This window comes from Podarcis pityusensis (genome assembly GCF_964106645.2).
Source record: "Podarcis pityusensis genome assembly, chromosome: 13".
Classification (NCBI taxonomy): Eukaryota; Metazoa; Chordata; class Lepidosauria; order Squamata; family Lacertidae; genus Podarcis; species Podarcis pityusensis.
In genome coordinates, this window is record NC_138038.1 from 11,897,274 (window position 1) to 12,039,724 (window position 142,451).

At 47.0% G+C, this 142,451-nt stretch overlaps 2 protein-coding genes and 1 long non-coding RNA gene across 15 annotated transcripts; 2 read left to right on the top strand and 1 right to left on the bottom strand.

Moving 5' to 3' along the window:
* The first annotated feature begins 9,742 nt into the window (after positions 1 to 9,742).
* On the top strand, positions 9,743 to 25,561 carry LOC308460611. Of its 7 annotated transcripts, none has more exons than XR_013978614.1 (3): positions 9,743 to 9,841; positions 23,598 to 23,734; positions 24,622 to 25,561. It is a non-coding gene; the product is annotated as an uncharacterized lncRNA (long non-coding RNA). The 7 variants fall into 7 exon arrangements; XR_013978615.1 differs by lacking the exon at positions 9,743 to 9,841 and adding an exon at positions 22,413 to 23,093 and having other exon boundaries at positions 23,241 to 23,734; XR_013978616.1 differs by lacking the exon at positions 9,743 to 9,841 and adding an exon at positions 22,429 to 23,093.
* Positions 25,562 to 31,265: 5,704 nt separating this feature from the next.
* Positions 31,266 to 83,347, top strand: LOC308460298 (transcription initiation factor TFIID subunit 1). 6 transcript variants are annotated; one of them, XM_080976444.1, is made up of 40 exons: positions 31,267 to 31,473; positions 33,152 to 33,269; positions 34,274 to 34,390; positions 35,287 to 35,406; positions 36,850 to 37,091; positions 40,143 to 40,361; positions 41,229 to 41,438; positions 42,216 to 42,411; positions 45,171 to 45,287; positions 47,566 to 47,733; positions 48,987 to 49,114; positions 49,210 to 49,317; positions 50,551 to 50,724; positions 50,884 to 51,057; positions 51,152 to 51,256; positions 52,683 to 52,883; positions 53,351 to 53,492; positions 53,786 to 53,916; positions 56,003 to 56,083; positions 56,235 to 56,384; positions 57,250 to 57,372; positions 57,452 to 57,627; positions 59,085 to 59,326; positions 60,516 to 60,729; positions 61,327 to 61,492; positions 62,707 to 62,918; positions 65,293 to 65,401; positions 65,651 to 65,749; positions 66,396 to 66,573; positions 68,885 to 68,952; positions 69,193 to 69,315; positions 70,971 to 71,063; positions 72,429 to 72,513; positions 74,173 to 74,240; positions 74,333 to 74,449; positions 77,739 to 77,864; positions 79,002 to 79,100; positions 79,375 to 79,522; positions 81,532 to 81,709; positions 82,940 to 83,347. In XM_080976444.1, the coding sequence occupies exons 1-40, from the start codon at positions 31,345 to 31,347 to the stop codon at positions 83,157 to 83,159; spliced, it is 5,874 nt and encodes a 1,957-aa protein (XP_080832570.1). In that variant the 5' UTR covers positions 31,267 to 31,344; the 3' UTR covers positions 83,160 to 83,347. The 6 variants fall into 6 exon arrangements, with proteins under 6 accessions (XP_080832575.1, XP_080832570.1, XP_080832572.1 ...); XM_080976446.1 differs by having other exon boundaries at positions 57,253 to 57,372; XM_080976445.1 differs by having other exon boundaries at positions 41,229 to 41,435.
* A 1,332-nt stretch (positions 83,348 to 84,679) lies between these two features.
* LOC308460414 (zinc finger matrin-type protein 1-like) lies at positions 84,680 to 110,947 on the bottom strand. Of its 2 annotated transcripts, none has more exons than XM_080976790.1 (7): positions 110,793 to 110,947; positions 97,579 to 97,685; positions 94,067 to 94,171; positions 92,831 to 92,999; positions 90,378 to 90,644; positions 89,964 to 90,063; positions 84,680 to 86,570 (listed from the first exon to the last, which is right to left on the bottom strand). In XM_080976790.1, the coding sequence occupies exons 1-7, from the start codon at positions 110,905 to 110,907 to the stop codon at positions 85,751 to 85,753; spliced, it is 1,683 nt and encodes a 560-aa protein (XP_080832916.1). In that variant the 5' UTR covers positions 110,908 to 110,947; the 3' UTR covers positions 84,680 to 85,750. The 2 variants fall into 2 exon arrangements, with proteins under 2 accessions (XP_080832916.1, XP_080832917.1); XM_080976791.1 differs by lacking the exon at positions 110,793 to 110,947 and adding an exon at positions 108,268 to 108,376.
* Between the last annotated feature and the right edge of the window lie 31,504 nt (positions 110,948 to 142,451).

Below are 142,451 nucleotides of genomic sequence, written 5' to 3' on the forward strand. Positions count from 1 at the left end.
CATACTTTTTATAGACACCCCCTCCCTGTTGGAATTCTGCCTGGGTCAGAGGAATGTGCCACAACGTAGGCACCGGCAGATATTCCTGTCGACCTCCCCGCGTCTCCCAACCTCTGCTGATAAGCAGGCGAGGTCCGGCGATTCTTCTCAGATGTATGAGAGGAACACACCGTTCTTCTTCTCTCCCCTTTGGTGTCCCCAGGGAGGGGAAAGAAGCAGACAGAAAACTATTTACATCATTTATTTCTGTCTCTTACATCAGTACAGAGAATCATGTCTGCACTCAACAACAGCAAGAAGAAACTCCTCCCAAGTACATCCAGTACGGGTCATATGACACACACACACACTGAGCTAACATCCGGTGCTCAGTACAGAATGGACTGCCCCTTTGTTCCCATGGCAACAGTCACAAACATCCTGTCTGGCTTTCCAGCCACAAGCAGCTGGCTGAGCTGCTAGAGCCTTTGCTTGCTGCAGCATTGGTGCTTTATGGTAACATACTCCCCCTAAAGTATCAATGTGTGCTGCGAGCAAAGCGTCATCCAGAGAAGAAAACAAACAGTTGTTATATTTATAACATTCCCCTGTTGTTTCAGTTCCACCCTTGGAACTACCCGCCACTGGTTTAACCAATGTACCTCTCTGGTTGTGTGACTTCGCATTACCTCGGTTAACAACTCTCTGTTGTGCCTTTGTCTCTGACTCAGACACAGCTTCAATCTGTCCTTGGTCGTTTACAATAGCAACATATGCAAGGTTAGCAAACTCCTTTGAATACCTCTTGGGTGGTACACCCTTCGTTGCTCTCTCAGACCTGCGTAAAAGTTGCTGCTCTTCTCTGCTTTCTGGTTCAGCCTCTGAACTCTCTGGAGAACCAGTACTAAGCTTAATCAATGGTTCATCCTCCTCTTCTGAGGGTCTAGTCATTATGTGAGATTTCCTCTCAATGACTGTGACAACTGAGCTGTCTGAGCTATCGCTGTCATCATCAGTACTACTGAACTCAATAAGATCAAACTCATCATCATCATCATCATCAGAATCGTTTCCTGTGGGAAATGTCTGTACTATCCGCTCTTGCTTTGGAGCACTCTCTAGGAACTTTGTGAGAATCGCCTGACCAGATTCAGACAAAATTACTCTGTAGAGACCTTTTTCATAACCCACAAAAATGCCTCTGGCATTCTTTACACCACCTGGAGCTTCTGTTCTCACTTGAGACCCGAAAACCTTGAAATAGGCAACAGAAGGTTTTCTATTGAACAGCTTCTCAAAAGGAGAACATCCCAACTCTGTTGAAACCTTTCTCAACCACACATGAAGATAGGACGCTAGCGATTCGGCCCAATATACATGTGGCAAATGTGAACTCAGCAATTGCGCATTCATCCCCTTTTGCAATTCTTTGTTCACTTTCACACAGACCCCCCTGTTCCACGCTTCTTGCGAAACTGCCACTTTGTGGTCTATCCCTTTTCCATCCAGGAACTTCTGAAACTTCTGTAACAGAAAAACTTGTTTGTCATCTGTGAAAAGACAATCAATGTTAGCATCATGCATACTTTTAACCTTGTCACAAAACTCCTGAAACTTTTCTAAAGTTTCTTGCGGTTTCTCCATCATATAAACCCAAGAATAATTTGTGAAACAATCCACACACAAAAGGTAAAATCGTGCACCGCCTCTAGATGGTTCTAGAGGACCAATCACATCAGCATACACCCGCTGAAATGCTCTGTCGACCTTCTTGGTCTTAGTCACCTTCCTGGTGCTCACACTGGTCTTGGTCACCCCTGCAAGAGAGATTTCGTTAGAAACAGAAGAATTACATTTCATGTAATCACTTTGATCAAAAGTCAACAAATACAGTCCATCTTTCTCTTTGGCAGTAAGAAACAGTTCTCCATCTTTGTAGATCTTGCAGCTTTTAGCATCATAGGACAGTTTCAGTCCTTTCTTTGCAATCTGCGACACGCTCAGCAGATTAAATCTCAGTTCTGGAACCAGGTAAACATTACTTATAGTCAAGTTCAGACTCTCAAGATACACAGTCCCAATTCCAGTCGCTTCCAACTCCTGACCGTTGGCCTGTTTCACAGTGAAGCTTTGCTTCTTCAACGTCGAAAACAGTCCTCTGTGCGGGCACAAATGTTTTGTACAGCCCGTGTCGATTATGAATGCGTTCCCAACATCTGGCGTGGTTCCTTTCGCCATCATAGCCTTTGCAGGTTTCACCTGGCACTTGGTACGGCTTTTGCCTGACGCCTGAGGCTTCGTAGAGCTGCTCTTTGCTCCTCTTGACTGGCGCGGCTTCTTACAGTTTCGCTGTAGATGCCCAGTCTGTCCACAATTGTAGCATCGGACAGCACTCAATGCTACACCATGCTCTCCAGTAGCATCAGCAGCGGGGGAATTAGAACTCTGTTCTTCCCTCCCCCTGTCTTTTTCTTCCAGCGCAGCAAGTCTGTCGTGTTCATTCAGGACCACAGCACAAACTCTCTCCGCGGTCAGCTGCGCGGCCGGTAGGGAACCAAGCTGACTGGCAACAACCTTGTAGGTGCGGCTAAGGCTGTTTATCATCATGAAGCAAAACACTTCCTCCTGAAGACGAAAATTGCGTTCCACCATCTGTTGACGCAGAAACTTCATTTCTGTCAGGTGCGCTTGAACATCTCCATCAGGCGCAAGTCTCAGATTGGTCAATTTCTCAAAATACAGCAACGCTGAAGAACCAGCATCTCTCTGATGCGTTGTACGCAGCGTGTCCCATACCTCTTTCGCATTTTCTAAATGCTGAACATGCACCAACTGATCATCTGAGACACACAGAATTATAGCAGTCCTGGCCCTTACATTCTGTGACTCCCAACCTCTGGTTGGTGCTGCAGGGATGGGGTTTTCAATTACATCAAAAAGCCTCTGATTCTGCAGCAGGGCCTTCATCTTTACAGACCAAGATGAATAATTGTCAATGGTCAAGGGAGGTGGGCAAGTCAAACCTCCCCCTTTCTTGGCATCCATCTTGAAGCCAAGCCTCCAGCTCACACTGTCAAACAAACTGGAAAATCCAACAGTTGTTTTTTCCTTTCTCACGCAGCAAACTGCAAATTGTTTACGCTCTTTGCACCTGGCAGCTAAACTCAGGCTGCTATTGAAAAGTCCCTTCCAAGAGCTCGTAAACCTTGTAGCCAAAACATTCTCTGATTTTGTTTCGCTTTCCCAGGCTCACTCTCAGAGTCCAGCCCCTTTGCCAGTAACTTTCCAGGACCGTTACCTAGCAACAATGCATTTCAATAGGACATCTTATCTACCACAAAAATTTGTGGAATGCAGGCTTCAGCCTTCAAGCTGCAGGCCTCTTCCTCCGGAGCTTTTGTTTTCTTTGAAACGCAGCTCCGTGAACCAGGGAATTAATCTTCCTGCGTTCACACTTTTAGCCCGAAATGCAGCATACCTTGAACTTTGTTGCTCTGGAAAAACACCTCTTCTTTCCACCAGCCGTCTGTGGAGCCTCTGGCTGTTCTCAGATGCTTCTCTTCCTCCTTGGAGCAGAGGAGGACAATCCATCAGCCTCTCATGCAGATGTCCGATGAATCGCAACCATCCGAAGGCTGCCACTGTTGGAATTCTGCCTGGGTCAGAGGAATGTGCCACAACGTAGGCACCGGCAGATATTCCTGTCGACCTCCCCGCGTCTCCCAACCTCTGCTGATAAGCAGGCGAGGTCCGGCGATTCTTCTCAGATGTATGAGAGGAACACACCGTTCTTCTTCTCTCCCCTTTGGTGTCCCCAGGGAGGGGAAAGAAGCAGACAGAAAACTATTTACATCATTTATTTCTGTCTCTTACATCAGTACAGAGAATCATGTCTGCACTCAACAACAGCAAGAAGAAACTCCTCCCAAGTACATCCAGTACGGGTCATATGACACACACACACACTGAGCTAACATCCGGTGCTCAGTACAGAATGGACTGCCCCTTTGTTCCCATGGCAACAGTCACAAACATCCTGTCTGGCTTTCCAGCCACAAGCAGCTGGCTGAGCTGCTAGAGCCTTTGCTTGCTGCAGCATTGGTGCTTTATGGTAACACTCCCTTCCGAGGTTCCTTGCACTGGTCTAAACAGGGCTCCCTGCCTGGAGACCTTGAAGGGGAGAGTTGCCTGCCAGAGGGAGGTTTTCCTGAAAATCACCTAGCGACGTTATCTGGTCTTCACATATTTGTGGTGTTGCAGGAATTAACGTATAGGTTGGGGGGGGGGGTGCCCCTCCAGTAGGTATGCACATACTTTTTTTTTTTAAATAATCTTTATTACTTTTCCAAAAAATTTAAACACTAAAAAACAACAATACAATACAATACATTAAACTAACCAAACAAAACAAAAACAATAAAATAAATCAGACAATTTCATTATCCCATCTTTCATTCACTTATTTCCACGACCTCCTCACACCTCCCTTTTTGTATTCCACTTCTATTAATTATTTCAGCAATTCCTTTCCATCTTCCTCTGTTTACTATCCTATAATTATCTTAACTCATTCTAACCTTATTTTTTCCTTTAATACTCTATTAATCTATTTATACTTAATTCATTATAACATTTCTACTAAAGCCATGTAACTTCATTCCAACATTTTTCTAACATTCATTGATTTTACAGTATTTCTGTAAATAGTCTTTAAATTTTTTCCAATCTTCTTCCACCGACTCTTCTCCCTGGTCTCGGATTCTGCCAGTCATTTCCGCCAATTCCATATAGTCCATCAACTTCATCTGCCATTCTTCCCGGGTGGCAGTAGATATGCACATACAGCCCACTACCAAAACCAGCACAATCACTTTTGCGGCTTTTTTGATTTGTTCCCACAAAACACTTCATCACAGTTTCTTCCTATCTATTCAAAGGGCCTTTGCTGCACGATACCAAATGTAACAATTCACTGATAAATGTATCTATATACTGGCTCACTGGAAAACTTCAGAAATTCATATAGACATGTGAGCTCAGCTACTCAGCAGCCCCTCTGCCCAAGTGATAATTCCTGGCATCCTGATACCTGAGTGCCAGACAGGTAGCCATTCCAGAAATAACAAACCCAGATGAAGACAAAAGGGTGTGATTAACTTGGCTGGGAAACAGGGAAATGTAAAGATCTACGGTATTTTGTTACACTTGATGGGTTTGGTGGAGGGCAAGGAGAACCATGGGGCAGGGTCCAGGATGCTCAGATTACTGCCACCAGACCTCCCCTTTCACGATGTAACCGTGATGTATGAGTGATGCAGTTTTGGGGGGGGTGTAACATGGGGATTGGCGGCTAATAAAAGTTTGGGGGCTTTTTTGTTCATGGCTTCCATCTTGTTCCACCTTGTGGCAGGTGGCAGTCCTGTCACAACAGTCTTCAATAAAGACCAAGCCTACTGGCTGCTGTTTTGCTCTGGTATTCCTGGCTGGTGTCCTTGTTTTTTGTCCAAGGGAGCCCTCAGTCTTCTCCATTAACAGTGGTTCACAAATTATAAAGCAGGCAGTTTTTTTACAGAAGCAAAATGGCATCAGTTAGGCTAACCAAAAGACAGCACTATTGCCTCGTTACGTGAAGCATCTTCTGAACACCACAACACCCACGCAACTAGCTGTAAAGTAACACAACATGATATGTCATAAAAATTTAATTTTAATCGTCTTATCAAAAAGCACAGTTCCTGATGGCAACATATCATATCTTCTATATGTATTGGTATCGTAACATCCAAGGATTGTCAAGTCCAAAGATTACAATGCACAGTTCGTGTTGGCAACGCCATTTCATGCTGATCTCTTCCTTCTCCATCGTCCTACGTCTTAAACGTGTAACAAGCGAAACTACCTTCTGCATCGTCCTATGTCTGAAAGTGTGACAAAGCGAGTTCTCCTTCATGGAGAGCACGTGTTGCGGTAGGAGCAACCATGACATTCCCTGTTGCTGGGCGGGTTAGTTTGGATGACCACGGATTTGACTGGGCACCTCCAATGTTGCTGGGGAAAATTGATTGTTGCAATTTTTTTTGATTGAGGGGAGTGCTATATATGTTCCCTGTGCGCAGCGTTGAGCTTCTTCTTTTCGCTGCGCACATCGGATCACCCGCCCACCCTCCATTTATTTAGGGTTTGTTTGCGCTGACCTTGCTATGCCTGTCATGGGCTTGTTTGCTTTGGAGCAGGGACCTGGTAGGAATTTTACCATTTGACTGATTGGCTGGTGCCATTTGGGTTTTGCCTACTGCGTAGCAAATCGTCACAACTTGTAAGTGGCGGTTAGGCATTGGTTTTTTGGTTGGTGGAGGGAATGAGGCTCGCTGTACCTGCCCCTCCAATGCTATGGCTGCAAGGGTATTCCGTTAAAGGAATCCAGGGGCTCTCCATGCTTTTGTCCATATCCCTGACAAATGGCTAGGGCCATGCAAGAGCCCCAGGGAGCATTTGGGGAGCGGTGTGAGGCTGGCACCCAGCTTTTTCTCTCCCCAAAATTGCTTACCCTTACTGACTTCCGCACGGGTGTGGTTGTCAGTTCTGTTCCTACCTCCAAGTGGGAACAGATAGTCGCTAACCAATGCCTAAGCAACCACTCATTTACTGTAATTCTTTTTTTTTTTAATGATATTTATTAAAGTTTCAAAAAATACCAGAAAATACAGAATACAGAAAGAAGAAAAAAATATATATAGTTTTTAAGATATAACAAAAAAGTAAAGAATAAAAAGAAACATACAAAATAAAACAGTTAAAAACACGTTAATTTTCCATAACCTATCTTCCTTGCACTTATTTCCCCGGACCTCCTCGTACCTCCCTTTTTTGTATTCCAGTTCAATTTGTTAGTTCAGCAAATCCTTACCATTAAGCTTTTACCCATTTGTAAGCCTTTTTTCATATCTCTTAAAGCATTACAGCTGGAAACCACTTAATTTCTATCCAACATCCTTCTAAAATTCCTTAATTTTACAATATTTCTGTAAATAATCTTTAAATTTCTTCCAGTCTTCTTTCACTGACTCTTCTCCCTGGTCTCGGATTCTGCCAGTCATTTCCGCCAATCATTTACTGTAATTCAATAAAGTTGTGGCCAAAATTATGCCAAAAACCAAAACAAAAATGATGTGTTATTCAGGGGTGTCTTGGGGGTACTTGACACGCAAACGGAACTAATTAGTAACAAAAGGCAGCTAATGGTACAATAGTTCTCAGGATACACCATTGTTTCACCCACCGGGCTTCTTCAGCAACAAGGTTTCCAGGAAATTCCTCAGTGGGGTTTTTCCAGCCGAAAGTAGAAAGTAGTCCTCAGGGATGAAGGTCTCAAAATAAAACATTACAAAGGAGGTCAACTACAGAATACATATTTAACACAGTAGGGCTAGGTAAGTCTGGGTCCTGCCCCCTAGGCCAGGTGGAAAGGGCCTTGCCCCAACGCCTCACAGCCGTTTTAAAAATGTTTTTAAACTGTGAGGAGAGAGTTGTTTTTCCTAATCTCTTGGAGAGACATTTACAGTGGTGCCCCGCAAGACGAATGCCTCGCAAGACGGAAAACCCGCTAGATGAAAAGGTTTTCCGTTTTTGAGTTGCTTCGCAGGACGAATTTCCCTATGGGCTTGCTTCGCAAGACGAAAATGTCTTGCGAGTCTTGAGGTTTTTTTCCCGCTCCCCCCCCTTTTTCTAAGCCGCTAAGCCGCTAAGCCTTTAATAGCCGCTAAACCGCTAATAGCGCTAATCCGTTAAGCCGCTAATAGGGTTGCTTCGCAAGACGAAAAAACCGCTAGACGAAGACACTCGCGGAACGGATTAATTTCGTCTTGCGAGGCACCACTGTACTTTTAAGGGAGTTACAGAAAATAAAGAAGAAAGTGGTTAAAAATTCCTTAGCCACCAGAAGGTTTTCTATTGGGAATAGTACCAGGAAGTCTAAAGGAAGAAGACAAGACATTATATTTATACGCAACAGCAGTATTGGTTGCGAAAAATTGGAAAAGTGGTATTATACCGACAAAAATAGAGTGGCTTGGCAAATTATTGGAGTATTACAATATATCCAAAACAATGGGGGAAATTGGAAGGATCTCAAAAGAGAAGATAGACAGGGACTGGAAGGTGTTTAAAGGATACTTGCAAAACCATATTGAAAAATCAGAACTCCTATTAGAATAAACAAGTTCCGTTTTAAATACTGAAATACTAAATAAGATGGATAACAATGTGTAATAGAAAAAGAAGCATGAAATTAGCTTAAAGGTGTGTGAAAGAAAGTAATAGAAGTGGAAAGAAATTGCAATTGAGTAGACTGGAAGTCTAACACAAAGGTGGGGTGAGGGGTGGTGGATGGTGATGGGAAAAGGAATTATCTGTGGGATTGAGTATGTTTGAACAGTTTTAAGGATTGTATGAAATGTATGTTTGTATGCTTGTATATTTGCAATATGTGTGTATTAATGCTGAATTATTTTAATAATAAAAACTAGAAAAACTACACACATGTAGACTGCACAGGTGCAAGAAAACAGATTAACTCATAATCAATCTGAGTCTGAATTATGACAGTCGTAAGTTTGCTGGGTCAGTGTTTGTTGGGTCAAAGTCAGGGTTTATACATGCTCCATTCAAATTACAAACTGGCTTATTTTTCAGCGGCATCACTACAAATAAATAAAATAAAATAAAATAAAAACACCACTGTGATGGCCTGGGATTCCGAGTCTGAGAGTGAACCGGAGGAATCCCAGCCGGCACAGGAGTCCCCGCCTCCAGGGCCGGCTGAACTGGGGCAAGGCCTAGATGCTGAGGAGCCTGCACCTGTGCCAGATCCTCAGGGGCAGGCATCAGGTGAAACCATTCTGGCCCCAGAAGTGCTGGAGGACTCAGTGGCTACAGGTGAGCCTCCCCCGGGGCCCAGTAACCCTTCGGCCTCTCCTGAACTGCAGAGGCTTAGGGCAGAGAGGCGAAGGGAACTGGTCTCTCCCAGGAGGAGTGCTTGCTTTAAGGCCAGGAGAGGCGGGGCTCCTGGGGGCCGGGACCGCCCCCGGCCTTAGAAGAAGATAAAGGTCAGGCAGCCCGGTCCCAGGTTGCGGGAGCAACGTCGTTGTGGAGTACCTGCGTTTACCCAGACCTAGATCTGCACTCCCAGTGTGCCTGTTCCACGCCCGGCTTCCTGCTTCTACTCTCCGGTGTTCCTGTTCCTCGCCCGGCTGCCCGCTGCTGACCCACCAGTGTTCCTGTTCCCCGCCTGGCTTCCTGCTGCTGCTCTACCAGCGTTCCTGTTCCCCCGCCCGGCTCCCTGTTTCGGACCTTGCGTCTCATCTAGTGATCGTCTACCCTGCTAGTGACTCTGGACTGAACTTCGGCTACGGTATTAGTACCTTTCCCCCCCGGGACCAGCACAACCACCCATTGCATCTCCGCCGAAAACCACAGCCTTTTGAAGTTGCTTTGGAACATTGCTACAAGAGTTGGTGTATAAGTTACAGTCGGCGTGCTCCCCACTTTTCAAAAAACAGTATTGCCACATGAAAGCATTAAACGACAGGTGTGTGCATGAACACGCACTCCTGAAACTGCTATGTATTGCCTTGTCTTGTAAGAACGGTGGAAATGGTCTATTTTGTTTTACTCAGATGTGCCTTTTTTCACAGCATGCATTTGTAGAAGAGTTGTGCATTTGTAAAAGAAAAGAAAAGAAAATGCATCTAAAAACAATTCTGCCTTCTGCAGCTGATCTGGAGGTCCAGCGTGTGACACCGTGGGAGAACCACCTGCTTTGCTGCCTCTGCAATCAACTGCCTGAAAACCCCAAACAAAAGAGGTGGGTGGTTGTGGTTGGGTTGCGGTTCCTTTGTGCTCCTGAGCTCAACAAATATGAGAAAGTGAAACAAATGGAGGACTAGAAAATCCTAGGCCTAATCCACGCAATATGCCTGGGAGCTGAAAACTGGAGGAAGACACAAATCCCATTTGGGAAAGGTATACCAGGATGAGTGAGTCCTTCACTGCGAATCTACACAGAGAGGGTTGGGCGAATCTGTCCATTTCAGTTTCACTCAGTTTTATCATTTCTCCAATTTTAGATTCATCTCTTTACTTTCAACTTTGGTTGCAATTTTTAAAAAAGAAGTCCTCATGAAAATCCACCAGCATTTTCTGCTAATTTCTTCTAATATACAAATTCAATTCCCGTATGCAATTACCAGGAGGATACTTAAAAATACGGAACAAATGTTCTAGCTTTGCTGGGTCAAGCCAGAAATCATTTAGTTGAAGCATTCTGGGTGATATTCAACTTAAGTTTTACTCAGAGCAGACTTACTGAAATTAATGGACCTAACTTAGTCAGGTTCGTTGATTTCATAGTTTGACTATGAGCTGTGTGAAAAGGCACTTTCATTTGTCCATCCCAAATCTTCCAATTTCACTGGATGGCCCTGAGTTCCAGTATTTTGTGAGGGAGAAAAATTTCTTCCTATCTGCTTTCTCAATATTTTGTATAATTTATACACCCTCTTTCATGCCTCCCTTTACTCTTCTCCATATTTAGGGATGCAGATGGTCTAAACCACTGAGCCTTGTGGGCTTGCCAATCAGAAGGTCAGTGGTTCGAATCCCTGTGATGGAGTGAGCTCCCGTTGCTCTGTCCCAGCTCCTGCCAGCCTAGCAGTTCAAAAGCACATCAGTGCAAGTAGATAAATAGGTACCGCTGTGGCGGGAAGGTAAGTGGCGCTTCCATGCGCTCTGGCTTCCGTCACGGTGTCTCGTTGCACCAGAAGTGGTTTAGTCATGCTGGTCACATGACCCGGGAAGCTGTCTGTGGACAAACGCCGGCTTCCTCAGCCTGAAAGCGAGATGAGCGCCGCAACCCCTAGTTGCCTTTGGCTGGACTTAACTGTCCAGGGGACCTTTACCTTACCTTTCCCCCCTCTCTGTTAAAAAGCCCCAACTATTATATCATTGATTGTACAGTGGTACACCGGGTTAAGTACTTAATTCGTTCTGGAGGTCTGTTTTTAACCTGAAACTGTTCTTAACCTGAAGCACCACTTTAGCTAATGGGGCCTCCTGCCGCCGCTGTGCTGCTGCTGCACGATTTCTGTTCTCATCCTGAAGCAAAGTTCTTAACCCGAGGTAATATTTCTGGGTTAGCGGAGTCTGTAACCTGAAGCGTATGTAACCTGAAGCGTATGTAACCCAAGGTACCACTGTACAGTATATTCTATTTCAACCTCCTGGCGGAGGACTGAAACTTCTATAGGGATGGGCCAAGGATTATGGTCTCTCCTCAGGCCACAGCTGGAAGGTCTATGCCCTGTCTGACCCACACTTGGATTCCGCACAGAGACATCCACCTACACCCCTCTAACAGGGTACCCTGAATGTGCCACTGGTTTGGCTCCGCTTGATGACTAGGATTCCACCCAATGTCTTTTGCCACCAAGGTGAAGGTAAAGGGACCCCTGACCATTAGGTCCAGTCGTGGACGGCTCTGGGGTTGCAGCGCTCATCTCGCTTTATTGGCCAAGGGAGCTGAGGTACAGCTTCTGGGTCATGTGGCCAGCATGACTAAGCCACTTCTGGCGAACCAGAGCAGCGCACAGAAACGCCGTTTACCTTCCCGCCGGAGCAGTACCTATTTATCTTACTTGCACTTTGACATGCTTTCGAACTGCTAGGTTGGCAGGAGCAGGGACCAAGCAACGGGAGCTCACCCCGTCGCAGAGATTCGAACCGCCAGCCTTCTGATCGGCAAGCCCTAGGCTCTGTGGTTTAACCCACAGCACCACCTGTGTCCATTTACCACCAAATGTTGTGACATTTGCTATGAGGAAGGCAAAACTTCCAGACTGGCCAATCTGTCTGCAGGCCAATTCCTTTCTGGCTCCAAATATGACAACCGTTAGCAACCATAGCAAGGTCAGATAATACAAAGGAGGAGGAGGAGGAGGAGGACGAGGAGGAGGACGAGGAGGAGGACGAGGACGAGGAGGAGGACGAGGAGGAGGACGAGGACGAGGAGGAGGAGGAGGAGGAGGACGAGGACGAGGACGAGGACGAGGACGAGGACGAGGACGACGAGGAGGACGAGGAGGACGAGGAGGACGAGGAGGACGAGGAGGACGAGGAAAGACAGTTGAACATCCAACCCTGGAAGAAAATATGGTTAAATTTCATAAGAAGCTAATGACCTAAAAGGCAATAAAAGGTTAAACTAAACACTCATAGGAGCATGAAGGGAGGGAAGGTTTGCTCTTCTGCTAACTGCATTGAACTTGCCCAGTGCAGCCAGTTTTTATGCATTGCTGCTGGATAGAAGTGGAAACTTCCAGCCCAGCCCATCTCCAGCATCTTAAGTTTGATATGGGCTCAAATTGAACTAAACCAGACTACTACTACTACTACTACTACTACTACTACTACTAATTTATTATTTATACCCCGCCCATCTGACTGGGTTTCCCCAGCCACTCTGGGCAGCTTCAAACAAAATGTTAAAATACACTGGTCTGTTAAACATTAAATGCTTCCCTAAACAGGGCTGCCTTCAGATGTCTTCTAAAAGTCTGGTAGTTATTCTTCTCTTTGACATCTGACAGGAGGGAGTTCCACAGGGTGGGTGCCACTATCGAGAAGGCCCTGTAACTTGGCTTCTCGCAGTGAGGGAACCACCAGAAGCCCCTTGGCACTGGATCTCAGTGTCCGGGCAGAACGATGGGGGTGGAGACGCTCCTTCAAACTACTGCATAAGACCTGTCAATTAGCATTAGTTTGTCATTGTTTAAAAATGGATGCTAAATATTATGTTAAAGGTAAAGTTAAAGGGACCCCTGACCATTAGGTCCAGCCATGATCGAGCTGGGAACGAGCAACGGGAGCTCACCCCGTTGCGGGGATTCGAACCACCGACCTTCTGATCGGCAAGTCCTAGGCTCTGTGGTTTAACCCAGAGCACCGCACAGGTCCCTAAATATTATGTTACGTGTTACCAAATAAAGCTGTCTAATAGCAGTTGAATGTGTTTCTTAGATGCACAGTCATATTTTTATTAATTAATAGCAATCTATCCTGGACATAATTTAGTCTTGAGTGCAAAGAGTTTTAGTCCTTCACAGCGAGATGTTTAATAGTCCTCAGGGCGTTTGTTTTTTGTAATGTAGATTAGAAGAGGCAGTAAAAGAAAGACAGGAAGTTTTCAGAACAACAGGAAACCTCAGTCACATTTAGGGGGTCTAACGAACCCACCAGCATAGAGAAATGCAGCCAAGTTCTATCTCACGGTAACCAGGTGTTGCTATGTTGGATGTCAGGCCTCACCACAAGCTTTGCAAACCGAGCTGACACAAAAATTCAGAACTTGCTCATTGGTTATGAACAAGAATGTCTCAAACTAGAAAAAAGCAACAAGGGATCCTGTGTTAAAGCTAAAGGCTAAAGATGATGTATGGACCATGGACACTGAGGGCAATGGTTTATTATTTTATGATGCTTACTATACCATCTAAATATGTTTCAGCAACCACGAGCATATATATCACATCACCACCATGACAATATCCTGCTTCCCTCTCTCTGTTCCCTTTTGTATCATGTCTTTTTAGATTGTAAAACTGTGGACAGGGATCGTCTTGTTTTTATTGATAATTAAGACATGCCGGGAGTCTTTTTGGCTGAAGACAGAGTAGGGTACAGATGCCTTGATTTAACACTTAAATGAATAACTATAGGAAAAACAGGGACACGGGTGGTGCTGTGGGTTAAACCACAGAGCCTAGGACTTGCCGATCAGAAGGTCGGTGGTTTGAATCCCTGCGATGGGATGAGCTCCCGTTGCTCGGTCCCTGCTCCTGCCAACCTAGCAGTTCAAAAGCACGTCAAAGTGCAAGTACATAAATACGTACTGCTCCGGCGGGAAGGTAAACAGCGTCTCTGTGCGCTGCTCTGGTTCGCCAGAAGTGGCTTGGTCATGCTGGCCACATGACCCGGAAGCTGTACGCCGGCTCCCTCGGCCAATAAAGCGAGATGAGCACCACAACCCCAGAGTCTGTCACAACTGGACCTAATGGTCAGGGGTCCCTTTACCCTCTACCTTTAGGAAAAACAACAGCTCACATTTTCACAATAGGAGAAAGCAGGCAGCAGAATCATGCACGGCTTATTGGCTTATTCGAAGCAATAACTGTGTATATAGGCAGTGAATGTGATGTCAGTCACAGAAAAAGAGAGCACGAAAAGCTGGATGTGCTGTTAGTACAACATCTGAACTAGCAGGGTCTAGATTAGCATGACTCTGCCTGCCTCCAGAGGGTCTCCCTAGCCACTTTACTCTGTGCCCCTCTCTTTGTAGCTAGCATATCTTCTATACAGTGGTACCTCGGGTTAAGTACTTAATTCATTCCGGAGGTCCGTTCTTAACCTGAAACTGTTCTTAACCGGAAGCACCACTTTAGCTAATGGGGCCTCCCACTGCCGCCGTGCCACCGGAGCATGATTTTTGTTCTCATCCTGAAGCAAAGTTCTTAACCTGAGGTACTATTTCTGGGTTAGCGGAGTCTGTAACCTGAAGCGTATGTAACCTGAAGCGTCTGTAACCCAAGGTACCACTGTATATGGAATCTTCCATTATATGCAGCATCCGCAATTCAATGCAGCTGGTTTGATGAAAGATACATGGCATGACCCATCCCTTCCCAAGTGCCTGGAGTTGGGCATGGAGAAGGGAATTCTCACGGGACTCAATGGAGCCTTTTAATGTGCCCCGTCTTAGCTGGGTGCAGACAGGTGCTGGTAAAGCGTGATGTGCGTCTGATCTTTACTGATAGCAGGTGGTCTGTCAATATATTCCTGGCAAAAAAGCCACTCGTTTTCAGAGCGCAAGCTGGCTAGAGGGGAGGTGTGTTTATACACACACAAAATAAATTGCTTCTCTTTAGTGAAACCATGACTCTTGTGATTCAGAATACCTCCCTTTTCCCCCCTTTCTAGTGTTCAAAAGAAAACCCTTGCAGAAACTGATTCCACAATCCTTTCCATCTTTGAGATTGTAATTATCTGTCTGGGAATAAATGAAATAAATAAGGGCCATAATGAACGTGACATGTGAGACCTGTGGTGGATATTTTGGCTTTAAAAAAGCCAAAACCAAAAACCCTGAACATGTAAAGCAGGGAGAGGAGGGAAGGCTCTCGACTTTCCATGAAAACAGCAGCTTGTGCAAGAGGGTGCTTAATATGATGCCTGCGCCTTTTTTTCCTTTTTTTTTTTTTTTTGAGCCCATCATTCCTTCAAGCTACTGTGTGCCCTGCAGCAGGAAAAAAAGAAATTGTTATTTAGGGGATTTGAATTTAATTCCAAATTATATACCAGAAACGTGGGAGATTACAAGGGGTCAAAAAAGTGGATGTACCGTGCCATAAAAAAATATGTACCGTGCCATATTAGAAGCAAAAAAATTTGTTCTGATGAACTGGAAGAGCCGCAAAAAGATTCCATTGAGCACATGGATTGACAATATGGACAGACTAGCCACATATGAACGAATTGCATGTTGACGCAAATTAAGAATGGATAAATATGAAGAAATCTGGAAGGAATATTTAAGCGATAAGGCGGACGGTGGTGGGAAGTAGGGGGCTGAGAGGTGGGGAAATATTGTTTAAAAGGTGTAGTCATAGGTATATCAGTACTCAAATCTGTAATGTTAAATTGTATTATTAGTGTTACTGTGGTTTTTTTGTATGTGTTTTTTGTGGTTGTTGTTGTTATTGAAAAAAATGATTAAATAAATTTTTAAAAAGGGAAAAAAAGACCCCACACATCACACTCAGGTACCACAATGGTGCCTGTGTCTTTCCACTACCCAATTCATAGCATTGGGTGGAGGTGGTGAATCTAGAAAATGGCATGGACCTAGTGTGGGAAAGGTTATCCTTGCTGTCTGACAACAACGTGTGGGATCCTATCCCCACCCCCCGGCATGGCTGCTTTAACTCCCCTCCTCCAAAGTCAAAGATGGATCTCCTGCATCTCTTATGGACCCAAAGTCCCGTTGAACTCTGCAAGGTTCAATTTTGAGTAAACATGCACAGGATTGAGGGTTATAAAAAGGAGAGTTTACTGCCATCTGTGGGCATGAAGCAGTAGTGCGCAGGACATAAATCACATGTAAGGGGTTCTCAATGTGCTGCCCATTTTGTAGAGGATTATCATGGATCTTGAAGAGGACAGTGCCTCTCTCCCACCCCTGGTCATTAGTGCTATAAAGGGCAGTCCATAGCTTATTTTGCAGTGCAAGGTCATAGAAACTTCAGTTTGTTCTTTATTAATGTTGTTTAGTTGTTTAGTCATGTCCAACTCTTCGTGACCCCGTGGACCAGAGCACGCCAGGCACTCCTGCCTTCCACTGCCTCCCGCAGTTTGGTCAAACTCATGTTCGTAGGTTTGAGAACACTGTCCAACCATCTCATCCCCTCTCGGCCCCTTCCCCTTGTGCCCTCCATCTTTCCCAACATCAGGGTCTTTTCCAGGGAGTCTTCTCATGAGGTGGTCAAAGTATTGGAGCCTCAGCTTCAGGATCTGTCCTTCCAGTGAGCACTCAGGGCTGATTTCCTTCAGAATGGATCGGTTTGATCTTCTTGCAGTCCATGGGACTCTCAAGAGTCTCCTCCAGCATTATTATTATTATTACTATTATTATTATTATTATTATTATTATCATCATCATCATCATCATCTTATTTATGATTTTCAGTTTTATACATTTCAATAATTTTACAATCATTTTAACATTTCAAAACTTGACTTCCTTCCCCCTCTTTCTGCAGTTCCTTAAATTTATTTTTTATATTTTCTGCATATTCCACATTAACTTAATTTACTCATTTATTCATCTACTTTAAATATATACTCTTATAAAACTGCAGGTTATTACAATAATCCTGCCAATGTCCTTATCTGTTTACAGTTTATTTGTAAATATTCAATAAACCATTTCCATTCTTTTATCTTGATTTCTTATTTTTCCGGTAAGTTTCACCATTTCTGCATATTCCATAAGTTTTTGTATCCATTCTTCCTTTGCTGGGACTTTTTCTTCTTTCCATTTTTGGACAAGTAATGCCTAGAAATTTCCGTTTCTTGTTGAGGTTGCTCATTCTGCTGTTTTGAGCTTTCCTGGGAAAGAGGAACTGGGAGCTAACCATTGCCTTCGGGTGCATCTGGGGCATTGATAGTGATGTAAAAATTGGGGTTTGGCTTTTGCTGCCCAACTCCCCATGGGACTCTGAGTCCCCTATGTCCATGACAGGTCAGAGAAAAATGGATGGAGGAAGGTTCCAGTGGAAAGCAAGGCAGATCTTTATTTTTCTGTTGCAACAGAATTCCCTCTCCTCCTTACAAGGAGCGAGAGACCCTGAACCAAAGTGTGCAGGAACCTTTAAAGACTTCTGGCATTGCTCAACCCCCTTAGCCAAAGACCACCCCAAAATCATCATACATACATCATAGGAGGCAATCTACAGCAGAAATCCTGCCTGCCAGGATACCTGATAATAGTTGCTGATTGCATTACCTGGGCAGCCTAGCCATTCTTTTTCTTTTTAAGCGTTTATTAATTTTCCAATAAGAACATCCAATTAACATATCAAATCAAATCCAATAAAAAACTAAAATTAAAAAAGTCCAATTGTCTTCCAAATTGTATTCTTAATTTTTATGACTCCCCACGGTCTGAATTCCAAAGCGTTTTCTACATCATAGTCCTGCGTCTTATCATAGATGTTTTCATAATTCCATATCATGATTTTATCCTCCACGTTTGTCTCTGGCTCTGTGACCCTCAATCATGTCGGAAGGCGAATGCTTTTTTCCCATCTTGCCAGTGTGTTGTACTCTTTCAACTGTTTTTGTTCTTCGATTGCTTCATCTAATTGCCTCCATTCCAGGCTTCTGTCCAGCTCTTTAAAGATTATTATTTTGGCAACTCCCAAATCGTTAGTCTTTCCCATCCAGCTGTTATCAGAGAAACAGAAGAAAACCTTCTTCAAAGCTTGTTGATTTATTCTTAAGCAAACTGCTTGTTATGTAGCCATATATCAGAGATGATGATCAATTAGTCTTTGGAATCCACCGAGTCCCCCCTCCGGGCCCTGGAGGGGAGCTGCCAGACATCCATTTAGCCTTTTCTCTCCCTCATAATGAAAAAATTCTTTTTGCAAGCAGTTGCATATTTAATATTGTCTCCAATCTTTATAACCAGCCATCGGTTAGCTCCTGTTTCTCTTAATCAGGGAGATATTTCAGATATTCCGTAACTGTGTAGTGGGTAGGTATCATTTTGTTCTTTGTTTTCGTCTTTAACAGGCATTTCAAATCTTAAAAGAAAAGCGGCTGCGAATAAGTCCCAATTATATATAAAAGTCCATCTGGGCTCACTTTTTAAAAAGCAATTTGGGTTCTTAATGAGGCTTGGCATGCAAAACCAATTGTTAATGTTAGAAGAAGAAAAAAAACATACAAAGCCCCTCCGGATTCCAAACATCATGATGTGGATCTCTTTGAAGTTCGATCTTTTACACCAAAGACTGTACAACATGTAGGTTTTTCCCCAGCTTCGTCAGTTCAGAGCGTGTCTGTTTGTTTTTCAAATCTTTATATTTTCCCAAACAGATGCGTCCGGCTATGGGGTGGCATCGCAGGAGTGTCAGTCGTCCCTTGCTCTGTGACCCAGTGCCCCTGCCGTCTGCCACATTGGCAATCTGGGGCAAACTGCAGGTCGTCGAGACAGTCCTCCCCTGCCCTGGGGCCTTGCCGTGTTGCTCCAAAGAAACTTGAAGGCTGTATTAAAAAAGGTAAAGGCAAAGGACCCCTGGACGGTTAAGTCCAGTCAAAGGCGACTAAGGGGTTGCGGCGCTCATCTCGCTTTCAGGCTGATGGAGCCGGCGTTCATCCACAGACAGCTTTCCAAGTCATGTGGCCAGCATGACTAAACCGCTTCTGGCTCAACAGGACACCGTGATGGAAACCAGAGTGCACAGAAATGCCATTTACCTACCTGCCGCAGCGGTACCTATTTATCTACTTGCACTGGCATGCTTTCGAACTGCTAGGTTGGCAGGAGCTGGGACAGAGCAACAGGAGCTCATCCCATCACAGGGATTCGAACCGCCGACCTTCCAATTGGCAAGCCCAAGAGGCTCATCGGTTTAGACCACAGCACCACAGTTCAGTCTTCTTCAGACCTTGGCAGCCTGTGGGGCAACACAGAAGCCTTGCACTATGTTGCTCCAATGAAAGTGGTTGGTGTCAGGTGTTCTGTATGTTTGTTCGTTCCTTAGCGTCTCCTGCTCTGAGCTGGAATCTGCAATACAAGGTGGACCAGGCTTCTAAAACCTGCACTGTGATTCGTTGCCTGGCGCAAAGCAGCCAATCGTGCACAAGGTGGGTGTTGCCAGGGGGCTGGCTGAACTGTATATAAACCAGACCCTTTCTCTTGTCTCCGCAGTCTGCTCCAGAGGCCTCCATAAAGCCTTGAAGCTCAATCACTGCCAGGGCTGTCTTTAGCATATGCGCCTCCGGGGTGCAGAGATCTGCCAGTGCCCCCAAATTTAGCGTAGTTGAGTCTGACAAGCGCCGCCATGGATCATCATCTGGGGGGGAAAGCCAGCAGAGGCTGGCTTTGCTCAGCAACGCACCATCGAGGACTGCCAAGAGAAAACACTTGAAAACCAGCCGACTCCACGCATGTTAGGAGTGCAATGCGCTGGTTTTGATTTTGTTAGCGTCCCCTCCCCCTGGAGATCTGAGCCTACAGCGTTCCATTGCTGCGCTCGGAAGGTCCACTGATTATCCTTGAGGAAGAAGAGACCTGTGTGTTATGTACTGAAGTTCTCACCCTGGGCCAGCAGGGGGATACTTTTCACTCAGGTCCACATATGCAAATAAGGGATCAAAAGTGACATTCAGTGATTGGATAGCTACAGAAAATGGTTACTGTTGCATTCTAGTGGAGCTCTATATAAGCAGGCTGGCTGAACCCTTCAGTTCAGTTCTGTTCTGGCCTGTGAATAAACAAGAGCTTTTTGAAGAATCACTGTGTCATCTGATATGTTCACCCACAACTTAACACTGTGGGTGAGGGGAGCCAAGCTGGGCCCCTTTACGGCTGGAGGCGCCACCATGAAGCTGGAGATCTTCGCCTCTTACGAGGACAAGCTCAGTAGTGATCAGGAAAGCAGCAGTGTGTCATCGCTGCTGCCTGGCGACAGTGAACTGGGCTTCAACAGCGATTGCGCCGCCCTCAGTCTGGCCAGTGGCATCGGGGCCTCTCTGCAGCAAGGCTCGGAGCATTCGCCCAGCAACACAAAAACAGCACTGGGGAAGCCTTGCACGCGTCGCCCGAAGCCTCCCTACTTGTACATCGTGCTGATCACCATGGCAATCCGGGACTCCGCCGGGGGGCACCTGACTGGCTGAAATCAACAACTACCTGATGGGCTGCTTCCCCTTCTTCTGCGGCACCTACACAGGCTGGCGCAACTCCAACTCCGTTGCTCAGTCCCTGCTCCTGCCAACCTAGCAGTTCGAAAGCACGTCAAAGTGCAAGTAGATAAATAGGCACCACTCTGCCGGGAAGGTAAACAGCGTTTCCGTGCGCTGCTCTGGTTCGCCAGAAGCGGCTTAGTCATGCTGGCCACATGACCCGGAAGTTGTACGCCAGCTCCCTCGGCCAATAAAGCGAGATGAGCGCCGCAACCCCAGAGTCGGTCACGACTGGACCTAATGGTCAGGGGTCCCTTTACCTTTACCTGGCTTTTGCTCCGACATGGATGTGAGAGGCAGGGAGACGCTGGGTGCAAAAGCACTTCACCTCTCTGTAACCCTCCAATGCCGCCATTAAGAGCAGCGGTTCTTCTGCTCGTTAAGAGATTAATTGGGATTAATGCACAGACACATGCTGTTAATGATGGGACAAGATTAAGGACCGCCAAATCAAAACAGCTACAAGGTCGTACAGATTTAAATTGGAAAGATGACTTCATTCAAGCAACAAGATGGTATGTGTTGGGGGGGGGAGCCAATCACTTCATTATAAATCCTTACTTACATAAATGACTCGGCAAACCCCTCAAGAATGCCAAAAACTTTGTTCTTTAAAGCAAGTGAAGAAGAAAGGAGATGGGAGTACAGATATGGATTATAATGAGAAACTGGACTGTGTGAGGAAAATATTGTTTGGAATAATTATAAAAATGACTTGGAGCCTCTGCGGAGTTAATTTCTCACTTGATTGAGGGGAGGAGGGACTGAACTTTGAAGACATGTCATAGCTCTGGCAGGACACTAGATCATTCTTCTATAGATAATTATAATTGTTTTGATGGGACGTGGAGGGGAGAATTTGGAGGCCTGCCAAGGCTTTGGCAGGTCGTTGGGTGACTCCCTGCCTGAAATCAAAAGTGGAATTTTACAGCTGCAATCAGAAGAGTTGAGAACAAAGACAGAGATTTCTCCAGAGTAACTTCGAGTCAACAAACTGTAAGGCACAAAAGGATCAGGCATAACTAATAGGAACATAATATTTGATAAAGAATTAGAGGAACAATTGGTGGAAATTAAAACCTCACACAGGAAGAAGAAAGGAGAACTTCACTTGCGAATTTACAAATGATTATATGTGTTAATGCGAATTGAAGTTACCGTATTTTTCGCACCATAGGACGCACCGGACAATAGGATGCACTTTGTTTTAGAGGGGGGAGAACAAGAAAAAAAAATTCTCCCCCTCTCTGCCCAGCGCCCCTTCAGCGAAGTGGCAGGAGGCGCTGGGCAGAGAGGGAGAGAACTTTCCCCCTCTTGTTTTCCCGCTCTAAAACAAGGTGCCGTTTAAGGTACGTTCAGGCGGCTACCTTGGAAGCCTGGAGAGCGAGAGGGGTCGGTGTGCACTGACCCCTCTCGCTCTCCAGGCTTCAGGTTCCTTTCGACCTGCTCTTTGGGGCTGGCGGGGGGAAGCAGTGCAAAGGGGCGCAGCAGAGAGGCTGCTGCCATAGCTGCGCGTCACCTCTCCAGCCGGGAGAGGGTCGCGGGGCTATGGCTTCTTTAGCCCCGCGCGCGCTCTCCCGGCTGGAGAAGTGACGCGCGGCTATGGCAGGAGCCTCAATAGCCGCGCGTCACCTCTCCAGCCGAGAGAGGGCTGCGGGGGGCTTCTTTAGCCCCGCGCGCGCTCTCCCGGCTGGAGAGGTGACACGGGGCTGTAGAGGCTCCTGCCATAGCCGCGCGTCACCTCTCCAGCCGGGAGAGGGTCACGGAGGGCTGCTTTAGCCCCACGTGCGCTCTCCCAGCTGGAGAGGTGACACGGGGCTTTAGAGGCTCCTGCCATAGCCGCGCGTCACCTCTCCAGCCGGGAGAGGGTCGCGGGGCTATGGCGTCTTCGCTCCATAGGACGCACACACATTTTCCCTTCATTTTTGAAGGGGAAAAAGTGCGTCCTATAGAGCGAAAAATATGGTAATAATTGTAGCTGTGATATAAGGTATGTAGGGCTGTTGAAGAGGATGCACCTATGGTGGAGGATATTGTGTCTCTGGGAAATTCCATAGGCTTAGAAGTGAGTGGTGATGATAAGGAGTTAGTGGAGGAGCACAAGACTGAGCTCATCACAGAAGAACTTCAAAACTTTCTGATAGAGCAGCGACAGATGGCAACTGAGGAAATATTTTCAAAGGAGGAGAGGAGCAGAGAGAGTGTATCTACTGTAGTGATCAAAGAAATGTTTGCAAATGGGCCGAAGTGCAAACTTTTGTCGAAAAATATCACCCCGATAAAGCTGCTGTAAGTCATGCCACTAACACTTTCAATGATAACGCTATGTCTCACTTCAGACAAATTTTAAAACATTGGCAAAAGCAAGTCTCAATTGAAAAAACTTTGGTGAGGAAAAGATCCAGCGGGTCTGAACCAGGTGTCAGTGGTGTAAAAAAAAAGCAAGAGAAGGAATGGCAGGAGAGGAGTCACCGATTGAGATTTTGGAAGAGGACCCCGACCCCCCATCCAAACAATGACTGTCATCAGTGCAGGTAAGAAAAAGGCACATTTTCAATTTTTTAAATCAACAAAAATACTGTTTTATTGATTTTACAGTACACTACATTGTTCATTGCTTTCATTTTATGGCTCAACGGTCTCGTTAGATGCTAAAATTCATGTTAAATTTCTGTTTTAAGGGTTGTTTTTAATTGTCTGGAACGGATTAATCCATTTTACATTACTTTCTATGGGAAAGTGCACCTTGGTTTTGGAACGCTTTGGTTTTGGAACGTGCTTCTGGAACGGATTGAGTTTGAGAACCAAAGTACCACTGCAATTTTCTTGGCTTACCTATCTTGGGTTACTTGGACTGACCCCGGACTGCGTTTCCTCATCTTTGGACTTAGGACTTCGTTGTGTGGATTGGCTTCTGGACTTGGAGATTTGTCTTGGCACACTATCTACCATGTAGGCCAGTGGAGCAGGGCAGAAGTGTGTGGCATCCTAGTTCAGGGCAAAGAAATGCAGGAAAGTGACTTGCACCTCTCTTCCAGCAACATCTGACCAGCCTGTTGCACACCATCCTTGGGATGGAGGAATACAAGGCAGATGTGCGCCATCACTTCCCACAGCTGCTGATAGCTCTCCTGGAGACGATTTCCAACTTCCTCTACGACCAGGAATTCCTCAAGTGAGTAGTGTGTCACAAAGGGGCCAATGGAATCCTTTCTCCTTCGACCTCTGGGGGTTTCCATTTCAGCCTGGTTTTCCAAAGGAGACTGCCCATCAGGTGGCTACCAGGGAGCAAGGATGGGGATGGAATTTGATCCTGTTTGCATGTCAAGGCAGATCTGCATGATTCACCATTTCTGGAAAAGTTACCGTATTTTTTGCTCTATAAGACGCACCTTTTCCCTCCTAAAAAGTAAGGGAAAATGTGTGTGCATCTTATGGAGCGGCTAAGCCCAAAGCTAGAACAGCGAGATGGAGCGCTGCGCAGTGCTCCCTCTAGCTATTCTGGCTTTTGGATAGCCCCCGCGAAGCCTCCGTAGGGCAGCGGGACGAAGGCTCCTCGCTGCCCTGCGGAGGCTTCGTGCGGCTCTTGTGGGAAGTGGGGGGAAGGGACAGAGGGCAGCTTACCTGCGCGCAGCCTCTTCCAGGCAGGGGGAGCCTTCATCCCGCTGCCCGGGAGAGGCTTCAGCGGCTATCCCAGAAGCCACAACAGCAAGAGGCTATCCCAGAAGCCAGATCCCTCTTGCTGTTCTGGCTTCTGGGATTCAGAATCCCCCCCCCCCTTGTTTCCTCCCCCCCAGACTAGGTGCGTCTTATCGTCTGGTGCGTCCTATAGAGCAAAAAATATGGTAACTTCTGGGGTAGCCTCGTAAATGTGGTTTTCCAGTTTGGTTCTTGGTTCTCTGGCTTACAATAATCAAATACCAAACAGTACAGAAAACAAGGATCTTTTGATGCTATCCTGCTCAGAGCAGCTGTTGGGTCCCCTGCCCCAAAAAAGATCCCTGATCCCCAAAGCCTGTGGCAATGACCTTCCTGGTAATACTGGCCTTGCTTTGGTTACAGAGGGGCTAAGGAGCTTCTCCATCTCCTTCTCGGCACCACTGGAGAGCAACCAGAGATGGCCATTGTAGACCAGCTTTTCAGATGGAGACCTTCAGCCAGGGGTTTTCTGCCATGGTGAAGTAAGAGGAAGAACACCGTGAGCTCCCAATGGTATGGCAAACGGAGCTCAAGGCATGGGATAGGACTGTGCCCCTGTCTGCTTTCTGTGGTGTCTTCCCCTTCCTTAGTAAGATCTAGTTCTCCATTTCCAGGCTCTCGGAAAGTGATGCTGGCTATGGAACCCTCCCATGGTGGAAAACATCACCGCTGCTCTCAACAACAAAGATGTTGCCAGAATGCCACAAGAAGAAGCAGCCATCTGCAGCGAGGTGAGGGGGATTGGCGCAGGATGGGTGGAGCAGGGAGACCCCGGCTTGGTTTCTGCAGAGTGTTTGGCTTTGTGTCCACCCCAGAGGGAAGTGTCCTCCCACTAACAGCAAAGAGTCCCCCAAAGCCAAATTCTGCATCTCTTCTGCCACAGGTTTCCAGACTGCAATCCTGCTTACTATAAGACTTGATTCCCACACATGTAAAATCTAAAATGAGGCTATGCCTTGACAGAAGCCAGGGTAACATATGCCTGTAAACTCCGCTTTTGTGGGTTCCCAGCGACCAATGTTCTCCTCACCTAGTGAAGCTGTATTAAACACCACAATTCATTTGTTTTAGCATTTTATCCTCTGTAGGTTTTTAAGTAGGGACGTGGGTGGCGCTGTGGGTTAAACCACAGAGCCTAGGACTTGCTGATCAGAAGGACAGCAGTTCGAATCCCCGCGATGGGGTGAGCTCCCGTCCTCGGTCCCTGCTCCTGCCAACATAGCAGTTCGAAAGCACATCAAAGTGCAAGTAGATAAATAGGTACTGCTCTGGCAGGAAGGTAAACGGTGTTTCCGTGCACTACAGTGGTGCCCCGCAAGACGAATGCCTCGCAAGACGGAAAACCCGCTAGACGAAAGGGTTTTCCGTTTTGGAGGTGCTTCGCAAAACGAATTTCCTATGTGCCTGCTTCGCAAGACGAAAATGTCTTGCGACTTCCTGCGGGGTTTTTTTCCTTTCCCCCCCCTTTTTCCCAAGCCGCTAAACCGCTTATCAGCTGATGGCTAAGCCGCTTATCAGCTGATCTTTAAGCTGCTTAACAGCTGATGCTAAGCTGCTTATCAGCTGATCGTTAAGCCGCTTAACAGCTGATGCTAAGCCGCTTATCAGCTGATCCTTAAGCCGCTTAACAGCTGATGCTAAGCCGCTTATCAGCTGATCGTTAAGCCGCTTATCAGCTGATCTTTAAGCCGGCTAAGCCGCTAATACTGTAGCGCTAAGCCGCTAAACCTCTAATGGGCTTGCTTCGCAAGACGAAAAAACCCGCAAGACGAAGAGACTCGCGGAACGGATTCTTTTCGTCTTGCGAGGCACCACTGTACTCTGGTTTGCCAGAAGCAGCTTAGTCATGCTGGCCACATGACCCGGAAGCTGTACGCCGGCTCCCTCGGCCAGTAAAGCTAGATGAGCGCCGCAACCCCAGAGTCGGTCACAACTGGACCTAATGGTCAAGGGTCCCTTTACCTTTACCCTTTTACCCAGAGTTGTTGAGCTTTCTTTAGGGGGAACTGTTGCCGAAAATCGCTCACCCACAGGACCAATGAGTGTGTACAACAAGCCAAAAATAACACAGCCAATAGCCACTGACAATCTCCAGCTAGCGGCAGCAACCGATCCCACTACCCATGTATAAGACAACCCCCAGTTTTGAACTATATTTTACAGTAAAGAAAACCTCGTCTAATACACAGGAAAGTACGGTATTATGGGGCAACAAGAGGGTCTAATGCTAATGATATTTAGTACCCTCCTAACAAAGGGACACGGGTGGTGCTGTGGTCTAAACCACAGAGCCTAGGGCTTGCCGATCGGAAGGTCGGCAGTTCGAATCCCCGCAACGTGGTGAGCTCCTGTTGCTTGGTCCCTGCTCCTGCCAACCTGGCAGTTCGAAAGCACGTCAAAGTGCAAGTAGATAAATAGGTACTGCTCCGGCGGGAAGGTAAACGGCGTTTCTGTGCGCTGCTCTTGTTTGCCAGAAGCAGCTTACTCGTGCTGGCCACATGACCCAGAAGCTGTACACCAGCTTCCTCGGCCAATAAAGCGAGATGAGTGCCGCAATCCCAGAGTCGTTTGCGACTGGACCTAAGGTCAGGGGTCCCTTTACCTTTACCCTCCTAACAAAATCTCCTTTCTGTCTTTCCAGCATGAAACGATGAAACCACAATGTAAAATGGCGGCCTATCAGCTGGAGCCTGAGAGGCAGCCTCCGAAAACAGGAAGATGCAAGGAGAATGTCATCTGCTGGGAAAGGAGCCTCACTGACGACGACACCCGCAATATTGACCCACAACATCCCAGTGACTTTGGGGACTGGGAACTTTTAACTAAAACAGCAAGATGAAAATGCGAGCAGGACTTGAAATAAGAGCAACACTGTATAATTATTAAGATAGGTTAAAATGGATGTGTTGAATAGCATAGGAGAAATATGCAGCATTCAAAGTTAAACAATACTCTATAAATTTATGTAGGAATATTTGGGAGTATATTATATTGCATTTTTGTATATGATTTTCTTTCTTTCTTTATATGCATCTTTGTTCTCCCCCCTCACTTCCCCTCTCCCCCCCTTTGCATCACTATATTTCTTTATAATTGCAATTATTTTGATAAAAATATATATTTTTAAAGAGGGTAAATATGGAAACCATAGGAGGGGAGGCCAGGAAGTCAACAGATAAAGTAACTTATGGTTTATGTTACAATTTGTAATTTTTTGTGAAAAATCAATTAATAGGGTTTTGGTGTATTTAAAAAAAAAGAAAGAAAAATAGACCCAAAGTTTAGACTTTGGCATCCCGGGGAAACTAATGGGGAAGCAAGGTTGGTTGGAGGGTTAATGCAGTGAAAGCTTCTATCCTAGTATCTAGGTGCAAACAAAGCCTAATACAGTGGTACCTCGGGTTAAGTACTTAATTCGTTCCGGGGGTCCGTACTTAACCTGAAACTGTTCTTAACCTGAAGCACAACTTTAGCTAATGGGGCCTCCTGCTGCCACCGCGCCGCCGGAGCACGATTTCTGTTCTCATCCTGAAGCAAAGTTCTTAACCTGAAGCACTATTTCTGGGTTAGCAGAGTCTGTAACCTGAAGCGTATGTAACCTGAAGCGTATGTAACCCAAGGTACCACTGTATCCTGAAGACACCAGTCTTCATTCCAAGGAAACTGAACCTGGGGTAAGCACAGGCACCCCTAGAGATTGGGATGTTCACAATAGTCCTTTTTCACCATCCTGCCCCACTTCCTCATGTGAAGAACAGCAGATGCTCCATCAGTTTCTCTCCAAATGGATCTTGCCTGCAACCTCTTATTGTGGGGTCTCAGGAAAAGCCGCAGAGGCCTGTTCTTGTCCTGTTTTTTTGTTAGCCTTGATGCCATTTTGCTTCTGTACAAAAAACTGCCTGCTTTAGAATCTGTGAGCCACAAATATGTGAAGACCAGATAACGTTGCTAGGCGATTTTCAGGGAAACCTCCCTCTGCCAGGCACTCCCCTTCAAGGTCTCCAGGCAGGGTGTCCTGTTTTGATCAGTGCAAGGAACCCTGAAAGGGGGAAAGGGAGGGGGGATGCCTATAAAAAGTATGAAAAAAAGCCCGCTCTATTTTACTCAGTTGAATAAACAAGTGATTATGGGAATCTCTTCTATCTACAGCATTTATTGGCTTTTCAGTGACCAAGGCAGTTTGGGCCCGATTAGCGGACCCCAACACTATGGACAAGACAAGATCCCAGGTAACTGGGACTCATGAGCCAATGTAAATTATAAGAGAGTGGTCTCTGCCAAAGTCTCCCATTCTGTTCACAGTGGGAAGGCGGATTGAAGAGGTTGGATCACCCCATCAGTTTGTATTTCTTAGTGCAGAAGGTATTGATCTGATGTGTAGAGAGCTTTCCTATTCTAATTAATTCAAGGGGGTTCTGGGAGCTTCTCTGTGTTAAGGGAAAAAATTCCGGGGTGAGAGACTACTCAACAGCCCAGCTTGTCAGGGTGGAAGTCCCCTGTAGGTCTATGTGGTCAGTAAAAGAAGGAAGTTCCAGCCAAGTAATTTGGAGCAAAACAATGGTCAGTATATCAGGATCTTTATTGTTGTGCAACAGGTCCCCACAGGAGTAAGAACCCCGAGCTTGGGGTGACATCCTCTTTTAAAACTTCCCTCTTTCCCCCAGAATACGCTTGGAGCAGCATCATTGATACATCATCACTACATAACTAGCATGTCACAAATGGGGAAGGGTATACAAGGGTTAAGGAGGGACGCAGGTGGCACTGTGGGTTAAAGCACAGAGCCTAGGACTTGCCAATCAGAAGGTTGGAGGTTTGAATCCCCACGACGGGGTGAGCTCCCGTTGCTCAGTCCCTGCTCCTGCCAACCTAGCAGTTCGAAAGCACGTCAAAGTGCAAGTAGATAAATAGGTACCGCTCCGGCGAGAAGGTAAACAGCATTTCCGTGCGCTGCTCTTGTTCGCCAGAAGCAGCTTACTCATGCTGGCCACATGACCCGGAAGCTGTACACCAGCTTCCTCGGCCAATAAAGCGAGATGAGTGCCGCAACCCCAGAGTCGTCCGCGACTGGACCTAACGGTCAGGGGTCCCTTTACCTTTATACAAGGGTTACACAAGTTCAACGTTAGGTCACTTTATCAGACACCTTTTCTAACACCTCTTAAGTACCCATCTCCGAAAGAACGATAAAACTCTTTACATATCCTTGCCTTCAGGACTTGTCTGGAGATGGGCTTTCAGAACACCTGACTTGCTAAACTGCCTCTGCGGATGTCTATTCTTGCCCCCTTGGTCACTCCTTGGGTGGGGTGCTGTGTATGTGCTCTCACACTTGGGGAATTATGGTGGGATGCCCTGTTCCTGCTGCCTATGTGACTTCCTGCTTCTTGGTTCATGGAGGGAGATGGAGCCCAAATTCACCTTTCTTTAAGGGTTAAAATGGCATTGGAATGAGGAGAGCCGGTTGGTGGATGGATGGATGAAGTATGGATTTTCTACAAATTTATAAAGCTAGGTATCTTCCCTGAGCTGTCAAGTCGAAAGGATTATTCCTTCAGAGAAGCTGAGTACAGCTGGCTTAAAATGGTTCTCTTATCTCTTCTTCAAGGTTATGCTGACTATACTGTAATAAGAGGCCAGAAGGAGCCTGCGTTTCTCTTTCTATGTCTTTCTCTTTCTTTCTTTTCCTTCTGGTGTAGTGTTCTGTACATTGCATGCTTAGTGTTAAGGTTTAAACTTATTAAAAGTTATTGTAAGTTTAAGTTAAGTCTGCTGCAACTGGATTTCTTATGGGCAGGGCCAATCCTGACTGTATTGGATTTGTGACCATTATGCTCATTTGTCTTCAGTAGCAGTAAAGCTCTGCTGGATGAAATATTAATTGCCTCTGGTCTATTTTTTGGGAATTCTGCAACGTGTTTTTCTCTGCTAACTATACATTGGGATTCTACTCTGGATCACTACTGAGTAGAATTCCATGACACACCCTGCCCCACAAAAAGATATGGCAGAGCTAGGAAGATCATACACAATAACCCCAGTAAGATGTGCACCAGCAGCTAGTACTTGCAGGAGGCTTGGGAAAGAGAAGTACCATCCTTGCCCTCCCTGATAGTCACCTTGTGCTGCTGCCAGCCTCCTCTGGGAGCACTATTTTTAGTGATTGATTGATTGAATTTATATTCCGCCCTATACCCGGAGGCAGTTGAAGACAGGAGTGCCTGGCATTGTCTGGTCCATGGGGTCACAAAGAGTCGGACACGACCAAACGAATAAACAACAACATGCCCAGAGGTCTCAGGCGGTTCACAGAAAAGATCAACATAAAAACCACAACATATATAATCAAAATAAAAAAACCCAATAACAACCCCCCCCCCTCCGTGGGAGCCAGTTGTATGCCGTCTACCACCTCTCCCCTCTGAACTATATTTAAGCCAGGAGCGGAGCAAGGACAATTGCCAGAAACTACATTGGTCCTTGAACTCTTGTTTTGCTATACATATTTAAGTACTTCAGCCTAGATTGTTTGTTTATATTCAGTGCATTTTTTCTAAAAAAAAAATGTTTAGGGGGTACTCTCATTTTGACTCAAGAAAATCACCATTTTATGGTTCAAATCGGGGAAAATAAATATAATAATTGTACAAAAGTACGAAGATTCACAAAATGTTAGGGGTAAAAAGAACACAGTTTATATTCATGCTGCGTTTGCAAAATCGTTAATTTTTGCCGGGTTGTGTGTTGTTGTTGTTTTGGAACTTCATCTTCTGCATGTTGATATATTTCCAACATATTCCAATGTTTTCGGGGCCGTAAACCGCTTTGGCATAGCCGATCGCGGCGAAAGCGGCGGATACGTCAAGCGACCCATCGACAGAGAAGCCGGCCGATGGAATCCTACAGGCGCCGCTGTAGCGGTTGATGCGGAACTCGCCCAGGGGGCCTCCTAGCGCCGCTCTACCCTTCCGGCGTGCTTTTTATGGTCGCGGCGGCTTCCGCTTCCGGCGTAAACACTTAAAGGCAGGCGGCTGAGGCGGCGGCGCTCTTAGGAACGGAGTCGGCTGCTGCTGCTGCGTCGTGGAGATGTCGGACTCGGACAGCGAGGAGGACGAGGGCGGCGAGAGCCGGGCGGCGCCCTTCTCCCTGGCCGGCTTCCTCTTCGGCAACATCAACGAGCAGGGCCAGCTCGAGGGCGAGGGGCTCCTCGACCAGGTGGGCGCTTCTCGGGGGTGGGGGGCTTACTGGTCGGGGGGGGGCAGGGGACGAAGGGAGAGGGGGGGCTGGCTAGCTAGCCGTGTCAAGGTAAAGGGGGCGCGCGGAGTGGGGCGGGGCGCAGGGCAGAGTGGGAGGGGCCGAGTTGAAAGGGGGACACCTGTCGAATTGGGTCGAATTGGAATGGGGGCGGGACAAGGGGGGCACGGGGGAAAGGTAGGGGCGGCGGACTGGCTAGTTGGGTCGAGCTGAACGGGGGAGGGGGGCTGGGAACGGTGGGTGCTGGCCAGCCAGGTGGGGGGGGGTGCAGGACAGCATGCGGGAGGAGAGACGGGAAGGGAGGGGAGCGGGGGGGGGCCGAGGGCTGCCCAGACGGGGGAGCAGGGGGCTGCCAAGCCATGGGAGGGGGCTACAGTTGTGCAGACGGGAGGTGGGGTTGCCCAGCCATGGGGAGGGGGGGGCTAGGGCTGTACAGACGGGGAGTGAGGGGCTGCCCAGCCATGGGGGCTGCCCAGACGGTGGAGCAGGGGGCTGCCAAGCCATGGGGGGGGGCGGGTGAGGGCTGTCCAGACGGGGAGTGAGGGGCTGCCCAGCCATGGGGACGGGGCCTGATTGCTGCCCAGACGGGGGAGCAGGGTGGGGTAGAGCTAGGGCTGTGCAGACGGGTGTGTGTGGGGGGTTGCCCAGCCATGGGAAGGGGGTGAGGGCTGTCCAGACGGGGAGTGAGGGGCTGCCCAGCCATGGGGACAGGGCCCGAGGGCTGCCCAGACGGGGGAGCAGGGGGCTGCCAAGCCATGGGGGGGCCTAGGGCTGTGCAGGCAGGGGGGGTGGGGGTTGCCCAGCCATGGTGAGGGGGGTGAGGGCTGTCCAGATGGGGAGCAAGGGGCTGCCCAGCCATGGGGAGGGGGGGCAAGAGCTGCCCAGACGGGGTAGGGGCTGCCCAGCCATGGGGACGGGGGGCAAGGGCTGCCCAGATGGGGGAGCAGGGGGCTGCCAAACCATGGGGGACGGCTAGGGCTGTGCAGATGGGGTGTGGGGGGGGGGTTGCCCAGCCATGGGGAGGGGGGTGAGCGCTGTCCAGACGGGGAGCGAGGGGCTGCCCAGCCACGCGGGTTGGGGCGAGGGCTGCCCAGGCGGGGTGGGGGCTGCCCAACCATGGGGATAGGGGGCAGGGCTGCCCTGCTGTCGGGACGGGGGAGGGTTCTGGGTCAAGCTGGAGCAGGGAAGAGAAGATGGCGGGAGGGAGGGAGGGAGGAGGGGAACGGAGGCAGCAGGGAAGGGATGGGGGAGTCAGCACACTGGAGCAGAGTGACCTTTAGATAAACTGGTCTCAAACTATTCAGGGCTATATGCCAACAGAGTAACACTTTGAAGCTGTTGGGATGCTTCCAAGGGAACGGGGGCAACTTGCAAGCCCCCAGCTGGCTCCAGCCCACCGGCCAGTAGCCAGGTGATCTCCTGTCCTTGGCTCAGCATGAAACAGCGACCCACAGCTTCAGAAGCCTTCAGAAGCTGGAGCACGCTCGGTAGCAAATGGGCAACTAGTGCATATCTCTGAGCAAGGCACAGCGGTTTGAGTTAGAGCATCTACTTTGTATGAGGAAGGTCACAGTATGGTCTTAAGGTTCTTTCCCTCCGCTTCCAGCCAAATCCTGTTTTCTTTCTGTCCCCTCCCCAGGAGTCAAAAAAACATTTGGCCGGACTTGGGGCATTGGGTCTGGGGAGCCTCATAACAGAAATCACAGCCAGCGAAGATGATGCTTCTGAGTCAGACGGAGCCCAGTTGGATGAGGAAGGTAGGAGAATGTTTTTGTCTTAGGACCGGGACAAAATAGCTTTCTCCAGGCTAGTGCCTTTCATATGTTGTTGGGAGCCCCATCAGCTCCAGCTGGTCAAGGATGATGGTAGTTGTGGTGCAACAGCTTACTGAGGGCACTAGGTTGGGAAAGGCTAGGGTATAAGGGCTTTGCTCTCTCAGGGATCAAGGCTGACTCCTGGTTGTGCATTTAAAAAGAGGTGCAGCTGGTTAATTCAGTGTTCTGGCATTGCTTACTCAGGGTTTGCAAGTAATGGCTGAACTTAGTAGCAAAGCAGTAGCCTCTACAAGCCGCCTGTAAAGTCCAGCACCACCATGATAGCACAATATTTTATTTTAATTTGGATACCACTCTTCATCCATAGATCTCAGGGTGGTTCAAACATTAAAATACAAAATAAAAACACAAAATACATAATAAAACAAGAACAAAAAACCACAAACCAATGAACCCCCCATACCCTCTCTCACAACCTTGTGTAAAAGTGGTATAAGATGTTAATCTGCCAAAGGCCTGGTTGAAGAAGAACGCTTTCACATGGTGCCTAAAGGTGTATCATGAAGGCACCAGGTAAGCCTCCCTGGGGAGAGCATTCTACAGGCAGAGACCCACTGCAGAAAAAAGGCTTGTTCTTGTGTTGCCACCCTCCTGACCTTGTGTGGAGGAGGCATACCTAGAAGGGCCTCCAACAGTCGTCTCAAGGTCTGGGTAGGTTCATATGGAGAGAGGTGGTCCTTGAGGTATTGTGGTCCTGAGCCATTTAAGGCTTTATAGATCAAAACCAGCACTTTGAATTGGACCCGGAAACTAACTGGCAGTCAGTGCAGTGGGGCCAGAATTGGCATTATATGCTGAAACCCGTATTGCCCTGGTGAGCAATATCATCCTTGAAAGTGGGTGTGGAAGCTGGGATAGAAAAATGGTGTGGCCTGTTGGGTCTGTAATTTTTCTGTGTTCTTCTTTGTTCCTCTCCCTGCCGCCAGGCTGGGTTAAGAGCACCGAGGATGCTGTCGATTATTCTGACATCACCGAAGTGGCCGAAGATGAGAGCCGCAGGTACCGGCAGGCAATGGGCAACCTTCAGCCAGTTCAGAGGGCAGGTAGGTGGTGGCAACAGCTGCTTTCCTTTGTCACAACTGATCTTTCACCTCTTCAACTGGTCCTTGCTAACCTGACACTCGCCCTGGCTCCCCGTTGCTCTTCTTGTTTAGCATCCTGTGTATGGGGCGTTAGAGGAAGGGTAGTACCTATGGTAGATGGGCTACCAGGATGACCAGCCCCATCTGCTCTTCACCTCTCTACAGCATATGCAGAAACTATTGGGCCCATATTGTTCTTGTCCTCTCAATCTGCCGGAGCCTGTTTTCGCATGCATGGGAAGTCCCTAACTAACCAGGGGTTTGAGACCTGTCAACTACCCTCGCCTGGTTTAGCTGGCCAGTTGAAGCCAATTCTGGGGTGTGGCTGCTGTCACGTGCTGTCACATTCCCTTTGTTTTTAAATTTACTTTACACCCATTGGGTGTTTTATATTAAAAGAACATAGGAAGCCGCCTTATATTGATCCAGATCCCTGGTATATCTGGTTCAAATAGGACGCGGGTGGCACTGTGATCTAAGCAACCAAGCCTCTTGGGCTTGCTGATCTTAAGGTCAGCAGTTCGAATCCACACGTCAGGGTGAACTCCCGTCACTTTGTCCCAGCTCCTGCTAACCAATCAGTTCAAAAGCAGACCAGCGCAAGTGGCTAAATAGGTACCACTGTGGTGGGAAGGTAAATGGCATTTCCATGCACTCTGGCACTTGTTGCAGTGCCCTGTTGTGCCACAAGCAGTTTAGTCATGCTGGCCACATGACCCAGAAAAACGGTCTGCAGGAGGGTGCCTGGATCTTCTTGGAATGTTTAATCCTGGTGGTTTTTAACAAAGACAATAAACCAAAGTTGTGATGTGATGGAAGGGCTGCCCACCACTCCTTTCTTTTCTTCCTTTCCTGAGATCATGACGATGACGATTATGATGCTGACTCCGAAGATATTGACTCCAAGCTGATGCCTCCCCCGCCACCACCTCCAGGGCCAATGAGAAAAGAGGACGAAAAGGATGCAAGTGCTTCTGGTGAGTATGTACTCCTGGGAAGTGCCTTTGAGCCTTGCAGGGCCCAGGGGTGAGCAGTATCATAGGCTTGTAGAGTTGGAAGGGAACCCGAGGGTCATCTAGTCCAAACCCCTGCAATGCAGAAATCTTTGGCCCAACTCGGGCTCGAACCCTCAACCCTGAGATTAAAGAGTCTCATGCTCTACCCACTGAGCTATCCCAGGTCTGAAAGAAACATAGTGAAAAATAGTGGGTGGAATCCAGTGTAGCAGTACCTATTGTTCTGTTAGCATAGGAATTTTTGCTTGTGCCATGTAACTCCCCCCATGTGCACCCCACACACCCAGTCTGTTCTGGAGGGGCTACATCAGCGGAGGAGAGGGGTAGGATGTTCCGTTGCAGAAGCAGAAATCCTTGTGCTGGCAGAACATTCACACAGTGCCACTTTGGATACAGCCCTAATCTGGGATTTCCCTTTTACGTTGCTGCCTCAGCTAAAATGTGGTTTTATTTTGATGTACTTTTTTCTGGCTTGCGGTTTTTCACTTTAAAGTGCTTTCAGCTTTGTGATAAGGCAGTATGCAAATGTGCTTCATTTATTCAATAACCGTAGAATCTACCGGAAGCAGGAGAATTGGATCTGAGAATTTAAAACTCCCTGAGTGCGGAGTCCATGCAGTTTTTGATGTGTCCAGGAGGATGCTCTTGGCGTCTCTTCCCCTCCCACTCACTTGACCCTTTTTAAAATGCAAGTTGAAAATTTCAAGAAATACTGCACTTTTGTCTTTGATGCCTGGAATAAGGCATGTGACCCAGGGTTAGCTTTCTGTCATGTTGAGGTTAGGAAGTAGAGTCTTTCTTTCTTTCTTTTTTTAAAAAATAATATTTATTACTTTCCAACAAATTAGACATTACATAAAAAAAGAAAATAAACAATACAATACAAAAACAATACCTAACACTAAACTAACAAAAACAATTTAAACTAAAACAAAACAAAAGCAATTTAAAACACATCAAATAGTTTCAATCTTTCATTCACTTGTTTCCATGACCTCCTCACACCTCCCTTTTTGTATTCCACTTCTATTAGTTGTTTCAGCAATTCCTTTCCATCTTCCTCTGCTTTCTATCCTATAATTATCTTAACACATTTTGACCTTATTTTCCCCTTTAATTCTCTATTAATCTATTTATACTTAATTCCTTATAACATTTCTGCTGAAGCCATATAACTTCATTCCAACATTTTTCTAACATTCATTGATTTTACAATATTTCTGTAAATAGTCTTTAAACTTTTTCCAATCTTCTTCCACCGACTCCTCTCCCTGGTCTCGGATTCTGCCAGTCATTTCCGCCAATTCCATATAGTCCATCAACTTCATCTGCCATTCTTCCCGGGTGGGTAAATCTTGTGTCTTCCAATATCTTTTTTTCTTTCTGAGAGGTACTCTCTTCCAGGGTCTGAAGACAACGATGGTATCATCCTTCCATCCATCATTGCACCTTCATCCGCTGCCTTGGAGAAGAATGACTTCAGCAGCTCTTCGGATTCTGAATCGGAGTCGGGGTCCCAGGACTCGCGGAAGGCAGAGTCCAGCGACAGAAGTCTTACGCTGCCACTTGCAGGGATAATGCAGCAGGATACCACCAAGCAGCTGCCAAGTGTCACAGATCTGTTCCCCGAGTTCAGACCAGGCAAGGTAGGGCTTGAAGGTTGGCACTCTGCAGAAAGGGGGGCGGGGAGGACTGAGTGAAAGGCCATGCTTTGTGCTAAAAGGGTGGAGGGCTCCCCCTGTGCTTGATTTCCTTTATGTCATATAAGTTAGCAGAACAGATGGGCTACCTTCTCGGGTTGATGAGCCCCTTGTAGGAGAAAGAAAAGACTGATCCTAAACCTCCACTGCCCTACACAAATCTGGGGTGGATTTGCTAACATGGTTGGCTGGAACGTTGTATGCCTCCTTCCAGCAACACCTGCAGCCAAGCTGGTGCCAAATGTATTGCTCTGCATTCCTTTGGCCCACATCAGCGAGGCTTGTTGTCTGGGCAAAAAGGTAAAACAACGAAATTGAGGAAAAAATCAGAGCCATACTTAAAAGCGTAAAGGTAAAGGGACCCCTGACCATTAGGTCCAGTCGCGGACAATTCTGGGGTTGTGGCGCTCATCTCGCTTTATTGGCCGAGGGAGCCGGCGTACAGCTTCCGGGTCATGTGGCCAGCATGACTAAGCCGCTTCTGGCGAACCAGAGCAGCGCACGGAAACGCCGTTTACCTTTCTGCCGGAGTGGTACCTATTTATATACTCGCACTTTGATGTGCTTTTGAACTGCTAGGTTGGCAGGAGCAGGGACCGAGCAACAGGAGCTCACCCCATCGCGGGGATTCGAACCGCCGACCTTCTGATCGGCAAGTCCTAGACTCTGTGGTTTAACCCACAGCACCACCCGTGTCCCTACTTAAAAACATACAGAGGATAAAATGCTAAAACAGATGAATTGTGATGTTTAATACAGCTTCACTAGGTGAGGACAACATTGGTCGCTGGGAACCCACAAAAGCGGAGTTCACAGGCATATGTTACCCCGGCTTCTGTCGAGGCATAGCCTCATCTGAGATTTTCACATGTGTAGGAATCAAGTCTTATAGTAAGCAGGATTGCAATCTGGAAACCAACCAATGGCCTTATCAGAAGAGCAAACGTAACATCATAGGAACAGGCTTGAATAGCAAATTCAAATATTTATCTGTCAGTTTCAGCAGATTCCTTCATACCTCATTACAGACATTTCTGCTCTTTTACAACACCCTTTCACTCAGTATTTTCTTCGCACTTGCTTTTACTGCCAGTAAGCTATCTTTCAGAAGGTGCATCAATGTATTTATCCACCACAGGGGCACTTTTTTGTTGAGGGGATTGCAGCTCTTCCCACCCCACCAAAAAACTGCCCTTCCCTGCTACTGAAAATGCTGCCCCACTGCAGTTAGGCTTGGAAAAAGCCTCCTATTTTATAGCGGTTTTTCATGCCTGGTTGTGGCGGGGGCAAAGGTTACATTGACAGAATGGATGTTTGTGTCCGTGAGTGTAGAGGAGTTATCTGAATAAATAACTCTGCGTGTGTCCCCCAAGCTGAGGAGGCTCCCCCACTCGTCCTCCTGATCTAGCATCCCCATCTGCAGAGGGCTGCCTCTCCAGTGAGCCAGAGATGTGAACTTGCCTTTGACACAGCTGAGTGACCAGAGGCCAGTCGCTTGCGCCTCCCAACCTTTCCTCCACTCTCTGCCAGTGCGGTGTAGTGGTTAAGAGCGGTGGACTCGTAATCTGGTGAACCGGGTTCGCGTCTCCGCTCCTCCACATGCAGCTGCTGGGTGACCTTGGGCCAGTCACACTTTTTTTTTTATTATCTTTTATATATTTTATTAAGGATTTTCTTGTTTTACAGAAGTGTAGTGCCTCGTATTTATTTATTTTTTCATGTAACATTTTTACAAATCCGTTTCATTTGTTGAGGCATTAGGGGGAGAAGAAAAGAAAAAAGGAAAAAGAAAGGGGGGGGTGGAGAGAGGGAAGATGGATAGGGGTGGGGTCGGGTGGCGGTGTTTCTATTATGTTTAATGTATGTAGAGTTTGGTGTCAGCGTTGCTTGTGTTGTTCACTTGTGTTCCTTTGGTGGTGAGAGAGGTTGGGGTTGGCCTAGGGTGTGATTGTTTGCTTGTGATTGGCTGTGGTGATCTTTGTTTTCGTGTGTGAGTGAGGTGGGTGGGTGTTTTGGATCAGGTTAGCCATATTGATTTGTATGCTGTTGGTGGATTATTGTCATTGTCCTGTTGGGCTGTGTATGTGATAAAGGGGAGCCATACCGGGGTGAAGGCGTCTTCTTCTGTTTGTCCCAGTGTCAGTTTCAGTTTATTAGTTAATTTTTCTAGTAGGGCTGTTTCCCATACTATTTGGTACCATTGGTCCATGCTTACTCCTGACAGGTCTCTCCAGTGTCTGGTTATGGTGTTTCTGGCTGCTGAGAGCAGGTGGGTTATGAGTTCTTTGTGGTGTAAATGGGCATTGTTGTCTTGGAAGATGTTTAGTAGGGCCAATTCTGGGGTGATGTCTATTACTTGCTTAGTTATTTTACATATTTCTTGTATGGCTGTTGTCCAGAATAGTTGGATTTTGGGACACTCCCACCACATGTGGAGGTATGTGCCTGTGGAGGTGCACCCTCTCCAGCATTTTGGTGAGGTTCCTGGGTGTATTAGCGCTAGTTTCCTTGGTGTTGGGTACCACCTGTAGGTGAGTTTCAGTGTGAGTTCTTTTCTTTTCGTTGATATGGATTTAAAGGGGGGTTTAGACCACATTCTGGTCCATTGAGTGGGGTTAATCTCATAGCCTATGTCATTCTCCCATTGTTTTTTGATTGCGTCTAGGGGATTTGCGGGATTTTGGAGTAGTATTTTGTATATTGCGGATACCGTCCCTTTACCGTTTCCCTTTGTTGTTAGGAGGAGGTTTTCGAAGGTTGTCAGGGGCCTAGTTGCTGCTGATTTTACTGTTGGGTTGTTTAAGAGGGCATGTAGAAGTCTCTCAGCCTCATTCACCTCAGAGTGTTTGTTGTGGGGGAGGAAGGGAAAGGAGAATGTTAGCCTCTTTGAGACTCCTTTGGGTAGTGATAAAGCGGGATATCAAATCCAAACTCCTCCTCCTCCTCCTCCTCTTCTTCTTCTTCTTCTTCTTCTTCTTCTTCTGCGTCTCCCCTTAGGTGCTGCGCTTCCTGCGCCTCTTTGGCCCTGGGAAAAACATCCCATCGGTCTGGCGCAGCGCCCGCAGGAAGCGCAAGAAGAAGCACCGGGAAGTCACTCCAGAAGTGCAGATCCTGGATGGAGAAGCTGCGGTCGAGACAATTGTGGAAGAGAAATCTCCCTGGGAGTACGAATATGCCCCGCCGCCTCCTCCGGAGCAGTGCCTTTCAGACGACGAGGTGAGTCTTCAGGAGCAGAGAGGATGATAGAAGTGGGGTGGGGTGTCACGTCACATGGCTTTGTTCCTACTCCAAGAGAGAGGGCGGGGCTTCCTCTCTGCCTTGCAGTAGGACTGTCCCCCTGCCGACAACAGCTGGGTATAGTAACAAGGCAGGCTGGGCAATGGCAGGCTCCGTAAGGCAGATGCCAAGCATGAATCTGCGTGGCTGGAGTCTTTGGTCATGGATTGGCTGGAGGCAGAGGAGCGGTGAGAGGCAACAGCTGGGGGACCCCCAAGGGAAGAAGGCTCAGAGCCAGGGTAGTGGTGTTGGGAAGACAGTGAGTGGTCAGAGGGAGCAGATTGGTAGGAGGAGATGTTGGAAGCTGAAGAGGCAACAGGGTTTAGTGAGCAGGAAGAGTCTGTGGCAGAGAGCAGCCCAGAATCGGAGGCAGAGGTGGAGGCTGGAAAGGAGAGGGCTAAGAGGCAGAGATGAGGCAGGCTGCCGAAGAAGCCAGGGGGGTCTCCCCCTCCTGCTGTGACCAACACCTCTGGTCTCCCAGAACCCAGAGAACTATGAATAGGGCGAAGCAGAGATAAGTTGGATAAGTATCTGGTTGCTTGGAAAGGACCCGGGGTAGGAGGGGCCTTAGAGAGCAGTGGGAAGGCTGGGACCTTCAGTCTTCACAACTGCCTCATGGGGGCAAGACCTACTGGGAAGAGTTGCTGTGCTCACTGGGTCTGAGCTGCTTAGTTTCTTTGAATAGAGTTAACTTCACTGGCACCTTGTTAGTTATTTCTGACTTGCCCCTGATGCCTGCCTTGACATCATCTCAGGATGATCCCAGTTCCGTCTCCCTTGACCCTCCAACACCCTCTTGTCCTCCAGATCACCATGATGGCACCGGTGGAGTCCAAGTTCTCCCAGTCTACAGGAGATGCGGACAAGGTGGCTGACACCAGGCCCAAGGTGGCCGAATGGCGCTACGGGCCTGCCCAGCTCTGGTATGACATGTTGGGCGTTCCTGAGGATGGCAGCGGCTTCGACTATGGCTTCAAGATGAAAGAGCGCAAAGAGGAGGAGGAGAAGGAGGAGGTAGTGAGTTGGGGGAAAGGCTTGAATTTGTCTCTCCTGAGGCAGGAGGACGGGGCCTTCCTGCCAGTGCCTTGGCAGTTTTTAAATTTCTTTCTGTAAAGTTTTATTATTATTTCACGTTATAATGCATATAAAACAGAGAACAATTATAACCATGAAAAAAAATTAAAAGATGGAAAAACAGAACTACAAAACAAACTTACAATGACCACATGAGTTAAAACAACAAAGTTCAAGTAAAGACTTATCAACGGTCTCAGATAATGAAGTTTTGTCAGGCTTATGACAAGGGTCAGCTTGAAAATGACAGTTCCGCTCAGTGCTATTTTTCTGTAAAAAGAGGAGCTGGAACTCATCATTTATACCTCCCTCATTCTCTTTAGAATGGCAATGGCACCCACCTGAGAGGTGCTGGAATTGAGTTGAAAAAAAGATCTGGTTCTGCTCTATATGTCATAAAAGAACGCCAAATATATTAAAAGTGCCTGGAGGTTCTAGGCGTTGTCAGAATCTCAAATTATGTGCAGTTTTCTCCATTACAGCTGTATTCCAGAGTGAGTGGTACCAGGTGTCCAGTGCAAGGTTTGGGGCTGTTTCCCATTGAGTTGCAATTTGTGCTGCTAGGATCATATATAAGACCAATTCTTTTGGCCATATATCTGCATTGGCATTGTCTCAAATATTCAGCGACATTCATTCTGGACAGCAGACGGTAGTTTCCATAGGAGTAATCATTATTTCTGTCAAAACTCTTGATGCTTTTCTGTTCTGCCCTTGCAGAGCGCTGTGGTGGAGAAGGATGCGCTGCTGGCAGACGAGCACTTCCTCATGGTGACCCAGCTGCAGTGGGAGGACGACGTGATCTGGAACGGGGAGGACATCAAGCACAAGGGGACCAAGACGCAGCGGGCTAGTCTGGCTGGCTGGCTGCCCTCCAGCATGACCAGGAATGCTACTGCTTACAACGCCCAGCAAGGTGAGCTCAGCAGGCAGCTGGGCCAACACGGGCCATAGTTCAGTGTCAAAGCACTTGCCTTGCATGCAAAAGGTCCCAGGTTCTGTCCCTGGGCAGGTGTGAAGGACTCCCTGGTCCTGAATGGGACAACTGTGCCCCTGAAGGACCAGGTGTGCAGCCTGGGTCATTTTGGACTCACAGCTGCCCATGGAAGTGCAGGTCAATTCTGTGTCCAGGGCGGCTCTCTACCAGCTCCATCTGGTATACAGGCTGAGACCCTACCTGCCCGCAGACTGGCCAGAGTGGTGCATGCTCTTGTTATCTCCCGCTTGGACTACTGCAATGCGCTCTATGTGGGGCTACCTTTGCAGGTGACCCAGAAACTACAACTAATCCAGAATGTGGCAGCTTGACTGGTGACTGGGAGTGGCCGCCGAGACCATATAACACTGGTCCTGAAAGACCTACCATTGGCTCCCAGTACTCCATCCCCATCGTTCAGCCCGGACACTGAGGTCCAGGTTTGAGGACCTTCTGGCAGTTCCCTCACTGCAAGGTGAAGTTACAGGGAACCAGGCACAGGGCCTTCTCGGTAGTGGCACCCTCCCTTTGGAACGCCCTCCCATCAGAAATAAGCAGCTATCTGATTTTTAGAAGACATCTGAAGGCAACACTGTTTAGGAAAGTGTTTTTAATATTATGTTGCGAGCCGCCCAGAGTGGCTGGGGAAACCCAGCCAGATGGGTGGGGTATAAATATTTTTTATTATCCCTGGCATCTCCAGGTATGGTCAGGAAATGCTGCTGGAAAGTCCAGAAGCTGCTTCCAGTCAGTGTACTCAATACTGAGCTTGATGGACCAATGGTCAGACTCAAGATATGGCAGCTTCCAGATAATTATGTCTTTTCAAAGCTGCTGACTTTCTTTGTTACCCTCTTGATAATGGAATTTTTATTATTACTGTTACTCCTTCTACATACGCCTCAAGGTAATGTGCAGGCATACAATAAGAATGGCTAAAAATGGTTTTAAAAATTCTACAGCTTTAAAACCAATGCCAAATGAATACAGCAGAGACCCTTCATCTCAGTGTGGTGTAGTGGTTAAGAGCGGTAGACTCGTAATCTGGTGAACCAGGTTCGCGTCTCCGCTCCTCCACATGCAGCTGCTGGGTGACTTTGGGCCAGTCACACTTCTCTGAAGTCTCTCAGCCCCACTCACCTCACAGAGTGTTTGTTGTGGGGGAGGAAGGGAAAGGAGAATGTTAGCCGCTTTGAGACTCCTTTGGGTAGTGATAAAGCGGGATATCAAATCCAAACTCTTCTTCTTGCTGCAAAAGTTTATTGAAACAAAAATGTCAACAGTTTGTTTTTAATGCCTGGTTTTATTGGTATATCACCCTGGAACCTTTCTTAGCCAGCTGCTGCCTGGTTTCAGCAGAGGCTCCCTGACATTTTCTTTTTTTTTTTATAAGATATTTATTAAGATTTTTTTAAAATATTACAGTGAAAATGAAAAAGAAAAAAGAAAAATACAAAATAAAAACAGTTAAAAAACACACATATTTTCTATTACTTATTTTCCTTTAGCTTGTTTCCTGGACTTCCTCATACCTCCCTTTTTTGTATTCCACTTCAATTTATTGGTTCAGCAAATCCTTACCATTAGATTTTAACCCATTTATAACCCTTTTTTCATATTCTCTTAGAACATTACAGCTGGAAACCACTTAATTACTATCCAACATCATTCTATCATTCATTAATTTTACAATATTTCTGTAAATAGCCTTTAAATTTCTTCCAATCTTCTTCCACCGACTCTTCTCCCTGGTCTCGGATTCTGCCAGTCATTTCTGCCAATTCCATATAGTCGATCACCTTCATCTGCCATTCTTCCAAAGTGGGTAGATCTTGTGTCTTCCAATACTTTGCAATGAGTATTCTTGCTGCTGTTGTAGCATACATAAAAAAAGTTCTGTCCTTCTTTGGCACCAATTGGCCGACAATGCCCAGAAGAAAGGCCTCTGGTTTCTTCAAGAAGGTATATTTAAATACCTTTTTCAGTTCATTATATATCATTTCCCAGAAAGCCTTAATCCTTGGGCACGTCCACCAAAGGTGAAAGAATGTACCTTCAGTTTCTTTACATTTCCAGCATTTATTGTCGGGCAAATGATAGATTTTTGCAAGCTTGACTGGGGTCATGTACCACCTGTATATCATTTTCATAATATTCTCTCTTAAGGCATTACATGCCGTAAACTTCATACCTGTGGTCCATAACTGTTCCCAGTCAGCAAACATAATATTATGTCCAACATCTTGTGCCCATTTAATCATAGCAGATTTCACCGTTTCATCCTGAGTATTCCATTTCAACAGCAAGTTATACATTCTTGACAAATTCTTAGTTTTGGGTTCTAACAGTTCTGTTTCTAGTTTTGATTTTTCCACCTGGAAGCCAATTTTCTTATCCAAATTATATGCCTCCATTATCTGATAATAATGAAGCCAATCTCTCACTTTATTTTTTAGTTTCTCGAAACTCTGCAATTTCAATTTGTCTCCTTCTTGTTCCAAAATTTCCCAATATTTCGGCCATTTGGCCTCCATATTGAGCCTTTTCAGAGCTTTCGCTTCCATCGGTGACAACCACCTTGGGGTTTTATTTTCCAATAAATCCTTGTATCTTATCCAAACATTAAACAGTGCTTTCCTGACAATATGATTTTTAGAGGCTCCCTGACATTTTCAATGCCCTCTTGCTTCTGTTTCCAGGGCTGAACCGCAGTGGGTCCCTGCTCAATTTGCCTGTCCCTATGATGCAGAAGCCCAGCATGTCAGGAGTCATGGGCCTTGCCAAGTGCAAAGAGAAGCAGCTCCCTGAGCAGCAAGGTAAGGAGGAGCGGAGGCTTGTGGCTCACAGTGAGGAGATGGTATGTGTTGGTCAGCAAAAAGGGAAGTGGTGATAATTACCTGGCAGGCTCTGGGTCTGCAGCCCTGCCCAAACATTAAACTTAAGGTTTCTTCAGAGGAGAAGCAGCACCCCACAACAGATCTCTACACCACCAGTGACCCTGAAGAGTTGTTGAATCCTGGCATCCCTGCCCCAGGACCAGAGATCCCCACACCTGGGTTCCTGGCTGGCTTTCTGATTCCACCCTCGGCCATCTCTCCCAGCAGCACGGGAGAGTAGTGAGCCAGGCAGGAGCTTCAGAGCACACAAGACTACTCAGATGGCTTTAAAAAGGGATGATGATGATGATGAATTTTGTATACTGCCCTTCATATGTCTCAGGGCGGTTCACAATTTAAAACATAAACACAAACGGTGCGAAACATTCTCCGGCCAAATTCAGGAACTTGCTTCTGCTTTCGCTCAGAACATGCAAGTCTTTTGTTAAGTAGGCCCAGAGAAGGTGGGGATGTGACGACCCCAATTCTTAACAGAGATCAATGAAATCCCAAATAATACTGGGAGCCGAGGAACATGCTTTGCAGCAACATAATCCTATGTATGTCTAATTAGCAGCATGTTCTGTTAAATTCTGTGGGACTTAACTCCAAGGTAAGAATGTCTTGCCGTGGCGAAGGGGCTTGAATAACTCAGAGAAGCTATGAGCTGTGCCGTGCAGGGCCATCCAAGATGGACAGGTCATAGTGGAGAGTTTTGACCAAACGTGATCCCCCTGGAGCAGGAACCGGCAAGCCACTCCAGTATCCCTGCCAAGAAAACTCCATGGACAAAGACAAAAGGCATATAAAAGGAAGACAGGAGTGCCTGGCGTGCTGTGGTCCATGGGGTCACGAAGAGTCGGACACGACTAAATGACTAAACAGCAACAAAGAATGTATAGAATCATAACCTCAATCTCTCTAGTTACTGTGTTCACCCACTAGTGGCTGCATGACCTACTTTAATCAATTAGTTGGTTAAGTATAATAATTTTATTGACCATTAAGGTAAATGTGCACAGGATTCGACAAATCTATGGAGGGTTAGATTGTCAAAGGCTCCCAATCTGGATGGCTATGTTCACCATTGGAGGCAGTATTCTTCTGAATATCCGTTGCTGGAAACAGCAGCAGAGGGGCTTGCCACTGTGCTCATGTCCTGCTTGTGGACTTCTCGTTGGCCACTTTGAGAATACAATATGGGACTAGATGAGCCGTTGGCCTGGTCTACAAGGGCTTTTCATAGGAGGCCTTGAGAGAGCAGCGCCTTGGCATTGAGTGGCTTAAAGTCCAGCGTGCCTTAAGTTAGCAGGTGGCACAGTTGGTGCAAATGGGAGCACTTGAGCCCTATGGGTTTCCAGAAAAAAGATGGCAAGGGTGTGCTCTGGTGAGGAACAAGCAGAAGTAGGGAATTCTACTCATATATGGAATTCTATTCATATATTGATCCAGAGTTGAATCCCAATGTATAGTTAACAGAGTAAAAACTTTAACACGTTGCAGGATCCCCACAAAATAGACCAGAGGCAATTGTATTTCATCCAGCAGAGCTTTACTGCTACTGAATGGGGAGGGGTATACAAGGGTTAAGGAGGGATGCGGGTGGCGCTGTGGGTTAAACCACAGAGCCTAGGACTTGCCGATCAGAAGGTTGGCAGTTCGAATCCCTGCAACGGGGTGAGCTCCTGTTGCTCGGTCCCTGCTCCTGCCAACCTAGCAGTTCGAAAGCACATCAAAGTGCAAGTAGATAAATAGGTACTGCTCCAGTGGGAAGGTAAACGGCATTTCCGTGCGCTGCTCTGGTTCGCCAGAAGGGGCTTAGTCATGCTGGCCACATGACCCGGAAGCTGTACGCCGGCTCCCTCGGCCAATAAAGCAAGATGAGCACCGCAACCCCAGAGTCGTCTGCGACTGGACCTACCGGTCAGGGGTCCCTTTACCTTTACCTATGTCTTGCGGACGGTGCAAAAACCTTGTGTTAAACGAGCAGCATTGATTCCACACAAGATCTCCACCTGGAGCCATTCTCCATTGACAATGTGCTCTTCCTCCTTGTCTCGTAATGGCAGAGTCTGGAGTTGGTCTCTTCTGGTGGTATTCTGTGGGGTGGGGTCTGCCTTTTGGAGAGGGTGGCTGGCCTCGTTTGGGGGAAGTGGAACTTGACGGTATCCTAGTATTCCAGAAATAGAGAGATGTGTCGTATGTTGTGTTGCTGCAGCATCTCTGGATGAAGACAAGCCGTGGTATTCTATTTTCCCCATTGACAACGAAGAGCTGGTTTATGGCCGCTGGGAGGACAACATCATCTGGGATGACGAGGCGATGGAGAAAGTATTGACCCCACCCGTTCTGACTCTTGACCCAAATGATGAAAATATAATCCTTGGTATGTCCACAGAACCATTGTGCTTTCCCTTTGGGCCTACTAGTGGTTGGAGAGAAAAGATCTCTGGCTTTCTGAAGCATGGTGATTTTGTAACTGGGCTTCAAGGTGAAAAATTTAGGTGGGCTGAGGGAAATTTTTTCCTCAGCAACCACCTGTCCAAGGGCGGTGAAGCTCGTGCCTTTTCTATCTCCCAGGAAACTACCTCTCCTAATGAATTCTGGCAATTGTAGTTAATATGAGGAGCCTGAGGATCTCTTACAGAACTTTCAGTAAACTGTAATTGCCAAGGTTCTTTTGCAGCAACCATGACAGTTAACTGCCTCCCCCCCCCCTTATTTAAATTTGCACTGTAGCTATTTCTATACTGTAATGAGCAGTGGGGCTTAAATTGCAGAAGTAGGGAGTGAGGTAAGCTGTTATATAAAAGATCCCATAGGGAGGAACCGTTGCCTCAGGCTTAAAAATCCCCATAATCTCTGATAGTTTTAAGTTTAATGGCTATTTTTAAAAAATCAGGCCATTTAAAAAATAATAATTTTGCAAATGTAACAGAATAAAAATACTGTTAAATGGTATTAAAAGAAAGAATATTCCATCAATCCCGGGTTAAAATCATAGGTTACTATAAATAGTTTCATGTCCAAATAGGTACCTAAACGAGATTGATGATTATAAGCCCTGCATTCAAATGGCCTTCTTTTATGTATTTTTTCCCCTGAAATGGAAATATCCTTTTAAATTACATTTGTGGCTAAAAACTCGTTTGCTTTATAAAAACAGGTGCAATACATTCCTTTGACTGTGTTGACATTTATGTCAAAGTGTTACTTAAGGGAAAAATAAGGAGCCTTGCTATCTCTGAGCTAATCAGGTGCTCAAATGAAAGGTTAGATAAGAAGGTCCATAAGAGAATAATACATGGTAAATAAATCTACCACAGAAATTCAAGCCATTGCATGTTGACCATTTGTGTAAGCTTCTAGTCTAGCACTGAGCAGGATATTGACTGCTTAGCACACTCTCAAAGAAGCACAATACTGTCTCCCACTGGTATCAGCTGCCTGCAGAACAGAGGAGCTGACAGACAGCTAAAATGGACAGTACTTTTATCTTCCAGCAGTGAACACTGTCACAGACGTGGAGATGACAAAGACACCTGACCACCACTGGAGTTCTTTTATGTATTTGAAGTGGTGCTGCAGATATCTGCAGGCAAGCATTCAGAATCCATTCTCTTGTATGTTCCTTCCTAGAAATTCCTGATGAGAAGGAAGAGATGACATTGAACTCTCCTTCCAAAGAGAGCAAGAAAGAGTCTTCTCTAAAGAAGAGCCGGATTCTCCTGGGCAAGACGGGAGTCATTAAGGAAGAGACTCAGCAGGTTTGTGGGAATGGCTCAGGTCCCGTCCCCCCCCACATAAGAATGATGAACAGAAGACGAATTCTGACTCTTGCTTCCCTGTGTTGCAACTCTAGAATATGTCTCAGCCGGAGGTGAAGGATCCCTGGAACCTCTCAAATGACGAATTTTACTATCCAAAGCAGCAGGGGCTTCGTGGAACCTTTGGAGGCAACATCATCCAGGTTAGAACCAGTATGGGCAACTCTCTCCATTTCCATGTGTGCATTTAAGTATGCAAAATGCAATCTCTCAGAATTCCATCATTCTGAGAACCATGTGCCATCGAATGGTGTTCCCTGCCTTCGTCGTAGGACAAGGTGCCCTGTGCAGGTATAACTGGTGGCCCAGCTTTCGGTTGGAAGTTTGCAGGGCCTCTTCCCAAAGCTCTGCATGCTATAGAAAGCAGCAGGTCCGTGGTACCTAACACCAAGAAAACTAGCGCTAATATGCCCAGGAACCTCACCAAAATTCTGGAGAGGGTGCACCTCCACAGGCACATACCTCCACATGTGGTGGGAGTGCCCCAAATCCAACGATCTGGACAACAGCCATACAAGAAATAAGTAAAATAACCAAGCAAGTATTAGAAATCACCCCAGAATTGACCTTACTAAACATCTTCCAAGACAATAATGCCCACTTACACCACAAAGAACTCATAACCCACCTACTTTCAGCAGCCATAAGCATCATAGCCAGACACTGGTGAGACCTGTCAGGAGTAAGCATGGACCAATGGTACCAAATAGTATGGGAAACAGCCTTACTAGAAAAATTAACCAATAAACTGAAACTGACATGGGGACAAATAGAAGAAGACGCCGTCACATACACAGCCCAACAAGACAATGACAAAAATCCACCAACAGCATACAGATCAATATGGCTAACCTGATCCAAAACACCTACCCACCCCACTCACACATGAAAACAAAGACCACCGCAGCCAACCACAAATGAACAGCCACACCCTAGGCCAACCCCAACCTCTCTCACCACCAAAGGAACACAAGCGAACAGCAGAGAACCTGCACAATCAACACTGACACCAAACCCTACATATAGTAAGTAAAATAGAAACATCGCCACCCGACCCCACCCCTACCCATCTCCCCCCCCCCCAACCTCTTCCCCCTTTTCTTCCTAATGTCTCAACAAATGAAACTGATTTGTAAAAATGTTACATGGGGAAAAAAATACGAGAGACAGACATTGCAAACACTTTTGTAAATCAAGAAAATCTTTAAGAATAATATAAAAAGATAGCAGCAGGTCCTTTGGGCGGACACATCCCTCAGCCCCTTCTCTTCCTGTGACTCAGGATTTCCCTGTTCTGGGATGGGGAGGTGTCCCTGTAGCTGGCCTGATTTTTGTGCCCCCGAGTGACGGCGCACATGTACTTTTTTTTGGTGCAGCACTCAATCCCTGCGGTGGAGCTCCGGCAGCCCTTCTTCCCCACCCACATGGGCCCCATGAAGTTGCGCCAGGCTCACCGGCCTCCCCTGAAGAAATACTCCTTTGGGACCCTTTCCCAGCCCGGCCCTCATCCGGTGCAGCCGCTGCTGAAGCACATAAAGAAGAAAGCCAAGGTGAGGCCCTCCCACTTCCTGGTTCTACTTTGACAGCTGCCACCTTGGCTGCTCTTCACTTTGAGGGGCTTCCCTGCTCTTCCTGGGATCCCCCGCTTGGCGTGTGGGTTTCCGTTGTCTTTTGGTCCCTTGATAACCTCCTCCTTGCTCCACGCCCAGATGAGAGAACAAGAGCGGCAAGCCTCTGGCGGCGGGGAGATGTTCTTCATGCGCACCCCTGCTGACCTCACTGGCAAGGACGGCGACCTCATCCTGGCCGAGTACAGTGAGGAGAACGCCCCCTTGATGATGCAGGTCGGCATGGCAACCAAGATCAAGAACTACTACAAGCGGGTGAGTGCGCTGGGGTTTGGCTGCCGGGGTTTTCAGCTTCTGCAATTTGAACCTGCCCTTCTGACTTAATCCTGTCTTCCTTCCTTCCTGGCAGAAACCGGGCAAGGATCCTGGTGCCCCAGACTGTAAATACGGAGAGACGGTGTACTGCCACACCTCCCCGTTCTTGGGCTCTCTTCATCCGGGCCAGCTGCTCCAGGTGAGAGATTTGACTTTTACAGGGGGCGCGGGGATCAGGATGGAGTTGGTGTGTGCTTTGAATTACCACCAGCTGCAATTGCTTGAGCAGGTGGCCTTTCTAAGGTCTGCCCATCTCTTTCTCAATGCAGGTATTTCGTGTGCAGCAGCAGTATTAATTCATAGAATCATAGGACTGTAGAGTTGGAAGGGACCACGAGGGTTGTCTAGTCCAAACTCCTACAATGCAGGAATCTCATCGTCATCATCATCATCATAAATTTATACCCCACCTATCTGGCTGGGTTTTCCCAGCCATTTGGGGCAGCTCCCAACAGAATATTAAAAACCCGATAAAACATCAAACATAGAAAACTTCCCTAAACAGGGCTGCCTTCAGATGTCTTCTAAAAGTCAGATAGTTGTTTATTTCCTTGACATCTGATGGGAGGGCATTCCACAGGGCGGGTGCCACCACTGAGAAGGCCCTCTGCCTGGTTCCCTGTAACCTCACTTCTCGCAGTGAGGGAACCGCCAGAGGGCCCTCGGAGCTGGACCTTGGTGAACGATGGGGGTGGAGACGCTCCTTTATACTGGGCTGAGACCGTTCTGCCCAGTGTGGGGCTTGAACCCACAACCCTGCGATTTAAGAGCCTCATGCGGTACCAATGAAGCTATCCAGAATTCATTTGCTTATTATTTATTGCAGTATTAATAATCCACATTTCCTGAAAGTATAACGAGAGCAGTATGCAAAATACAAGATTACAATAAAATCAGGGAAAGTGTCAGGCAAAAACTTCATTTTTTTTTAAAAAAAATAGCAAGTACTGATAGGTTAAAAATAAATAAATGTAAAGTCCTGTCTAAACAATGCAGCTTTTGGAAGACCCCTTAAGGAGGCAGGAGTGTTTACTGCTAAATCGCTCAGATTTACACAAGTAAAGTTGTGATGCAGAACTCAGTCATGGCTAGGGAGTTTGTCTCTTGAGCATGGGTGCTTCTTACCCAAGCTACCAGCAGAGGCTGGAGGCTGGGGGTGGGAAAACAATTTGATTAAGGCATCCCAGTTCATGGCAGACTCGTCCATGGGCTGCATCCAGTACCCCACCTGTTCCGTGGCTTCAGAGAGTATACTTAAAACATATGCAGGCAAGCAACCAGTTCTTCCACTTTCTATTTTTTTTGCACACCAGCCACCTTTGGGGAATGGAAAATGACTTGCTGTGTAGCGAACTTCAGACTCTTATATTCAGAATATAAATATTTTTGTGGTGCTTGCCCATCTTGGAGCCTGTTGTGTTATCTCGACTGTCTCTTGGGTTTGGTGGATAATCCCAGTGCATCTCCAGGACTAAAACTGGCCTGTAAGGTTATGGCAGATTCCTTTTCTTCCTCTGACTGCTTTTGCAGTTGACCAAATGGCGGCCCCTTTTTCTTTTCACCAGGCATTTGAAAACAATCTCTTCCGGGCTCCGATCTACCTTCACAAGATGCCTGAAACAGACTTCTTAGTTATCCGGACGCGACAAGCTTATTACATCCGGGAGCTGGTGGATATATTTGTGGTTGGACAAGAATGTCCTCTCTTTGAAGTTCCTGGACCCAACTCTAAACGGGCCAATACTCACATCCGAGACTTTCTACAGGTTTGTGCAAATTATCTCTGCGGCAAGCTCAGGGAAGAGAAGAAATTTTTTTTTTAGCAAGTTGTTTAGCACATACAACTGGTGTTTTCTCAGCTGTGACACATGGGCCTGTGGAAGAGGGCAGGCAGTTTAAAAAAGGTCTTTATACTTGAGATCAGATTGGCTAGTAACCTCAGAGTACTTGTCCTCTCTTGCAGTTTGGCTCACTTGCTAGAGACTACTGTTGTTGTTGTTGTCTTAAAAAAGTAATTTCCAAAAAAGCAAACAATAAAATTGAGCAAATCAAATCAAAAGGTCATGCACAACATAGAGAAACCCCAGCTGGCCAGTTTGGCCCTTGGTGGGCAGAGAGGAGCACTGGGCTGGGCCTCACTGGGGGGTCGCCTGGTTCACCCCCCCCCTACTTGCACCGCCTCACACTACGCCCCTGCTTGTAACTCATACTGTTCCTTGGGATTCCTTGCCAGGTCTTCATATATCGCCTGTTCTGGAAGAGCAGAGACCGGCCCCGAAGGATCCGCATGGAGGATATTAAGAAGGCCTTTCCTTCCCACTCAGAGAGCAGCATCCGCAAGCGGCTGAAGCTCTGCGCAGACTTCAAGCGCACAGGTAGGCTTTGCTCACTTCGCGGTGTCAGGCAGGTGCCCCGTTCTGCCGAGGTGGCCAGTCGCTGAGCGTAGCATCGTTTTTCTGAGAAGGGGCCACATCTCGGCATTCAAGCGCCTTCATTGCCAGCAGAAGGTCCTGTGTTTTGTCTCTGCCACGAGTGCTGTAACTGCAATGCCTTCCGACACTTCCCACATCTGAAATTTCGTCTGCTTGCTGGTCCTGCTCTTGGGACTATGAGAGGAGGGAGGGAATATTTCCTAGCCTGTCTTATTGGGGACCCCTGCCTTTTTCAGGGATGGACTCGAACTGGTGGGTTCTAAAGCCAGATTTCCGACTCCCCACCGAAGAGGAGATCAGAGCGATGGTGTCTCCAGAGCAGTGCTGTGCCTATTACAGCATGATCTCTGCTGAGCAGCGCTTGAAGGTGAGCCTATGCCTTTTGTGAATTTCCCCAGTCCTTCTTGGTTGCTTGCTTTTGCACTTTGCAAGGTATTTTGAGAACTGCACGGCCATCTTCCTCCTGCCAATCTCCACCAGTGGGAGAATCATAAAGGCAAAGTACCGTACTTTTCTGTGTATGAGACTAGGTTTTTTTTCTTTAAAAAATTATGCTAAAAAGTGGGAGTCGTCTTATACATGGATAGCGCATAGGGTTGACGTTTGATTGGTTGCTGCGTCAAGGGCTGGTGTTTTTTTTTTCTATAATTAATTTTTATTCAGTTTCCAATATACATTCCATCCGTTTTTTACGTCCATTTCTAACATCTACCTCTTTTAGACTTCCCCCAGCCTATCTGACAATTTCCATATTATCACAATTACTCGCATTTCTTAAATTTATATTGCGCTTTAACAATCTTAGTCTTATCATCTCTTTTAAGCAACATTTCTATCAATCATTTTCACAGAGCTTCTTGAAAGCCAACAAGCGTTAATTGGTCCTCACATACATTTTTGATATACTCTGTAAATTTATTCAAGGGCTGGTGTTGATTGGGTGACGCTGTGGCAGTTGGGCAGGCGATTGGCAGGTTCTGTTGGCAAGGGGACAGATGAGAGCTGGATTTTGCGCCGCATGCGGTTGAGTGATTTTTGGCAATCCCCCCTAAAAAAAGCTCAACAACTCAGAGCCATCTCCCCCCATTTTCTTAAATTTGAGTCCCTCAAAATAGGACCGTCTTATTCATGGGGGTGTCTTATACACAGAAAAGTACAGTACATGTTGCAGAACCTGGTCAGTGGTGGTGCAGTGGTCAGAATGTCAGACTAGGACCTGGGAAACGGGTTCAAATCCCCTTCTCAGCCATGCAGCTCATTAGGTGACCTTGGGCCAGTCACTGCCTCTCAACCTAATCTACCTCACAGGGCTGTTGTGAGCTCCTTGGAGAAAAAAAAGGGATATAAATGCAGTAAACAAATAAACCTTAAACGCATCCTAAATAAACAATACCGTATTGGCCTGAATATAAGCTGCACCCGTAAAATTTGGAGGCTTGGGAGCTGCGGGTGGGTGGGCTGGGCGCCGTTGCCTTATGCTCCTGGACTGCTTCCTGGGGGGTGGGAGTCTCGAATATAAGCCGCACTTAAATGTTTCATGATCGGAGTTTGGAAAAAAAGTGTGGCTTATATTCAGGCCAATACGGTAAATAAATTTCTTGTTAAGTAGACTAGCCCAAGGCAGTAGATGATCCTGTGTCCTCAACTGTCTGCCCTGGAGTGTTGTGGACTGACTAGATGCAGGGGGGGGGTGGCACTAGTTTGTGAGCCCCCAAGGGAAAGAAGGCTCAGAACCAGGGGAATGGTGGTGGGGCGACAATGAGTGGTCAGGGAGGAGGTGGTGTTGGAAACTTGAAGAGGCAAGCGAGTTTAGTGAGAAGGAAGGTGGGACAGAGAGCAGGTCAGAGACAGTTTGTTGAGGAGCGGAAAGCAAAGTCGAGGCAAGCTGCTGAAGAAGCCAGGGAGTCTCCCCCTCCTGTTGCAACCAGCTCCTATTCCCCCAGGTTTCCAAAACATGCAGATAAATGAAAAGAACAGAGTAGAAATTGGTTGTATGCAGAGGCAGTTTGGGAAAGACGCTGGAGAGGAGGAGCCTTAGAGTGTGGTGGGAAGGCAGGGACTTTGAAGTTCTTGCGACTGCCTCATTGTATTAAGACCTGGGACTCAGCTAGATTGGCAAAGAAAAAGCGTTCTATATGCATTGTATAAGCGATATAACACTGACACCAGATGGTGTTGTGGAGTCCCGTCTTTCCCCCCCGGATTTCCCTGTATGAATCTACAATGCATTTAACTGAATCGCTTCTTTGATGTGCCTAGATCTAGTCTTACTGGGACCATTAGGCCTGCACTGTTTTGGTTTCTTTGAATGAAGAGTTAACTGCACAGACAGCGTGGTTGTTGTTGTTTTTCATGGCTGACCTACGCTTGACTCCAGCTCCTGACATTCACCTGGCATATGGGGGTGTCCCACATGACTCAGAAAATTGCTTCCTAACCCTCTCTTTCCTCAGGACGCAGGTTATGGAGAGAAATCCTTCTTTGCCCCAGAAGAAGAAAACGAGGAGGACTTCCAGATGAAGATAGATGATGAGGTACAACTGGTGGTATCCAGGGTGCAATAGGGGCCCACGGGTGCTAGGCCACTGGGGAAGTGGTAAATGTTCTCAGGTGGAGATAATATATTCTCACGGCCTCGGCTGCCCAGGCCTGGAGTGACATGGCTTCCCCCCCTCTTTCTCTCAGGTCCGCACAGCTCCCTGGAACACCACACGGGCCTTCATTGCAGCCATGAAGGGGAAATGTCTCTTGGAAGTGACGGGAGTGGCAGACCCTACGGGATGCGGAGAAGGCTTCTCCTACGTGAAGATCCCAAACAAGCCAACGCAGCAGAAAGTAAGTGGAAGGGCCAGGTTAGAAAAGTGTGGAGCAAGGGCCCATGGTTGTGCGGCAGGTGCTTAGGAGCCGCCTCTTTCTCTTGCTTCCTCCTCTGATTTGCCGGCGAGGAAGGGAGAAGAAGATGAGCTTTCCTATTCTGCCCCCTGAGGTAGTTAGGGGTTAGATAATGTTATGAGGGGTGCGGGTGGTGCTGTGGGTTAAACCACAGAGCCTAGGGCTTGCCGATCAGAAGGTCGGCGGTTCGAATCCCCGCGACGGGGTGAGCTCCTGTTGCTCAGTCCCAGCTCCTGCCAACCTAGCAGTTTGAAAGCACGTCAAAGTGCAAGTAGATAAATAGGTACCGCTCCGGTGGGAAGGTAAACGGCGTTTCCGTGCGCTGCTCTGGTTCTCCAGAAGCGGCTTAGTCATGCTGGCCACATGACCCGGAAGCTGTGTGCTGGCTCCCTTGGCCAATAAAGCGAGATGAGCGCCGCAACCCCAGAGTTGGCCATGACTGGACCTAATGGTCAGGGGTCCCTTTACCTTTAAGGTTAAGGAGGTGGCTAGTTTCCTTTGAAGGTGGCTGAGTTTCCATTGAAATGAGGCTGCATTTTAATTTTAATGTTTCAATGTTGTATTTTAATCTTGTTTTTAAGTTCTATTTCAATCAATTCATTTTTATATCGGTTGTTAGTCGCCCTGAGCCTGGTCTTGGCTGGGGAGGGCGGGGTATAAATAAAAATTATTATCATTATTATTATTATTACTATTATCAGTCCTGAAGCATGTTTCCTTCCCCAAGCTCTTTGCCCAGGCCTGGGAAGTGGGAGGGTAACTGGATGGGACTCTGACAGGAAGAGTCCTGCTCTCCTTCTCCTTCAAGCAGGACGACAAGGAGCCCCAGCCGGTGAAGAAGACGGTGACCGGGACGGACGCGGACCTGCGGCGCCTGTCGCTCAAAAACGCCAAGCAGCTTCTGCGCAAGTTTGGCGTTCCCGAGGAGGAGGTGAGTAGGCGCTATCTCAGGCTTGTGCCCGGACCCTCCCCTCAGCGGTCTTTTTCACTCAGCCAATCTCTCTCTGCAGATCAAGAAGCTCTCCCGCTGGGAGGTGATCGACGTCGTGCGCACCATGTCCACGGAGCAGGCTCGCTCGGGTGAAACTCCGATGAGCAAATTTGCCCGCGGGTCTCGCTTCTCCGTGGCGGAGCACCAGGAGAGGTACAAGGAGGAGTGCCAGCGCATCTTTGACCTGCAGAACAAGTGAGTTTCTTTGGCCTGTACCACGGGCATGTGACCTTTTCTGCCATGCTTCCCCTACCCATCCTTCTACCAGTCAGTGTTGTCAGTCCTGAGATAGATGGACCAGTGTCTTGACTATGAACCAGAAAAACCTTTATTTGCACCAGCCACTAGCCACGGCAATAAAAAAAAATGTGCTAAAGACAGAGGTAAAAATTTAACTATGCAAAATACATATTGGAGGTTTACATCAATAATCCAATAATAGATCTTATTCTAATTGCTGCCACTAAAAACCTTGCAGTTTTTGCTGACGCCTGATCATCATCATCATCATCATTATTTTATTTGTATGCCGCCTCTCCACAGTTAAAAACAATGCTCAAGGCGGCTTACAACATGACAAGATTTACTTAATTACAAAGGTCATAATAAATAAATCACATAAAAAAAAATACACAACCAAATGGAAAACAATTTCCACATAAATAAAAATCTAAAACTAAGAATACAGCATTAATAATGACATAGGTAAAAAATAACAGCAATTTAAAACCAAAAAACCAAAAGTATCACAGTTTAAAATGACATAGGTAAAAAATAACAGCAATTTAAAACCAAAAAACCAAAAACGGAGCCCTCCCTGTCCAGCAGCAGCGGCAGCAGTCCTTTATGGAGCCCGTCAGGCCCCGCCCTAGGCCAGGTGGTGAGTGGCAGGACTGGGGCCCCGCTGAGCAGGGTCTTGGTCTTTTAAAAGAAAGGACGCAGTAGCAATGGTTGAATGACCCAGCATGGACAATAATAGAGGGGTGATAACCTCACTCCTCAAATCTTTACGAAGAGTGCCGACCAGAAGCAGGTGAGCCACTGACTCAATCAGTGTCCACATGGACATAACTGTTTTTCCAGTGGAAGTTTTTGAAATCGACCCTCAAGTACAGCCGAAGGCAGTATATTCATTCTTGCAAAAGTGAAGGCGCGTCTGTACAGTGGTGCCCCGCAAGACGAATGCCTCGCAAGACGAAAAACTCGCTAGACAAAAGGGTTTTCCGTTTTTTGAGTCGTTCCGCAAGACGAATTTCCCTATGGGCTTGCTTCGCAAGACGAAACGTCTTGCGAGTTCTAGCAAGTTTGTTTCCTTTTTCTTAAAGCCGCTAAGCCGTTAATAGCCGTGCTTCGCAAGACGAAAAAACCGCAAGACGAAGAGACTCGCGGAACGGATTAATTTCATCTTGCGAGGCACCACTGTATTTTGGAATTGTTAAATTTTGCAAATAGGGTGCCAAAGTGTCTGTTCTGGCTATGCTTTAGGCCGCTTTCGGTGTCCTAGTGTGTGTAGGAGAGTCACCAGGGCTCTGTGGTTGTGACTCCTTGAAAGCCGCTGCGATGCTTGTGTTTCCGCCCTCCTGTTTGCGGCCCAGTGCCTTACATGCTACAAACCCAAAGAGGTTGACCCCGGTGGTGGTTTTCTTCTTCAGGGTCCTAGAGTCTACGGAGATCTTATCCACGGACACCGACAGCAGCTCTGCGGAGGACAGCGACTTTGAGGAGATGGGGAAGAACATTGAGAACATGCTCCAGAACAAGAAGACCAGCTCCCAGCTGTCGCGGGAGAGGGAGGAGCAGGAGCGGAAGGAACTGCAGAGGATGCTGATGGGAGAGGACAGCATCAACGAGAAGGAGAGGGGCAAGAAAGACAGGAAGGACAAGAAAGGGCTCTGTGAGTGCCTGGCAGGGGCAGGAAGGTCCCCAGATAGGGGGCAGCTCTGGGATCCAGCTATAGTCTTAACGCAGCAGCAGCAGCTGTGGCATTCCTGGTGTTCTTGGACTCCAACTCCCAGCATCCTTTGCCAGTATGGCCCAATGCTCAGGGATGATGGGAGTTGTGGTCCAGATATAAAGTAAAGGTAAAGGACCCCTGACAGTTAAGTCCAGTCGCGGACGACTCTGGGGTTGCGGTGCTCATCTTGCTTTACTGGCTGAGGAAGCCGACGTTTGTCCGCAGACAGTTTTTCCAGGTCATGTGGCCAGCATGACTAAGCTGCTTCTGCCGAAACGGAGATGCCGTTTACCTTCCCGTCGCAGTGGCACCTATTTATCTACTTGCACTAGTGTGCTTTTGAACTGCTGGGTTGGCAGGAGCTGGGACCGAGCAACAGGAGCCCACCCCGTTGCGGGGATTCGAACCACCAACCTTCTGATCGGCAACCCCTAGGTTCAGTGGTTTAGACCACAGGGCCACCAACGTCCAGATATAGCTATAGCTATATATAGCGGTACCTCGGGTTAAGTACTTAATTTGTTCCGGAGGTCCGTTCTTAACCTGAAACTGTTCTTAACCTGAAGCACCACTTTAGCTAATGGGGCCTCCTGCTGCCGCGGCGCTGCCGGAGCACGATTTCTGTTCTCATCCTGAAGCAAAGTTCTTAACCCGAGGTACTATTTCTGGGTTAGCGGAGTCTGTAACCTGAAGCATATGTAACCCGAGATACCACTGTATAGCTCTCTCTCTCTTTCTGTTTTGTGCATGTGTGTGTACACAGAGAAACTAAACAAATGCCACATAACACTGGGATAGTCCAGAGGGCTTCTTCAGATGGTGGGCAGTGTATAAGGGACATAGTATTTAGGTCTTTGGGCATTTAAGGCTTATAGAGAAAGGGAACTTGGACAGTGGGAACGAGAGCTTGCTGAAGGTTCTCTCCTAGGGTGCACATTGCTTAAAAGGTGCATGGTTTAATGGGGGGGGGGGCGGTCCCTGTGTGTTCTCTGCTGGACGTCCAGTCCCGAGGTCTGCCTTTGCCCCTTCCCATTGGATACTGGAGACACTAGGCATTTCGGTTTCCGCATGGAGAACTCACCGCCTTGGCTTGTCCCCTCGGCAACGCAGCCCGTGTTTTTCCTTGCAGCCTCCACCCCTGGCAGCCTGGGAGGGTCTCACAAAGATGACGACACAGCTTCTGTGACCAGCCTGAACTCCTCCGCCACAGGCCGCCGCTTGAAAATCTACCGCACTTTCCGCGACGAGGACGGGAAGGAGTACGTGAGGTGCGAGACGGTCCGCAAGCCCGCAGTCATCGATGCCTACAGCAGGATACGGACAACCAAGGACGACGAGTTCATGTAAGGGCATTCCAGAGACGCTGCTTTCCTCTTGGGAGTGACATGTCGGTAGGGTGGGAATCTCCTTGCCAAAGGAGAGCGGCGAGAGGCCAGAAAACGTGCAGTGTGTCAATATTTGTTCCTTTTAAAAAAAGTTGCATCCTGCCTTTGTGCCTTTTTCTACGTGGAAATTTTTTTTAAAAATACACATGGGTGGGATATAGCAAATAAGAAAATATGGAACCAGCACAAGGAGTCAGGCAGAGTGAATCAAATCGGGCAGCAGCCAACATTGTAGTCCAGAGGCGAGGAACCTGTGGCCCCATCAGATGTTGTTGGACTCCAAATCCCATCAGCCCTAGCCGGCATAGCCAGTGGTCAAGGATGATGGGAGCTGTAGTCCAGCAACATCTGAAAAGCCCATATGCCTAGTTTTTGTTTATCTGTGTGCTTTAATGCTTAGTGGCCGGCCCTACTGTTAGGCCAGGGAAACCTGTGGTCATCTGGAAGCTGCTGGCTATACACAGCTCCCATCAGGGCTTGCCAGCAGAGCCAATTGTCTGGATGATGGGAGTTTGAGTCCTGCAACATCAAAGTCCCTCGCCTTTGTGTTTCCAGCCGGAAGTTTGCCCTCTTTGACGAGCAGCACCGGGAGGAGATGCGGAAAGAGAGGCGCCGGATCCAGGAGCAGCTGCGGCGGCTCAAACGAAACCAAGAGAAGGAGAAGCTGAAGGGTCCTCCTGAGAAGAAGCCCAAGAAGATGAAGGAGCGGACAGATCTTAAGGTAAGCTGTCTCTCTTGAAAACTTTGGCTGCCTCTGGGTCCTTCTCTTGTGGTCTTTAAATTTTAAAATAGGGACGCAGGTGGTGCTATGGGTTAAACTACAGAGCCTAGGGCTTGCCAATCAGAAGGTTGGCTGTTCGAATCCCCGCGATGGGGTGAGCTCCCGTTGCTCATTCCCTGCTCCTGCCAACCTAGCAGTTTGAAAGCACATCAAAGGGCAAGTAGATAAATAGGTACTGCTCCGGCGGGAAGGTAAACAGCGTTTCCATGTGCCGCTCTGGTTCACCAGAAGCGGTTTAGTCAGGCTGGCCACATGATCTGGAAGCTGTACGCCAGCTCCCTCGGCCAATAAAGCGAGATGAGCGCCGCAACCCCAGAGTCGTCCGCGACTGGACCTAATGGTCAGGCGTCCCTTTACTTTAACCAGCTGTTGTGTTTGTGGAAGAAAAGTAAGCATGTGTGGCAGCATCTCAGAAACCAGAGTGTGGGCCTTAACAGGTGGTGCTTGGTGGTGCTATCCTGTTCTTGCCCCCTCCTCAAAGTCTTGCAGGAGCAGCATAAATTCTGCAAGGAAGGAAATGTGTAGCCCAGCTTAGTTGAGAGACTTTGTTGAATTTAGATTGCATAGCTGCAGAATTCATATATTTTTTTTTTTAAATCCCAGAATGGTAGCCATGCAGCTAAAATTTTTTTTACTGTGGCACCTTAAGACTAACACATTTTATTAAGGCATAAAATATTGTGGGCACAAACCCCCTTTGTCAAAAGCATTAGGTGAAAGTTGGCAGTAAGAAAGCAGAAATTTTAATAAGTTTCAACTCTAGTTTATCACAGACTAGTTTTTTGCATCTCCTTGCCATTCGGCTCCCACCTTAAAAGTCTCTCCTTTATCTACCTCCCAGCTAAGAACTCCATGCCACTGACAGGGTGATCTTGAATCCACAAAAGATGACAGCATAATAAATTTGTTAGTCTTTAAGTGTGCCGCAGGACTCTTTAATTTTTTTAGCTACATGGCTACCTATCTGGGATTTCCTTCCCCTAAATCTGGATTCTGCAGCTATGCAACTTAGTATGTACACAATTTAGCTTTAAGCTGCTTCTGTGTTACTGGTGGTGCAGTTGATGAAAGCCCTGCCTGTGTCCCTTGAGAAATCTCCCCCCCTTTTTTTTGCTTCTGGAGTCAAGCCGTCACCCCATTGCTTTTGCTTGCAGTTAAAGTGTGGCGCTTGCGGGGCCATTGGCCACATGCGGACCAACAAATTCTGCCCCCTCTACTACCAAACCAACGCTCCGCCCTCCAACCCTGTTGCCATGACGGAGGAGCAGGAGGAGGAGCTGGAGAAGACCGTCATCCCCAACGATAACGAGGAGCTGATCAAAGTGGAGGGGACCAAGATTGTCTTGGGGAAGCAGCTCATCGAGAGGTGAGAGGCGTTTGACATCATCTCACAGATAGGGGAGTCTTCTGGATCAGGGCCATAGCCCATCTAGTCCAAGCATCCTAATCTCACAGTGGGGACCCAAAAGTCTGTGGGAAGCCCCCAAGTGCAAGAGCACTTCTCTCCTCCTCTGATCTTTAGCAACTAGCATTCAGAAGCATAGGGGACGCGGGTGGCACTGTGGGTTAAACCACAGAGCCTAGGACTTGCTGATCAGAAGGTCGGCGGTTCGAATCCCCGTGACGGGGTGAGCTCCCGTTGCTCGGTCCCTGCTCCTGCCAACCTAGCAGTTTGAAAGCACGTCAAAGTGCAAGTAGATAAATTGGTACCGCTCTGGCGGGAAGGTAAATGGCGTTTCCGTGTGCTGCTCTGGTTCGCCAGAAGTGGCTTAGTCATGCTGGCCACATGACCCGGAAGCTGTATGCTGGATCCCTCGGCCAATAAAGCGAGATGAACGCCGCAACCCCAGAGTCGTCTGCGACTGGACCTAATGGTCAGGGATCCCTTTACCTTACCTTTTATTCAGAAGCATTACTGGTCATATCCATTGTGGTTTGTAGCCATTGACAGAGCACCACCGTCATACGGTCTCCTGTGGGAGCAAGTTCCATATTTTAACTATGCGTTGCAGGAATAAATGCCAAATCTCCCACCATTCAGCTTCATTGAATGGCCACAATTTCTACTGTTACCAGAGAGGAGCAAAAACTTTCTCCTATGCCAGTGGTTTTTAACCTTTTTGAGTCCACATCTCCCTTGACCAATCATTCTTTCTGCGGCTCCCCTGCGGAAGCCACTTACCCTGGGGTTCCTTTGCAGTAAGTGGGGATTTCCCCGTTCTGCTTCTGCCCTGCTCCTTTCTGGCACCCTTTTGGGCACGCAGGTAACTGCCCTAAGTAGAATAACAGGGTTGTGTCCTGTGTTCATCATAATCCAGAGCAGACCCAAAGAATGAATATGCCTAATTTAGGCTCATTAATTTTAGTGGATCTGCTCCAAGTAGTACTTAGTCGGAAGAGGTCTTTTAGATCATCCAGCTCAGGCATAGGCAAACTCAGCCCTCCAGATGTTTTGGGACTACAATTCCCATCATTCCTGACCACGGGTCCTGTTAGCTAGGGATCATGGGAGTTGTAGGCCAAAAACACCGGGAGGGTCGAGTTGGCCTATGCCTGATCGAGCTCAAACATTTTGCTCAGCAATGAATCCGTAAACGGTAAAACCATGAAATGGTGTGACCCGCCAGTCAGGAGCGTTGCAGAAAAGAAATGCCGATGCCCAAAGATCATCAGCGAAGATGCCTCATGGGTCTGTTTGGCACGGCTGTTCCCAAAAAGAGAAGGCCATTGGATTATTGAAGAGATGGCTCACATACCACCCATTGCACAGGGTGCAAGGCAGTTAAACAGCAAGGTTAAGTAAAAAGAGTCCAAAACACCCATAAAATAACATACCGTATTTTTCGCTCTATAGGACGCACTTCCCCTCCAAAAATGAAGGGGAAATGTGTGTGCGTCCTATGGCGCGAATGCAGGCTCTTTGGTTTCAGCGAAAGCAACGCGAATCCTCCAAAGCGCAGAGGGAGCGCTCCCTCCGTGCTCCGGAGGCTACGCGTTGCTTTTGCTGAAGCCTGGAGAGCGAGAGGGGTCGATGCACACCGACCCCTCTTGCTCTCCAGGCTTCAGGGATAGCTGCCTGAAGCCTTTGGAGTGCAGCGGGACCTCACGCTGCGCTCCAAAGGCTTTGGGGGTTAGCTGCGCAAAGCCTCTGCAGGGCAGCGGGGTGAAGGCACCCCACTGCCCTGGGGAGGCTTGAAAGGCTGTCCTCGAAGCCAGAACAGGGAGACGGAACGCTGTGCAGCATCTCACTGTTCTAGCTTGGGGATGCCGGGGCTTTATGGGGAAACCCCGGGCTTCCCCCTTCAGCTCCAACACTGATTTGATTCAGAATATTTTTTACTTGTTTTCCTCCTCTAAAAACTAGGTGCGTCCTTTGCTCGGGTGCGTCCTATAGAGCGAAAAATACGGTAATCCTTTAAAAATAACCACGCAACTGCTCATAGCAAGTCACTAAATGTCAATTACTAAGAGCAGCAGGAGCAGCAACTGACTGATGCACAAGGTAGAATTGGTAGCACCTTAAGGATACAGCAGGCTGCTTTGTGAGCTGACCCGTGGTGGGATTACAGATCTTCAATTTACAGCTCCTTTGACCCCAGACTAGACCCACTGAAAGAGTAAACGGGCTTCTTGCTGTGCTCTTTGTGGTCAACTCAGTCCCTTCCAGAGTGGCGGCTAGACGCACCAAAGGAAAAGGGGGTGCAGGCTACAGCTCGCGTCTCTCTCCTCTCTCCCTGCAGCGCGGATGAAGTTCGCAGGAAGTCTTTAGTGCTGAAGTTCCCGAAACAGCAGCTCCCACCGAAGAAGAAACGGCGCGTCGGGACCACAGTTCATTGCGACTACTTGAACGTGAGCCCTTCCCTGATTCTCGTGTTCCTTCCCCCTGCCCACGGTCAGTCTGGGAGACGGTTGCCAGGGACACAAGGACATACTTCAAGCCTCGGTCAGAGGGCCAGTAGGCTGCAAGCTGGCCACAGCTAGGGGGCAATCCCTCCCTTAAAAAGCAGAGACCAGCTGAATGCTTGGCGATGCTCTTTGTCAAGATCTTTGTGCAAACCTTGGAAGGGTCTTTTAATGCATCGCTTCTGTCTCTTTCAGCGGCCTCACAAATCCATCCACCGGCGTCGCACCGACCCCATGGTGACTCTGTCCTCTATCCTGGAAAGCATTATCAATGAGATGCGAGATCTTCCCAATGTAAGACCTCTTTCCCTGCGGGGTTTGATTTTGGCCTCTTCTCGTTGAATGTTGCGTGCAGAGGCAAGGCGGCTCTTTGCTTCCCAGGTATCGGGAGGACCAGCTCCTTGGTTGGATGGGAACAACAGAAAACCTGATTTATGAGATTTTTTGTACAGGGTTTTGTAGGAGATTTTCTATAGGGTGTCCAAACTGCCCTTTGTCCAAAGAATGCAGGGTGGTTCACAATGTAAAAGTAGAAAATGAGAACACGAAATACGTAAGAAAAACAAGGTGAAGAAAAACAAGGTGAAACAAGGTGATTTTCACCTCGAAGGTGAAATGTGTAAAACAAAGCTGTCAACGTTTCCCTTTTTTTAAGGGAAATTCCCTTATTCCAAATAGGATTCCTCACAAGAAAAGGGAAACGTTTACAGCTATGGTGTAAAACGTTTCTCATAGGGAGGATGCCTGCTTGGAATGGCTCTGGTAGCCTTTTGGGGCAGGCGGGCTGTTTTCTGCCCTCTGCCTGGCAAGCAATGCTTTTAATGGGTTTTTAATGCTTTTATGTTGCTGTACGCAGCCCTGATACCTTAAGGGAAAGTGGTGTGCAAAGATGCAAAAGGGAAGCTCACCTTCCTTTCGGGTTTTCCCCTGCTTCTCTCAGACATATCCCTTCCACCAGCCTGTTAACGGGAAGGTCGTCAAAGATTATTACAAGATCATCACGAAGCCAATGGACCTGCAGACCTTGCGAGAAAACGTCCGCAAACGCCTTTACCCATCCCGCGAAGAATTCCGGGAGCAGGTGGAGCTGATCGTGAAGAACAGTGCCACATACAATGGTGATGGTTAATTAGTTTTCTTTTCTTTTTTTAAAAAATGAAATAAACACTTCTCTTCTCCTGAGCTCCTTGCATGAAGTGTCCCAGCCTTAAAACACTAGTCGTGGCAACTGGGGCAGTGACCTGATGCTCTTCCTGAGGAGGCAAAGGGTGGCTTTTAACTATTCATTTGTAAGGCTGCCTGGGACCAAGGAAATTCCTTCTGATGTTCACCTGCTTTACATTGCAACCCATTTTATGCTTTAAAGTGCCGTATTTTTCTCTCTATAAGACGCACTTTTCCCCTCCAAAAATTAAGGGGAAGTGTGTGTGCGTCCTATAGAGCGAATGCAGCCTGCGCAGCTAAGCCCAAAGCCAGAACAGGGAGACGGAGTGCTGCGCAGCGCTCCGTCTCACTGTTCTAGCTTGGGGTTAGCTGCGCAAAGCCTCCGCAGGGCAGCGGGGTGCCTTCACCCCGCTGCCCTGCGGAGGCTACAAACGCTGTCCCCGAAGCCTCAAGCCTTTGGAGCGCAGCAGGACCTCACGCTGCACTCCAAAGGCTTCAGGGATCTTTGAGGCTGGCGGTGGGGGAAAGCAGCGCTTCCCCCCCCCACCAGCCCCACAAGCTCGGGGGGCAATGTTCCCCGACCTGCTCTTTGGGGCTGGCGGTGGGGGAAGCGCTGCCAGCCCCAAAGAGCAGGTTGAAAGGAACCTGAAGCCTCCGGAGCCCAGTGGGAACTCCCGGCCACGCTCCAGAGGCTTTGGGTTGCCTTCACTGAAGCCTGGAGAGCAAGAGGGATCAGTGCGCACCAACCCCTCTTGCTCTCCAGGCTTCCAAGGTAGCCGCCTGAAGCCTCCAGAGCGCAGCGGTAACTCCCGCTGCGCTCAGGAGGCTTTGGGTGAATGCACCTTGAATGCACCTTGTTTTAGAGGGGGAGAACAAGAATTTTTTCCCCCCTGTTCTCCCCCTCCTATGGTCCGGTGCGTCCTACAGAGTGAAAAATATGGTATTTGTCCTATCTTCATTAGGTGTCCAGCTGTTTCCTTGACTGACAGCCTTACATATTTGTAGCTTGCCAGCATATTTCTTTCCTGCAGTTTCCTGGTTTTCCTCTTCTCTCGGTGTGGCTGATTTCCTTTCCTCTCCTTGTCCGATTTATCAGCAGGATCGGCACCTACGTTGCCTCGGGTGATTTTCAGTTAGAACTGAACTAGTCCTTCTGGACTACTTAGGAAGAGCTGTGATACCTCCTCCTTTTCTTTGGTTCTGTGATCTCCCAGCAGCTTGCTTTGCCTGTTGCTTCTCAGTCTCCCTCCCACCAAAGGGCAGCCTTTGCCAATCTGATGCCCTCCCAGATCTTTTGGACTACAACTCCCATCAGTCCCAGACCTTACTGGCTTGGGCTGATGGGAGTTGCAGTTCCAAAACACCTGGGGGACACCAGCTGGTTGCAAAAGGGGAGAGTCTGCTCCCTGAGACTCTTGATGAGTCTGAGTTAGCTCTCCATGCCACTGGGAGATGCGACTAACCTAGCCATATGGAATCTTAAACTTCTAATTCTCCTTTCAACCTAGCAAGGCTCTCAAGGCAGCTCGCAACAGCGGCACCCCACAATAAATGTTTCTGTTGTGTGTGTAATAAACAAAAATCTGCCCTTATTCCCTTATGGGGGACACCAGAGCCCTATTAGAGTCCTTTGCAGGTTCTCCATCGGTCAGAGAAAATAAGTGGCCAACCAGAGAATATTGAGAAGCAAAGCAGCTTGTAAGCCTGATCTTTATTGAGCTGTTGCAACAGGGTGCTCCCCTCACCCGCAGGAGAGAGGAGGAGGACCCACAACCAAGGTGTGCCTGCCCTTATATAGACATTTTAAATTCCCTGCCCTGGAGCTCAAGACCACCCCGCTATACAACATACATACATCACAGAAGGGGGGTAACCCAAGACCACCCCCCACAAACATCATACCTACATCACAGAAAAGGTGGTCTACAACAGAAATTTGAATGTTATTGTTTTTTCCTGCCAGGTTATCTGATAATGCCTTATCTGATTGCCTTTCCTGGTAGTCTGCCCATTCCTTTTAGATGGTGATTACCCAATTCCTGAAACAATGGGAAGGCTCCTCCACCCCCTCCCTCCTTGCAGAGAAAACATTTGGTCAGTTGAGGAGTCAAAATGGTTTCAGGGTGGTCTTCCTGTGCTGCTCCAGACATGTGGTCCACATATCTATGTATGCGCTTGGTTGGTACATTTATGAACATTATATATATATATATACACACACACACACATACAAGACCTTAATTTTTTTATTTCATGTGTTTGCAGGCCCAAAGCACTCTTTGACACAGATCTCTCAAGCAATGCTGGACCTCTGTGACCAAAAATTAAAAGAGGCAAGTCAGGGTGTGGAGGGAGGGAGAGATTGCTTGTGGCTTTGTGACCAACGCAGGACTGCTCACAGTGAAAGCCACTCTCCAGGGGGAGACATACCCAATTCTACCTGGAAATGCCAAGGATTGAACTCTGCCAGTGAGGTTCTCCTTTCTAGTGTACAGCCAATTTTTGGGGGTGTGTGTTATAAAGGAGTATGCTGTGAATCTGTGCGCATTTCTGTACTTTTGTGCCCCTTTCAGAAGGAAGATAAACTGGCTCGTTTGGAAAAGGCAATTAACCCCCTACTGGATGATGACGACCAAGTGGCCTTCTCCTTCATTCTAGACAACATTGTCACCCAGAAGATGATGGCTGTTCCTGATGTAGGTCTGCCCCGGCATATTGTGGTGGTACCCTTCTGTGGTTTCCAGCAACTGGCATTCGGAAACATTGGTGCCTCCATCTCTGGAAGGCAGAGCATAGCCATTCTGGCTAGCGGCCATCAATAGCCCTCTCCCCTATGAATTTGTCTAATTCTTTTTAAAGGCCTGGTGGCCATCTCTGCCTCCTGTGGGAGCAAGTTCCAGTTTAACTACATGCTTCCCATAGAAGTACCGTATTTTTTGCCCTATAGGACGCACTTTTTCCCCTCCAAAAATGAAGGGGAAATGTGTGTGCGTCCTATGGGGCGAATGCAGGCTTTCGCTGAAGCCTGGAGAGCGAGAGGGGTCGGTGCGCACCGACCCCTCTCGCTCTCCAGGCTTTGCGCAGCTCTCCGCAAGCCACGGGAGCCCAGCGCCCGGCTCCCGCTGCTTGCGGAGAGTTGCCTGCATGCTGAAGCCTGCGCGCGCTGAGCTCAGCGCATCCAGGCTTTGCGGACCTCTCCGCAAGCTGGGCTCCCACGGCTTGCAGAGAGCTGCCTGTTTGGGGGCTGGGGTCGGGGGAAGCTCGGGCTTCCCCCGCCCCAGCCCCGCGCCTGGGGGGAAAATAATCCCCCCCTTTATTTCCCCCCCAAAAAACTAGGTGCGCCTTATGGGACGGTGCGTCCTATAGGGCGAAAAATGTGGTACTTTCATCCAACGGCATTTCCATGCGCTCTGGTTTCCGTCACGGTGTTCCGTTGTGCCAGAAGCGGCTTAGTCCTGCTGGCCACTTGACCCGGAAAGCTTCAAACTCCGGCTCCCTTGGCCTGAAAGCGAGACGAGCTCCACACCCCATAGTTGCCTTTGACTGGATTTAACCATTAATGGGTCCTTTACCCTTTGCCTTTTCTTCTAACATTCAGCTTCACTGAATGCCCTAGAGCTATGAGAGAGGGAGAAAGCCCTTTTTCTATCCACATTTCTACACGCTGTGTAAAATTTTATTTCAGGCTTCCTCAACCTCAGCCCTCCAGATGTTTTGAGACTACAGTTCCCATCATCCCTGACCACTGGTCCTGCTAGCTAGGGACCATGGGTGTTGTAGGCCAAAAACAGCTGGAAGGCTGAGGTTGAGGAAGCCTGTTTTATTTCCTTTTATATATATAAAAATTTCTATCATGCTACCTCTTACTTGCCTTTTTTCTAGGCCAAAAAGTCTGGAGTATTCTTATCCCTGTATTTACTTGGGTTTGGCTAAAATGGTGTAGCAGACTGCAAGCAAACCACTAGAGGATTTGGGATTTGCTGGCAGGTGCAGGAAATGGTTTGTTTCCTTTAGGTTCAGCTAGGTGTTCTGCAAAAGCCTTCCAGTGTCTCTAGAAGATGCATGAAGCCCACAGCTTGTGCCCATTTAACTTCTGTGCATTCGGCTGTATGCGCTTGGCAATTAAAAAAAGCACCCATAAAATAAAAGGGGGGTGGGCATGCAGGGGAAAAGGCTTGGGTAGTCCTACCCACCATTGCATCCAATGTGTTCTGACTGTGTGTGATTTTGGCTTTGGGCGTGGTTCCTGTAACACAGATCCCTCGTAAATTGCGGGTTTCCTGAACCGGATGCAGTTCACTCTGCAAGAGCGGCTTGCTCATCATCTCTCTTGCCCTCTTGTCGCTTGCAGTCTTGGCCCTTCCATCATCCTGTAAACAAGAAATTCGTGCCAGATTATTACAAAGTCATTGTCAGCCCGATGGACCTAGAGACAATCCGGAAGGTGCGTACTGTGCTTTTACGTTTTACTGCCTTTTGTAAACCACTTAAGAGGTTCTTTTATGACTGAGCATCAGATAGGTTTTGTCGAATAAGAGAAACAAACCCTTAGCAGCGAAGCAAAGGCCCCGGCTGGCTGGCTGGCTATATTTTAAATCTTGAAGTACCGAGAATAGAAACTCAGTATGGAAATATATGGGCTGAGGGCGAAGTACAGGGGTACCTTGGTTCTCCAACTTAATCCATTCTGGAAGTCCGTTCCAAAACCAAAGCGTTCCAAAACTAAGGCGCGCTTTCCCATAGAAAGTAATGCAAAATTGATTAATCTGTTCCAGATTTTTAAAAACAAACCCGTAAAACAGCAATTTAACATGAATTTTACTATTTAATGGGACCATTGATCCATAAAATGAAAGCAATAAACAATGTACTGCAGTCACACAATCAGTAGCTGAACCGGGTTCCACACAGCCACAAAAACAAAAACGCAAAATAAATACAGTGGTGCCTCGCAAGACGAAATTAATCCGTTCTGCGAGTCTCTCCGTGTAGCGGTTTTTTCGTCTTGCGAAGCAACCCTATTAGCGGCTTACCGGATTAGCGCTATTAGCGGTTTAGCGGCTATTAAAGGCTTAGCGGCTTAGCGGCTAAAAGGCTATTAGCGGCTTAGAAAAAGGGGGAAAGAAGCGAAAAAAATCTCAAGACTCGCAAGACATTTTCGTCTTGCGAAGCAAGCCCATAGGGAAATTCGTCCTGCGAAGCGCATCAAAAAACGGAAAACCCTTTCGTCTAGCGGGTTTTCTGTCTTGCGAGGCATTCGTCTTGCGGGGCACCACTGTAGCAAAAACAGACAGACCCCAGTGTAACTCTCAAAACGGAAGTGCGGTGCTCAAATTGGAAGCATAACACTCAAAACGGAGCACATTCTGCTTCCGAAAAAAGTTTGCAAACTGGAACACTTACTTCCGGGTTTGCAGTGTTTGGGTTCCAGGTTGTTTGAGTACCAAGGCGTTTGAGAACCAAGGTACCACTGTCATTCTGTTTCCTTAGCCTCAGCCACCAGCTGCTGATTTGGGGGCCAAAAAGTCATGAGTAGAAATAAATAACCCAGAGACATGTGCTGCCTTTGGATAACTCTGGCTTGGGTCCTGTTGAGTGTGTGTGTGTGAGAGAGAGAGATGGGGAGCAGCAGCTTCATATTTGAAAGGATCCCCAGAATGCTGAGATCCTACAACGGGGCGTGAGGAAAGAAGTGGCCCCTAGTTGGCCCGGGGGGGTACAGGACATTTTGCAGGCCAAAATCAGAGTCTTCACATGGACTCCTAAAAGTCCTACACCTCCCGCCTTGCCTCCTTTCTGTTCATTCTAGAATATTTCCAAACACAAATACCAGAACCGAGAAGTCTTTCTGGATGACGTGAACCTGATCCTTGCCAACAGCATCAGATACAACGGTGAGCAACCCCTTGGGCTCTGTGCCACATCTGTAGCCCGTTGACGCATGTTTGTGGAGAGTTTTCAGGGCGAGAGCTGAGCCTGACTCCACATCTCATGAAGACATCAATAAGTCTCTTTTCCTAAAACGTGGCTGGGTCCCTTGATGAAAGTTGCTTCTTCCTTCTGGCCGCTCTCCTGTTACGCTTCTTTAGCTCCTGGGGCCCATTCGTACTCTGTGAGTAGGCACAAACAGGACAGAGGGATAACTTATTCCAAAGCCTCGGGGCTCTAATCTGTCTTCCCCCAAAGCAACGTATTTATCGGTCCTCCGAGATCAATTTTGGTGACAGTAGCAAAAGCTGGGGAGGTGGAAAGCTTTAACTCCCCCCACTCAGCCCAGTGCCCTGGTGGGGATGTAACTTACTCTCCCTACCCCCCATCATCAGATTGATAATTTGATGCATGTGAAAGGGGGGGGGACCCCTTTCAGCCAGCTGTTGGGAGGAGCTGCATGTCTGGTGTGTGTGCAAGAATGTGCAAAAGACCACATCCACTACAGGCAAACCATTCCTGGAGGATTAGCAAGAAAACCAAGAAACATGAGCTGCCCCTGGAAGAGGGGACGGGTTTTACTTAAATCTCAAGGGCTATTAGGACCCTCGTACCTACGGGACCGCCTCTCCCGGTATGCCCCACGGAGAGCCTCAAGGTCCATAAATAGCAACACCCTAGAGGTCCCGGGCCCTAAGGAAGTTAGATTGGCTTCAACCAGAGCCAGGGCCTTTTCAACACTGGCTCCGGCCTGGTGGAACGCTCTTCCTCATGAGACCAGGGCCCTGCAGGATCTGATTTCTTTCCGCAGGGCCTGTAAGACAGAGTTGTTCCACCCGGCCTTTGGCTTGGAGCCAGTTTGATTCCCTCCCTCTCTTTTTTCCTTTCCTTCTCCTCCTGCGATGAGGCTACATTTTAATATTTTAATGTTTCAATATTTTAATGTTGTATTTTAATTTTGTTTTTAAGTTGTAATGATTCAACTTGTTTTTATTATTGCTTGTAAGCCGCTCTGAGCCCGGCCTTGGCTGGGGAGGGCGGAGTATAAATAAAAATTATTATTATTATTATTATTATTATTATTTAAGGGTGCTGTGGGGCAGGGCAGATTCAGGAGTCCTACAGGGCAAGAGCTCAAGGAGATCTTGTAAATTTTGGCTGGCTGAGACAAGCAGCTTCCCAGGAAAAGAGTCCTTGAAAGATATCACTCTCAGTTGCCACAGTTGCACACTGGCAAAGCTTTGGAAAGCTCTAGGTGTGTACAGTGAGTGGTACCTCTGGATGTGAACAGGATCCGGCCCTGTTCACATCCTGAAGCGAACGCAACCCGCACCTGCACGTCACGATTCACCGCGTCTGCGCATACGCGTGACGTCATTTTGAGCCTCTGCGCGAGCAGCGAAACCTGGAAGTAATGCGTTCTGTTACTTCCGGGTCGCCGCAGAGCGCAACCCAAAAACGCTCAATCCGAAGCATGACTGTATCGCAAAAGCAGTACTTACCTATATCTCTGCTTCCTTGAAATGAAGAGGGCCACGGGAACTAGTGGTTTTCTCCTGGGCTCAGGTATCAGCGGGCCAGCACTAAGGAGATGTGGTTTTTTCCTTTGTTTTTCCCCATTTCAGGGCCTGACAGCCAATACACAAAAACAGCTCAGGAGATTGTGAACATCTGCTACCAGACGCTGGCAGAGGTAAGTGGCCCAGCAAGCTGAGCCTGCCAAGGACTGCTTTGAATTCTCGACAGCCTCCGCAAACGCTTCTCTCTCTCTGTTCGCTCCTTCAGTATGATGAGCACCTGACCCAGCTGGAGAGGGATATCTGCACTGCCAAAGAAGCGGCCTTAGAGGAGGCAGATCTGGAAAGCCTTGACCCGATGACCCCTGGGCCCTACACTCCCCAGGTGAGGCTCCCTACCAAAGCTTTTTCCCAGGACCCCCTTTTGCTCTCAAATGCTGTGGCCCGAGCATGGGGTGGGGCTGCAGCAGAAGATTGTGCACGCTTGTGGAAAGGGTTTGTTTTATTAGATTTCTGAGCCACAGGCTTGGCCTAGTAGCACCGGGAGGCGTCTGGTTGGGAAGGAGCCTTTGGGAGAGACTGTTGTTCAGCTAAACCAGTTCTCTCCAGCAGCTTAGACAGGGAGGAGATTCTCCTATCACCAGCTCCTTTTTTAAACTGGAGAGGCCAGAGATTGAATCTGGAATTGGTGGCATACAAAGCATGCTAAAGGTAAAGGGACCTCTGACCATTAGGTCCAGTCGTGGCCGACTCTGGGGTTGCGGCACTCATCTCGCTTTATTGGCCGAGGGTGCCGGCGTACAGCTTCTGGGTCATGTGGCCAGCATGACTAAGCCGCTTCTGGCGAACCAGAGCAGCACACGGAAACGCTGTTTACTTTCCCGCCGGAGTGGTACCTATTTATCTACTTGCACTTTGACGTGCTTTCAAACTACTAGGTTGGCAGGAGCAGGGACCAAGCAACGGGAGCTCACCCCATCGCGGGGATTCGAACCGCCGACCTTCTGATCAGCAAGTCCTAGGCTCTGTGGTTTGACCCACAGCGCCACCCGCGTCCCGCAAAGCATGCTAGTGAGCTGCTATCCCTTTCACATTGCTCAATCCCTTTCATATTGTTCAATCCCTGGCACCCCCCATTTTTAAAAAAAGGGGGGGTGGGGCTCAGATAGCAGCTGATGGGAAATATATCGGCAGCAGGCCTGGGCAATATGTTGATATATCACATATACAGTGGTACCTCGGTTTACGAACTTAATCAGTTCCTGAAGTCCGTTCTTAAACCGAAACCTTTCTTAAACTGAGGTGCGCTTTTCCTAATGAGGCCTCCCGCCGCCAGTGCCCTTCCAACGTTCAGATTCCTTTCTTAGGCTGAGGTAAAGTTCTCAAACCGGGACACTATTTCCAGTTTTGAGGAGTTCGTAAACCGAATCGTTCTTAAACAGGACTGTTCTTAAACTGAGGTACCACTGTATTTCCCAGGACCGGAATGAGGGACTAACCACAATGGTGGTTTCACTCAGCGGTAGATCGCTAGTGAAACCGCCACTGCTCCTGAGTCCCTCCAGCGCTCAGCGTGCTGAGGGAGAAACAAGCTGCAGCCGGGCGCAGGAGGCAGAGGGACTCGGGAGCCACGGTGGTTTCACCAGCGATATGCCACTGAGTGAAACCGCCACTGTCAGTCCCTCGTGCCAGCGGAGGGGGAGAAACAAGGCGCCAATACAGCTTGTTTCTCCCTCCACGTCTTTATACTGGCTGAGGAGAGCGCAGCTGGCCTCGCCTCAGCCAAGCTGAGCCGCCACCGGTTCGCACGAGCCATCGGCTGGCGGGGACGGGCACCATTAAACTGCTCTCGCTCCCTCAGCTATGCAAGCAGGAGAAGGACTTTGGCTCCCTCAGCTGGGGAGGGGGGCAAGCAAGCAAGCAAGCGGCTTCTTCAAGAAGGAGGTTGCTTGCTTGCCCCCTTCCTCTTGCCAGTGAAAGAGCTCTGCCGACCGAACCTGTCAGGGCTCCCTCCGTCTTGGGGAGTGGTCTGGCTCGCTCAGCTGTCGGGCGGGAGCCTCCCCTCACAGCTGAGCAGCAGGCTTGGGCCTGCTTCATTGGCCCCAACCTGCAAGGCGTTGAGGTAAAAAAGCCTCAGCTCCTGCAGTGAGAGCTGCAACAGTTTCACTCAGCACCTGAAGGACTGGGGCCAACACAGCTTTTCTCAACACCAGTGTTTGGTTGGTGATACACCACGGTGTTGAAAGCCTATTATCGCCCTGCCCTACTCTGCAACTAAGACCAGCTGGACACAGTGGTCTTGTACAGTGTTTCCCAAAGAGGTCTCCAGTTGTTTTTGGACTACAGTTCCCTCCATCCCTTGCTAGCAAGACCAGTGGTCAGGGATGATGGGAATTGTAGTCTGAAAACAGCTGGACACCCAAGGTTGGGAAACACTTGTCTAGATGGACAAATATTCTGACCTATTATTGTAAGTCAACTGGTGTTATCCCAATGGGACTTTGAAAGTGGCTGGATTTCATGGGCTTGATTCAACTAAACGTGCTTGCAGGAGCTGGCACAGTACTCCCAAGCACCCTTGTACAAGGTCCATTTCTGTATCTTGGCCAAGCACAATAGAGGCACCTGCTCTAATTTGCTTGGACTACTGCAATGCGCTCTACGTGCGGCTACCTTTGAAGGTGACCCGGAAACTACAACTAATCCAGAATGCGGCAGCTAGACTGGTGACTGGGGGCGGCCACCGAGACCATACAACACCGGTCCTGAAAGACCTACATTGGCTCCCAGTACATTTCCGAGCACATGGTGGTGTTGACCTTTAAAGCCCTAAATGGCCTCAGCCCAGTATACCTGAAGGAGCGTCTCCACCCCCATCGTTCTGCCCGGATGCTGAGGTCCAGCGCCGAGGGCCTTCTGGCGGTTCCCTCATTGAGAGAAGCCAAGCTACAGGGAACCAGGCAGTGGGCCTTCTCAGTGGTGGCGCCCGCCCTGTGAAACGCCCTCCCATCAGATGTCAAAGAGATAAACAACTACCTGACATTCAGAAGACGTCTTAAGGCAGCCCTGTTCAGGGAAGTTTTTAATGTGTGACATCTTAGTGTATTTTTTGTCTTTGTGGAAGCTGCCCAGAGTGGCTGGGGAAACCACTCAGTGGGCGAGGTATAAATAATAAATTATTATTATTATATATTATTATAATTTGCAATGGCCTAGCAGTCCTCCTGCTTCCTTGCAGCATGGCCAAACTGGGTGTTGGGTTGACCAACATACAGTGCATTGCAGGTTGAGTCAATTTCCCCATCCTCCTTTTGTCCTCTCTATTCTGCCCTCTTTTCCTCCTGACAAGGGTTGTTGCTGTCTCTTTCCTTCTACTGAACTCCATATAAGCTTTTCGTATCTGAAACCAGATAGCATACAATCCCACAATACCTGCTTCCATAGCAGTAGGCTCCTATTTCATCCCTGCCTGACCTTTGGACACTTCCCCTGTGTGTGTGTTGCATATTGGAATCTGTTACCCGTTTCCCTATTGCTTCTGGGTTTTTCCCATGAGAAAGGGGATGAAATCTCCAGTCATTTACTATAGAGAGAACCACAGTCAGTAAAGGAGGGCAGGAGCCATTACCAAACTGCTAAGAAATTCTGATTTCTTCTTTTCAAACGTACTCCAGCCGCCAGATCTGTATGACACCAACACTTCTCTCAGCATGTCCCACGATGCCTCGGTCTACCAAGATGAGAGCATTCTGTCTGCTTTGGATATTCCCACAACCACCCCTGAGAAGCAGGGAATACAGGTCAGAAAAGTCTGGAAGCAAAGAGGGCAAAAATATCTATTGGGAAAGGCAGCGGAGAGAGGGGTTATAGCTTTCCCTGTGGCCAAAGCCGCACAAAAAGTATGTAACAGGGCATGCGGTATCAATTTGGCATCATTGTTAATTCCTGGTCAAAGACATGGGGACAGAGATGTGGAAGGAGGCTTTGTTGTAAAGGTTTTCAATAAAACCAGAATAGCTGGGACTTGTGGAGGAGGAAGCCCGTTAGCTCCAAGATGCCTTGGGAAAGGGCTTGGTGTTCGTTCTTATTTTATGAATAGAGAGTGGATAAAATAAAAGCCAATGGTTCACATGGCGTAGAAGGGCCACGGTTTAGCCCTTACCCTTTTCAAGCGGAAACTGTGTCAAAGCAGTTCATAAAGCCAACAGCCCTTCTGGGCTGAGCACTAATATGCTACAGCAATACCAGGTAGCCAGTCCTCCTCTGGTTTTAGTGGAGCATGAGAACTTGGCACGCCACAAATCTGGAGGAGAAGTTATATTGTGGAGGTTCCGATCGCACGATGCCTGTATTGTAGGCAAATAGGGGAAGAGGCATTTACTGGAGATAAGGGGTGGGACGCATGCTCTGGGCCATTTAACTGGGGATAAATACGTTTTGTGCAGGTTTTTTATGTGATGGGCCTAAATGTGGCGTGATTTGTAGCAGGAGGGGAAAGAAAAGGGCAAGGGGCTGTGTAAACACGAAGTTGCAGAAAAGTGCCGTGACAGAATTGTCTTCACCCGTTTACCAGAGGATGCGCCGGTATGGCAGAAGCGGGGCATCAAGTTTGCAGCTGTGGGTTTTGAACCCAGGTTGCCCTGCGAAATGGGTTTCTGCCATTGCAGGAAGGTGGCTCTCTGCCCTTGGGGAGAGAGAGGGCAGTGGAGGAAAGGCATCTTAAGAGGCCTTTTGCGCTTGTAGGCTTTTGTGACTTGGCTTGATACCCTGAGCAAGTCCTGGAGGTGCGAAGCCGTGGGGGAAGCGTAGGAAGGCATTTCAGAAGCAAGAGCTTAGGAAAGGGCCGCAAGTCCCGGGCGGGTCTTTCCCCTCCGCTGCGGCCTGCTTCCGAGTGCCTGTTCCCTTCCTCAACCGTGTTGTCTCTGTTCCCCACTCAGATGCGGCAGGGCCGAGGTAGGCTGGGCGAGGAAGACTCTGACGTAGATATTGAAGGGTTTGATGAGGATGAGGATGGGAAACCTAAGACTCCAGCCCCAGTGAGTATCTTTGATCCCATCCCTAGTTTGTGGGTTGAACTTCTGCCCTTGCGGCAGAAGCTGCGGCAGCTCAGGGCCCCTTCTGAGGGACGTCGGTAGCAGTGCCTGGAAACGCAAGCCAGGGCCCATCGTTGTTCTTTAGAAAGAGACGGCCTTGCCGGTGAGGGATGTCCGCGGGTAGAGAGATGCCACACTCGGCAGGCACCGGCAGCTGCCCTCCCGTCTCTCTCTCTCTCTCTATCTTTTTTAACCACCGGCTGTTCTGCCCTGACAGGAAGTGGAAGATGGCGATGGAGACCTGGCCGACGAGGAAGAAGGCTCGGCGCAGCAGCCTCAGGCCAGCGTCCTTTACGAGGACTTGCTCATGTCAGACGGAGAGGACGATGACGGCAGCGACGAGGAAGGCGACAACCCTTTCATGTGTAAGTTGTCCCTCTATACACAGCAGGGCCAAGTCAGGTGATGGGTCCATCTCTCTCTATAAAGGTAAAGGGACCCCTGACCATTAGGTCCAGTTGTGGCCGACTCTGGGGTTGCAGTGCTCATCTCACTTTATTGGCCGAGGGAGCCGGCGTACAGCTTCCGGGTCATGTGGCCAGCATGACTAAGCCGCTTCTGGCGAACCAGAGCAGCGCACGGAAACGCCGTTTACCTTCCCGACGGAGCAGTACCTATTTATCTACTTGCACTTCGATGTGCAGTGGTGCCCCGCAAGACGAACGCCTCGCAAGACGGAAAACCCGCTAGACGAAAGGGTTTTCCGTTTTTCAATGCGCTTCGCAGGACGAATTTCCCTATGGGCTTGCTTCGCAAGACGAAAATGTCTTGCGAGTCTTGAGATTTTTTTTCGCTTCCCCCCCCTTTTTCTAAGCCGCTAAGCCTTTAATAGCCTTTTAGCAGCTAAGCCGCTAAGCCTTTAATAGCCGCTAAACCGCTAATAGCGCTAATCTGCTAAGCCGCTAATAGGATTGCTTCGCAAGACGAAAAAACCGCTAGACGAAGATACTCGCGGAACGGATTCATTTCGTCTTGCGAGGCACCACTGTGCTTTCAAACTGCTAGGTTGGCAGGAGCAGGGACCAAGCAACGGGAGCTCACCACTTTCCTTCACGGGAATATAGCCTTTGTCTTATTATTAAATTTGTATACCACCCTATACCCACATGTCTTGGGGCAACTCACAATATAAAAACGCAAAATACACAATAAAAACAAAACCCACCCCAATAACCCTCCCCTCCCCAACACATTTTAGAAGGGCTTTGGATTTCAATCTGCCAAAGGCCTGGCTAAAGAGGAACGTTTTTGCCAGGCGCCTAAAGGTGTTTAATAAAGCCGTTTCCTTCCCTTCCGAGGAGCCTGCATTTTGGGAAAGCCTTAGGTTGCAAATGACATAACGTGGCAAAAAGTTAGTAGCTCAAAGATTCATGCTGGCACATGGACCCCAGAAGAGTGGTTACGAGTTAGTGTGGCTTCCAGGCCTTGGGGGGGGGGGGGGGAAACTTCGCCACTCCCAGTTTACCATATGACACTAACTCTGCCAGTGGTCGACTTTAGGGCTGGGCGATGTCTGGTTTTCTACATCGTGATATATCACCAGCTAAACATCGCAATATATCATGATATCTGAAATAAGGATGGGAACTATGTAGAGGCGGATGGGGTCATGTCTAGGCAACTGCTTCTACTTAACGTATTGTTACAACTGTTACTTTATAGTACAGATTTTTTTTTAACTGGCACATTTCCCCTAAAATATGGAGGGAAGCTGTTTTGGGGAAGACAACAATGTAAACACTGGAAAGTAAAAATGGAAACACTGACAGTGGTACCTTGGTTTACAAACTTAACCCGTTCCAGAAGTCCATTCTTAAACCAAGGCATGCTTTCCCATAGCAGTGAGGGATTCAATTTACAAATGGAACACACTCAACAGGAAGCAGAACACGTTTTGCTTCCAAGGCAAAGTTCACAAACCAAAACACCTACTTCTAGGTTTGTAGTGTTCTTAATCCAAGTTGTTCATACACTAAGCTTTTCTTAAACCAAGGCACCACTGTATTTTCTTCTGCCAGTGAGCTGGGTGGCAGGGAAGAAAAAGGAAGAAGACACAGACATTTGCATGCACACACACAGAAGGGGAGATGGGGGGAAAGAAACTTCACCGTTTCCCCCACAGTGTGATTCTTCTACATAGCGCAAAGACACTGTGATTTGCGATACGTTGCCATGTCAAATCTTAGGAAACCAGTACGATGTGGACTTTGAACCAGTTTGGGGTGATATATTGATGCCTCCTTGCCCAGCCCTAGTTGCCTTGTTGAGCTGCAGAGTGTTTTTGAACTGCGGCTTAGCCAGAATGCTAAACTACTGAGAAAATCAGGAAATCAGGCTCGGGTAACTGCAATGTGGCTACCCTTTCTCTGCCCAGCTATTCAGCTCAGTGAAAGCGGGAGCGATTCCGACGTGGAGTCCAGTGCCGTGAGACCCAAGCAGCCTCACGTTCTTCAGGAGAACACGCGGATGGGCATGGATAACGAAGAGAGCATGATGTCCTACGAGGGAGCTGGAGGAGAGACATCGCATGCCCTGGAAGACAGCAATGCCAGGTATCCTTAGACAAGCATGCTGTTGGAGGCAGTAAGCAAGCGCTTGGCTCTCACGGATGCTTGGTGGCAGTGCCCACTTCAAACGATTCTCGTGCAAATGCTTACGAGGCCTGGGTCTCTCCGCTCTTTACTGCTCCTCTGTTGACTAACTCATTGCACTTCTGTGCCCTCCATCCAACCAAGTTCTCTGGGCCGGCTGCTCAAACAAGAAAATGCTGAACGCAATTCACAGTTAAAACTCTAAAATCCAGGCAGGGGTTGGGGAGGGAAATCCCGCAGCGGGAGAAAGCCCAGCAAAAACCCCAACCAAAATCAACAGAAAACACAGCAGCTGAAACAATGAGAGCAATTCCTTTTTTCAATTGCTGTGATGCCGGAAGCAGATAAGTAACATCACCAAATGCTATCGGAACAATCCTTTAGTAGTAACTCTGGGGTACCATTCCATGGCTTCTTTCGTAGATGTGATTCATAGGCGTAGTCATGGGCAGGATCGCATAAAATTACGAAGCGTGGAGCATTGTTGTTGCCATGTAGGCGTAAACCTATGCATTGCTGTTTCAGCTGCCTTTGAAAAGTTTGTTCTGTCTCTAAAAGGCTTTTTTAAAAACGTTGAGCAGAGTTCAGTCTCTGGGCTTCTGCCTGGAACACACACATAACCACATCCAGCACAGCAACCCAAATGTTGCAGTCTCGAGTGCTAGAGTTATGGCGGTATTGCTTGCACCAGAGCAGGGTTTCCCAAACTCAGGTCTCCAGCTGTTTTTGGACTACAGTTCCCATCATCCCTGCTAGCTAGGGATGATGGGAGTTGTAGTCCAACAGCAGCTGGAGACCAAAGTTCGGGAAACCCTGCACCAGAGGAGATGGCCACCAACTTAGATGCTTTACAAAAAACAGAAAAACAGAAAAAGTATGTTCTCCTGCCAGAGGCAGTCTGTTTCTGGATACCTGTTCAGAATTACAGGTGGGGAGGGTGCTATTGTCCTCAAGCCCCACTTGCGGGCTTCTCATGGGCATCTGATAGGTCACTGAAAAAGGGATGCTGCACAAGACAGACCCTTGGCCTGATCCTGCGGCACTCCTGACGCTAAAAACCTGCAGAAAAGCACCAAGTAAACGCTAATCTGCCACACTTTTGTGTTTCCCTTCACCGCATGGTTTCTCTTCTGTAAAGCGCTTGGCATGCACGATCAATAACAAACGCATCATGTTTTTCTTTATCTCCAGTTACGGTAGCTACGAGGAACCAGACCCCAAATCCAACACCCGAGATACTAGCTTCAGCAGCATTGGGGGTTATGAGGTCTCGGAAGAGGAAGAGGAAGAAGAGGAGGACCAGAGGCGTGGTCCTAGTGTGTTAAGTCAGGTTCATCTGTCAGAGGATGAGGAAGATAGTGAAGACTTCCATTCCATCGCAGGAGACAGTGACCTGGATTCAGATGAATGAGCCCCTTTCCTGGGGGGATTGATAAATTTGCACCCTGGACTCAAATGTAAAGTTTTTTTGTTTGCATCCAAATGTGTCACCTGCTAAACTGGAGACACCTGTTTTGGTCTGTCTTTTTTTATATAATTTGTTATTGTGTATAAAGGGGTGTGTGTACATATATAATAAAAAAATTACTAGCAACTGAATGAGGGCTGTTCTTTGTTCACACAAGCACTCATGACAAAAGTCTCATTTTGCCAGCAAATGCTGTATATTTGCCGATAGTGTTTTTTCCCAGCCAGAACTCAGTTCTGACACCTCTCAGGTGGGTGCCATTGCCATTCTAAGAGAACAAGGGGAAGAGTTCCTGTTCAGTTCAGACACCATTTCCCCCCTAGAAAAATAGCACTGGAGATAGTTTGTATTAATTTGTCCATTCCTGGCATTTTTGAAGAAAAACGTTGTAAGCTTTGGAGTTTAAAATGGCTGACTTGCACAACCCTTTGTCACACATAAAAAGGTAAAGGTAAAGGGACCCCTGACCATTAGGTCTAGTCGTGACTGACTCTGGGGTTGCTCGCTCATCTCGCTCTATAGGCCGAGGGAGCCGGCGTTTGTCTGCAGACAGCTTCCGGGTCATGTGGCCAGCATGACTAAGCCACTTCTGGTGAACCAGAGCAGTGCACGGAGACACCGTTTACCTTCCTGCTGGAGCAGTACCTATTTATCTACTTGCACTTTGACGTGCTTTCGAACTGCTAGGTTGGCAGGAGCAGGGACCGAGCAACGGCAGCTCACCCTGTCGTGGGGATTCGAACCGCCGACCTGATCGGCAAGTCCTAGGCTCTGTGGTTTAACCCACAGCGCCACCCACGTCCCACATTTGTCACACATGCTTTACCCCAAAATACCTTTTTGCTTCCAAGTAAGGATGTTATTGCTCACAGGCTTTGTTGATACCTTAGCATATATAGTTGAATAACTTCATTTCTGTAAAGGGTGGCCGGGGGGGGTCACCCCTCCTCTTCCCCTGCTCCAACCTTCCAAATGCTCATCTGGTTAGAATGTGCCCATGAAATGTTAAAACAGCGCCTGCTTGGATGATGGAGACAGGGGCTGTGCATACACGTGGTTTTATGTGGCTGGGACATAGCTGCACAAACAAAGGTTAAGCGTTCATAAAAGTTGCACCCACTGCTGCTGCCCTCTTGACTTAAGGAAGTTAATTCAGGGTGAAAAAAGGACACAGGACTAGTTAATGAGGAATAGGTCGTCTTTAAGATGACGGGATTTTAAAAGATGGAACGAAAATATCCATCCATGTTGCTTTGGAGGATACTAGAGATGTGCTGTTTGGGAGGTTTCTACTCCATTCAGCAGAAATCCAACGTCATTAATTTCAACTCGTAGCTGAATATTAAACATTTCTATTGCAGTGACCCCAGGGTCAGTGCTTGGCCTGACCTGCAGAGCAGGTGAAACATCAGGTGGAATTGTGGGAACAGGGACCTAACATTCATGGGAGCAAAACAGGAGAGCGCTTTTCAGAAATCATCTTTACTGTCTACATGACATACAAGTAAAGGCAAACATTGCTTCAACCATTTCCATGCCTTTAAAGCAGGCATGGATTTCTGGGCATCTTAATTCTCATTTTAAACTGACTGCCTTAATCCCCAATCCTTGAACACTCTTAAATGGTGTTTCGTTTTCAGAAAAACCATCCTTGAACTTTACAAACACCTCTTACCTGTTGGAGATGGTGACAATCACCATTTGAAGCCAGAGATGGGGAAATTTTTTTGCTCCATGGTCCAGATCCCTATCAGGATCTGGCTTGTGGGTCAAATTTAAAAGGTGGGCAATCACTTGAGTTTACAAATGGCGTCAGGGGATGTGGTGCTTTGAAGTCCTGAAATTGGGGCTTCAAAGCACCAGTGGGCCATGAGGCACTGCAGAAAGCAAGGTCCTCACCCCAGTTTCAACAGTGAAACCTGTTGTTGTCAAATAAACCTTTATACCTTTATGAGAGATTTTGATGAGGTGGTATTGGGGCTAGGATTAAGAACTATACCTAAATAAAATGTACCTGAGATGTAAAGGGTGTGTGTGTGGGTGTGGATCTGTGTGTGTGTATACATTCAACTAGTTTTCTCTTCTTGGTTCAATGTGTTATTTTATACTTTCAGAACTGGAAGGGGAAAACAATTATAAAGAAGAAATGGAATAAACCCTCTCCCTGTCCCCGTACTTTCATATTAAAGCTTTCAACAACACAGATATCGCAGCAACCGTAGACAATGCATAGCTTTTTTGTGTTTTTTTAACCTGCATTTAAATGCTACCGGAAAGAGTATTGCACACTAAATTCATAACGCATTAAATGCCGCTTCAGGATAAGTACTGAAAATTGCTAATTATGTTTCGTAGAGTACAACAAAATTTCAGTTCCACTTCTTCCCTAGTGCTTTGCTGAGAGATATTGTGCCCATCATTCATTATTCCTGAACAAGCAATTAAAAGGGGGGGCGGGGAAAGTAACCAGTAATGGAAACATAAAAGTGCACAACGGTTCAAATGAACACAAAAATTAATTAATTAGGAGAAGCTCAGAATCCCAGGATGGATTCATCCCAAAGCATCTCCTCCTCTGTTGGTCCACCGGCTTCAGCCTTCTTTTTCTCCTTCTTATGCTTCCTGCTCTCCTTCTCAGAAGATCCCTCTGTATTTCCTCTGTCTTTACCGTGCTTCGATTTCGACTCGGCAGTTGAGTCGACGTCCTCTTTCTTTCTCTTCCTCTTCTCTCCGCCCTTTCCAAAGTTTGCGTCTCCTTCACAGCGCGGTTTTCTCTTGAACTTTGCAAGGGGTGGGCGAGGGTCGCCGTCTTCCTCTCCTGAACATTCTTCCTCCTTTCTGAATGTCTTTGGCGACTTCTGGCTCCTTCTATGAAAGGCAGAGCTACTATCGGAAGGTAGATGTTTGTAGCCATCAATGGATTCGGATGATGGGTTGCAATTGTCACTTTTGTAGGTGGCCAGTGGAGATGCCTGCTTTTCTAGGGAACCTTCTGTGCTGTGCTGAGAAATGGGTGCATTTTCTAGTTTTGGCAGGTCTCTGTACCCTGGCGGCCAATGGGACAATCTGCTTCTAGCAGAATACAAAGGTGGACATGTTTCTGAGAAAATGCCAGAATACTGCTCTGGTGTGTTAGCGTCGCCGGAAAATTGATCCTGATCAAATCCAAAGCCCCGTTCATGGCCATTCATGGCACCATACTCTTCCATTTGAAACTCTTCTTCTGGCTTTCTGAAGTGGGTCTTTGGTTCCAGCCCCCTTGCTTTTTGCACTTTAATATAATCTTCCAATTCATCTTGGAAGGAGCCGTATGTTTTCTTAGAGTTCGTTATTAGATTGGAAATCATGGTTTCTCTACAATAATAAAAGGGAGAAGAGATACAATTGTGGCGGGAATGAGCAAAAATGACAACAACATGATTTTTAACCAAACAATTTGGCTGAAGTCAGAAAGAAAAAAGTTCCTGTGGACCACAATGTCAGCTGAATGATTTATAGTTCCACTTTAGCACCACCTAGATTCCTGCAGTATTATTCTACCCACATTTCACTGGGAAGCAAGTCTGGATTTAAAGGGGCTTTTACATAATATGTACGATAAATCGATTTTTGCCAGTTTCACACTGCTGAGAAACAAATCCTTTGTCTTCCCAGTACATGCATACGTATTCAGGAGCTGAATTAAGAGAGGGTGTACTTGATCCTGCTCTCCTGTGATATAATTTGATGGAAGAAGTAGGCCTCAAGGCTTTTCTGCAAAGACTTCCCAACATATTTCAATCAAAGGTCTTCCTCGGGGGGCAAAGGGTCTTCCTATATCTCATTCGGGTACACTAATTAAAAGCCACTCACTCAGAAGCACACCTAAGAGCTGCTCTTCCACTTTTCTTGCTGCTGCTACCTCTGTCCTGAGAATCCCTTCCCAATGGTGCCCCAGCCATTTGAACAGAGGTAGGATGCACTGGGATACGGGGCCTTTTCAGTTATGAGCCACTTCTCTTTACAACAAGTGAGCTCACAAGTGATTTGCAATACAATACAGTGGTACCTCGGGTTACATACGCTTCAGGTTACATACGCTTCGGGTTACAGACTCCGCTAACCCAGAAATAGTGCTTCAGGTTAAGAACTTTGTTTCAGGATGAGAACAGAAATTGTGCTCCGGTGGCGCGGCGGCAGCAGAAGGCCCCATTAGCTAAAGTGGTGCTTCAGGTTAAGAACAGTTTCAGGTTAAGAACGGACCTCCGGAACGAATTAAGTACTTAACCCGAGGTAAAGGTAAAGGGACCCCTGACCATTAGGTCCAGTCGTGGCCGACTCTGGGGTTGTGGCGCTCATCTCGTTTATTGGCCGAGAGAGCCGGCGTACAGCTTCCGGGTCATGTGGCCAGCGTGACTAAGCCGCTTCTGGTGAACCAGAGCAGCGCACGGAAACGCCGTTTACCTTCCCGCTGGAGCGGTACCTATTTATCTACTTGCAACTTTGATGTGCTTTCGAACTGCTAGCTTGGCAGGAGCAGGGACCGAGCAACGGGAGCTCGCCCCGTCGCGGGGATTTGAACTGCCGACCTTCTAATTGGCAAGTCTTAGGCTCTGTGGTTTAACCCACAGCGTGTCGTCTGTACCAATGTTCAACCAATACAAACTAAAACAATATGAAAGCTAAAAACATTCCTATACATAAAAAGTAGTCTCCTCCATCCCACCCACTAAAGGAGACCACAATTATCTGAAACTCTCCAAATTAAAGCCAAAAGCATGACTGAAAAAACATTTTTGCCTGGTGCATAAAAGTGATGGAACACACTCTCCGGCGAGACTCACTTGCCTACATTAATATGCTTTTTTAAGGTGTCAGGTACCTATCCATCCATCCATCCATCCATCCCTGCTGTGGTTATTTTTAGCATTGCCTTTTGCTGCTGTTTCACTGATTATCATTTTATGTGCTGCTGTAAAACTGGCCTGGCAGTATATAAATCCTTTAAAGCAAGCAAATCCATAAAATGTGCAGTTGCTTCAAACTTGAAGATAAACTGCTGTGGGATTTTGCTGGAAAACGTTTGACTCAGTGGGCAATGAAGAGCGACCCAAAAGCCAAGTCTAACCAGGTGCTCTTCTTGTTCCTAAATAACTTAAGCAACTGCCTTATCTTCCTGTTAAAAGCCTTGCTCCACGACACATACCTATTTTAGAAGAAACTGAAAGAGATCTTTTGCTTCAGCCCCAACTGTAAATAGTTTCTGGAACTGGGAATGCAAGTAAAGCAGGAAAAGAGAGTTCCAACAGTTGGTGACCCAAATTCTTGTCCCTGGTTCGGGCATTGGACACATCAGTTACTACACACACACACACACACACACACAATCAATCTATTTCCAGGATCAGAGTTAGCATCCCTCTGAATACCTGTTGCTAGGGAACAACTGTGAGAGTGAGCCTCTTCTTGCAAACTTCTGAAAGGCACCTGGCTGGACTCAAAGAACAGCGGTGGACGAAACACGCCTGTTCCTGCACAGCTCTTCTTAGAAGCCTTGACAAATTATTCCACTGCACTTGCCTGGTGAACTTTTGGTAGATGCAAATCAAGTGGAACTTACACTAATGAGAGGTGGTTATGTCCCCCCCACAAACCCAGTGCTTCCTTGAATACACCTGCTGCACTGTAAGCATGAAGGAAGGTCACAATACCAACCACATTAAAAAGGTAAAGGACCCCTGACAGTTAAGTCCAGTCGTGAACGACTCTGGGATTGCGGCGCTCATCTCGCTTTACTGGCCGAGGGAGCAGACGTTTGTCTGCAGCCAGTGGCCAGCATGACTAAGCCGCTTCTGGCGAAACCAGAGCAGCGCACAGAAACACTGTTAATCTTCCCGCCGGAGTAGTACCTATTTATCTACTTGCACTTTGACGTGCTTTCCTGCTAGGTTGGCAGGAGCTGGGACCGACCAACAGGAGCTCACCCCGTTGCAGGGATTCGAACCGCCGACCTTCCGATCGGCAAGCCCAAGGCTCAGTGGTTTAGACCACAGCGCCACCCGCGTCCCCTATCCACCATATTAAATGCTACTTAACTAAAACCACAAAAGAACTTCAGAGCACGGGAAGTCACCCAAATGATATATTATTTGGCATTGAATATTTGGCTTTTTTGATTGCATTGTCATTTAGAATGTTTTAATGTGGTTTTTTATTGGATTGTTAAAATGGAAAATTTAATAAATATTATATTAAAAGAAAGAGAGTTGGGGAAGTAAATAAAACAGACAATGAAATCTCCTGAAGGAATTTTAAAAAACCTGAAAGAGCAAATTGAGGCGACATCTCCTTGGAGGGCATGTCCTAAAGATTCAGAAAATGATTAGGGGTGTGCGTACCCCTGTGTCCCCCCTCCCTGAAAAAAAGGACTGCTGTTAGAGAACCGAGCAGCAAGGCGCTTGCAAGAGAAGAAAAATCTCTTCTCCTCTGCCTTCTAAGAGAAAGCTGGGCAGGTACAGAACCATTGCTGTCAACGTTTCCCTTTTTTTAAAGGGAAATTCCCTTATTCCGAATAGGATTCCTCTCAAGAAAAGGGAAAAGTTGACAGCTATGTACAGAACCCAGATGAAGGGCTGCACAGAGATCACAACCCAGTCTTTGTGAGGCTCCACTGAAAACATTAGCACACACTTCCCGCACTGAACTGTCAGCCTTGTTTGCGGAGGGGTTGGGGAGAAGAGAAAAATGCACACCTGGGGAAACACTTACTTTATCTGATGCTTATTTCCTTGCATGTGCGACTGGTACATTTCTATGGACGTGAGACTGATGCTGCAAATGGGGCATATATACTTGCCCACTCCAACTGCTAAAAGAACAGAGGGCTGCAGGTTAAACAGATTGCAATGCAAATGGCCCTAGGGCATGCCCCAAATGTGTCCGAATTCCTTGTGCCATATCTCTCTGCCCGCCAGTTCCTGGGAAAAGTCTTCTGCTATCTGATACGGTGTCGCGCATTCAGGGAATTTTTTTTTAACACAGGGAAGCATTCCAAGAAAACATGGAATCCCCTCTGCCTCAAATGCTGCAGCAACAGCTGCCAAGTCCCACGAATCTGCTGATCACGCAGCTTGGTTCTGAGCCACGCTCAGTGGATGGCGTCTCCCTGTGTCGCCTGCTTACCATTGGCCTGGGACTCGGCGGGAACGGCCTCAGATCCCATCTCGGTCATCAGCTTCTTGCGCGCTTCGTTCCTTTTGTGCTTCTTGCCCACATAGTGTTGGTGGGCCATAAGCGGGTTGTTGAAGGGCGCCGAGCAAAGCTTGCAGAATTTATCCGGATCGTCTAGATCCAACGTGGTTTTACAGGATGGCGACGGGTCTTTCACATCAGTGTCCTGCGAGGCGTTTTCAACAGATGGCTCCGGCAGAGATGGAACCGCAGAGGGACCTGGGAAATAAGTGCAAGGAGGGCAACCAAAATGGTCAAAGGCCTGGAAACGATGCCTTATGAGGAACGGCTAAGGGAGCTGGGCATGTTTAGCCTGGAGAAGAGGAGGTTAAGGGGTGATATGATAGCCATGTTCAAATATATAAAAGGATGTCACATAGAGGAGGGAGAAAGGTTGTTTTCTGCTGCTCCAGAGAAGCGGACACGGAGCAATGGATCCAAACTACAAGAAAGAAGATTCCACCTAAACATTAGGAAGAACTTCCTGACAGTAAGAGCTGTTTGACAGTGGAATTTGCTGCCAAGGAGTGTGGTGGAGTCTCCTTCTTTGGAGGTCTTTAAGCAGAGGCTTGACAACCATATGTCAGGAGTGCTCTGATGGTGTTTCCTGCTTGGCAGGGGGTTGGACTCGATGGCCCTTGTGGTCTCTTCCAACTCTATGATTCTATGATTCTATTCTATGATTCTATGAAGGAAGGTCAGCTCTTCCACCAAAGCAGCCAGAGAAGACACGGTAATGGCCCTGTAAGTCTTTCGGTTACGCTGATAGAATATATTCCTTGCAGCTCTTATGTATCAAGAAGGAATGCCCGACATACAAGTACCGTATTTTTCTCTCCATAAGACACGCCTGACCATAAGACACACCTAGTTTTTAGAGGGGGAAAGCAAGAAAAAATATATTCTGTGCAGAGCATGTAAGCGGTTCTTGCTTTTCTTGCTTTAAACCCTTCCGTCCCTCCTCCTGCTTCGCTGAGAAGCCAGCCGAGCAAGAGCGATAGCTGCACAGTGCCTCTTCTGCTGGCTTCCCAGCAAAAAATGAGGGACGAAAGGGAGCCCTTACAAGGGAGCGTGGAGCAGAGTTTAGCAGCGGCTCTTGCTGGCTTTTCTGGGAGGTGGGGGAAGGGACAGAGGGCAGCCTTTAAAGAGCACGCGGCTCCAGCAGCAGCCTACCGCCTGAATTCGCTCCATAAGATGCACACACATTTTCCCTTACCTTTTAGGAGGAAAAAAGTGTGTCTTATGGAGCGAGAAATACGGTATGCCTCATCCCATGTGCATCTATCTCTCTGGATGACAAATACACTTGGTGGTGAGCTGCTATAGGTGTAGCCTCCTGCAAGCGGCTGGTTGGCAGGCCTAAGTCAATACTTTCTCCCTTCCCTTTCTGCACTGTGCGGAAAGACCAGGGGACAGGCAGAAGTGAACAAGGGAGCAAAGAAGAAGGGAAATTTTGCTTTCCTTCTTCCTGTCAGGGACTGGACTGAGGAGGAATGGTGGAGACCACCCCTGCTGCACTTCCCAGAGAAGCGGGAGACAGTATAGATTTAGAACAGTGGTTTGCAGAAGGTCACAGTTCAGAGGCTGCAGAGGGGAGAAGCTGGGAAATGTTGGGAGAGGAGTAGGAGGGAGAAGAAGCACCAGGGGAGAGACAGCTGATAGACTCAAGTGTCTTTGGAAAGCATGCCAGATCCTACCCACCCCTCTCCCAGGTCCTGGCGAGCATTGAGAGTAGGAGAGCGGAAAGCTCAGATTAGCCGGTGAAGAAGAAGAAGAAGAAGAAGAAGAAGAAGAAGAAGAAGAAGAAGAAGAAGAAGAATAGTAGTAGTAGTAGTAGTAGTAGTTTGGATTTCATATCCCGCTTTATCACTACCCGAAGGAGTCTCAAAGGGGCTAACGTTCTCCTTTCCCTTCCTCCCCCACAACAAACACTCTGTGAGGTGAGTGGGGCTGAGAGACTTCAAAGAAGTGTGACTAGCCCAAGGTCACCCAGCAGCTGCATGTGGAGGAGCGGGGAATTGAACCCGGTTCACCAGATTACGAGTCTACCTCTCTTAACCACTACACCACACTGGCTCTGCAAGGATGAGTTATGATACGAGAGAGGGAGGGTGTGGGACTTTACTCGGAGCAATGCTTTTACTGGAATGGAAAGGAACTTCTCAAAGCATCTCTCTGGGAATACTGAATAAAGGACTTGGTAAGAACTCTTCTAATTATCTACTTCTTGGCTGCCCACTGTGGGAGGGACTGGATTCTCTGAAGCCTGACAGTTCCTTGGATTCAGCTAAAATGTTGCACCACTCTGCCCTGACAGAGGACAGAGTGGACAGGGCAACCCAGCCAGAAGGTTGGGGTATAACTAAAAAAATTATTATTATTATTAAAAACCACTGGGTCTTCACCAGGTTCTGGCTGAGCGTTCTGCACAGGCTGTTGTGCCTGATCTTCCGACAGCCGTTTCAGCTTCTTGGTGTGAATCTTTCCCAGGTAGTGTGACTGAGCAACTATTGGGGACGTGAAGACCATGTTGCAAAGCCTGCAGTAGGTGTTTTCGTCCACATTTGGGTCCATCTGAAATCAAAGCGCGAAGACATTTAATCCACCAGTGCTAAACCAATGGGAAATTTCCGAGAGGAGAATGAGTGGGACAGAGAAAGGGAAAGGGAAAAGGAGAAAAAACGGGCGTATATGGTGCAAACAACAACAACAACAACAGGGTTTACGACGCAGTTTAGGATTAAAAACATATTCCAGGTCTGAAAAGGTTTTGGTCTTAATCGGCAACTAGCCATATAGAGCAGAGTAGAAAAGAAGATCTAACTCCAGGCTGGATCCTGAGCTCCCCCACCCGGCTGGGCCATTCTGACAGGTGACTAGGGACACCCACTTGCCTATCACCTGATTCCACCATGATGCTAGGCGAACAACAAGCTCCCTTTGGGTGGCAGATGCCACCCCGGGCAAGGATTATTTGCACTGCAAAGCTCCCTGCAATTCAAGCTTTTGATTCAAAGGAATAATCGGGAATGCACTCTCTAACTATGCTCTTGATTCTTTCTTTGCACCAAAAACATTGGCACTTCCTGAATTTGGTAAAAAGGTAAAGGTAAAGGGACCCCTGACCATTAGGTCCAGTCGTGGCCGACTCTGGGGTTGCAGCGCTCATCTCGCTTTATTGGCCGAGGGAGACGGCGTACAGCTTCCGGGTCATGTGGCCAGCATGACTAAGCTGCTTCTGGCGAACCAGAGCAGCACACGGAAACAGCGTTTACCTTCCTGCCAGAGCAGTACCTATTTATCTACTTGCACTTTGACGTGCTTTCGTACTGCTAGGTTGGCAGGAGCAGGGACTGAGCAACGGGAGCTCACCCTGTTGCGGGGATTCGAACCGCTGACCTTCTGATCTAGGCTCTGTGGTTTAACCCACAGCGCCACCCACGTCCCTCTTGAATTTGGTACCTTTGCCTTTTTGCCATGCACGGCATGCTCCTGGCTCTTCTTCACTTTAACCACAGCTTGAAATTTCCCATTTCTGATGGCGACAGGCACAGGAAAGGTAGTTAAAGTTTTCCCAAAACTGGCTGTCGGCCCAATCTCTGATGCCTGCCAGGCTTATGCTGAGGATGAGATAACATTACCTGGAAATTCACATACTGTAACTTCTGTTTGCTGGGCTCCTGCCCATCCTTCTGTTCACTATGCATCTGTAAATAAAGCCGGACTTTCTGAGCGTGCCTTTTACCCTGGAAAACAGAAGGATTGGTTTTATATCAGGATGCCCCTTGGGATTCTCTTTTGAGATAAAATGAGTAAGGGCTGGAATATACCTTTGAAAAAAACTTGGGGAACTGCAATGTTTAGAGAATTCCTTAGCCAGAAGAATAAGAAGAAGAATAAAATCCCTCTTGCATGCCAACATAATATGGACTTTTTAAGTATGATGGAAAAGTCCCATACCAGTGACTGTGATGATAAGAAGGGGTTAACATCGGAACTATGATATTGGGAGAAGACGCAGGAACAAAAGCAAAAGATTTTCTCTGGAGCAGCCAGAACATGGGAAGTCCCATTAAATTATTTAATTTGGAATAGATAATTGGCCTTCTTATTTTTTATATGATGTAGCATGATATGAAACGTTATTAATTGCAATGTTATTAATGAAAAATTAATAAACATTATTTTTTTAAAAGAGAGAGAATTCCTTAGCCGTGAGAGAATATCGTGCCCATTTCACAGCAGCAGCAATTGCTTGCCAGCTTAAAGTGCTTGCGGTTAGCTCTAAAGCATTAAATAGCTTGACCCTGGATACTTACGAGACTGTCTCCTCCTCTGCCAGCCTGACCACTACCTAAGCTCTGCTAGAGAGTTTCTTCTTCCCATCCCGAAAGTGGCCAAGGCATGGCTGGCTAGGATGCAGGATGGCTTGCGACTCTCCTTACAGAAGCTATTCCGTATGAGCCCCATCAGAATGAATGGGAGCCACGGAAGAGCTCTTTGGTGGCCTAGCACAGCTCCTGGACCTTTCTTGTCTTGTGTGGTGCAGGGCTTCCCCAGGCAGTGTGCCTGCAGAGGCTCAAGTGTCCAGGCAGGACAAGGAGAAGGGAGAGAAGGGAGCATGACAACGCAGACAGTTCAGAGGCTACTTAACTTGTCTCAGAATGTCCACAGCAGCCGATGCTAAAATGCTCAGGGGATGAAAATAAGTGGTTTCCAGCTGTACAGGTTAAAGTTAAGGATATATTAAGATTAAAGATTAAGATTAAAGATGTTTAAAGAAATGGAAATTTGATAATAAAAGGGAAAAATTTAAAGCTATATGACATTAAGAGCAAGGATTAGGTTTAAAAAAGTTGAAGTTATATATTTTAACATTTTATTAAATTAAAGATTGGGATTAAAAAAGTGGAAAAGAAACTGCTGGACAAATAATGTGGATTGGAATACAAAAAAAGGAGGTATGAGGAAGTCCAGAAAATAAGTAATTTAAAATTGGAAATGGAAAAGAGAGTTTGTTTTTAATTGTTATGTTTTGTTTTTATTGTTAAGTTTTGTATTGTTTTTGTGTGTTGTTTTTCTTTTTTCTTTGTTTAAAACCTTAATAAAAAAATATTTAAAAAAAAAAATGCTCAGGGGAAAACTTTAACAAACTGGCTTAGAGAAGGGATTAAATCAAAGTGGCGCGGGATAAAGAAAAATGGATCCCATGCCTTTAATATGTTGGTTTCACTGGCCAAAACAATGTTATTAGCAATAGGTAAAGGTACCCCTGACCATTAGGTCCAGTCGCAGACGACTCTGGGGTTGCGGCGTTCATCTCGCTTTATTGGCCAAGGGAGCCAGCATACAGCTTCCGGGTCATGTGGCCAGCATGACTAAGCCGCTTCTGGCAAACCAGAGCAGCACACGGAAACGCCATTTACCTTCCCGCCGGAGCGGTACCTATTTATCTACTTGCACTTTGATGTGCTTTCAAACTGCTAGGTTGGCAGGAGCAGGGACCGAGCAACGGGAGCTCACCCCGTTGCGGGGATTCGAACCGCCGACCTTCTGATCGGCAAGTTCTAGGCTCTGTGGTTTAACCCAGTTATTAGCAATAAATCAAGACAAATATTTTACTTGGGTTGGGGTGTGCATCTCAGGAAAATTAATAGTTGTGGCCCTATATTAACATGTGTTCAGGCCTAGGAGAAGCGACTGTAATGCAGGACAGCATGAATATGCATCTTACGTGGGATAATATCGTTATGGCTGTCAGGCGATGATGTAACTTGTTACTTGATCTTTTACCAATGGGTCGAGATATTTCTTCAAAGGGCACAGATGGCTAGAACAGGTTTCTTCAATGAACTATTTTGGCCGCTGATTACAAGCTCACGGAGATTCTTAAGACTTACCGGCCAAGGGTGAAGTAGGGCGTTTGTGGGCATGATCTGGATTGCAACCCACAGAGACAAGTCTGAGTTTTTGCAGGTGGCTTTGAGGAGACAGCCCCCCCAATATGCTGCCTAGAGATGAGGTGGAGCGGCTGACAGAGTGGTGCAGAGCTAACAACTTGCTCATAAATACAAGGAAGACAAAGGAGCTTGTGGTGGACTTCAGGAGACAGAAGAGCAACGTCCAGCCACTTTTGATTGATGGGGTCTGTGTGGAGAGGGTAACAACGTTCAGATTTTTGGGCATTGAATTACAAGAGGATCTGTCCTGGAGTGTCAACACAAGGGGGCTTGTGAAGAAGGCGCAGCAGAGACTGTACTTTTTGAGAATACTAAGGAAAAACCATCTTCCGCAGAAACTGCTGCTTGCCTTCTATCACTGTGCCATTGAGAGCGTGCTCACTTATGGCTTATGTGTGTGGTACGGAAGCTGTACTACCCAGGACAGGATGGGGTTGTGCAGGGTTGTTAAGGCAGCAGAGAGCATTGTTGGCTGCCCACTCTCCACCTTAGAGCAGATTTATGCCACAAGGTGCCATAGGAAGGCACTGGACATAGTAAAAGATCCATCGCATCCTGGTCACTGTCTCTTCGAGCTCTTGCCGTTGGGACGGAGATACAGGACGATGAAGACAAGAACGAGCCGTCTTAAGAACAGCTTCTTCTCCAGAGCGATCTCGGCCCTGAATGGGAAGCCCGGACTTTGAAAGTCATCTAATCTCCCTTGCTGTATTATACTGTATTGTTTAATTAGTGTTTTTATGGAGCAGTCAAGTAATTTCGTTGTCCCCGAAGGGGGCAATGACAATAAAGATATTATTATTATTATTATTATTATTATTATTATTATTATTATTGGAGAAAACCCCTTGGTTTTACTCTATCTATCTATCTATCTATCTATCTATGTTTGTTGTTTGTTTGTAAGTTGCTTTGGGCTGCCCTGGGCAAGATAAAAGCAACCAACAAATTTAACAAACAAATAAAATAAATGAACTGTTTCAAAGTGCAACACTCTATGTCTGGGTGTCTGCCTACTCAGTTTGAATATTTATAAACGAACAGATATTCTAAAAATGCTACAATTCTCTAGTGAACTTTCCTCCCAAGGAAACTGAGCCTGTACTGGCAAACATTGAACCATCCTTTGCTAGGAGTTAAGGGGTGTGTGTGTGCTGGAAACACAACTGACATATTCCGCTCCAAAAGCTTACCTCATAGTGTGCAGCCCTTTGCGATTCAAACTGCAGTACGGCTCCACAAACTTTGCAGAAAGTGTCTGTGCATAGTTCTTTCCTTGTCACTTCATCCAAAGTATCATCTAAATGAATGATTAAGGATATAGCCGTCAATAAGCAGATAGTAATCCAATTACCTTTAGTGTTTAGCGGAGACTAATTCAGCCCACAATTTTGATCTTGGAACTAAGGGACCTATTTACCGAACACTTATCCTGATTTGTTTGCAGAGAAGTTAAGTCTTATCAAGGAGTTGTTATCCCTCACTTTTCTTCCTACAAAAAGTCTGGGTTGTTCTTTTGAGGGTGTGTGTGCACAAGTGACAAATCCACTTTAACCAAATCTGTTGGTCTGCGTGTGAATCCTACTGGCAAAACAGTGTCCATCTCGAAGCAGCCCTAGTCTAATTCCTATAACATCCGGGCTGTAACGTCCAGCCTATTTTCTTCTTCTTCTATTTTTCTACTTAATCCTTCAACCCGTGTTCTGCTTAGCATCTAGCTCAATTAAGAGATACACAGAACTCAAAAGTTTGGACACTGTTTGGTGTGTCTTAGTAAAGGTATTGTCCGGTTGTGGGTTTTGTAGGTTCTACTTTCCTTACAGGCCAGCAAGCCTCAGGGGTTAATAAAGGCAGGCAGATGCAGAGAGGACAAACCTTATGCTACAAAACTCATCACTTTTGGCATTTAGGAAATTGTAATGAATTTTAAGTGGCCCTTGGGCATTGTGGACAAAGTTCAAGCACGGTAAGGATTTCTGCTTCTTGAGGACCATCTGAACTGGACCTTGGAGATTTGTGGCAGATTTTGCAATACAGGCAACTTTTGTCCCAGTGGAGGAGATTGAATTAAACCAGTTTCACTCATTACAGCTGCTGGGGTGGGGAATAGGTGCTGCTTAGATATGTGAAAAGTGATGTAAAGAAGGATGTACACTTATCTGCAATGTCTTCATGTTAGGTGTTTGCTGTGGAAAACACTGGTGTGCTACTTGTATTTCCCAAAGCAATCATAAGGGATTGCATACAACTAAGAGTAAACCCAGTGAAGCTAATGGGTGGAGGTTTAGCCATAATGCAGGTGGTGACCATTTTGTGCAGGGGTTCTGTTCCTGGTCCTCAGACCCCACACGTTGGCAGAGTGCATATAAGCAAGCAAGCCCGTTTTGCCTTCTTCTGGGTCCAAAAGGACCCATGCGCTGGCAACCGCGTGTTAATTGGGCATGCCTAAAATGGTTCCCGCTTGTAATGCAAACTGTGCTGGTGCAAGGGGAAAGGATTTGTTATTTGTATGACAGTGGACTGCCTTCCACCTCGTACTATGAGAAGATCAGGCTATGATGTGCACGAAGCAGTCCATTTTCAAAGCACTGGGGAAAGGATGAAAAATTAAGACACACGGGAAGACAGAATTAGGGGGAATGTGGAGGAATGTTGGAAGAAAACTTGATTTCATGTTTGGACACTTAACCGTAGACACTAAGAGCTCAGCAGCCAGAATGAAGATAATGTGGCATTATCAAGGCAATCTATTCATGTTTTTGGCAGGGTTTTCTGTTCTAACCATTCAGCAAATCCTAAGGCAGAGGATGCTGCTGATTAACAGAATGGCCGCTTCTGGCAGCCATCTTTGTTTTGCCTGCCCCAACTCCTCTCCTGCATGCTGTACCACGCAGAACACTTTTATATAAAAAAAGAAAAACCCACAGCAAGTGGAGGAAGAGAATGAACATGGGAACCAGTGGGGGGAGCAGTGTGTTTATGTGGGTTTCTTTCTTTTTTAAAATAAATTTTATTAGTATTTTCCACACAACAACACAAAAGATATTGAAAAATAATACACAAAAATCAACATTCAAAAACGAAAGCAACAACAAAAAAAGCAAAAAACCCACAAATCTGTATCTTACAAGTTAATATTATAAACACTAAAACAAGAAGACACTAAAACAAGACTTCCACCAATCCCACAGCACCTCCTTTATCTCTCATTGTGTCTTCCTGTTTTCCTTATCATCTCTATCCTAACATCTAGATATAAATCCCTCTTTCATATCCTTTCCCTTCACAAGGTTATTCCAGACTCAGCCAGATTTCTGTCCTCAAACCTTGACTTTTGAGGTATTCATTTAGGCACTCTCATTCTTTTTTTACTTCACTTTTTGGTTTTTGTCTTATTATGTCTGTCAATTTGGCTAATTCTAAGTATCTAATGTGGGTTTCTGTGCACATGTCTTGAGGCAACATGTGACGATATCCAGCTGAAGCCCAAAATCCATTTACATGGATAAAGATTCAACGGGAGTCAATGGCTTTCTGTAAACGAACATAAATCAAAATTTAAGTTCCAAATTTAAAATAAAGTACCCGAACGTGAGGACTTGCTTGTAAAAACACGTTCTAAATCATTATCCAGAATATAGTTTTCCCCCCAAGATCGGCCAGGTATGAACGCTAGTAGCTGCTCAAATCTACTTCGGCAAAGTCTATTCAGAAGTAAGCCCCACTAAATTTAAAATTATAGAATTGCAGTGTCGTCAGGGACCCTGAGGGTCATCTAGTCCAACCCCCTGCAATGCAGGAATCTTTTGTCCAGCGTAGAGCTTGAACCCACAACCCTGATAATGTCATGCACGGTCAACTAAGCCATCTCAGTCCAACCAGCCGGGCTCACTCCCAAGTAGGTACTTATTCTGCAAGGTTACGTATGAACAACCAAACACAGGGCAGAGTTGCAGAGTGGAACATTCAGGTGCCAATCTACAAATGCACATTCACATCAGATTAATTAAAAACTTTTTGATCAGTTGACAAGCTGGCCCTAACTAATTGGGCACTTAGGAAACAAAAACATTTCAATGAATTAAACAGGGATCATCATTCCACTTCCCTTCTCACATAAGAGACACATGTGGTGACATGTGGTATGCCTCATTTTAAAACAAGAAAGAATGCTTTAAGATTACTGTATTATTTGTATGCAAATTTATGCAGATTTTGTAAATACTCATGCCATGCTCCTGAGGCAATTGCCATGTTTAATTCTTTTAATTATTAAAACTTTAGTTCAGCTTCGCATATTCTTCTTCACATCAACATTGGTCTGGTTTGAATACCATGGCAAACCATGGTTCAGCGTTATGAACAAAGTATGGGGAGCTTTGGTCTCACGTGGCCCTGTTTCCCTTCCAAAGCAACAAAATCAGAAACTTGTGCTTCCATTGACGATTAAGCACATTTTTAACATTACAGTGGTACCTCGGGTTACATACGCTTCAGGTTACATACGCTTCAGGTTATAGACTCTGCTAACCCAGAAATAGTACCTCGGGTTAAGAACTTTGCTTCAGGATGAGAACAGAAATCGTGCTCCGGCGGCAGCAGGAGGCCCCATTAAAGTGGTGCTTCAGGTTAAGTACAGTTTCAGGTTAAGAACGGACCTCCGGAACGAATTAAGTACATAACCAGAGGTACCACTGTATGTCCAAACCCTAAATGTTGCTTATAAACGTACACTTACGGATAATCTGCTTCACCAAGCAGCTTTGACATTTAGTGGATTTAAACTGGAGGTGGATGCGCAGGCCCAAGCTTGCCTCTGATTAATTTCGAAAATATCCGAGATCTTTTTGCCAACCGGTCCCTGCACCCCTCGTGTTACATGCAGAAGTGGAACCAAGATGGAAGGGTTGGGGGTTCTGAATACCAGCTACAGGGAGGACTACTGCCCTCAGACTTCTAGGCTTCTTGTATGCAGGATGCTGAACTTGAAAGGTCTTTGGTCTGATTCAGCAGGGCTCTCATTCTACAATGCCCTGTTGCTTTGACTTAGCAGAGGATCACAAGACATTAGTGCAATTACAGGAGTCCTCACAAAAACTATGTCTCCTTAACTCCCCTAAACTTTGCACCCTAATGCTGTGTTACCTAGATTATGAAGACAATCTCAGGAAACTCTTCCCCCTCAATCCTTCTTATGGCCTGGCTGTTGCTTCTCCTGCTGTTTGAAGAGTAAAAGGTAGGAGGAAAGTGTGTTTTGGGGGTCTGGGGAACAGCAGGTGCCAGGAAAAGGAGCCCCTAATTCTTCCGCAGCTCAGATTCTCATATGGGATGGAGAATACACCCTGCAGCTCCAAAAACTCATCTCTCATTTGTGGTAGCCTTTTAACAGCCTCCGAATTTAGTTTTCGAGCTTGGTTTGGAAAATCTTTGTCAACAACTCTAAAGTAAGCTCAAAAATGCTTTCGGTGCTTAGAGTGGATCCTGCTTTCGGCCATGTTGTTTCCCTTTTACAGTGGTACCTCGGGTTAAGTACTTAATTCGTTCCGGAGGTCCATACTTAACCTGAAACTGTTCTTAACCTGAAGCACCACTTTAGCTAATGGGGCCTCCTGCTGCTGCTGCACCGCCGGAGCACAATTTCTGTTCTCATCCTGAAGCAAAGTTCTTAACCTGAAGCACTATTTCTGGGTTAGCGGAGTCTGTAACCTGAAGCGTATGTAACCCGAGGTACCACTGTATTTGGGTTGCAATCCATTTCATTTTGCTTAGCTCCTGCTAGCTTTTGTCTCAGCAATTTCACGTGGTGTATATTTCTTATAAATGTACCCCATGTGGTGAGAGCAGTTATTTACTACATCAGGGGGCCTTGCATATATTTTTTTTCCATACATGGGAAATGCTAGCTGTAGAAACACCGATGAAAAAGATTCACTGTGTGAAACTGGTGAAAGAAAATAGTATTGGAGTGATTTTGCCATGACATAAGGCCTCAAATTCTTTCTTGTCCTGCTTCGATATACTCATGTCCCACTATCTTCAGTTCACAAAAAATTCCAGTCCAATGTGTTAGCCAGCCATTTATTGTTGGTCCTGAGTAGAGGCGGCAGGATCTGTCTCCCACCTTTTGCCGTACTTTGCAGAAGTTCAGCAGCACACTAGCACCACTGCCGCAAGTTTCCTGGTGTCTAATGCGGAGTGAGAGAGTTATTTCACATGAGGCATTCCTGCATTCCATCTCATAATTTGAGCCTATGTTTATTGCCTGTCAAAGTGGCACAGTGGCATTTTGCTCAGGGCTTTGAGTCTATGAGTTGTCTCATATATTGCCGCATATATAATTTGTGCACTGTAAGCATTCAACTTGTTTTGAGTGGAGAATTGGTGGAGAGAGGAACTTGCGCAAGATAATGACTCCTCAACTCACTGTACAGGAAAATACATTTTCCTGCTCGAGGAATAATAATAATAATAATAATAATAATAATAATAATAATAATTTATTATTTGTACCCCACCCATCTGGCTGGGTTTCCCCAGCCACTCTGGGCGGCTTCCATAGAAACCAAAAATACACTAAAATATCACACATTAAAAACTTCCCTGAACAGGGTTGCCTTAAGATGTCTTCTGAATGTCAGGTAGTTGTTTATCGCTTTGACATCTGATGGGAGGGTGTTCCACAGGGCGGGCGCCACTACCGAGAAGGCCCTCTGCCTGGTTCCCTGTAGCTTTGCTTCTCGCAATGAGGGAACTGCCAGAAGGCCCTCGGCGCTGGACCTCAGCATCCGGGCATTAAACCCAGTAGAAGAGCACATATTTTCCATGAATAAGTTCCCGGGCTCAATCCATGCCACTCCCAGCTAAACAATGTGAGTTAGAAGGTCTGGGAGTCCCATTTGCTGGAGAACCTTGGAGCGTCACTGCAGATCAGTGGGGTGACAATTTGTGGTGTGTATGAACCTGGAAGAACGGCACACGACTCAGCTCTTAAATCACAATCCTTCCCCTAGTTTGCTGCTTTGTGCAGTTTAAACACAGTCTCTTGAAGATTAGAGAAAGAGAGAAATTGCCTGTTTACTAACCCCAAACAGAAGATTGTTCTGTTGGGACATAACACATGGTTGGAATGAAACGCCAGGAAAGAACAGGCCTCCTCCTGCCTCCATTTAACCTTACAACCACCTACAAGAAGGAATAACAGAGTTGTAGAGTGGGAAGGGATCCTGAGGGTCATCTAGTTCAACCCTCTGCAATGCAGGAATACTCAGAATGAAAGACTCTTCCTACTACAAATCAGAGTTACAGCTTATATCAGAGTGGTCTGATATGCGGCCTGGGGGCTGTAAGCAGCCCTCGAGGTGGTTTTTGTCGGCAACATTCAGGACTTCTTAAAGTGGCTTTTGTTGCTGTGGCTGTGGGGAACACACAGAAACAAGCAGTAGAAGTGCTTGTTGTGTCTCCCTCAACCTCTGCAATGCCAAATGGGCCAACCCCCTCCCCACCCCCCAACCTCGCCCTGGGCCGCACTGTGAAACAAAGTACAGTGGTACCTCGGGTTAAGAACTTAATTCGTTCTGGAGGTCTGTTCTTAACCTGAAACTGTTCTTAACCTGAAGCACCACTTTAGCTAATGGGGCCTCCTGCTGCCGCCGCGCTGCCGGAACACGATTTCTGTTCTTATCCTGAAGCAAAGTTCTTAACCCGAGGTACTATTTCTGGGTTAGTGGAGTCTGTAACCTGAAGCGTATGTAACCTGAAGCGTATGTAACCCGCTGTACCTACAGCTACCATTGTAAACACAATAATAATGCATTTAATGCGAGAGAGGTATTTCCCCTACACTGGTATTGGGCAACTGGATAACTCTAAATATATATTTAAGGCTGCAGCCCTGCACATTATGCATTTACCTGGGAGTAAGTCTCAGTGAACTTAAAGGCATTTGCTTTTGAGTAGGAGCGCATGAGGTTTGCCCTGCATTTTACCTGAGCAGGGCTTAATCCCAGGTCAGTGTGCACAGAGTTGCAACCCTGTTCTATGGATAGTAGTGCAGCAACCTGACCCAGCGCATACTTACTCGGGAGTAGGTCTCATTATGCTTGGGAGTCCTTACCCTTAAATATATTAATTGCCTGTATTAAATAGTATTAACTACAGTGGTACCTCGGGTTACAGACGCTTCAGGTTACAGACTCCGCTAACCCAGAAATAGTACCTCGGGTTAAGAACTTTGCTTCAGGATGAGAACGGAAATCGTGCGACGGAGGCGCGAGGCCCTATTAGCTAAAGTGGTACCTCAGGTTAAGAACAGTTTCAGGTTAAGAACGGACCTCCAGAACGAATTAAGTTCTTAACCCGAGGTACCACTGTGTATTGTGAACACTTTAATTTACGACATGGAAATTTCATTCAGGGTGCGGCCCCTGGGTTCTATGTCAAAGTACTCTTGCGGCCCACTTGGTCTGAGAGGTTGGACCACCTTGGCCCATATGAAATATTGCAAGAGTAGTCATGTCACACCTCCACGCACTTTAGGCCAAATTACATTACAATGTGTGGTTGGGTGAATCTTTTCAAAACATTAAATTGCAGGTGTAGGAAGGGGTTACCAGGATTGGGTCACTGCCTCCAAACCCTATTTGGCACACATAAATCCGACCGGCACCAATGCAAACTTCCCTCCCATGCCAAACAGAAAGGGACTTTCATCAGGACTGCAGTGTACACCTTTGATGGGTGAATGGGAGTCTATAGAAATTTTATTCATTGGTTCATAAAAAAACGCATGAAGGATCCACACTGTACTCATCTTCAGGACATTTTACTCACAAATAGAGCCAGTAATGTTCAGCCTCAGTGTACCTGCCTAAATACTGATGCTTGTCCCCCCCCCCCCCATTTGTACAGTGAACGTATTTTCAGACACAGATAACACCCTCATTATCTGTTTGAGATGAGCTATGAAAATTAATCTACAAAGACCTGTACGGGAGCGCAGATATTTCAAGAATCTCCAGCTTCGAATGGAAATGTATACAGTGGTACCTCGGGTTACATACGCTTCAGGTTACAGACTCCGCTAACCCAGAAATAGTACCTCAGGTTAAGAACTTTGCTTTAGGATGAGAACAGAAATTGTGCTCCAGCGGCGTGGCGGCAGCAGGAGGCCCCATTAGCTAAAGTGGTGCTTCAGGCTAAGAACAGTTTCAGGTTAAGAACGGACCTCCGGAACGAATTAAGTTCTTAACCCGAGGTACCACTGTACTTGGATTAGCTGTTAGGGCAAAACACAGAGGCTCAAGCACACTGGATCCTGATGATATGTAAGCAAGAAGACTTGTTCAAGGAAAGCCAGCTTTGTGTTCGCTAGATGTCATGGACTCCAGCAGCCTCAGCTCAGGAATAACATTCACAACATCTCACTACACTGGCTATCCCAGGACTAGCTCCATGTGCTCAAGGAAACATTAAGAATTTCTTTCCTACACAGCCAACAACTTTCACTGCATGGCAAACCCCTGTGAAAACTGCAGGGCGTCTCAAAACCAGTTTGTAATAGTGTGTATGTGAGATGGTTTAAAGGGGGAAAGCCAAGAATCCCTTGGTGCATGCAAACTCCTGGGGGTGTTTAAAATTGCTCTCTGGTGCAAGTTACTTCATGAGAGAACTGTATTTGTTTAAAGATGAATCTACTTGCAGCACAATCCTAGGCAGGTCAACTCAAAACCCCCAGAATTCAATGGGGCGTGCTTGTTGCTAAGTGTGAATAGCATAAGCCTTGCTCATCACTTCTCATTCCTCTTTAGGTATAATGAGCTCAACTGAAGAAAGAGAAGAGATGGAAAGGAACAAGTGGCAAATTTAATTATAGTGACAAAATTCTACTGCCCTTGTCTCTGTATTTTCATTGTTTTAAATAACGAGAACGGAAGTTAGAAATCAAAAAGAAAAAATTAAAAATCCATACCTAAAGGCCGTAGTGAAATCTGCTGGGATATGAATAAGGATTTATGACCTCACAAGCTGTGACAATCTGAGTGAGTGAGATTTTAAAGCACACACAAAATCCAATCACTCAAAAGGAGAGGTACAAACTCTGACAATTATTTGGAGTCTACACCAAACCTCTCTTGCCGTAAGTGGCATACATGTTTTCTGTAAGGCATCACACGTGTGATACAAACTAAGGTCCGTCCATCTTCAAAGACCACATGAATAATGTAATGCCATAGATCAGCTGTTAAGGTGGCAGAGACATACCTCAGTGGTAAAGCACATGCCCTGCATGAAAAAAAATTCCGAAGTTAATTCCATGGCATCTCCAGTTAAGAGGAACTTGGATAGCAGGACTGGATAGCAGAACCACTCCAAGCCAAAGCAGATACCACAAGGCTTTGATGAACCAAGTGTCTGATGTAGTATGAAGCAACATTATATGAAGACATTGAGGGAGGCTAATCAAATCTGCTGATGACACCAAACTGGGAGGGGCAGCCAATGCCACTGAAGACAGAATTGGGATTCAAAATGACCTGAACAGATTGGAGAACTGGTCCTAACAGAATGAATTTCAGTTGGGACAAATGTCAGGCTCTACACACAGGCAGGAAGAACCAGCTGCACAAATGTAAGATTGGGGACACCTGGCCTGCCGGTAGTACATGCAAAAAGGATCTAGGGGTCTTAGTAGACCAAAAGCTTAACATGAGTCAACAGTGTAATGCAATAGCAAAAAAAAAAAAAAAAAGCTAATGCTATTCTAGGCTGCATCAAAAGAAGTCTAGTGTCCAAATCAAGGGAATTAATAGTACCACTCTATTCTGCCTTGGTCAGACCGCACCTGGAATACTGTGCCCAGTTCTGAGTGCCATAATTTAAGAAGGATATTGACAAGCTGGAATGAGTGCAGAAGAGGGAGACCAAGATGATCAAGAGTCCAGAAACCAAGCCTCATGAGGAACGATTGAGGAAGTTGGCTATATTTAGCCTGGATAAGAGGAGACCGAGAGGAGATATGATAGCCATCTTCAAATATCTAAAGGGCAGATGGAGCAAGCTCCTGCATGGGAGGGCACAACCTGAACCAATTTATTCAAGTTATAAGAAAGGAGATTCTGATTAAGTATCAGGAAGAACTTTCAGATGGTAAGGGTTGCTCAACACTCAAAAGAGAGGTGGTGGACTCTCCTTCCTTGGAGGTTTCTAAGCAGATGTTGGATGGCCATTTGCCATGGATGCTTTTGTTGAGATTCCTGCATTGCAGGGGGTTGGACTAGATGACCCTCAGGATCCCTTCCAATGCTTCAATTTTATGATTGTATATGGGCCAAAAGAAATTTCTAACTCAAATGATGTGTTTTAAGATATTTTTCAAATGTTTGCTTCCTGAAGAGTTGTGGGTTTTTTTAGTGGGTGTATTGGATGAGATTTAAGATTTCACTCACTGTTGCTGTATATTTTTCAGAGCCAGTAAAATGTTGTAGGGAGGAAATCTCTTGCCACTCATTCCTGGGAGGTGTTGCAAGTCTGATTCTCTGTGAGGTGGTCTCCAAGTCTGGTTGTTAATGGATTCTTGGACAGTTTGCCTGCAATGTGCTTTGACTACTGTAGCCACCCTGTGGTACGAAGCAAGTAAGTTTTGGCTGCACAAAGGATTCTTAAAACATGATGGTCTGTGTGGTCAATACTTATGGGGGGAAAGTTATATTTCCCCATCTTTTCCATGTGTGTTGTCCATGAAGCCCACTGCGACATTAGACCCCTGCCACACCACTGCATTCCTACAACATCACGATTGCTTGTTTTCAAACTGATGACTGCTGTTTGTCATTTATTATGATGGTTTTTTTTTTTTGCCATAGAAGCCGCTTTCAACTGCTTACCAGAACTGTGTGATACAAAGTCCAAATCAATAAATCCAACACAACGCCGCAGCAACTCTATAAGCAAGAATGACACTGGAGCTGGTGCAGACATTATTTTTTCCAAGTTCACCTAAGCAATTTACTACTTATCTGAGCAGATGATGTGCATGTGCAGCATAATATGACGGAAGTAAAATCTACACCTGAGCAGGACACACCCAACCCTTATTTTCCTTGTGTTTTCCCTTTAAAGTGTTGTTTTTTTGTAACACTACATCACTCACAAGGAGGCGGCTCAACTATTACTGTATTTTTCGCTCTAAAGGACGTACCTAGTTTTTAGAGGAAAACAAGTAAAAAATATTCTGAATCAAATCAGTGTCGGGGCTGAAGGGGGAAGCCTGGGGTTTCCCCATAAAGCCCCAGCATCCCCAAGCTAGAACAGCGAGATGCTGCACAGCGCTCAGTCTCTCTGTTCTGGCTTTGGGGACAGCGGGACCTCGCGCTGCGCTCCAAAGGCTTCAGGCGGCTATCCCTGAAGCCAGGAGAGTCTTGCTCTCTCGGCTTCAGCGAAAGGAACCCGAAGCCTTTGGAGCACAGCACGAGGTCCCACTGCGCTCCAAAGGCTTCAGGCGGCCATCCCTGAAGCCTGGAGAGCGAGAGGGGTCGGTGCGCACCAACCCCTCTCGCTCTCCAGGCTTCAGCAAAAGCAACGCGTAGTCTCCGGAGCGCTCCCTCTGCGCTTTGGAGGCTTCGTTTTGCTTTCGCTGAAGCCAAGGAGCCTGCGTTCGCTCCATAGGACGCACGAACATTTCCCCTTCATTTTTGGAGGGGAAAAAGTGTGTCCTATAGAGCGAAAAATACGGTAGGTTGGTTCCCTGTCAACATACCCCCATCCTGCCGCCCTTTCAGCACTTGGCGCTGTGCTGGTTTTTACTCTAATTCAGCATGAGACTCTTACTAATCTCGGGGGTCACGGGCTCAAGCCCCACAATGGGGAAAAGATTCCTGCATGGCAGGTGGCTGGACTAAGATGACTCACGCCATCCCAACACTTCAATTCTATGCATGTGTGTAATAGAAACTACGTATAAACTCTACCAAAGTTTAATTTTGTGTGTGTGTGTGTTTTAAGGATACTCCCCCATTTTTAGTTTTTCTTATTTTTTTTATAATCTGCCTTGAGTCCCTGTCAGGGGAAAAGGCAGGGTATAAATAAATAAATAATAACAGTAGTATTTTTCTAAATAATAATAGTATTTTTCTTCTAGCTGCTTCCTCTTTCCCAGAGACTCACCACACCATTATCAGCCACTTTTGCTCTACCCCCTGTGATAGGAATTTTATGGTCTTAGATATATGGTAATGTTCATAAGTGTACCAACCAAGCACGTACACAGATCAGCACAGGAAGGCCAACCTGGAACCATTTTGATTCCTAAACTGACCAAATGTTTTCTCTGCAAGGTCAAAGTGGGAAACCTCCCCATTGTCTCTTTGCTCACAAATCCTGTCTTAAGGACACATTTAAGATATGAATAAGGTGTGAGCCTGTGACATGGCCCAGGAATTAAGTATTTATCATTACAAAGGACTGGCCAGGCTCCCCAGGCAATCCAATCAAGTAACCTGCCAGATAAACAAGGACAGGAGAAAAACAACATTCAAATTTCTGTTTTAAGACCGCCTTTTCTGTGATGTAGGTATGATGTATCTGAGGGGTGGTCTTAGGTTACACCCCTTCTGTGATGTATGCATGGTGTTTCTGGAGGTGGTCTTCAGCTAAAGGTAAAGGTAAAGGTACCCCTGCCCGTATGGGCCAGTCTTGCCAGACTCTAGGGTTGTGCGCTCATCTCACTCTATAGGCCGGGAGCCAGCGCTGTCCGCAGACACTTCCGGGTCACGTGGCCAGCGTGACAAGCTGCATCTGGCGAGCCAGCGCAGCACACGGAACGCCGTTTACCTTCCCGCTAGTAAGCGGTCCCTATTTATCTACTTGCACCCGGGGGTGCTTTCGAACTGCTAGGTTGGCAGGCGCTGGGACCGAACGACGGGAGCGCACCCCGCCACGGGGATTTGAACCGCCGACCATGCGATCGGCAAGTCCTAGGCGCTGAGGTTTTACCCACAGGGTGGCAATTTCAAAAGTCTTTATAAGGCCTTGCGTGCCATTTTTCTGGGTTCCTCCTCCTCTCCTGCGGGTGAGGGGAGCACCCTGTTGCAACAGATCAATAAAGATCAGGCTTACTAGCTGCTTTGCTTCTCAATATTCTCTGGTTGGCCTCTGTTATCTTCTCCTACCAATAGGGAACCTATGTAAGGACCCTGTATGGGCTCTTGGATACCCCATAAGGGAAAAGGGCAAACTTTGTTTACAACACTCCCCACTAAATCCTAGAAAGCCCCCAATTTACCTGAAACAACCCCCCCCGTCCCTGCCAGCTTCCTGTGCGTCACTTCCTCCTCCTCCCGCGCCCCTTCCTCTACCTAAGAGTCGGGGTGGGCAGGGCCTTTCCCTGCCGGCCACTCAGCTCACCACTCACCTGCTCTCTGGCCGCGGGGGGGTGGCGGCAGCGGGGGGGAGGGGGCGCCCCCTCCCCCCTCTGCCCTCTCCCGCCCCACAGCAGCAGCAGCAGCAGGTGCCTCCGCCGCCGCCATGGCTGGGGAAGCGGGCCCCGCCCACCCTCGGCGGCAAAGCCCTCGCGGGGGGAAGCGGTGAAGAGATGGCAGCCGCGACCCGGAAGCAGAAAGCGGCCAGCGTCGGAAGCCGGAACTTCACATCCGCAGCAGGCGTCGCCTTTCGAACGGCTTTTTTAAAAAAAAAAATAGCTTAGCTCCGCCCCGCCAGTCCCCGCGCCTTCCTGGTTGGCCTCCGAGGCCCTGTCAATCACTGCTCAGGTCCAATCAGGTGCTCTCTGTCGAATGGGATGTAAAAGCAGTCGGGATTGATTTGCAGTTGCGCTGAGGGGAGGGGGGGGCGGGGTGTGCTTATGTATTTATTTATTATTATTATTTATAAAAATATATTTATAGTCCGCTGTATATGTATATTATAAAGATTTATCACAGCCAGCTTACAACAAATACATATATATATATATGTATATATATATATATATATATATGTATATGTGTGTGTATATATATATATATATATATATGTATATGTATATATGTATATGTGTGTGTGTATATATATATATATATATATATATATACACACACACATATATATATGTGTTATATATATATATATATATACACACACACACACACACACACATACTGAAGAAGTGTGCTTGCACACGAAAGCTCATACCAAGAACTAACTTAGTTGGTCTTTAAGGTGCTACTGGAAGGAATTTTTTTGTTTTGACTATGGCAGACCAACACGGCTACCTATCTGTAACTATATATATATATATTATATATACACACACACACACACACACACACACACATATATATATGTGTGTGTGTGTGTGTTATATATATATATATATATATATATATATATATAAAAAACAAACATACAATGAAATCATTAAGAAGTTAAAAAAAAGTTAAAAGCGAAAAATAATTTTAAAACATTTGAATTCCACCCAGTGTCTGTGCGCTATTGTACCAAAAGGTGGGCTTCTTTATAAAAATATGAATCACCTGACTGGGTGAATGAAACACAAGACCTCTGTGGTGGTGGCGTTATTTGTTAGTCGATTTATATTGCCCAAAGAGTTACAACTGTTATAGGAATTCTAAGGTCTCAAACAGAGAAGAAATGTTGATAATTGCACAAGGTAAACACACATAAGAATATAAACCACATGTCTAAAAGAGTAAAAAAGGTAAAGGACCCCTGACAGTTAAGTCCAGTCACAGACTGCTCTGGGGTTGCGGCGCTCATCTCGCTTTATTGGCCGAGGGAGCCGGCGTACAGCTTCTGGGTCATGTGGCCAGCATGACTAAGCCGCTTCTGGCGAACCAGAGCAGCACACGGAAATGCCGTTTACCTTCCCGCCGGAGCGGTACCTATTTACTTGCACTTTGACATGCTTTCAAACTGCTTGGTTGGCAGGAGCTGGGACCAAGCAACGGGAGCTCACCCTGTTGTGGGGATTCGAACCGCCGACCTTCTGATTGGCAAGCCCAAGAGACTCAGTGGTTTAGACCACAAAGAGTACAGGAGAGCAATCCAAAAACCATCTTGCTCTCCTAAAGACTCTCAATATTTCCTCTGCCTCCTTAATCCCCCTTGCCTGATATTAATCAGGGGACGTTCCTGAAGGGATTCCTCTCCTATATCTATGAGCCTCCTTGGTATTAATTGTCATTGTTTGCCCAGATGCTCAGCATTGAGGGTTTTCTGACTGGCATCCTGATTGTCTTATCAAATGCGAATGTTTTGTGTAAACTGTCTGGAACTATGCAAAACTTGTTAAATCCTCAGGAACATCACACCTTGACCTGCCTGAGCCACATTAACCCCACCTTATGTGTGATGTAATTTCTGACTTTTTGTAGCACAGATGTCCTTCTCCACGCCAATATAAAAACCCTTGAAAAATAGGTTTTCTTCTGGGTTCGGGGTCTCTCTTGCCTCCCAGGAGGGGAGGAAACTCTGCTGCAACAGAAAAATAAAAATCTGCCTTGCTTTCTCTGCATCCTGCCTCCATCCATTCATCTCTGACCGATCATGGAATTAGGGGACTCAGTCAACCACCCCTATTTTTCTATATCACAATCAACTAACCAAAACCTCAGAAGTAGCTTAAGCTGGAGTGGAAAACATCCCACCCAGGTGGAAAGGTTCAAGTGGCAATTTAAGTGGGGTGTACCTTTGCTGCAACGCCCCCCTCATTGGGTTTTTTGGAGGGGGCTTCAAAAGGAATTCTAAAATACCAACTTTATGGACAATGCACACGAACTTTGCTTTAAAATTCCACCAATGCATTTTTTAAGTCGCATTTTAAAAATCTCAATCGTCGTATGTGGAAAGGATCCTGTGATATATTTCAGGTGTAGAGGACCACTTGCCCACCCCCCAGGTTGCTGAACTACACTTCCTATGATCTGTGGAAACTGGCTGTTGGAAGTTTGCTGGGGCTGGCTGGCGAGAGCAATGCTGTTTGGCAATATATGGACGATGACCAAAGGTTCTTCCACACTTGGTCTGCTGCTGCTAAGCATAACATTGCAGGGGTGTTGCAAATTTTTCCGCCTTGTCTCAGTTCCAACATGCAGTGTTAACAGCGGACCACGTTCCAGAGGTGTCCCAAGGACACGAGCCATTAATTTACCAGCTCCCTTGCCTGCACCTACAATAAATGGACTATATAGGAGGACTCTCCTAAGCAGGCATAGGCAAACTCGGGCCTCCAGATGTTTTGGGACTACAACTCCCATCATCCCTAGCTAACAGGACCAGTGGTCAGGGATGATGGGAGTTGTAGTCCCAAAAACATCTGGAGGCCCGAGTTTGCCTATGCCTGCTCCTAAGTCTCTGTTTTGGTCACAGCCACACAAACCACACTTCAATGTGCCAATAAGAACTGTATATCTGCATTTGTGCTTTATTGGGGACCTGGGTGGCGCTGTGGTCTAAACCAATGATTCAGAATATTTTTTTTCTTGTTTTCCTCCTCCAAAAACTAGGTGCATATTGTGGTCTGGTGCGTCTTATAGAGCGAAAAATACGGTAGTATTCATCCTGATTTGCTTGCAGGGTGCCATTGACACTTCTTACCATTACAGTGGTACCTCGGGTTACATATGCTTCAGGTTACTTACGCTTCAGGTTTCAGACTCTGCTAACCCAGAAATAGTACCTTGGGTTAAGAACTTTGCTTGAGGATGAGAACAGAATCGTGCTCTGGCAGCGCGCCGGCAGCAGGAGGCCCCATTAGCTAAATTGGTGCTTCAGGTTAAGAACAGTTTCAGGTTAAGAACAGATCTCCGGAACAAATTAAGTACTTAACCCGAGGTACCACTGTATTTGACGGAACATTGCACACTTTTCAATTCATTTCTCCATCACTTTACTTAACTTTACTTAAAATCCATTTTAAAAAGAGGGTGGATTTGTTCTGCTAGGGCCACAGAGCGTTTTAATGTAACCTACAGTTGCAGTATTCTCTTGAATCCCTCCTATAAAGTAGTGATAGTCGGGAGGCACCCTGGATTTACGGGAAAAGAAATTTGAATCTGGCATTTTACCTCAAGATGGCACTACACCCTAACGGATGAATTGATTATCCTAGTTGCCATCACGATGTTACAGTGGTACCTCGCAAGACGAATGCCTCGCAAGACGGAAAACTTGCAAAACGAAAGGGTTTTTGGTTTTTTGAGTTGCTTCGCAAGACGATTTTCCCTATGGGCTTGCTTCGCAAGACGGAAACGTCTTGCAAGTTTGTTTCCTTTTTCTTAAAACCGTTAATACAGTTGCGACTTGACTTCGAGGAGCAATTCATAGCACGCGGTGTGGTAGCCTTTTTTGAGGTTTTTGAAGACTTTGGTGATTTTTGAAGCTTTTCCAAAACTTTTCCGACACCGTGCTTTGCAAGACAAAAAAACCCGCAAGACAAAAAAACTCGCGGAACGAATTAATTTCGTCTTGCGAGGCACCACTGTACTTTAAAACTTGTTTGATTCCGAAATCCGTAGTAGAACAATACTTTTACTAAGGGCAACCAAAACGTTACAAAATAGCTTGCAAGATGTTTAACATACACCTTCATGAAGAGTTCTGGATAACTTGAAAAAGCTTGTCTGCTATTTTATGACACTTTGGTTCGCCTAGTAAAAGCGCTGCCCTTCTTATTGGCCAGGACCTTTTGCTTTTTCTAAGTAATGCTATAGAGTAGACGGACAGTGCAATCATGTACATCTTTACCCAGAAGCAAAGTTCTCTGTTGGAGAGGACCTGTGGGATTTCTGTTACCACCTCACATTTTGTAACCTAATACTTTTTTTCCACCCCTTGCCCCAAATAACACCAGTTTCCCCAAAACAGCCATTGCAGGAATAGCAATAAGAAGGGGAAAATTGGCAGCATAACTCATTTGGCAAGTTAAGAACACTGTGAATGTGAAACCTTTTAAATAATTTTTTTTAAAAAAACAACAACAACGCCAAAGTCAGTACCAAGAAAGAGCACAGCAGATGCAAAGGTAATTTGTTTGGCGTGCTTCACCTGTGCCCATTTCCCAAATATGAAAATAAGATTGCAACTGGCAGACTTGGTTGTTCCAGAGGAATTTGCACGTAAATTTGCACTCCAGTCTACGGGAAATCCACGGCCCTTTAATCTTCCAGACTGATTTTATCAGAGCTCTCCTTACCTAATGTGCACCTGGATGACTGAAAAGGTCAGGGGCTGAGGATCTGACGTGAGGAGGCTTCACTGCAGAACATCCTCTGCTTCAGAGACTTGCAACATCCCCCCACCTCCCCTTTTCAATGCACAGACATGCTCTGAGGTCTCAGGCATCCGGGCATGAGCAGGCAAAGAAGGCAAAGAACCAGGGCTGAGGGATGAACAAGATACAGTAAATTATCATCTCCTTCTTGTTGTTTAGTCGTGTCCCACTCTTTGTGACCCCGTGGACCAGAGCACGCCAGGCACTCCTGTCTTCCACTGCCTCCTGCAGTTTGGTCAAACTCATGCTGGTAGCTTCGAGAACACTGTCCAACCATCTCGTCCTCTGTCGTCCCCTTCTCCTTGTGCCCTCCATCTTTCCCAACATCAGGGTCTTTTGCAGGGAGTCTTCTCTTCTCATGAGGTGGTCAAAGTATTGGAGCCTCAGCTTCAGGATCTGTCCTTCCAGTGAGCACTAGGGCTGATTTCCTTAAGAATGGATAGGTTTGATCTTCTTGCAATCCATGGGACTCTCAAGAGCCTCCTCCAGCACCATAATTCAAAAGCGTCAGCCTTCTTTATGGTCCAGCTCTCACTTCCATTCATCACTACTGGGAAAACCATAGCTTTAACTATACAGACCTTAACTATCATCTTAGCAGAGCAAATTAGATGTCATTTCTGTCTGAAATTTCAGAAGCAAGTAAGCAAACCAATCTATGAGGATACCGTGGTCAATGATATCGAAAGCTGAAGAGGGATCAAGAAGCAAGAACAAGGATGCTCTCTGCCTGTCTCACACTCTGCAAACGTCATCCAGCAGGGCGACCAAGGTTAGCTCAGTACCATGGCTAGCCCTGAACCCGGATTGAAATGGATGTAAATAATCTGTCTCATCCAGGAATGCTTGTAGCTGTCCCAGCACCACAATCGCCACCACCCTCTCCCAAAAGTGGGAATTTGTAACTGGTTGATCATTTTTCCAGTCTAAGGGGTCCGGAACCAGTTTCTTTAGGGGGGATCACACCACTGCCTCTTTAAGGGAGCTGGGACCACCCCCTCTTGCAATGAAACATGAAGCATACTCTGGATGCAACCATCAAGACCCCACTCTGCTAGATTTAATAAACCATACGGGACAGGGGTCAAGAGGTAACGGTAAAGGTACAGGGACCCCTGACCATTAGGTCCAGTCGTGGCTGACTCTGGGGTTGCAGTGCTCATCTGGCTTTATTGGCCGAGGGAGCCGGCGTACAGCATGACTAAGCCGCTTCTGGCGAACCAGAGCAGCGCACAGAAACGCCGTTTACCTCCCCACCGGAGCGGTACCTATTTATCTACTTGCACTTTGACGTGCTTTCGAACTGCTAGGGTGGCAGGAGCAGGGACTGAGCAACGGGAGCTCACCCCGTCACAGGGATTTGAACCGCCGACCTTCTGATCGGCAAGTCCTAGGCTCTGTGGTTTAACCCACAGCACCACCCGCGTCCCTTAACACCACCCGTGTCAAGAGGACAAATGGTTAAATGTCCTGCTGCCTGCACCTTGTCCATATCCAGTCGTCACAGAAGAACCCTCATTTGCCCCTGGGAGAAATGCAGATGCCTCTCTTTGGTCTAATCCTTCTTCCTCTCCTTGCATCGCTTGCGGGAATCATTTCACAATATACAGGAAGCGGGCTCCACTCTCCTCTCCACACACAAGCCCACACAAACAAACTTACACTGAGAGCAACCTGATATCCATTCACCAAATCACACACTGTCAGCTAAAGGATTGGAAGAAAACCATGGTCACCCATTCAAGTGTTGCGTCATTGTTGGACCTGGAAATCTCAGATTCTCACAAGGGGGGGGGGGGGGAGTCTGCTTGTTAAGACCTTTAGTGCCTTCTGAGCTAGGCTTCAATTTTAAGAGATACTTCGAGACACCCATTTGCTATTTTATTCTTCTCTGTTGTTGTTTAGTCGTTTAGTTTCTGTTGTTGTTTAGTCGTTTAGTCGTGTCCGACTCTTCGTGACCCCATGGACCAGAGCACGCCAGGCTCTCCTGTCTTCCGCTGGCTCCCACAGCTTGGTCAAACTCATGCTGGTAGCTTCGAGAACACTGTCCAACCATCTCGTCCTCTGTCGTCCCCTTCTCCTTGTGCCCTCCATCTTTCCCAACATCAGGGTCTTTTCCAGAGAGTCTTCTCTTCTCATGAGGTGGCCAAAGTATTGGAGCTTCAGCTTCAGGATCTGTCCTTCCAGTGAGCACTCAGGGCTGATTTCCTTAAGAATGGATAGGTTTGATCTTCTTGCAGTGCAAGGGGCTTTCAAGAGTCTCCTCCAGCACCATAATTCAAAAGCATCCATTCTTCGGCGATCCGCCTTCTTTATGGTCCAGCTCTCACTTCCATACATCACTACTGGGAAAACCATAGCTTTAACTATACAGGCCTTTGTCGACAAGGTGATGTCTCTGCTTTTTAAGATGCTGTCTAGGTTTGTCATTATTCTTCTCTAAGCCTGCCCAAAACTCAGGGCAAGCACCAGAATTGGGGAGGCACTGGACAAAATGTCTGCATGGGGGGATGGTGGGTCTGTCAATCATGGTTTTTCATTTTTCCACTCTTAATTTTGTGATTTTTTGAAATCAAAAAGGTCATCATGAAAATTCATCAGTATTTAAGTGCTAATTTCTCCCAACATACACACATTTTAATGCCACTTTCTCCCCAAATTTAGGCCATTTTACCTAATATAATGCGGTTCTGTAGGTTCATTTTCACCAAAATATATGCATTTTAATGCATATTCCCCACCCTAGTACATGCATTTTTGAACACATAACATGACTGGAGAACTGCATTGCAAAATTTGGAGAAATGTGATTTTGGAAGGATAGCTGCATTTCAGTTTGCACTGAAATTCTGCAAAACCCATTATCAGTAAGGTCAACTTCACATACGACCAGGTACGACGAGGTCACAAAACTGGCAAGAACCAATTTAGGAGGAATCTGTGAAAAACGGTTCCAGTGGTGCAGCGATAAAGCTGCTAACATATTTGCAATGCTAAGCAGGGATCAGTATGGTTTCAAATTGGATGGGGGACTGTTGAGATTCCTGCATTGCGAGATGTTGGACTAGATCATGTGAAGTGAAGGACATGAGACAGGAGTTGATAATGCAGGTGAGCTGTGCATAAGCAAGCTGCCACCTAGCTTTGCAGAGGCTCTTTTTATTAGCACAATATGCAAAACCAGTCAGATACATTTTGGACTGTGCCCTTTACATATCTTCCAATCACGCGATCGTGGGGTGGTACAAAGTTATTTTGGCACCTGTTTCCACTGTGTCACTTTCCCCCTGAACAATGTTTAAATGAAGGAGACAAAGGTCACAGACAGGGCATGACAGACCACTAAGAGAGCAAAAGGTTAGATAGAGGGCATGATGTTCAGACAGCTGTGGCTTGTCTGCTGGCGGAAGTGTGCTTCACACCCGGTGGTCATTCCTTCAATCATGTATAGGCAAACTCGGCCCTCCAGATGTTTTTGGGACTACAACTCCCATGATCCCTAGCTAACAGGACCAGTGGTCAGGGATGATGGGAATTGTAGTCCCAAAAAACATCTGGACGGCTGAGTTTGCCTATGCCTGGACTAGATGAACCTTGGGGTCCCTTCCAACTCTCTGATTCTATTATTCTAGATCAGACGCAAAAAGGCCACTGCACATACAGGAAAAAACGAAGTGTTTTCAAGTACTATGCTTGGATGAGGAGGTGCCAGGGTAGCAGCAGGTGGTTGGCTAAGAGGTTGAAACAGCCAAGAAATCTTATTTTTCCTAGACAGGGAGTGTTTTACTGGACTGCTCTCACAGACTCTTTTAGACTGCAATGTATTACCAAATAAAAGTCTGAGTAATTGGGAATCTGGTTTGAGTCTCTGTATTGAACCCCTCAAAAGGAATTTTCTCCCACACACGTAATTCCAGGAAGCATGAATTAAGTAAGTTCACATTCAAATGAGAACTGAAGCAAATTTCTCTTCCATCTCTATCCGCAGGGCCTGTCCCATGCGAGCACATGAGGGGGTGGCACATTACTGATCTGTGCATGTCTGTGCCTGCTCTCCTTCGCTCTCATGTGAGATGTCTGCAGGACCGTTTCCTTGCATTTGAAATCTCCCTACCTCATGCCAGAGTCGCTGCCCAAATCAGTTGCAGCAGCGCTGACAATGTAGTCGTTTCAAAGACAGGCACTAAAATTTAGTATTTGTTCCACATCTAATTTTGTTGTAGAAAAGGGTTGACGTGTTCGAGGGAGAGTGGCCATCCTTACTTACTTCGTTCTTCGCGTAAAATGAATTTCTTCCTTTCACAGCCTGTTTGTGCCATTCTCTCTCTTTTTAATATATATATATAATTATTTATTTGGTTTTTTAGATTAAGCTTGGGCAGTGTGTATGGAGGTCCTGGGCTGCCCAGATAACAAGACTCACTGTTGTGGCCCAAAGGAAAGGAGATTAATACAGTACATTTGGCACCAGCTTGGCTGCAGGAATTGCTGGAAGGAGGCGTACAAGGCGCCATCCAACCACCTTAGCGACTCCCCTCCGAATTTGGGTAGGGTTTACTCCTTAGCCCTCTCTTCTTCCAAATATGTCTTGCAAGACAAGATTTGCCCTAAATTACAAATATGACGCTCTGTGATGCTTGTATGTTTTACTCCACTCCAGCACCAGATTCCCAGTCCAAACCAGTCTTTCATTCGCCACTGCTGCTGCTTTTATGGTTTCAATGCTGAGAGATCATTCTTTCAAACCAGGAGCACAATTCCCCAAGTTTAATGCATACAGTGGTACCTCAGGTTAAGTACTTAATTCGTTCCGGAGGTCTTAACCTGAAACTGTTCTTAACCTGAAGCACCACTTTAGCCAATGGGGCCTCCTGCTGCTGCCACACCGCCAGAGCACGATTTCTGTTCTCATTCTGAAGCAAAATTCTTAACCCGACGTAATATTTCTGGGTTAGTGGAGTCTGTAACCTGAAGCGTATGTAACCTGAAGCGTATGTAACCTGAGGTAAAGGTAAAGGTAAAGGGACCCCTGACCATTAGGTCCACTCGTGGCCGACTCTGGGGTTGCGGCACTCATCTCGCTTTATTGGCTGAGGGAGCCGGCGTACAGCTTCCGGGTCATGTGGCCAGCATGACTAAGCCACTTCTGGCGAACCAGAGCAGCGCACGGAAACGCCGTTTACCTTCCTGCTGGAGCGGTACCTATTTATCTACTTGCACTTTGACCTGCTTTCAAACTGCTAGGTTGGCAGGAGCAGGGACCGAGCAACGAGAGCTCACCCCGTCGCAGGGATTCAAACCGCCGACCTTCTGATCGGCAAGTCCTAGGCTCTGTGGTTTAACCCACAGCGCCACCTGCGTCCCGAGGTACCACTGTACAATTTAACACAATAACTTAGGTGCAAACTTAGGTGTAGGGAAACCAGCCGTCAAATGACACTTCTGTTTCTCTCCCCCCGATAGCACAAAGCACGTGTCATCTCTATTACAAAATCAGCATTTTTGTTAAATATCCTGCAGCAACGACGACATGGCCACCTTCCAAAGCAAACCACAAGCTCTGAGACAGGTACATATTTAAACACTCGACAATGAGGAAGGAACCTCCTTGCATCACAACTTGGAGGCTGCCGAGGTCTGATTCATTTTTACCTTAATTTCCTAGGAAATGACTTCTTGACACCACACCTGCCTGTGCCTATTCAGATATGCAGCTCGGGGGGTGGGAAGCAACATTCAGTTTTGAAAAAGTGTTTACTCATTACTTTTTCTCTCTTCAGAGTCACTTGGCCTGTGCTGGACTGTGCCAGTGAATCTTACATTTAACTTTGGGTCTGTGCCAGTGCTTGTTGTTGTTTAGTCATTTAGTCGTGTCCAACTCTTCATGACCCCATGGACCAGAGCACGCCAGGCACTCCTGTCTTCCACTGCCTCCCGCAGTTTGGTCAAACTCATGCTGGTAGCTTCGAGAACACTATCCAACCATCTCTTCCTCTGTCATCCCCTTCTCCTTGTGCCCTCCATCTTTCCCAACATCAGGGTATTTTCCAGGGAGTCTTCTCTTCTCATGAGGTGGCCAAAGTATTGGAGCCTCAGCTTCAGGATCTGTCCTTCCAGTGAGCTATAAGAGCTATAAGGGCTGATTTCCTTCAGAATGGATAGGTTTGATCTTCTTGCAGTCCATGGGACTCTCAAGAGTCTCCTCCAGCACCATAATTTTAAAGCATCAATTCTTCGGCGATCAGCCAGTGCTATTTTTCTAGAAAAATATTTTTCTAGAAAAAAGGGGGCCGGAACTCACCACAAACGCCTCCCTTGTTCCCTTATCATGGCAATGGCGCCAACCTGAGAGGTGCTGTAACTATGTTCCGGTGAGTTCTGACTGAAAAAAAAAGTCCTGGGTGTCTCCCTCCCAATGGGCAGAGTGAGGTGTTTGCCTCAGGTAGCTGATGCTTTGGAGCAAAGAGCAACAGTGAGGTGTTTGGAGGCCACCTTGCCGTGTGCCCTCTTATGCAAGTTGTGTTGTCCCATTGCCAGTGTTCAAACTGAGATTCGGCTGGCCAGCTTCTGTAAGTGGGGGACCGGCTTCTGGCCAGCTTCTAAACACAGGGCAGAAAAACATCTTCTGTTGGCCCTGCCTTAAGGATGGGCAAATCTGTCATTTTTTGTTTCTCTCAATTTCTAATTTTTTCCTAGTCTAAAGTTCTCCACGTCAATTTGTGGTTTTTCTATAAAATCCCCATGAAAATTCACCTCTCAGAAAACCCTAAAGTACATATTTTTAGCGGTCTTGACTACTAGACACGGTTTTGCACAGGATATTTATACAGTGGTACCTCGGGTTACAGACACTTCAGGTTACAGACTCCGCTAACCCAGAAATAGTACCTTGGGTTAAGAACTTTGCTTCAGGATGAGAACAGAAATCGTGCTCCGGCAGTGTGGCAGCAGCAGGAGGCCCCATTAGCTAAAGTGGTGTTTCAGGTTAAGAACAGTTTCAGGTTAAGAACGGACCTCCAGAATGAATTAAGGACTTAACCCAAGGTACTGCTGTACTTCTCTTAATGTAATGAACTTCTGTATGCCATTTTTCAATAATATATACATTTTAATGCACACTTTACCCTAATATCTGCAATTTTGTACACAGCACTTGTCCGGAGAACGGCATTGCAAATTTCAGAGAATCGTGAATTTAGAAGGGCAACCATGTTTCAGTTTACACATTGTTTCAGAAAGTTCATATTCGGTTGCTTTGCCTTTAAATGTGAACTGAGCCTAATTCATCATCATCAACCTTTATTACGGTCCAAAGACCCAACAAATTGTTACAAAGCAATACACAATTCATACAGCCTACGAGCCTAATTTTCTCCCTGCCATCTTAGGACCCTTCCAGAGCCCTCACGCCTCCTTCCCAAAGCTGGGCACCTCCTTACCCACAATGGCAAAGGCAGCGTGAGAGCTGGGCTGGAGGAACGCCAAATTTTGGCCTCACACATGGCGCCATGGTACCCAAGACTGCCACGGATGTGATGCTAGGTCAGTGGTGTTCAAACTTCTTTCAAAGAGGGCCAGATTTGATGAAGTGAAGGGTTGTGAGGGCCAGCCAAAGGGCCAACCAAAGTTGTTGACCTTTTTTTAGGATTGAAGTTGTTGAGCTTTTTGATTAAACTGACTGGCAGGCCGGATTAGGCCCCCGGAACGGACTTTGGACATGCCTGTGCTAGGTCAACAGCGCTGTGGATGATCTTAAATGGCTCCAGGACCCAGCTAACAAGAACATTGGGGTGGGCAGGGCAAGGATCAGTACTGGTGGGGCAGGCATACCACGGCTCTGAGATCCTGGCACTGCCTGAAGATTGCCAGGATAGCCTTTGTGCGTTGCCAGGTGTGGACTGCCTATAAACAGGGCGGCAGTGAGAGGAATGTTTGTGGGTGTTATGCGGCAAAGCAAACAGGAACGGCTGCCAATTTTTGCTAACAAAGGCTCCCCGTGACACCTGGGAATCTGGCTTCCTTATCTCGCTGTCTATATATTGCGGCAGTTTAATTATTTGCTCAAGGAAACTATTCCTTTGTAGTCCTCATTAGTTCCATCACGGGGCCAGTGTCACGGCCAAGTCAGAAAGGTCTCTGGGTAAACATGCAAGGAGGATTAACTTATTAAAACAGAATGGAAAAAGGAAGTATTCTGTATGTATTCAGCATGCTTAGAATGTCTCAACATGATCAGTGTTGGCTTTTCAGAGGCACCTGGTTAGCCACTGGGTGTCCTCAGGAGATTGTGCACTCTCCTTCCTTGGAGGTTTTTAAGCAGAGGTTGGATGGCCAACTGTCATGGATGCTTTAGCTGAGATTCCTGCATTGCAGGGGGTTGGACTAGATGACCCTCGGGTCCCTCCCAACTCTACAATTCTATGATTCTGTGATTCTATAACCTTTGATTGGATCCAGCAGTAGTCCAAGCGGGAGATAACCAGTGCATATAGCACTCTGGAGAGACAAAGGCATGTAGGGTCTCAGCTGGCGCTCTGCCTCGGTCACAGAATTGACCCGTGCCCCCATGGATGTTGTTGTTGTTTAGTCGTTTAGTCGTGTCCGACTCTTCGTGACCCCATGGACCAGAGCATGCCAGGCACTCCTGTCTTCCACTGCCTCCCGCAGTTTGGTCAAGCTCATGCCGGTAGCTTCGAGAACACTGTCCAACCATCTCGTCCTCTGTCGTCCCCTTCTCCTTGTGCCCTCCATCTTTCCCAGCATCAGGGTCTTTCCCAGGGAGTCTTCTCTTCTCGTGAGGTGGCCAAAGTATTGGAGCCTCAGCTTCAGGATCTGTCCTTCCAGTGAGCACTCAGGGCTGATTTCCTTCGGAATGGATAGGTTTGATCTTCTTGCAGTCCATGGGACTCTCAAGAGTCTCCTCCTGCACCATAATTCAAAAGCATCAAAGCATCAATTCTTTGGCGATCCGCCTTCTTTATGGTCCAGCTCTCACTTCCACACATCATTACTGGGAAAACCATAGCTTTTACTATATGGACCTTCATTGGCAAGGTGATGTCTCTACTTTTTAAGATGCTGTCTAGTTTTGTCATTGCTTTTCTTCCAAGAAGCAGGCGTCTTTTAATTTTGTGGCTGCTGTCATGGCTGTTATACACCCAGAAATGGAATGAAGGAGTAATATCGACAAAAGAGGAATGACAGATGAAACTGTGGGAATATGCTGAACTGGAAGAGTTAGGAAGCAGAATTTGAGACCTAGAGAAGGAGATTTTTAAGAAAGAATGGGGGAAATGTGTGGAGCACATGAAGAATGATTGTAAACATCTTAAAATGCGAGCAGGACTGGAATAATCAGAGTAGAGGAAGTTTAAAAAAAGTTTTTTTTTTCTTTTCTCTCCCCCCCCCCCCCATTATGTTTCTATTGTAATTTTACTGATGTTAACTGCCCTGAGCCGGGGAGGGCGGGGTATAAATAAAAATTATTATTATTATTATTATTATTATTATTATTACTATGGACCAGGGAGTCCCCCCACAGTTGCCTGGCCCCTGTCCCCCAGAAACAGTACTTCTGTCTTGTCAGGATTGAACCCAACCGTGCAGGACTGTTTTAGAGGTTTGGGATCGGCCTCATAAACATCAGCCATTGGGGCTAGCCAACTCAGCGTAGTAGGCAGCCAAGAAACAATCAGCTGTGTAGCTGCGGCAACATTCAGAGCACCCAGGAAGCAGGTGTGGTACAATAACCTTGTGAGCCAAGCCCATGCTTCTTGCATCACTGCCGCTCAACTTTGTATCACCACCATGCTTACAAATGCATTGGTCACACACCTCCCCAAAGCACCTTTCCTAGCGTACAGAGCGGGCTGGTCTCAGCAAGTCCCATCCCTGTAATAAAACTGGGAGTCATGAGGCCAGGAATTCTGCAAATGACTAAGCTCACCTGAATGTGCTTGTAAGGCAAGAGTATTGACAGATGAGAGGGAGAGAGAGTCATTTCCTTAGGCAAACTGCACTTTTCACACCATTTCTTTGAAATCGGTCATCAAAAGCCGTTTATTACACATATCTTATGTCAACGTCAGCTGGAGAAAGCTTTCTGTTTGAAAAGAGTGCCACAGCTTCTGCAAGAATCAGGCTTCAGCAAGGTGCTGTGGCATACAAATTTATTTGAAACAAAATTAAAAAATTCCTTCCAGTAGCACCTTAGAGACCAATGAAGTCTGTTATTGGTATGAGCTTTCGTATGCATGCACACTTCTTCAGATACATGAGCACATAGAAGCTCATACCAATAACAAACTTAGTTGGTCTCTAACGCGGGTGGCGCTGTGGGTTAAACCACAGTGCCTAGGAGTTGCTGCTCAGAAGGTCGGCGGTTCTAATTCCTGCGACAGGGTAAGCTCCCGTTGCTCGGTCCCTGCTCCTGCCAACCTAGCAGTTCAAAAGCACATCAAAGTGCAAGTAGATAAATAGGCACCGCTCCGGCGGGAAGGTAAATGGCGTTTCCGTGCGCTGCTCTGGTTCGCCAGAAGCGGCTTAGTCATGCTGGCCACATGACCTGGAAGCTGTACGCTGGCTCCCTCAGCCGATAAAACGAGATGAGCGCCGCAACCCCAGAGTCGGCCACGACTGGACCTAATGGTCAGGGGTCCCTTTACCTTTAAGGTGCTACTGGAAGGATTTTTTAAATTTTGTTTCGACTACAGCAGACTAACACGGCTACCTATCTGTAATACAAATTATTATTATTGTTTCCCCCCCTAAAAAAATGTTTAGGGGTACTCTCATTTTGACAGGAAAATCATCGGGAAAGGGAAGGAAGCTGCCATTGGAGGTGGTAACAACGAAACTGACCAATTACCATGCTAGGTTCCAACTCCTACTTCACACATTAAACGCTCGCTTCCGTCTGAGACTCAGGAAACACTGTGATAGGAAATGAGGCCGCCATTGGGGGTAGCAACGGAACTGACCATTCACCGTGCTACAGAAACTACTGTATTTTTCTGTGTATAAGACGCCCCCATGTATAAGATGACCCCTATTTTTTTTTTTTACCCAAAATTAAGAAATAAAGTTATTTAGCTTTTTTTTGGGGGGTGGGTGGGAGATATCACTTACACCAATCGCTCACCCGCCTGCCCACTACTGCCAATCTCTTGCCACAGCCACTGCTGATTGCACACCTCGCCATAGCCGCCAATCGCCTGCCCAATTGCCACAGCCACAGCCAATCGCCAGCAGGCCTTACCGCAGCCACCAGTCACCTGCCCATTTGGTGCTGCCAATCTCCTGCTTGCTGCTGCCATTAATCGCACGCCCCCCCCATCTGGATTCACTATCTGTGTATAAGACGACACCCAATTTTTGCCTTTTTTTTAAGCAAAAAGCATCATCTTATACATGGAAAAATATGTTGTTGTTGTTTTTTAAAAAATTCTTCTCCCATTAGATTCACAAAACATTTAGGGGTATGTGTACCCCTGAGCCCCCCCCCCCCGAAAAAAGCACTGATTATTATTATTAATGCAGTTTTAATTCTATCAAGGATGCGGGTGGCACTGTGGGTTAAACCACAGAGCCTAGGGCTTGCCGATCAGAAGGTTGGTGGTTCGAATCCCCACGATGGGTTGAGCTCCCGTTGCTTGGTCCCTGCTCCTGCCAACCTAGCAGTTCGAAAGCACGTCAAAGTACAAGTAGATAAATAGGTATCACTCCGACGGGAAGGTAAACGGCATTTCCGTGTGCTGCTCTGGTTTGCTAGAAGCAGCTTAGTCATGCTGGCCACATGACCCGGAAGCTGTACGCCGGCTCCCTCGGCCAATAAAGCGAGATGAGTGCTGCAACCCCAGAGTTGGCCACGACTGGACCTAATGGTCAGGGGTCCCTTTACCTTTAATTCTATCAATGTTTTTTTAAAGATTTCCCCTCCCCCCTGTGTTTTTAGCAGTTCTTGTTTTATCTGTAAGCTGCCTTGAGTCCCATTAGGGGGAAAGCAGGATACACACTCAGTCACTCAGCAGGGGTCATGAAAGTGGAAGTGTCAGCAGAATCCTCATCCTTGGGATTAGTTGCTCTTTGTGGGCAAGATCAGCCATTGGGGTCATCTGACAACACTCAGGCCTGCAGATGGAGCCCTTGAACCACAGAGTTGAGCTCACCAGACTTGCTGAACGCTGTTGGTTCAGGAAGTCCCATTCTGGAACCTAGCTACTGGGAGACTGGGTCTGAGACTCCCAAGCTCTCGACAACAAGATTTCCCCCTCTATGCCCTATACTGACTAAATTTACTTCAGTTACACTGTTGGTTGCAAAACACGTCTTAACTTTCTTATGAGTGTTTTGTTTTGGAAGGTTATTTATTTATTTATTTATTTATTTATTCAAGCTAAACGCCGCCCTTTAGCCGAAAATCCCAGGGCGGTGCACAACATTAACAACATAATTTACATAGCATTGTAATAAAGGACAATAAACGATCACGGAAAATATCGCAATGACAGCCCCACCTCCACATTTAAAAAGCCATAGGTTGTTTAATGGCCAAAGGCCTAGGTAAAGAGAATTGTTTTCACCTGGTACCTGAAGACAGGTAGCAGTGTGATGATGGGAGCGGCTGGGACAGAGAAGGGCCTCAGAGAACAAGTGCAGGGTACAGGCTGGTTTATATGGGGAGAGAAATTCATTCATTCAGCCTTTACTGGCATAATTTAGACAATAAAATCATCAACAAAAAAGGGGGTGGGGACCCCATCTGTAAAACATTGGTAATCCACACATTTACTCTACAGGAAGAGGATGGAGGAGAATGAGCCCTGGGACCCAGGTGGGTGGGAGAAATCTCTTGAGAGACAGTCCTTAAGGTACTGAGGTTTTAAGCCATGTAAGGCTTTATGGATTGGCACCAATACTTTGAATTTGGCCCGGTAACTACCGTATTTTTTGCTCTATAGGACGCACTTTTCCACCTCCAAAAATTAAGGGGAAATGTGTGTGCGTCCTATGGAGCGAATGCAAGCTCCTTGGCTTCAGCGATAGCAACAGGAAGCCTCCGAAGCGCAGAGAGAGCACTCCCTCTGCGCTCCGGAGGCTTCACGTTGCTTTCGCTGAAGCCTGGAGAACAAGAGGGGTCGGTGCGCACCGACCCCTGTTGCTCTCCAGGCTTCAGGGATAGCCACCTGAAGCTTTTGGAGCACAGTGCGAGTTCCCGCTGTGCTCCGAAGGCTTCAGGTTCCTTTCGCTGAAGCCGGGAGAGCAAGACTCTCCTGGCTTCAGCAGAGAGGGAGAGCTGCGCAGCGCCCCTTCAGCCAAGCGGGAGGAGAAATGGAAGGGGCTCCGTTTCTCCTGCCGCTTCACTGAAGGGGTGCTGAGCAGAGAGGGGGAGATTTTTTTTTCTTGTTCTCCCCCTCTAAAACAAGGTGGGTCCTATGGTCGGGTGCGTCCTATAGAGCGAAAAATACGGTAATTAGCAGCCAGTGCACTCAGGCTAGGATTGGTGTTATATGCTCAACTTCTCTTGCCCTGGTGATCAACTTGGCCGCTGAATTCTGCACAAGCTGAGTTTCTGAACCATCTTGAAAGGTGGCCTCACATATAACGCCTTGCAGTAATCTAACCTAAAAGGTAAAGGTAAAGGGACCCCTGACCATTAGGTCCAGTCGTGGCCGACTCTGGGGTTGTGTGCTCATCTCGCTTTATTGGCCGAGGGAGCCGGCGTACAGCTTCCGGGTCACGTGGCCAGCAGGACTAAGCCGCTTCTGGCGAACCAGAATCTAACCTAGAGGTTACCAGAACATAGACAACAGGCTATCCTTGTCTGAATAAGGGCTCAGCTGAAGCAGATGGAAGGCATTCTGCACCACCAAGGCCACTGGAGCCTCAGGTCACAGCAAAGGATCCAGGAGTACCCCCAAGCTATGTACCTGCTCCTTCAGAAGGAGCGTAACTCCATCAAGAGCAAGCAACCTCCAATCCTTCTGGTCTAGGGAACCACCCACTAACAGTGCTTCTGGATTGAGCATCAGTTTATTGGCTCTGATCCAGTCCATTACCGAGGCAAGACACCGGTCCAGCACTTCCGCTGCCACACCTGTAGATGTAAATGAGAAGCAGAGCTGTGTGTCATCAGCATCATGCTGACAGCACACTCCAAAACTCCAGTTGACCCCACTCGGCGGCTTCACATAGATATTAAACAACATGAGGGATAAAATTGAACCCTGAGGAACCCTGAGGAACACTTCCAAAGCATCACCCATTGAAGATGACCATCCAATTTGGACTGGAACCACTTCAAAGCAGGGCCACCCACCCCCATCTCGGATAACCTCTTCAGGAGGATACAGCGGTCGATGGTATCAAAAGCCGCTAAAAGATCATAGATACATTGCCTGCCCCTGCCTGTCTCCGGACAGAGATAATTATGTAAGGTGACCCAGGGGCGTAAGAAGGGAGGTGCAGGGGGTGCAGTCCACCCCAGGTGTCATATCTGAGGAGGTGACAAAATGGCACACTGCGGGGAGCGGCACTTACTGCGGGGCCTGGCCTGCAGCACACCCAAGCCACACGTCTCTCCTGAAGGAGCGTCTCCACCACCATCATCCTGCCCGGACACTGAGGTCCAGCACCGAGGGCCTTCTGGCGGTTCCCTCGCTACGAGAAGCCAAGTTACAGGGAACCAGGCAGAGGGCCTTCTTGGTAGTGGCACCCGCCCTGTGGAACCCCCTCCCACCAGATGTCAAAGAGAAAAATAACTACCAAACTTTTAGAAGACATCTGAAGACAGCCCTGTTTAGGGAAGCTTTTAATGTTTAATAGGTTATTGTATTTTAGTGTTCTGTTGGAAGCCGCCCAGAGTGGCTGGGGAAACCCAGCCAGATGGGCGGGGTATAAATAATAAATTATGATGATGATGATGATGATGATGATGCAGTGGCTCGGGCCCCCACGCTGCCCAAAATGGTGTCCGCCAGGCAGACTCCGTGGGCAGCTCACTGCGCCAGCCCCCTGGGTAGATCACCATGCCACCCCTCTGGGTGGATCGTCACGGCTCGCCCTGCCCACGCTGCTCCAGGTGCCGGAGCAGTTAGCTACGCCCCTGAGGCGACCAGGGCAGTTTCTGTGCCAACGCTAGACCAAAACCCCAATTGAAATAGATTTAGAAAAACAGTCTCCTCCAAGGGTGGCTGGATCTGGTCAGTGAATACCCGCTCAAAAACCTTGCCCCCCAAAAGGGGGGTGGGCAACTGGCTGGTGGTTGCTTAGGCTCTCAGAATGTAGGGATGGTTTCTTAAAAAGTGGTCTTATCAGCAATATAGCACTTAAATAGTAATGGCTTCCCTGGAAGCTGTAGTACACAAAGGGTCCTGAGAGTTGTTATGAGGCGCTCTTTCCCTCACAGAGCTAAAAACCTCAGAGTTCAACGGGAAGAGGAATTGATTGTTAAACCACCCTGGGAACTGTACCTCTGTGAGGGGAATAGGGTTCTCTGAACAACTCCCAGCACCTTTAAGAAGCTACAGTTCCCAGGATTCTTTTGGGGGGAACCATGACTGTTAAAAGTGGCATCATAGTGCTTTAAATGTATGGTGCAAATTCCTCTTCTCAGGACTACTTTGAGGACAAAGGGAGTCTAAGTTTCACTTCAGCATTGAAGCTACATTGGTACCTTGGTTCTTGAACGGCTTAGTTGTCGAACAAATTGGCTCCCAAATGCCGCAAACCCGGAAGTAAGAGTTCTGGTTTGTGAACATTTTTCAGAAGCCGAACGTCAGACGCAGCTTCTGCTTCAGTAACGGACTCCCGTAACGGATTAAGTTCAAGAACCAAGGTACCACTGTATTGTGGGAGTGGGTTGGGATGAGGTGAAAAGAAAGGATTAGAATTCAGGGCTCCCTTTGGTTCTCTGAATCCAAATTCGTTCCCTCAAAGCTTTGTAGGCTTTCCCTGCCAATAAATGCTCACAATACCTCAGAGAAATGTTTGGTTTTGGAATAATCTCCGGGAGGTTGCCTTAATTTCTTTAAGGTGACATTGGTTGGATCAATACACATCAAAGAAGTGTTTCAGTTAAATGCGTTGTAAACTTCATAAAGGGAAATCATGTTGATGAAAGACAGGACTCCACAGTGTCCTGTAGTGTCACAGTGTTATAACGCATATAAAATGTATTTTTTCTTACTAATGTAGCTGAGTGATCGCCGAAGAATTGATGCTTTTGAATTATGGTGCTGGAGGAGACTCTTGAGAGTCCCATGGACTGCAAGAAGATCATACCTATCCATTCTGAAGGAAATCAGCCCTGAGTGCTCACTGGAAGGACAGATTGTGAAGCTGAGGCTCCAATACTTTGGCCACCTCATGAGAAGAGAAGACTCCCTGGAAAAGACCCTGATGTTGGGAAAGATGGAGGGCACAAGGAGAAGGGGACGACAGAGGACGAGATGGTTGAACAGTGTTCTTGAAGCTACCAGCATGAGTTTGACCAAACTGCGGGAGGCAGTGGAAGACAGGAGTGCCTGGCGTGCTCTGGTCCATGGGGTCACGAAGAGTCGGACACGACTAAATGACTAAACAACAACAACAACAATGTAGCTGAGTCCACAGTTAGCATTTTTTAAATATATTTATTTCATAAAATGGATACACTGCTTGATTGTAAAAAAATTGAAAAACCCTCAAAGCAGTTTACAAAAAGATAGAACAATCAAATCAAGGAAAAATTACGACTGTACTTTAAAACATATGAAAGTTAAAATACTAAAAGAGATTAAAATTCCCTTGACGTCTTAAGCATCTGGGTAGACTTGTCTAAGCAAGAATGTTATGTGCCAAAAAGAGTACATTGAAGGCACCTGCTTGGTCTCAATAGGCAGGGAGTTCCAACACTAAACGATCAAGTATTTACAATTGCAGAATGGCTATTTCTATGGAACTTCTCTTAGTGTCATTTCCGCCAATTGAAATGGTTGAGTGTGGTAAGGTGATCTCGCAGGTAAACCGGTCCCAAGTTATTAAAAGCTCCATGAAACAGCATTTTTAAAAAGTTGCCACTGTTTGGGCAATTTCTTCTCTGTGCTTAATTGGTGGCCTTGTAACCTAAATAAGTTTCCTTTGCACCAATGCACAGCCATGTTTGAGGCACTGATGGTGATGAAATTATATGACTAAGCCATCTCTGACATAATGCCGCATGCTGCCCATAGTTAGCGGGCATTTTTTCCTTCTTCTTGACTCAATCGACCGCTTTGTGCAATTATAACAGCCCCACCAGTTTCAGTCTTTGGTCAAAACTAGGCATGGCAAATAAATACCCTTCGGTGTCCTGCGTTGCATCATTAGAAATCCGATAGCCATGTGATGCAATGTCATGTGATCCTAGTAGTAATTTTCCAGCTCCACTTGTTGTTTTGGAACTGGGGGCGAGGCTGGGGTGACCTAGCATGCCGTGCCTTAATGAGAACAACGCAGTCAGAGGTCAAGGCATTGCATTAGAATTTTATGTGACAATTGCAGATAAGTAATGCGAATCTGCCGGTAGCTAATTTTAATCATGAGATAAAATTAATGCACATCCGCAACCCACCTAAATTGAGGTTCTTCACTGCAATGGGCACGCCCACAAGATTGCGGTGTGCTGCCACATAGGTACAGGAAGGCAGGAGAGTATTTGACTACTGTTGTGGCAACTGCCGTGGTTATTACCGATGTGACAAGTGGTGTAATTTCCATGCTGAAAAGCAGCACATCTCAGATGGTGAGGGTAATAACAGGGAAAAGCCAGCAGCCTCATGACTTGCTTGAAAGCTTCTAGAAGTGTCTAAATGGGCACAAGATGTAGGTCATAACATTATGATGGAAGATTGGGAAAACTGATGGAAAACTGATTTAAAATTTACAGATTGTTCCCTATTGAAGGAGAATTACATGAAGATGATGTACAGATTGACTTATGGTGCTGGAGGAGACTCTTGAGAGTCCCATGGACTGCAAGAAGATCATACCTATCCATTCTGAAGGAAATCAGCCCTGAGTGCTCACTGGAAAGACAGATCCTGAAGCTGAGGCTCCAATACTTTGGCCACCTCATGAGAAGAGAAGACTCCCTGGAAAAGACCCTGATGTTGGGAAAGATGGAGGGCACAAGGAGAAGGGGACGACAGAGGACAAGATGGTTGGATAGTGTTCTCGAAGCTACCAGCATGAGTTTGACCAAACTGCGGGAGGCAGTGGAAGACAGGAGTGCCTGGCGTGCTCTGGTCCATGGGCTCACGAAGAGTCGGACACGACTAAACGACTAAACAACAACAAAAAATTTGGCTCTGGGGGAAAGTTCCATCCTTTCTTCACCCCATCCTGACATTTCCCCTGTGGTTAGAGAGTGATGGTTTTTCTCCAATAAAACATAGTATTTCTGCAGCTTTCAAAAAATATCCAAGTGCCACAAAGTGCTCTGAGTAGTCTATGGACAGACTCCCACTTTTCCATGAAATTGTTGTCATGCAATCTATCTTGCCTCACCCTCATTATATTTGCCACTTTGACCATTTGTGCAATGCCCCAGTTTTCGATGAGCCAATCAGTCTTCAAGCTTAGCTGTCTGTGACTTTTCCCAAACTTGTGCTTATAGTCAAATGAGCCACTGTTCGTAGGTGGATAACAATTTCTTTGTCTTCTCGGACCACACCTTCTTTCACACACCCAAATAGCACTGTTAGTTTGTAGTTCACATCCCATGATTTTATTAATGTCTCTCCTAACCTTTGTTCCCAGTATGCCTTCATTCTAGGACCAAAATATCTGATCGACACACCTGCATTTATTTCCAAATTGTAATAATTTGAATCAACCGCATCGTTAGTTGATGCTGGAATGTGACAGAATCTTGGGCATCCCACTAAACAGAAAAGGACTTTAGGATGCCCAAAGGAACCTCCCCTTGTTCTCTTCCTGCACCCACCATTCTGTTCTGGGTTCCCCCCAACACTTTCAATGAGATTTGGGGAGGGTGTGGCCTGTGGGGAGAGAGTGGAGCGGGAGGCGAAGATCCATTGCACAAGCATATATCCTTGCACTAGAGATTTATAGAACTAGATTCTGCCTAGAATGTTTGGAACTGACTCTTGTATACATTGACTATTAGGTTATTTGTTTTGAAGGTGACTCTCCTATGTCCCTGTAAAGAGAGTAATCCCTAGACTATGTAGACTTCTCCTATCTGGGCAGTTAAGGGACGCGGGTGGCGCTGTGGGTTAAACCACAGAGCCTAGGGCTTGCTGATCAAAAGGTTGGCGGTTCGAATCCCCACGACGGGGTGAGCTCCCGTTGCTCGGTCCCTGCTCCTGCCAACCTAGCAGTTCGAAAGCTCGTCAAAGTGCAAGTAGATAAATAGGTACCGCTCCGGTGGGAAGGTAAATGGCATTTCCATGCGCTGCTCTGGTTTGCCAGAAGTGGCTTAGTCATGCTGGCCACATGACCCGGAAGCTGTACGCCGGCTCCCTCGGCCAATAAAGCGAGATGAGCGCCGCAACCCCAGAGTCGGTCACGACTGGACCTAATGGTCAGGGGTCCCTTTACCTTTACCTGGGCAGTTATCTTTCCACAAGGGCCGACACTGATGCCGAAATCCAGCATCGCCTGAGCTCTGTGAGTGCGGCTTTCTCCCGATTGAAGTGCAGAGGGTTTGAGGACCAGGACATTCGCAAGGAAACCAAAATGCTTGTTTACAAAGCTATTGTACTACCAACCTTACTGGATGCTTGTGAAACATGGACCACTTATAAACGCCATCTCCAACTCCTTGAAAGATTCCATCAACGGTGTCTCCAGAAATTTTTATGCATCACTTGGGAAGACAGGTGAATTAATACCAGTGTACTGGAAGAAGCAAAGATCACCAGTGTTGAAGCGATGATTCTTCAACATCTGCTTCGTTGGACTGGTCATGTTGTGCAGATGCATGATCTGAACTTAAAAATGGAAAGCGTAATGCTGGTGGTCAACAAAAGAGGTTTAAAGACTGTCTCAAGGCAAATTTTTAAAAATGTAGTATAAACACCAACAATTGGGAAACACTTGCCTGCAAGCTCTCCAATTGGGAACAGCCTTTACCAAAGGTGTCATGGGCTTTGAAGACACTCGAACTCAGGATGCAAGGGAGAAATGTGCTAAGAGGAAGGCACGCTTGACAAATCCACACCGTGATCAACTCCCAACCAGAAACCAATGTCCCCACTGCGGAAGGACGTGTGGATCCAGAATTGGCCTCCACAATCACTTACAATCACTTACAGAGTCATTGTTAAAACCGTGTTTATGGAAGACGATCTTACTCGGCTACGAGTGATAGCCAAAGAGAAGAAAGAGAGACTATTTATGTTTCATCTTCAGTGAATGGCACAGTGTGGGCTGCTAATGGCTTGGCTGCATTAAATAAAATAGGAAATGGAACATGACAGAGTAGTAGTCGCGGAGCATTCCTGAGTGTCAACCCACTCGCAGTGCAGTAATGCAATGGGTGCTTAGTCACTGTGGAACAGTTATCCCCACTTACGTTTTGCTCTGTGGGATGCAGGTGGTGCTGTGGGTTAAACCACAGAGCCTAGGGCTTGCTGATCAGAAGGTCGGCGGTTCGAAACCCCGCGACGGGGTGAGCTCCTGTTGCTCGGTCCCTGCTCCTGCCAACCTAGCAGTTTGAAAGCAGGTCAAAGTGCAAGTAGATAAATAGGTACTGCTCCGACGGGAAGGTAAACGGCGTTTCCGTGTGCTGCTCTGGTTCGCCAGAAGTGGCTTAGTCATGCTGGCCACATGACCTGGAAGCTGTACACTGGCTCCCTCAGCCAATAAACGAGATGAGCGTCGCAACCCCAGAGTCGGCCACGACTGGACCTAATGGTCAGGGGTCCCTTTACCTTTTGCTCTGCTCTTTCCAGGCAGAGAGCAGTGCTTTAAGGTTCCTTGTCTGTGCGGGATTGTGTGTGTGTGTGTGTGTGTGTTTGTGTTTTGCCCCAATCTTCACTTCACTTTGCCAAACCTTTATTAGGCATTACAAGTGTGCGCCATCATAAAAGATCCATATAGAGAATTTTAAAATATATACAAATAAACATATAGAATAAGAGAACAAGAAGAACATGCGTTTAAAGAAGATGGGAAAACGTTTATTGAATATATGGGAAATAATTGTATACAGCTGAAAACGCTGGCAGCATTGAGATAAATTCAACAGTGGAAACAAGTTTTGATGGATGCAATAATGGAATCCTGAATATACCATTGCTACCCCTGTAATGTGTTCTTAACCTGTGACCTGATTCCTCTACTTATTGCAACTGGTTGCTATATTTATTTTAGAGGCGTGGGCCAGTCGCTACAGAGCTCAGAGGATCACATGCAGACATTTAATATCCACCAGGGGGGAAAAAATGAGAGAACTTTCCTTACTTCTTCAAACAAGAAGGGACACAATGTTTGCCAACACCTAGCGAGAAATGAAACTCCTTGTGGCCTTGGAATGTGCCTGATTTCAACACGACAACCTGAGCTTGTAGGAACTTGCTGGTTCTCTCCCCCCCTCCCCGCCATGCCTAGAAATCTGGAAATGTTTATGTCTAAGAGTAGCATCTTCCACCTGTTGACTCAGAAGTCAGTTCCACAGTGTCCAGTGGGGCTTACTCCCAGGAAAACCTCCCCCCTTAAAAGCCTTGGGAACCACTGGGGAAAATGTGATGAAGATGGTGATGCCACTTGGAGCCATGTGGGGAAAGTTGGTAATAATGATGTCTCACCACTGGGCTGCTCTCCAACAAATTTAGAACAACCTCGAAATGTGGTGTGACAGAAGAAACAATAAAGGGTTGCTATATCCTTCTATCATCATCATCATCATCATCATCATCATCATTTATTTGTACCCCTCCCATCTGGCTGGGTTTCCCCAGCCACACTGGGCGGCTCCCAACAGAATATTAAAAACATGATAAAAATGTAGGGATCTCCGCTCGACCAAGCTGATAAAGCTCATCTTCCTCTGACCGAGCCTTCGGAATCACCTCCCGACGAATAATCAACGACCTGAGCCTTTGATGAGGCTTCCAGGCACGTTCCGATTAAGCAGAGTTTCCAGCAGTATGCGGAAGTGATGAGATTTGTGGCTACATTGCAAAGAGTTTTATTTCTAAGCTACGCAGACAGAAAAGACACCCTCTCTCTATGAAAGCAGAGAGCAACTGAAACAAAGGAAGAAATGAAACAGGAAACCAGTAAACATCACACCCGTCTACTGCCTCCGTGAGACTTCCAACAGCCTGGAAGGTCTCTGGAATGTAAACAGAGTCCTGTGACTTCAAGTAGCTGCTCAGTGGCAAACAAAAACTAATGAAAACATCAAACATTAAAACTTCCCTAAACAAGGCTGCCTTCAGATGTCTTCTAAAAGTCAGATAGTTGTTTATTTCCTTGACATCTGACAGGAGGGCGTTCCACAGGGCGGGCGCCACTACTAAGAAGGCCCTCTGCTTGGTTCCCTGTCACCTCACTTCTCGCAGTGAGGGAACCGCCAGAAGGCCCTCGGAGCTGGACCTCAGTGTCCGGGTAGAACGATGGGGGTGGAGACGCTCCTTCAGGTATACTGGACCGAGGCCGTTTAGGGCTTTAAAGGTCAGCACCAACACTTTGAATTGTGCTCGGAAATGTACTGGGAGCCAATGGAGGTCTTTCAAGACCGGTGTTATGTGGTATATATAGGCTCCTCTCGAATGGCTGCTCCAACTACCAGCAGACCACAGCCAGTGGTGGTAGCAGAGCTTCAAAAACCAGAAGAAGAAGAAGAAAAAGAGTTTGGATTTGATATCACGCTTTATCACTACCCTAATGAGTCTCAAAGCGGCTAACATTCTCCTTTCCCTTCCTCCCCCACAACTAACACTCTGTGAGGTGAGTGAGGCTGAGAGACTTCAGAGAAGTGTGACTAGCCCAAGGTCACCCAGCAACTGCATGTGGAGGAGCGGGGAATCGAACCCGGTTCACCAGATTACGAGACTACCGCTCTTAACCACTACACCACACTAGCTCTCCTCACCAGCAGCTCCTCAGCAGTGTTCCTTAATGAGAACGGCCTTATCATACCCTCCAAGTGTCCTGATTTTCCAGGGCACAGTCCTGGAATTAAGAAAGGCATCCTGGCTTCTGATTTGATCCCGGAATGACCCTATCTCCCCTGCCAGCGCCGCCACAAGCTTTGGGAGGAGGATGAGCCGGTGTTTGTCCTGAGAGGCAGCAGCAGCTGCAAGGGAGCATCCCATTGCCTTGCCATGGCCATTGCTTCTGGCTTCCACCCTTGGGCAGGTGAGGATGAGTAGGGGAGGGGAGGCTGCTGCCGAGACCCAGCCCCACATGATGCATTGGCTCTGAGGGGCAGGCAAAGGGCAGGGGCACCCTGGGTGGGAAGAAAGAGGGAGTGGAGCAGAGCTCAAACAGTCTTGATTCTTAAAAATAAAAATAACAATAGGGCAAGAGATGTAGGACACAATATAATGTTGGAAGATTGGGAAAGGCTGTGGAAGAAAGGGGTTAAGTTTACTGCATGTACTGTATTAAAAGAAAATATTATGAAAATGATGTATAGATGGTACTTAACCCCGGTGAAACTAGCAAAGATCTATCATAGTGACGATAATCTGTGTTGGAAATGTAAAGAAAAAGAAGGTACTTTTTTCATATGTGGTGGACATGTCCCAAGGTGAAAGACTTCTGGGAAAAGATTTATAATGAACTGAAAAAAATGTTGAAAAATACATTTATTAAGAAACCAGAGGCCTTTCTACTTCGAATACTAGGACTGGAATTGCCCAAAAAAGATGCTAGACTGTTTTTGTATGCCACTACAGCGGCAAGAGTTTTATTAGCCCAAAATTGGAAATCGCAAGAAATACCAACAATAAAAGAATGGCAGATGAAGATGTTGGACTTTTTGGAGCTGGCCGACCTGACTGGAAGAATCCGCGACCAGAAAGAAGAGGAGACACAAGAAGATTGGAAGAAATTTAAAGAATATTTAGCTAACTATTGTAATATAAGATAAATAGAAAATCCTTGGAAGTAACAAATAGGCTTAGGGGTAGAATAAGGATACGGGGTAGTAAATATTAAGGATTAGAATATTAATAAAGGAGAACAGGTTAGTAAATGAAAGGAGTTAATATTATTAGAAATATGAACTTGGAGAACTGTTATAAAGGTGATATAATGAAATTCGGTTAGAGGGGAAGTCAGTTATCAATGTTAAGAGAATTAGGTATTTGAAGAAACAATTTTTCTACGTGTTTAATTTTATTATATTGTAGTGTGTTTTTCTTTGTTGTGTGTTTTGTTATGTCATTTTGTGATAAAAGTGGAAAATCAATTTAAAAAATTGAAAAAAAGAAAAAAATACTTTGTGTGTCCATGTCTAATCTTGCTCCTTTATTTATTCGAGTGTGCTTTTCTTTTTGTCAATCTACCAAAGAACAAAATCAAATCAAATCAGGATTAAGGGTTTTCTTGGGACATTGGAGGGTGTTTGCACAACCGTTAGTGTCATGGTGGCGGCACTCGCCCTTCTTCTGAAAGGAAATGCTCTGCAGGGGAGCGGGCAGCAAAAATGGGGGGTAGAGGAGGGTCAGTTGACGGTGGGGGGAGAATGAGAAATGTCCCATTTTCATCTGAGGAGTGTTGGGACATATGGACTGTCGGAATCTCCACTGGGCCAAGCTGATAAAGCTCATCTTCCGCCAGAGTCCTTCGGAATCGCCCTCTGACAAATAATTAATGACATGAGCCTTTGATGAGGCCCCAAGGCATGTTCCTGCATCCAGCAGAGTTGTGCTGGTCCTGGGGGGAGTTACCATGCGGCGTGGTCTAAGTCCGGTCCTAGGTCGAGGGTACGGAGGCTGTCCGTCAGGGGCGAAGCGAGGTCCAAAGCGAGGAGTTGGGCGTGGTCAGGAACTCAGGAGAGCAGGTCAGGGTGCCAGCAGGAACAGGTTACCAGCGATGTTGCTCCCGCAACCTGGGACTGGGCTGACTGGCCTTTATCTCCTCTGAGGCCTAGGGCGGTCCCGGCCCACAGGTGACTCACCTCTCCTGGCCTTAAGGTGAGCACTCCTCCTGAGAGAACTTAGTTCCCTCCGCCTCTCTGCCCTGAGCCTCTGCAGCTCAGGAGAGGCTGGAGGGTTACTGGACCCAGAGGCAGCCTCACCTGCCCCTGACAGGGCTGGGAGAGGAGCACCTGCAGGCAATGGGTCCTCAATCACCTCCGGAGCCAGAGTGGATTCATCTGGTGTCTGCTGCTGAGGATCCGGCACAGGTGCGGGCCCTTCCGATTCAAGCCCCTGCCCCGGCTCAGCCGGCCCTGGAGGCGGGGACTCCTGTGCAGGCTGGGATTCCTCCGGTTCAGCCTCTGAATCAGATTCCCAGGCCATCACAAGAGTTTCCAGCACAGGAAAGAGAGGTTTGGGCTACAGTGCTATGCTTTATTTCTAAGCTACGCAGACAGAAAAGACATCCTCTCTCCATGAAAGCAGAGAGCAAATGAACAAAGGAACAAAGGAACAGGGAACCACTAATGTCACATCCCGTCTCCCGTCCCGTGAGACTTCCAACAGCCTGGAAGGTCTCTGGAATGTAAACAGAGTCCTTTGACTCCAAGCAGCTGCTCAGTGGCAAACAGAAACTAACATGGACATGGTGACATGGTTTACACGATGCCATTCATGTCATTCCCAAGGCCAGTAGGGTGGACTGGTGACCACTTCAGCTACACCCACTGAAGCTCTCTCTTTTATGCACCTATTAAAGGTGTCAGAGTCCTGCCTTCTTTCTCATATGACCTAAGACTCACTGCCTCATCTAGTCCAGCAACCTCTTTGCGGGCTTCCTGTAAGTATCTGATTGGCCACTGCGAGAGTCGGTTCCTGATGAGACTTTGGCCTGATACAGCCAGGCTTGCCTTGTACTTATATGGGGGAAAAGATGTCTGCCTACCACAACAGAGATATATACTGTATATATAAATATATTAACTTGTGCTGCTGTTGCAGGAAACCCCCCCCCCATCATTCAGTTTGTACAAACATGACACACACACACTCACACATGACATACACGACGTTTCTGTTATAAATTCATAGTAAATCAACCGTACATCGGATTTACACCGGTCCACTTTTATTTTGCTCCATAAAGAAAGGCCTATCAATGGGGGATGGTTTGATGCAGGACGGCCATAATCCCTTAAGCGTACCAACACGTACTCAGGAGCCCTACCCAGTTGGCATGCCAACCTTGATGATCCCAGACAGAAGACCATCAGGGTCACAAAGGACTTGCATATGGGAGTGGATTCAACACGGACTGAAACAAAGGACAATGATCAGATCTTCCCTCTGGGGGCAGGAAACTGCCAGCTCCCCTTTGTCCTCTGGAAATGGCTCATGAGGAGGGGGGAAAGGAGGAACCAGCCAGGTGACAAGATACTCAGGTAACCTCCACAACTCCTCCCTCAACCCCTGCTTTTTGTGATGTAGTTGTGATGTAGCCTTAGGGGTGTAGTTTGGGGGATTAGTAACTAATAAAAGTTGGGGACTTCTTTTGTTCTGGGCTTCCATCTTGCTTCATCTTGTTGTGGGTGGGAGTCCTGCCGCGACAGTTTCCAATAAAGGCCAAGCCTACAGGCTGCTGTTTTGCTCCAAATTGTCCTGGTTGGTGTCTTTGTTTTTTTTGTCCAAGGGAGCCCTCGGATTCCTC

Coding starts and splice junctions, on each gene's coding strand:
- LOC308460414 (XM_080976790.1), bottom strand. CDS start 110,907: ATGGCGGCGGCGGAGGCACCTGCTGCTGCTGCTGCTGTGGGGCGGGAG. Junction 93,000..94,066: donor TACAGTATGTGAATTTCCAG/GTAATGTTATCT, acceptor CTTTGATTTCAG/ATGGACCCAAATGTGGACGA. Junction 90,645..92,830: donor GAACGCTCAGCCAGAACCTG/GTGAAGACCCAG, acceptor CTTATTTCCCAG/GTCCCTCTGCGGTTCCATCT.
- LOC308460298 (XM_080976444.1), top strand. CDS start 31,345: ATGTCGGACTCGGACAGCGAGGAGGACGAGGGCGGCGAGAGCCGGGCG. Junction 69,316..70,970: donor AGATGATGGCTGTTCCTGAT/GTAGGTCTGCCC, acceptor TGTCGCTTGCAG/TCTTGGCCCTTCCATCATCC. Junction 74,450..77,738: donor CTGGGCCCTACACTCCCCAG/GTGAGGCTCCCT, acceptor AACGTACTCCAG/CCGCCAGATCTGTATGACAC.